A 144,179-nucleotide genomic window follows, 5' to 3' on the forward strand; every position below is an offset into this window, starting at 1 on the left:
CCTCTCAATGAAATCGAGCTGATGAAGATGATGATTCAACTCGAGTCCGCTGGGGCCATCGGAGGAAATTACCAAACTGATAATGAGCCGCGCTGCTGATGAACCTGCTGCTGGCCATTCAGCCGGACCACGGCCAGGGAATGTCCAACTGGCAGGGGCGCCACCACACCACAAACCAGCCAGCCAGCAGGTACCATTCATCTGCATAATTCCAAAAACCCGACCAAGCTCAACCGAGAGTGAAAAAGACAGAGCGACTCTTACCTAATTAAACTTATCACGTTTGAGCAAAACATAACACCTAAATGATTTTCAATTTCCGGTCAATTTGTTGGCCACGGCGGCGGCGGCCACGATCAATGTTTCTCGCTTTTTATTGCCTGCCTGGCTGAGATGGCATGGCACATCTTTTGTAAATGGCCACAAAATTCGACATGTAATTGGGCAGCGGAGCTGGTGGTGGTCAGCGAATGAATGAATGAATGAAGCTTATTAAAGCTTTTTCGGCGTGGTATATGGGAAACGGGAAATGATATCGTCACGGGAATTTGTGGTTTCACTAGGAATTTGTCAATAATGTTTTATGGAAGATTCCCCCGCGACAGACAAAGGACCGGATATTGCAAAGATAGTGTAATAAAGTTATGTATTGTTGGGCGGCTTTCATCATCATAATTTGTTTATGAATAAACGACTTAATTGAGATAAGCAATCAAACGTAGGAAATCACAGCCTACGGAAGTCATTCTACATATAAGTTTAATCATAGACAAGCAGGCGTAAATATGTTTTTTATTCAGCCAATCAACAATCTAACGGTAAATTACACTAAGAAGCTCATCGTGGCTATTTAAAATTAATCACCACTCATTTTCTCCAATTTCAAAATTATTGATGTTGTGAACAGCAGAAAATTTCACTACATTTATTTTTTTTCAACATTGTCAATCGGACCATTAGTTCCCAAGATCAAGGGTCCTGATTTTCAGTTCAAAGATCAGAAATCACTCACTCATCACCGAACCAATCTTTGCCGACCGGAGTGCGCAACCATTCGCGAGCGAACACAACAGGCTGGTGGCCAGCGGCTTGCTCAATCGCTTCACTCAGCGAAACAAATACCTACTTTGTGAATTTCTTTTCCTACTCCGTCCGTCAACTTGAGTCACAAACGAATATGCTCAGAGACGAGAGAGCCAAAAAAAAAAAAACACCAGCGCTGTGATCATTTGGCCTGCACTGCCACATGTTGCCGGTCCAGGTTAGACCGGGCCAACATTTACTTCCCTGTCCGACGGAAGGCGTGGTCAGACAGATCTCGTCTCAAAATTTGCCACCAGGACCTTCTGGGATCAAAGCCAGGTCGACTGGGTGAGAGGCAACCACGCTTACCCCTACACCACGGTCCCGGTAATATAATTTCTCATTAATCATAATTTGTTTTGCTTTACAACTTTTTCCAATATTTTATGACAATTCTCTTTTTAAATCTAAAATTTTAATACGTCACATGACTAGTTTACGTTGTTTTCGTAATGCGGTTCCGGATGTGGCCATCGGTGATCGGTGGAACCGGTTCCAATGGATCCTATGGTATTTAATATGATTCTTTGATTGTTTTGCATGACTATTCATGGTAGTAAAATGCAAATCTGTTCACAATTTGGTAAATCCAATACAAATTCAAAAAGTCCGGATCTTCCGGTGCCCTGTGTGTGTGCTGTGCGAGTTTTTATCGGAATTGGTATCTTATGCAAAAGCGAAGCTTTTGATGTATATCAATCGATCCAAAAAAATGTTTACGTGGTTTATGAATGATCCCTTATCCATTATTATTATTTAATGAAATTCAAATGATTTTTTCAGAGCAAATGTTAACCCTCTTTAACCCAACCCCGCCTCTAGACGGGCTTCGATCTAAAATTCGCCTAAAATCAATTTTACAACCAATTTTTGATCTTTAAAAACAATTGGAAAGTAGAATTCTTAAAATTTAAGAAAGTTTTAGTTTGGGTAACTTTGGCTGTGTTTTTCACTAATATTTCCAGTGTCTAGTTTTTGACTTTTTTTTTTAATGGAAAATGGTCGCGTTTCGACCGGTTAGAAGAGATTTTTCTTTTGAACGGGTGACAAAGAACTGTGGCGAGAGTGTCATTCTGCGATGTCGCAGATAAATTCCATGGCTGATTTTTTTCCTGCAGCTCTTCCTAGTAATTCTAGCGAAGCTGATCCAACAAACAGAGAAGATTTTCACTGAACCAGCTTTTCAAACGGAATCAAACAATAAAGACAATAAATTAAGAGCTTCTGGATGGATATAACCGCATCGACTCCATAAACAACTTCCAATCATAATTATAAAAAGTGACGATCTCGCCTTCAACTTTCTTAAGGTTTCTTGACTTCAACTCCAGGTCCTCAAAGTCACACATTTTTCATTCTTGCAAAAAATAAAAATAAAAATAATGATCGATAACAATACTCTCTACTTTTGGCGAACAGTAAATTGGTTCCACTTTGACAGTTCAAAATTGAGGCCGTTTTGCGAACCACTATTCAGCACCCAGATTTAAATGATAAGGGCTTCATTCTAGAGTAAAAAATGTGAAAAAATCAGGCAAAAAAATGAAAAAGTGGCTGTAAAAACATGAAAAAACTAGATAGGCAAAAGATAATAATAGGAGGTGATAGAATAAGCCTAATACTATCAAAAACAAATACAAACTAAACAAGATAACTGCAAATATAAGTACAAAAATGAAACAAATAAAAAACATAAAACAAGAGTAGTAAAGTTTTTCGTAGAACAAAAGTTGCTTAAAATGACCTCCTGAACAAGGCAAAAATAAATATTTTCGAAAAAAAAAATTGGGCAGTAGAGTGTTAAATGCATATAATTTATTTATTTTTTTTTCAAAAATTACAAAAAAGACTAATGACACAATTTTAAAATCTAAAAATTATATTAAAATTATGCTAATTTAAACACACCGTTCCACACCTCAGAATTCCACTTCGACCTGTGAAAAAACCTTGCCCGTGCGTTCAAGTAGCCGCGATGAACCTGATAGATCTCCGAGGCCTAACTCAAGTGCCCCATCCTCGTACCCTATTCTACCTAGTCTCACAGGATTATTTTTCGCTCTAAATTCGGTAGCTTCAAAGAGTCGTGTCGGACTTCGCGAGCCAGGCCAGGCGTTTGTTGTTGTTGGCGGTACTCAACAAACAGAAAGGCCCCGAAAGTGCCCAAATGTGCCGGGCCGCCGGCGGATTATCCTCCCGTTCCGGTGTGCGAACGAACTTCGTGATCCCAGTCCGTCGAATTTGTCGGGTTATTGTGAGTGAGAGATTCGGCACCGGTTCGCATCGGTGCACGTCCGGAGGGAGGAGCAAGAAATCATCACGGTTGACCGGAACTGGAAGGATCGAGATGGGCAGATAGATGGGATCTCAAGTACCTGAGTTGGCGGGCGATGATACCTTTTTGAACTGACAACTGTGCGGGTATTCATGGCGTATTTTCAAATTATTACTTAATCAAATGAGGAAAACATCTATAAGACACACCGTTCCTTGTACAGAACGTCATTCAGTACCACGCGTTGACAAGGTCCAGGACAGAACCGGACAAATTTTGCTCTGTACTCTGAACCGGTGAGGTCGGTATCTTCAAAGAACGAATCCCACCGGGGGAAGCCGCTTATCCACGCATCAATAATTCACTTTATTAGCTCAACGCGTCGCATCTTCCGACCGACAGAGAGGAGATTGGCACAACATTTCCGCGCGCCGCCGAGGGGCCTCCCGATGGTGCGGGGGGGAGATAAGAGAACGTCGGAGAAAGCCGATCGGTGTACCAAATCGATTATAGATACATTTTCATTTGTCGCCGACGACGAGTTTCGTTGCGCGTGAGAGAAGTGGGAAGCGTTTTTGGACGGATCAGCTTAAGTCACCAGGGTAGGGTGTCAAATAGTGGAAACTGGAGAAATTCAAATCGAAAGAACAACAGAACAACAGAACAATAGAACATCTGAACAGCAGATCAATAAAACAACAGACCTGTTCTGTTGTTCTGTTGTTCTGTTGTTCTGTTGTTCTGTTGTTCTGTTGTTCTGTTGTTCTGTTGTTCTGTTATTCTGTTGTTCTGTTGTTCTGTTGTTCTGTTGTTCTGTTATTCTGTTGTTCTGTTGTTCTGTTGTTCTGTTGTTCTGTTGTTCTGTTGTTCTGTTGTTCTGTTGTTCTGTTGTTCTGTTGTTCTGTTGTTCTGTTGTTCTGTTGTTCTGTTGTTCTGTTGTTCTGTTGTTCTGTTGTTCTGTTGTTCTGTTGTTCTGTTGTTCTGTTGTTCTGTTGTTCTGTTGTTCTGTTGTTCTGTTGTTCTGTTGTTCTGTTGTTCTGTTGTTCTGTTGTTCTGTTGTTCTGTTGTTCTGTTGTTCTGTTGTTCTGTTGTTCTGTTGTTCTGTTGTTCTGTTGTTCTGTTGTTCTGTTATTCTGTATTTCAGTTAAAAAATGTTCAAAAATATGCTTCGACTCAGTTTCATTACTGACAATTCTACCCTAACACAAAATCCCACGATGTTAAAAAACCGATTCCCTCCTCGCTAAAGTGTGATACTGGAAAAGGCCGGCATGAAACATCAGCAAAGAAAAAAAATCCGCGGCAAAAAACAATAAAAACAATGACACGGGGGTGAAGAAATAAAAAGGTGATTGAATAATTTAACACGCGGCGTTTTCGCCTTTGATCTGCGCTCCTCCTGGTTCACGCGCGCGCGCGCTCTTCTACTCCACGATCTCCGGGGTCTTGTTAAGGTTTGCCGGGCCCGCCAAAGACGACGACGATTAATGCCACGCCGATGAGCGCACGCACGCACGGTGGGCCTACCCGGTGGCAATTAGTTATCGATAGTTAATGGGCCCAGATAGTGGAATGGTAGTGGAAGCTTAATCAAATAATTTGTTCGGTTTATCTGTAATTGAATTAAGGTGAATTGGCTCTTGAATGTAATGCATCGTTGGAATGAATAAAGATAGAGTACAAAAATATCGCAAGTTGATCAAAACGGACAAAGCTAGAAACCAAATAAAATGTTGTTAAGCTCTTGTTTGACATTATGATTTAAAAAATTTCAGAGCTCAAAAAATACAAGCTGTTTTTGACAATTTGAAACGATGCAAATAGTGTTCGTTGTATTTTAAAACTTGCCATAACTTGAGACTTCGTCTGCTGTGCACAGTAAAAAAATCATGGTAAAATTACATCTAAAAAGGGGTACATCTTTTATGTCAGAAAAAAGCTTTAATTTTACCTCTAATAATGTGTAAATTTACATCTGGCAGACGCTAGGAAAAAATATCTGTAATCCTAAAAAAAATATCAAGCCGGCGATAGTTATATCTAGCATACTAAATCCGCGCCCCAACCCGCACGGCCAACTCGCCGCTGTGAAAACTGGACGATCAAAGCCAATGTACCTCTATGTACCGTATATGCAGTAAATACGGAGCACACACACTTGTGACATAGACCATTTTATCAAAATGATCGTGCAAACTTGAGACACGTCATACATGTTGTTGGAAAATGTGGATTTTTTTTTATTTTTTCACAAATTTGCGTTGATACTTATTTTTTAAGCAATTCCATATTTTGTTATTAAAAATATACTGATTAAGTCGATCAAACCATTGATTTGAGCTTATTTTAGTTTGTATGGGAATTCTGTGCACACTTGTGACACGTAGTACAATTTTACTTTCAAAACACACTTGTGACATGTGCTTTTCAGATTTTTGTTTACATAATTTACTGTATCTTTTAACTGGTGTTACCAAATTAGTTGAAACTTGGAGCGTTTGTTTAGCGATAGTATACGAACCGATTGCTTAAAACATTTTGACTCCATCATTCATAGTTTTGAAATTATTTACCATCAAACATTAAAATCGATTTTCTCGAAAAGAACTTAATGGTCGTTGTCACAAGATGGCACACAACATACGACTTGAAACCAAAAGATAATTCATGCCGTGGCTGGAGCAAATGATTATAAACCGAGATACCTCATCGCAGATTTATACGTAAACAGTTTTGTTTTACCGGCCTTAGTTAGAATCCATCGGGAAAAATTGCGTTTTTCAAAAAAAATAAGGTAAAAGATTTTTAGTCGGTTTTTTTCAGGCCTGCCCCTATAAGTGGATCGATGTTTAATACATATGTATTATAACAGATTTGTAGCGAAAGTTCTAACCTTCAAATCCCCTTTTAAAGTATTTAAATCCTTTTTGATTGTCACTTAAGTGTACACACTTAAGGGTACACAGCAACCAAGAAAGTTGTTTTTTTCTTATTCCAAAATTGATGCACCTTTGGAACCTATCCTGAAATAATATGATTATTGAAATTGACCTTTTTTGTTGTAAATCTTTTTGAAAATAGTAGCTAACGGAATGAATAAAAAATAAATCGATAGTTCCCGTAATTTTGAAAATACTAAAATGTCTGTAACAATAATTTGGGTGTAAAAGCTTTGTTTGATGTGCACCGTTACAAGAAATTATTTTTAAGCGAGCTTCGGGTGACTTTGACGTTCTGAGACCATGTACGTAACTCAAAAATAGGCCTAAATACACGGATAGAAATGCTGTAGGTGAATCCGGAAACTCAGAATTTAACAACTGATTTTAACCCTCTACTGCCCAAATTTTTTTCGAAAAAAAATATTTTTCCCTTGTTCAGAAGGTAATTTTGAGCATCTTTTGTTCCACGAAAAACTTTATTTCTCTTTTTTTATGTTTTTCTTGTTTTATATTTAGTACAAGCAACCCCCGACAAACTTCGTCTTGTAATTTTTTCACTTCTTGACGTTTTTAGCCTCCTGTGATCAAAATTTGATTTTACGTAACTTTTCCCATACAATCTGTAAATTTTCCGGAATCGGTTCCAGAGTGGCCAAAGTTGTAACTTTTTGGCGTAAGAACCTTCTTTGGACTTATACGAACCCAACGCAACAAAGAGCACCTCGATCCGACGTTCCGTGTTGAATTGATTCGCGTTCGAACAAAATCGTCGAAATTTTATATATATATAAGATTTTAATTTGCATTTATCTTGTTTAGTTTATGTTTGTTTTTGGTAGTATTTGGCCTATTCTACCACCTTCTATCATTAAATTTTGCCTATCTAATTTTTTCATGTTTTACAGTCACTTTTTTATTTTTTTGCTTGTATAAAATAGTACCATTATCATTTAAATTGTAAAAAATGCGTAGAGGCATAGTCTGAGACACTACAAAAATTACTGCATACATCTTTTTACTTAAAATATTGGAAATGTTAGTAAAAAACACATCCAAAGTTGTACCCTAAAACATGACATTTTTAGAAACATTGACAAAGTCGCATAAACCAAGTTAAACTTCCAACCTTTAAATTGTCTCAAATTTTAAGAGTTCTTCTTTTCAATGCTTTTTGAAGATCAAAAAATTGTTGAAAAATGGATATGTTAATGTTTCCAAAAACTCGATTTGGACGATTTTGGGAACATTTGAATGTTTAACATTTTTTTCCTCATTGTACTGCCCATGTTCGCATAAATGTCCCATATGCAAAAACAGCAAGCTGAGAAAAACGCAAAACAAGTTTGTCCCACACATAAGGCTACGTGTTAAGTTTTCGTGAAAATACTGGATTTCCTCTTGATTTCTAGAACAAATTACTGGATGTTATATGCTTTTCTGAAAGAGTTCGCGATTTTGAACCAAACTGCATCAATAACTCAAAATCGATGAAAATGCATATGGGACATTTATGCGATCAGGGGCAGTGTATCTCGTGTTTCAAAAATGTAAAATCATAAACTTTTTGGGAGCGTTCTTTCATTACGCAACGCAGTTGGGGGCCGATTGGTTACTGGTTACGCTCCACATAAAATTTTTAAAATTTGTATGGAAATTTTGTTACGGGGGGGAGGGGGTCAAAAATCCATTTTTTACGTTACGTTATAAAAGAACGGTCAGCGAACGACTGGACAACGCGTACCATAGGTACTTCGAGTACCGTAGGTATAAAATAGACCCACCAAGTGGTCCTTTAGCCTCTTGTTCAGTAACTCCGATAACCTGACCTCCCCGCGGCGCTGGCCGGGATACTAGTAACCATTGGAGAGATCGGGTAACCAACCCCGGTGGGAACTATGGTAGTATGCTGACAGGGTAAGGGGGGCTCCACCCTCTTCGGAGGGTGTAGCTGTACCGTTAAGCTTCGAGACAAAAGCCCCCGTTACGGTGTCGAGAGAAAACCGCAGCTGGGTCCCGGAAGCTGCAAGGTGGCAGCCCCACCCCGAGACTAGGTATTCGCAGCCCTGGTTAGGCGGCATACCGAAGCGAAACACCAACTCAGAAAAACGAAAGAAGAAATTCAGGACGGATTAATCGGCATCAGACCAGGCGATGTAAAAAGGACAACGATTGGAAACTCGGTACTTGGAACGTTCGAACTCTCCAAGATCCTGCACGTGCTGGCCTTCTTGCCCGGGAGCTGCACAAGCTGAACGTGCATGTGGCCGCCATCCAGGAAGTTCGATGGCCCGGTCATGGAGAGCGAGAATTCACGGCGGTGGACCCCATCGCCAACACCTCTTTCAAGTACCACATCTACTACAGTGGCGGCGAAAAGGCGATGCACGGAGTCGGTTTCGTAGTGATTGGGGATCAGAAGAACCGAGTCATCAAGTGGAAGGTGGTGAATGACCGGATCTGCGTGTTGAGAATAAAGGGCAAATTCTTCAACTACAGCCTGATCAACATCTACGCGCCGACGAACGACAAGCCCGATGACGATAAAGACGCTTTCTACGAGCGTCTCGACAAGACCTATGGAGAGTGCCCAAGACACGACGTGAAGATAGTCATCGGAGACGCAAACGCGCAGGTCGGAAGGGAAGCCTTCTTCCATCCTGTCATCGGCAAGGAGAGCCTTCATCCTCGCACGAATGACAACGGCCTCCGTTTGGTCAATTTCGCCGCAGCCAGAGGAATGGCTATCTGTAGCACCTTCTTTGCGCGCATGAACATTCGGAAGCACACCTGGCGCCACCCGAATGGCGAATCGTGCACACAAATCGATCACGTTTTGGTGGATGGTCGACACTTCTCGGACGTGATGGACGTCCGATCGTACAGAGGACCGAACATCGACTCTGATCACTTCCTGGTAGCGTGCAAGATCCGAGCTAGGCTGTCGAATGTGCTGACCCCGCGGACTGCGAGGATAGCGCGGTTGAACGTCCAACGCCTCGCGAGCAGCGACGTTGCTGCAGAGTACAGTCGGAAGCTCGACGAGCGGATCAACGAGGACGCGCCTACGGGTAACCTGGACGAGCAATGGGGAGCCCTCCAGAGCATCGTCAACACAACGGCTACCGAAGTGATCGGCACGACCAGAGGACGCAAACCCAAAGGGTGGTTCGATGCGGAGTGCCAGCGAGTGACGGACGAGAAGAACGAGGCCAGGAAACGTATGCTGGTTAAGGGTACGCGCCGAAACTGTGAGCGATACAGTGAGCTGCGACGTGCTGAGAAACGAACCCACCGTCGAAAAGAACGGGAGTACGACGAGAAAGTACTTGCCGAAGCTCAAGCACAGTACAACGCGAACGATAAGCGGAGGTTTTATGCAACTGTCAACGGTGTAAGAAAGAAAGCGACGCCTTCCCCTGTTATGTGCAACGACAGGGAAGGTAACCTGTTGACAGATAAGACAGCGGTAGCGGCCAGGTGGAAGGAGCACTTTCAACAGCTGTTGAACGGTGAGATGCGAGAGGAGTCGTCGAGGACAGGATGAACGTTGAGGATGATGGAATAGCTGTGGACCCGCCTACGTTGGAGGACGTGGAAAAAGCCGTAAAGGAGCTCAAGAACGCGAAATCCGCGGGAAAGGACGGACTTCCGGCCGAACTTTTCAAGCACGGGAGCGCGCGGATGATCGAGATTCTGCACCAAATCGTCCAGCGAATTTGGTGCGAAGAACAGCTTCCGACCGACTGGTTAGACGGGCTCATCACCCCAATCTACAAGAAAGGGCAAAGACTCGATTGTGCCAACTATCGAGGCATCACAATCCTCAACTCAGCGTACAAAGTACTATCCCGAATCCTGTGGAGCAAGCTGAGACCGTTGACCGAGACCTTTGTCGGCGAATACCAGTGCGGTTTTCGAGCGGGTCGGTCAACGACGGACCAGATGTTCACTCTGCGACAAATCCTCGACAAGTTCCGGGAGTACAACCTGCAAACACACCATTTGTTCATCGACTTCAAGGCGGCGTACGATTCAGTCAAAAGAAACGAACTTTGGAAAATTATGCTAGAACACGGCTTTCCGGCGAAGCTAATTAGACTGATTCGTGCAACGCTCGACGGAGCAAAATCAAGCGTGCGAATAGCTAACGAGACATCTGAAGCTTTCGTTACGTTGGATGGATTGAAGCAGGGCGATGCTCTCTCGAACTTACTGTTCATCATAGCGTTGGAGGGTGCTGCTCGAAGGGCAGGCGTGCAAAGAAACGGAACACTCATCACTAAATCGCACATGCTGCTTGGATACGCTGACGACATCGACATCATTGGTATCGACCGTCGTTCAGTGGAGGAGGCGTTCGTCCCTTTCAAGCGGGAAGCTGCGAAGATCGGACTGACCATCAATACTGCCAAGACCAAGTATCTGGTTGCTGGCAGAGCGCGTGGCAGTGCAGCTGATGGTGTTTCGGAGGTGGAAATAGATGGAGAAAGATATGAGGTGGTGGATGAGTTTGTATATCTTGGTACACTTGTGACGTGCGACAACGATGTGAGCTGCGAAGTGAAACGGCGGATTAGTGCTGCAAACAGGGCCTTCTACGGTCTTCGTAGCCAGCTAAGGTCCCGCAGCCTAAGGACGCCTACGAAAATCACGCTGTACAGGACCTTGATACTCCCTGTAGCTCTTTACGGTCACGAGTCGTGGACGCTAAAGGAGGCTGACCAGAGAGCACTTGGGGTCTTTGAGCGGAGAATCCTGCGTTCTATCTTCGGCGGCAAGCAAGTAGGAGACCGGTGGCGCAGGCGCATGAATTTCGAGTTGTACCAAGACTACAAACATGCTGATATCGTAAAAGTCATCAAGCACGACAGGCTGAAGTGGGCTGGACATGTAGCCAGAATGTCGGACGAGCGGGCGGCTAAAACGATATTCAGCAGCGAACCTGGACGCGGTCGTCGGCTTCGTGGAAGGCCTCGTACGCGTTGGCTGTGTGCAGTCGACGAAGATGCAAGAGCGGCCAACATTGTAGGCGACTGGAGACGAGCGGCCCAAGATCGAGCATCCTGGAAATCTTCGATTAGTTCAGCGTTGGGTCGATAGACCTGTTGCTGATAAAGTAAAGTAAAGTAAGTATAAAAGAACGCCCCTTTTAAAGTAATTTAAATTAACAGTGTTTAAATCACGAAAAGCAAACTAGAGCAACACCTGACCACTTATTATGTAAATCAAATGTAATTATTATTAGCAAGATTGAATAAAGTATATTTAATTACAAAAAAAATCTATGTTGTCAAATTTAACAACACAAAACAACCGGATTTGCTTACAAGATTTCTAATCGTGTTTTGCCTTCCTCACTGAGGTAAGGCTATAATCCTGCTCTAAAAATGAACTTTGTAAAAAAACGTCGTTGACCCACCTTCATGTATACATATCGACTCAGAATCAAAAACTGAACAAATGTCTGTGTGTATGTGTGTGTGTATGTGTGTGTGTGTATGTGTGTGTGTATGTGTGTGTGTATGTATGTATGTGACCAACAAACTAGCTCATGTTTCTCGGCACTGGCTGAACCGATTTGACCCGAACCTGTTGCATTCGACTTGGTTTAGGGTCCCATAGATCGAGTTTTATACAGATTGAAGTTTCGATAAGTAGTTCAAAAGTTATGTATAAAAATGTGTTTTCACATATATCCGGATCTCACTTAAATGTATGTAAACTATGTCCGGATCCACCATCCGACCCATCGTTGGTTAGGTTATCGCAAGACCTTTCCAACGATTCCAAAACAATGAAGATCTGGCAACCCTGTCTCGAGATATGGCCCCTTAAGTGATATTGGTGTACTTTTTGGAAGCCGGATCTCACTTAAATGTATGTAAACTATGTCCGGATCCACCATCCGACCCATCGTTGGTTAGGTTATTGAAAGACCTTTCCAACGAGTCCAAAACAATGAAAATCTGGCAACCCTGTCTCGAGATATGGCCCCTTAAGTGATATTGATGCACTTTTTGGAAGCCGGATCTCACTTAAATGTGTGTAAACTATGTCCGGATCCACCATCCGACCCATCGTTGGTTAGGTTATCGCAAGACCTTTCCAACGATTCCAAAACAATGAAGATCTGGCAACCCTGTCTCGAGATATGGCCCCTTAAGTGATATTGGTGTACTTTTTGGAAGCCGGATCTCACTTAAATGTATGTAAACTATTTCCGGATCCACCATCCGACCCATCGTTGGTTAGGTTATTGAAAGACCTTTCCAACGAGTCCAAAACATTGAAGATCTGGCAACCCTGTCTCGAGATATGGCCTCTTAAGTGATATTGGTGTACTTTTTGGAAGCCGGATCTCACTTAAATGTATGTAAACTATGTCCGGATCCACCATCCGGCCCATCGTTGGTTAGGTTATCGAAAGACCTTTCCAACGAGTCCAAAACAATGAAGATCTGGCAACCCTGTCTCGGATATTGGTGTACTTTTTGGAAGCCGGATCTCACTTAAATGTGAGTAAACTATGTCCGGATCCACCATCCGACCCATCGTTGGTTAGGTTATCGAAAGACCTTTCCAACGAGTCCAAAACATTGAAGATCTGGCAACCCTGTCTCGAGATATGGCCTCTTAAGTGATATTGGTGTACTTTTTGGAAGCCGGATCTCACTTAAATGTATGTAAACTATGTCCGGATCCACCATCCGGCCCATCGTTGGTTAGGTTATCGAAAGACCTTTCCAACGAGTCCAAAACAATGAAGATCTGGCAACCCTGTCTCGGATATTGGTGTACTTTTTGGAAGCCGGATCTCACTTAAATGTGAGTAAACTATGTCCGGATCCACCATCCGACCCATCGTTGGTTAGGTTATCGAAAGACCTTTCCAACGAGTCCAAAACAATGAAGATCTGGCAACCCTGTCTCGGATATTGGTGTACTTTTTGGAAGCCGGATCTCACTTAAATGTGAGTAAACTATGTCCGGATCCACCATCCGACCCATCGTTGGTTAGGTTATCGAAAGACCTTTCCAACGAGTCCAAAACAATGAAGATCTGGCAACCCTGTCTCGGATATTGGTGTACTTTTTGGAAGCCGGATCTCACTTAAATGTATGTAAACTATGTCCGGATCCACCATCCGACCCATCGTTGGTTAGGTTATCGAAAGACCTTTCCAACGAGTCCAAAACAATGACGATCTGGCAACCCTGTCTTGAGATATGGTGTACTTTTTATTCCGGATCTATAAAATAGATGAAATTTGTGTACAGCTATTGTTGGTAAAGAGTGAGGAAGGCTCCAACCACATAGGTGGATTAAGTTAGTTTTTTGTGTTGAAATTGGAATATCTTTTGATAAATTTAACGAATGTATGACTATCCTCTTTTAGGTATTGATGAGGACTATTCAGAAAAAAGGACAAAATATGCCTTATTCCCCTGTGGCAGTGCGTGGCCGAATGGTTACGCTGTCCGCTTTGTAAGCGGATGATTCTGGGTTCGATTCCCATCTGCTCCAACCTTCCATCGGATGAGGAAGTAAAATGTCGGTCCCGGCCTTGGTTGTTAGGCCGTTAAGTCATTCCAGGTGTAGGAGTCGTCTCCATGCCATAAGTACAAACAACACACCAAACCAAGCCTACTCCGGTGGAATCGCTGGCGGCGGTTGGACTCGCAATCTAAAGGTCGTCAGTTCAAACACTGGGGTGGAAGGTTCCTTGGAGTAAAAAGAGGTTTTGGGTGCCCTCCCCATTCAAGCCTTCGGACTCCTAGGTTCGAGCAGAAACTTGCAATAGAGACCACAAAAGACCCGGGGGTCGTTAATGTGGATGGTTTGGTTTTGATGCCTTTTTCCCAAAATAAAAATTTCAAAAATTATTATAAAAACCGCCATGGAAAAGTATGAAAAAACATTTTTTTAATAGAAATTTCACTCGAATTTTTTTTTGACTTCCGTTTTTAATGTCAGTTTTTGATTGGCAATCGAAAAGTGCTTTCGATTTTTTTAATAGTGTCCATCATTGTCCACTCCTGAAAATATTTAAAGAAAAATTGAGAAAATTTCCAATAAAATTGCCTTGGAGGCATTGATGATTGGACTTCTGGTTGCTGTAAAACAGCGGATAAAAGAAAAATAATCTAGAATATTGATGTTTTTTAGTCATCAATTTGCATTTTTTTTTTTGCTCCGTATTTCACATTAGATTATATATTGAGGTCTCACCAATTTTTAATGTTTTATAATGATCCATTAAGTCGTCATTTGCCATTGCCAACAGTTTGTTCGAAAAATGAAATAATCTACTAATTTTTTTATACGAAGTTCACTCTAAAGATCGCTGGAGCGGCCGTGGCTGACTGATTACGGTGTTCGCTTTGTAAGCAAATGGTTCTGGGTTCGATTCCCATCTGCTCCCAACGAGAAAGTTAAGAACACATAAATTTGAAATGTTGAATATGAACGAAAAATCAAAGTCGCTCGAGGCGGGGTTCGATCCTCCGTCATTTGGATTGGTAAGCAAAAATGCTAACCACTAGGCCATGACGACTTGGTGAGTGTGGACTGGAATTAGGAATACTGTTACAGAGAGCGAGTTGTGGCGCTATAACCACGGCAAATAGTGTCCAGGGCATTCGTGGAAATACAATGTCCCATCCCAGAGGGTCCCGAAGTACCAAACCTTCTTAGCATGGTGCTCCCAACGAATACAACCAAAATCTCGGAGCGTATGGTGGTGTGTCCCCACGCTTCTTCCTCCCCTGTCGATTCAGAATTGTGTTGTTGTTCGAACACTCAGTGCTCAAACTCAACCCAATTACGAGTCATCTCTGCGATACGGCTTTACGCAGTAGGCCTGGCCGGTTTAACGCTTGTGATGTTTCAATCCATTCTAATGCAATGGCGCACTGCAAATGTTAATAAATGACAAGAAGAGTGCTAGGCGTCATCTAACCTAAGGCACTCTCCAGGATCCCATCGAAAGATTGGCTGCGCTAGGGTCTGATTAGATTAGATTAGATTAGACGAAGTTCACTCTAAAGATCGGCTTAGAGAATTTATCCACAAAATAATGCTATCATCATCTAGGAAATTACTTGCCGAACAATTTTGCATTTTTAATAATTAACTGCTGTCATCTCAGTGTCAAGATAGAGCCATTTAAGTAGAATAAAAAGGCGAATGTTCAAAATTCCTTATGAAAACTCAATTTAATTTTTACATAAATTATTCAGCTTCTGTTATCTTGTTTGCGTTTATAAACCTTTTGCCTTGTTTTGATCACAGCAATTGACATGCAAAATTAAGGATAAACGCATATATGAGCTTGATATTTCGGTCAAGTAGGTTCCCATACTGACGGGCTACATATTTCAGGGCGTAAAATCACATAAAATTGCATAAAATAATGCAATATTTATTTTACACCCAGGCCTTTTACACGCAGCTGGATTACTACTTTTGTAGCTGTGTACTGTCTACGATTAATCTGTTATTTTTAAGTTAATTCAGTGAATATTGTATTAAACCTCGAGAAACACAAAGCATTACAAATTTCAAGTTGTCAGAATTTAGTATATGTACAAAGAAAAAAATACAACTAAATTTTTCCTGCTTGTTTAAAAAAATAGTCAAAATTCACCAACTTCAATTCCCATAACGTGACCCTATATCTACGTTCCAGTCAATTCGCTGAAGCGTGAGAGACATCAATGAATCGCTTTTGCCCGAAAGAAGCAGCGCCGTTCCCAAATTTGGTTGACAATCTGGAAAGATAAAAAGATATCACAACTTTTGCCGAACGCGGGCTGATCAACGCTTTCCATTGAAAAGCTGCCGCCGCCACCATCAAAGCTCGCTTTTTGTCGATTATGAAAGGTGATACCATCGGTGGTTCGAGTCCCGATCTGGGTGAGGGTGAGGGTGCCCAAAGTGGGCAGGATTCACGAAACGGGTTTTATGCTGCGCCGATTCAAGAGACGTTGCATTGCGTGGGAAAATGCAACGTTTTCCGCGAACCGAAGAAGCATATTTGAAGAAGTGACCAGACTCCATCAGGACAAATTTGGTCCCACTGGTTGGCCAGAAATGGTCAGGCGAGATCGAAACTGGCAGCAACATGGGAGCGATTCTCATAAGACAAATAGATTTTTTGACTTTCATACTTTTTTATCTTTTTCTAAAAATAATAAAAATAAAATTGGAATCTAAACAAGTATATTACAAAAAAAAAAACACTTATATTAATTGACATAAAATCTCCTGGGTTTCAATTTCCAACAATCTATACTGATTTCCCAGAGAACTGCTCCGACTTTAGTACTTCTCCAACCAGCTATACTGCCCATGTTCGCATAAATGTCCCATATGCAAAAACAGCAAGCTGAGAAAAATGCTAAACAAGTTTGTCCCACACATAAGGCTACGTGTTAAGTTTTCACGAAAAAAACTGGATTTCCTCCTGATTTCTAGAACAAAGTACTGGATGTTATAGGCTCTTTTGAAAGAGCACACGATTTTGAACCAAACTGCATCAAAAACTCAAAAGTGACGAAAATGCATATGGGACATTTATGCGATCATGGGCAGTATAGTGTGACACGTACAAGTAATAAATTTACTGTCGACTAATTTTCGCATCCCGCCAGTGTCAGCGTACTGCACTACGGTGTGTGTGTGATAATTGATTTTTCACTTTGACATTCCGAGAAGCCGACGACATCCGTCAAGTGTCCGAAGTCCGGTTGATTGTTTGACACCTCGGGACTCCAGGAGCACGTGAGGGCCTGTCGTGACGTGGTGATCGGGGACACCTACATTTTTTTATGACGCTTTCGGTGAAGTCGAGATTGAATTGATGCATGTTCTCAAGATCGAACTGCGTGCGATGCACGGTGGGTTGAAAGTTAGAAAAATGTCGATACAAGTAACACGTTTAATCGATGAGATATCTAGGAAAAAGTGGAGAGGCTTTATCACTAGTCAAAAATTAATAAAATCAAATTCAAACCAAACAAGAACCAAATTTCATAAGTTAAGTGATGTTGAATCTTTTCAAGATAACGGTTGATTTGGAATCTTAGATAGTATTTTTGTCCGATGAAAATACTTTTTAAAGTTTAATCTCTTACCTCTAGCCAAAGTCTAGGGGAGTAGGATAATAAAAAATTTGAAATTACAAGCTGTTAACATTTTTTATGTGGAATGCATTTTACACCAGTACAGCAGCTTTACAATCATAAGTAAGATTATTTTTGGGAAATAAATAAAGTCCAGACTCAATTTTTCGAAGCCTCGATTTTCAAAAGTTTCGCATATCCGAAGTTCGATCATCCGAAGGTTTGTATTGGACTTCGGATAATCGAATCACGAATATTTTGTTTTCTTTCTTTTTTCCATCTAATTCGTTTTCTGAGACCTCATTTTAGTTAAATTTGAGTGGTTGATTGCCTATTAAATCTCAAAAAGCATTTTTTCAATATTTCTCTCCCGTAATTTTGGCCGCCATCTTGGGTTTCAAAATTCTAATTCACTTTAGAGCAGTTTAAGGGTCATACTCTTGCGCCGCATTAAAAGACAAGAAATTTTTTTTCTTGATCCGATTACCAGAAGTGATTTTTTTTTTCAAGGCCTTCGTATTATCGAGTCTGGACTGTATTTCTAACTGGTTTATTTATGCTAAATCAGCAATTCCCCACGAAAACAGCATGGAAAAAAACAAAAGTGCTCGGATCGGGCTCAAAATTTTTCTGGGGGTTCCCTGGCCGAAATAATTAGACCCGTATTTTTTTGTTTGGCCATTAGGGTGACCTACGCCGTGTTAGGGTGGTCTGAAAAATGGCCATTTTCGTCGATTTTCGCAAAACCACTTTTTTCGAAAAATCATAACTCCTCGCCATTTCAACCGATTTCAATTGTCTTATACGCAAATGAAAGGTGATAAGTTGGCCTTTCAAAGAAAAATAGTAAGAAGTTTCAAAAATCTAGCCTAACATATGAAAAGCGCGTATGAAACTTTAAAATGTCGTTTTGACAGTGTCTGGACCAAAGAGCCTATGTCTGAAAATATTTTTATCGGATTCTCCGGACATTTTTACATAACATACTAAAAAATGGGAGGAGTTCATTAACAGGATTCCGAGATATGATTTTTTGAAAATAAAATCCGTGTTTTTTGACGCGCCACGCGCAAAAACCGGAGAATGACGAAATTGGCAAAAAATCTACTTTTTTCACTAAAACTGCGATAACTTTAAAATTTCAGCGATGACCTATAGATGTCTGGGTACCAAAATTTTCGTAATTAAAAGACGCAACTTTTGGTACCGTAAACCGGGGTGACTTTGATAGGATTTCAATTTGTTTTTAGAATATTTTCCAACAGGTAAGGTTTTTCTCAAGATTATTATTTTTAAAACATGTACTGGGGTAGACCACACAAAGTCCATGCACTTTTTCGGAAAAAAAGTTTTTTCAATAATGTTTAGAAAAATAGTTACGTTAAAAATTATTAGTTTTAATTCCGGGGTGACTTTGATAGTCATAGTTTTTCTTGTTAAAATCATATTTAAGATGTTCAAACTTTATTTGTACGCTAAATGTACCATCACTAAGGTAGCTGATATAGTTTTTAAGAAAAAAAATCAATGTTTATATTTAGTTTACTAAGTGTATAAGCTTTTAGCAAAATACATATAAACTTTAGGTAAAATATTTAAATAGTTGGAATTTTGCCTAAAATTTGTTAAAACTAGTTTTGTTTATAAAATTATCGATTTATATTGCATTTTATAATGAATTCGAAGCACGAATCACAAGTTTTCACATTTTACATGAAATTTGTTCAACTGAAATTGCCTATAAATTTGGAGATTTTTTTCAATTGTGTTTCAAAAACACATATTATTTATTATTTACAAACTTTTTTAACCTTCTCCTAGTGGAAAATTGTCCAAAGAATCCGAAAATGCATTCCGTTTTCCGATTAAAAATCATGTGCATTGAGAAAATCATGACACTTTGAGAAGTTTAAAATAATGAGTTTTATCAACATTTTCTTAACTATAGTTAACTAACTTTTTAAACTTGTCAAAATTTTATGAAAAGTTCTTCTTGAGGTACTTTGAACACTTCTCTACCATGGTCAGTATGTTTCTAAGCCATTCCTTGCGTATTTTAATTGTACTCTTCATTTTGCGGAAAAATCGCAAACCTATCACAGTCACCCCGGCTATCAAAGTCACCCCGTTTTACGGTACCCAGACATGTATAGGTCATCGCTGAAATTTTTAAGTTATCGCAGTTTTTGTGAAAAAAGTTGATTTTTTGCCAATTTCGGCATTCTCCGGTTTTTGCGCGCGGCGCGTCAGAAAACACGGATTTTATTTTCGAAAAATCATATCTCGGAATCCTGTTAATGAACTCTTCCCATTTTTTAGTATGTTATGTAAAAATGTCCGGGGAATCCGATAAAATTATTTCCAGACATAGGCTCTTTGGTCCAGACATCGTCAAAACGGCATTTTAAAGTTGCATACGCCCTTTTATATGTTAGGCTAGATTTTTGAAACTTCTTACTATTTTTCTTTGAAAGGCCAACTTATCACCTTTCATTTGCGTATAAGACAATTGAAATCGGTTGAAATGGCGAGGAGTTATGATTTTTCGAAAAAAGTGGTTTTTGCGAAAATCGACGAAAATGGCCATTTTTCAGACCACCCTAACACGGTGTAGGTTACCCTAATGGCCAAACAAAAAAATACGGGTCTAATTATTTCGGCCAGGGAACTCCCACAAAAATTTTGAGCCCGATCCGAGCACTTTTGTTTTTTTCCATGCTGTTTTCGTGGGGAATTGCTGAAATATGATTATCAACAGGAAAATTGCAATGTGAATTGTATTCAGATGATTTCAGTCTGATTTAATAGAAATTGTGGAGTTTTTTTTAAATATTTTATTGCCCCCTGATTTTTTTAGCCAATGTTGAAAAGGGAGAATTTGGAACGCTATTTTGTTGTATATATTCTGGAAAATGCCTTAGCACAAGTCCAATCTTCAACTTTAATGTTTTTTATCGAACTATTTCAAAAACATTTTTTTTGTCAAGTTTAAGCTTGGCGATAACTTCACCAGGTTACTTTTTATTCAAAAAAATCGTCGCACTATTTAGAAAAAAAAATATAACCACCTTTTTGATTTCTCGTAATTTGGCCAGTTTTTTGTAATTTCATTCAAATTTTTACGTAAAAAGTGAATTTGATAGAATGGGTTTTTTTTTGTAACTTTATTCTACAGCTTTGCTGAAGATATCAAATCGATCCGAAGATACATAATGCGAGTTGCATACAACACTTTTTGCAATTCAAATTTTTTTGAACATGCTTTAGTGAAACTTTTGTTTTCCTTCTTTAGTTTTGCATCTTTAAAAAAAAATGCATCTTTGATCAACTGAAAATGCAAGAAGGCCACAATAAAATGACAGAAAAAATAAGTATTTTCAGAACTAAAGCAAACATCGATTAATTTGTTAAATCAGTACAATCATTTTTTTGAAAATAGTCGCAGTTATTAATTTTTTTAAATAAGTGCACATATTTGCCCACCTTTGAACTAAATATTTTTGAAAAGCTGAGAAAATTCTCTATATTTTTCTTTTATGAACTTTGTTGATACGATCCTTAGTTGCTGAGATATTGCCATGCAAAATTTAAAAACAGGAAAATTGATGTTTTCTAAGTCTCACCCAAACAACCCACAATTTTCTAATGTCGATATCTCAGCAACTAATGGTCCGATTTTCAATATTAAAATATGAAACATTCGTGAAATTTTCCGATCTTTTCTAAAAACATATTTTCAAAATTTTTATATCAAGACAAAGATTTTAAACGGGCGTAATATTGAATGTTTGGCCCTTTTGAAATGTTAGTCTTGGTTTAAACATTTTGATAATATGGTTTTCGAAAAGATCGGAAAATTTCACGAATGTTTCATATTTTAGCATTGTAAATCGGACCATTAGTTGCTGAGATATCGACGTTAGAAAAAAGTGGGTTTTTTTGGGTTAGACTTAGAAAACATGAATTTTCAAGTTTTCAAACCTTTGCATGGCAATATCTCAGCAACTAAGGGTCGTATCAACAAAGTTCAAAAAAGCAAAATGTAGTTAATTTTCTCAGCTCTTCAAAAATATTTTTTTCTAAAGTGGGCAAACATGTGCACTAATTTAAAAAAATTAAAAACTGCGACTGTTTTCAAAAAAGTCACCTAAAAATGGCTATAACTTAAAAACGGTGCATTTTATCAAAATTTCACCAAAGTACTTTTTGATTGCAAATTTGATTTTACATCGAAAAATGAAGTTGAAAATTTTTGGCGACCAATTTTCGATTTTTTGATAAAATCAGTGATCAAAAAATTCATAACTCGGTCAAAGATTTTTTGTACAACATGGAAATTTCTGAAAGTTGGCATTTAATGTCCTTTAAAACATATCAAAAAATAAAAAAATAAAAAATAGTGTTTTTTTGCAAATCAAGTTTTAGTGACAAAAAGTTAAATGAAAAAATCACCTACATTTTTTTTACCGTGTATCATTTTTTTTCCAGTGTAGTCCGTATCCATACCTACAACTTTGCCGAAGACACCAAATCGATGAAAATATTCCTTCAAAAGATACAGATTTTTGAATTTTCATACATTCTTTTTTGTATGGACAGCTGCCAAATTTGTATGGAAAATTATATGGACAAACTAATGATGCAAAATGATTTCTTCGGGCATACCGAAGGCACCAAAAAAGTTTCAGTCGGAATACAAAAAAAATGAATGACCGAAATCTCATAGAATTGCTCTTATTTCATACATGCATTTCAAATTTACTGTAATAATTTCTACATTTATTGATACTAGATGGTATTTGTTCCACGACAAAACGTGAATTTTACGGATTTTGCGGCTTCTAAAATTTCCGATATCGAGATATAAAACGTCTTGAAGCTCTCCCTTCTCCCTTCTTATTGATATTTTCTTTCAACAAGCTCCCTCCCTCAACATCATCATTACGCTTAATGAATTGTCGTCAAACGCCTGCACCGGCGTACGGCCACGTGAGCCTTAGCCAAGCACTGGTCCACATTGTGCGTCCCTTTCTTCTGCTCAAGAGCTAAACCTCTCATCTGTACAAAAGGGCCCACTCGACTGACCGGCGCACGCTCCACTGCCCTTAAGCTGTCCGTCCCTCTCCTCCGACTGCCTGGGACCAAAGTGCATATTACTGCTCACAGGAGCTTAGGAAAATTTTGAAAATAGGTATCATCGGTAAATCCCTTAAGGTCCGACCCGCGCTGTCCTCTTTGGCGGTGGCGGCGGCCTCTTTCAAGGGACTCTCTGTGCCTCTGTGTCTTTGTTGATCAGCTTTGGCCGGGGGTTCTAATCTGCATTAAAATGGATTAAATTCTCGAATTAACATAATAATGAAATCTGGCTCAGTTTTCGAGTGGATTTCATTATTTCGAGAACAAGACGCACTCGAGAGGCTTGAGGTTGTCTCTCTTTTGTCTTGGCACCCCGATCGGTAATCGATCGGAATCGTCTTCCACAAAAACCAAAGATCGGTTACTCTTAAGTAGAGCCAGGCTAAGAAAGCAGCTCAACGGGATGACAATTATGGACCAATTTTAAGACTTATTATTTGAGTGGCTCTTGGGAGCGGGGCCAGTCCCGGGGACCACAACCACTCCAGGTCCTCTTTGTCCACGGGGACAAATATTTGGTTGAGCCGGCTCTCGGATCGGCTTCTGTACTGCTGCTGCTACTTCTACTGAGAATGGTGGATAATTTAATTTTCCTTCCTGAATGGGTGCACACAATGAGGCCCGTACTTGAGGAGAAGAATCCGAACTATGGAGAGGGTTGATCTGGGATCTGAGACCAGGGACAATCCGGTTTGTCCGGTGGAACAATCGGGCCAATGGGTAAGACCACTCGAATGATTGTGCGCTGGAGAGCTGCTGGAAAATGGAGTTATTGTTCGTACGAGTATAATGTGAACACTGGGTGGCTTACTGACCAGTTTGAGAAAAATTACTATGTTCAAAGTTCTTAAAATAAGAAGGTTTACAGAATTTGAATGGTACAAATGGACAAAGTATGAATTGTTTGAAGAAAGCCTATCATTTTGGATTGAAATGAGAATGGATTCATTGTAGTTTGACTACATGTTACAAAAATACGAAAAGATTTTTTATTAAAGCATGTGCATGTTTGCGACTGTTCGAAGCATTTAACCGTGAAAGATGATAATTTTGATAGCGTATTCAAAATTTCAAAAAAAAATATTAAAATTGCTTTAAAACAGTTATAGCTTTGCTATTACTGGATGCCAATTTTAATTTTTCCATCGGAAAGACTAACTTTGATTTGAAAATCGAAAAAAAGATGCTTGCTCTCAAAAAGTGGTCAATGACAAACTCACAAGAAGTCTGACAAAAGCTATGAAAAACACATTGAATAAAAATTTTCGAGTTATTAAATAATCAATTTCGAAGTTTAAAAATATGTTCGAAGCTGAAATTCAAGTCCATCGGCAAATCACATTTATTGTTTAACAATATGAAAACAATTTTGACGTTTTGAGCATTTTTTAAAACGATGGTTCTGGGAAAGTTATTTTTTATTTTTTCAATCATTTAACTGAATATATCATAAAAGATTCAAACGAAGCGCACAATAATTGAATTTTAAGAATAAAATATTTAGTTTTGCGCAAAATAATTTTCCTTGAAGGGTGGAGTCAGATGACACAGCAAGGGCAAAAAAATTGTAGCGGTGTTGTACTCTTTTTTAATAGTCAATATTCAAAAATACGGCTGAAAGAAAATTTTAATTTAATGTTATGATTTAAAATTGAACTTGAAATCACAGACAAAATATTTATTGAAAAAACAGCAAATTTTCAAAAAACATTGTCAAAAAACATTGAAGATTGGACCTCTGGTCGCTAAGACGTATGTTCGTAATTTACGAAAAAAAATTTTTCAGGGGACAAAAAAATCATTTGCACTAAAGTTTAGGTTGGTACAAAATCTAGGATCGGACAAAATAATTTGAAAAACAAGTTGATTTTTAGAAACTATCTAAAAATATTGCCATTAAAAATTTAGAAAAACCATTTTACAGGTACTTTTTGATAAAGTTTACAGTTAAGTTATGTCATTTTAGGGTGTAATTTTTTTTGAAAACTTTCAGATTTATGCAATTTACAGCCTTTTGAAGCTTAAATTTTTCGAAAATTGAGGTTTTCTCGGTGTCATCTAGTTAGCCATAAATTTTCAACTCGTGACATCTCGGACACTATCTTTTTGATTTTCAATGTAAATATTGCGCCTTGCAGCAATTTCTAGAGTTTTGTGTCAATCGTGCATGGCCTGGATTTTTTCATCACACTGATTAGCAGGCCTGAGAACTGTCAACTTTGCGCACTTTGCACCTTGCTAGAGTGCTGCGGAGAAATTTTGATCACAGTGACTTTTGTTCGCACTCACGGTGGAGAACTTTTTAACTTTTAGGTAAACAGCGGATTTCGTTTGGCTCTGGTTGATGCACCAGGAACCTGCTACAAAAAAAGACATCCATGTCAAATTGGCATTGGAGCTTTTAATCGAATTTTGAGTGTTTTAACCGGCAAATCTTGTTGATGTTAGTTTTGTTTTCCCAGATATGAATTGAAAGTTCATCAAAATGTTAAAGCATTATGTTTCCAGGTGCCAATTGGGAAATGGCAAAACCATGGCATCTGGACATGGCTTGGTCCTTTTTATAACGACTACGAACGTGATGGTTCCCGACAATAGTTTGCAAAAGGCAGCTCCATATGATTTTGTCCACTTTTTTACGAATGTCAAACCTTCAGGACCTCAATTTCACGATATTCTCTAAGAGTTTCAAATACTAAAAAGAAAATTATGATTGAATTATGGAAACAATTATAGATTGCGGCCAAACTACCTTAACAGATTCCATCAGGGCCAGAATCCATCAGCCGTAAACACTCACAGTCGGATTTGAAAAATAAAACTGATGTCAACATAAACAACTTCCTATGGCAACCAAGATGGCAACGCCACGAGTGTGAGGAAAAACCACTGTGATAAAAAGATACTGTGATGAAAATAATTGCGCAAGACTCTAGAGAAGTGCAAAATGCGCAATATTAATGAAACTTTTGTGAATCTAGTTTTGAAGTTTTGAGTTTTTTTTTGAAAAGGTCAAATAAACCAAAGTTCCAGTTTTTGCTTTTTGGGTGTTTTTTAATACCCCGGACTCAAGGCGGTTTCAAAAACACCCAAAAAGCAAAAACTAGAAATTTGGTGTATTGGACCTTTTAAAAAAAAAACTTCAGATTTGTTATGTACAAAACTTCATTTTTGCAATTTCGTCGTGAAATTCCGTACTTTTTCTGTCTTTCTCCAACGACAAAACAGCCTATTTTTCTCTACCGAATATAACAGAATCGAATAGTAACCCTTTTCAAAATAAATGCTGAAAAGTTCAACTTTTCAGCACTGAAATGTGTGCTGAAAAGTTGAACTCTTCAGCACTTGTTTGGAAAAGTAATACTTTTCAACATTTTTTTGATTTAAATGATTTATTGACTAAATGCATGGACATTAGGGTGCCCGACCCTAAAGTTGGTGAAAAAAATGTTTTTCATACAAAAATGACTTTTTTAAATCGCTAATAACTTTTCAGGATCAAGTTTTACAGCTTTGGTATATTCTACGAAATTTTAAAGTTGTAGAGCATTACATTTTCAATAAGAATCTCACTTTTGGGAATATTTGGATGGAAGTAGCGCACCGTGCAGACCAAACCGTAAGAAACTTGGGTTTTCCATACATTTTTTGGATTTTTCCCATACAAACTTCACCTTCGAGTATCAATGGGTTAATGATGACCGATTTAGCTCATATTTGGCCCAGAGTCCTAAAATTGGTCAAGGTACAATATTCAGCTTGTGGAGCGAGGTTTTAAAAAAAAGTCCCATTTTCTGGGCACCCTAATGGACATTTGACCTAAAATTTTATTCAAAGGGTGTTTTTCGGAATTGCAAAAAATGTTGTATGGAACTCGTTGCAAAACAAAAGATTTTTTCATCACTCACCGTATTTATCCAACTTGGTGAACCTCGTTGGATAAATGTACGACTCGTGCTTAAAAAATCTTTTTTTTTTGCAACTTATTGCATAAAGCACTATTTTGACATTTTCTAATGTTGAGCAAGATATTTATTTTAGTTTCGAAATTAATTTTATTGTAAAGAACAGACAATTCCACAAGAGTTTATTCATCAAAAATAGTACCAATTGAAACCGAGTTGAAAAATTTCGGCTAGTTAGATGAGAAAACATTTTAGCTCCCAGATTATGCTTTAAAATTGATTTTATTCTTCCCAAAAATATAAATTATAAATTTAAATACAGTACTTGTTCAGTAACTTGGCGTTGTTTAACTGGGTTGCTTTTAACTAGGCGCTCGTTTAATGGGTCGTAGCCCAGTTAAAAAGCAGAAAAACGTTAAAAAAACAAAACAAAACGAAATGACCGTTGGGTTAATGTCACAATTTACAAGTCGAAACATCCAATCTGATGATGCTCAAGATCTTTAACAGCTTTTTTTTGCATTTGTATTGATAAAATTTGAAAATATGTTGAAGAAACTATTTTCGATATATTTTTTAAATTTTATCAAGTAGCTGAAAATAAAATGAAATCAATAATAACCAAAACTCAATGCTTACCTGTTTGTGGTCAGTCTTTTGAGAAGAATTTTCAATAATTTCATTCTGATTTTCTTTCATGAAACATAACAAGGTAAATGTTTTAAAAAGAATCTAATACCATTTATTTACACACCTAAAATATCTGTACAAAATCTCAATAGTTTCGACAAATAAGAGAACAAAACAGTAAAAAAACAGAAAATGCTTCGAGGCACTATTCGGTCATGAGGTTACATTGGAAGAAAACGTGGGTTTTTCATAAATACACACACACTTGTTCTAAACTCACTACTAAAGCAACAAAATCGAGGCAATACTAAAGTTCACTTTTTTGTTATCTTCCCCTGCGGCTGCGCCACCGGCGCCTCCCTCCCGCGGAGACTCACTGACCGGCTCGGGTGTGGCCACTTCTTCCACCGGCGGCGTTGACTCCCTCGGAACTTGCTGCAGCTGCGTCACGCTGAACGCCGACGACCGGTCCGACTCGGGCAGGGATTCCGTCGGGGAGATTTGGGGCGCCAGCAGGCCTCCAAGTGGTGATCCCGTCGGTTGAGGTTGAGGCTGGTGGCCCATCGGAAGTAGGCCCGGCGGAACGGGATGGTTCATCAACGGCAGGAAGCCGGGATGACCTTGGTGGTGTTGGTGCGGGTTAGGTCCCGGAGGAAACTGATGCGGAGGCGGCGGCTGCTGCTGGTACGGATTCCGGGCAAAGTACGGCATCATCAGGTCCATCCAGCTGGGGTTAAACATTTGATTGTACTGGCGCATTAGCAGCTCGTTGGCCATGGCCGCGGACGAGCCGGGCGGGAAGCACCGCTGCATTTGCGCCATCTGGAGCCGCAGTGCCGCGTCGGAACCGTCCTCCACCAAGCCGACGCCGCCGTCCGGACCGGCTTCGTTTGATCTTGACCGCTTGGCGAGCAGCAGGTCGTGTAGCTGATCGTTGCGATCCTCGTCATCTGTCATCTGGCCACATGTCCCCGACGACGAGGAAGACGACGATGACGTTGATGTATTGCCGCCGCCGCCGTGGCCAGTGCTGCCAAGTTTCCTCTTGCACCGGGACTGGCCCGTCTCGCGGAATCCTTTGGCGAACGGGTTGTGATCGATCTTGAGCTTGGTTATTCGATCGTTCTGCGAAAACAACAAGCGGCAGGGAGAGAATGGAGGGAAAGAATATCATGAATAAAAGAGTGAAACGGAAGAGATTTGGGATGATAAGATCAATGTGAGTCAGAGAGTGTGCGGGGGATTGATATTAGACTGGTGGACATTGTTGCCAATCGTTATTACTGATTGTAATTAGTTTATATATCACTTCTATGACTATTTTTGCGCATCTTGAAATAAATTTAAAAAAATCAACGATTAGCTAAGCTGAACGAAAACTTTTTGATATTTTTGTTACTCTGAAGTCACGTTTTCAAACCATCAAATTGGAACTTCAATAGTTTTATTTTTAAGGCAAAATTCTTGCTTATTTATGTTATCATACTTAAATTTATGTCGAAAAGTAAATTTATTCTTAAATGTTGGAAATTTACTAATTATATTGTGTATCGATTCACCCACATTTTTAGATGAATTAGTTACAGTATACAGAGCGGATTCGTTGATTCGAATTGAACTGCATTCGAACGGAACGGCTGACAGAATTTCAAAAGCACGAAACCACGTGCTCAACGAACAAGGGGGTCAAAATGTAACCATTAGTTTGACAACGCAATTTTGACGTTTAGTTCTTTTTAATTCGAATACGTTCGAATCAGTGGAGATTAGAAGAAGAAAAATTCAAATTAACGAATCCACTCTGCTACGGAACATACAAGCAAATTTTTTGTATTGTTTCAAATGGTACCAAATTGATTCAAATAGTAATTGCTTCAATTTTTATTTTTTTTTTCAAATTATTTCAAATTGTTTAAAACTTTTTTCAATTTTTTCAAATTGTTTCAAACCATTAAAATTGCTTAAAATTGAATGATTTTTTAATTGTTTGAAATTGATTAAAATAACTTCAAATAGTTTAAAATTGTTTAACATTGTTATTAGTTGCTTCAAAATGTTTCAATTTGATTTAAATCGTTTATTTTGTTTTCTTAATTGTTGACAAACAACTTTTTTTTAATCGTGTTTTGCCTTCCTCACTGAGGTAAGGCTATAATCCTGCTCTAAAAATAACTTTGTAAAAAAACGTCGTAGACCCACCTTCATGTATACATATCGACTCAGAATCGAAAACTGAACAAATGTCTGTGTGTATGTGTGTGTGTATGTATGTATGTGACCAACAAACTAGCTCATGTTTCTCGGCACTGGCTGAACCGATTTGACCCGAACCTGTTGCATTCGACTTGGTTTAGGGTCCCATAGATCGAGTTTTATACAGATTGAAGTTTCGATAAGTAGTTCAAAAGTTATGTATAAAAATGTGTTTTCACATATATCCGGATCTCACTAAAATGTATGTAAACTATGTCTGGGTCCATCATTCGACCCATCGTTGGTTAGATTATCGAAAGACCTTTCCAACGAGTCCAACACATAGAATCTGGCAACCCTGTCTCGAGATATGGCCCCTTAAGTAATATTGGTGTACTTTTTTATTCCGGATCTAAAAAATAGATGAAATTTGTGTACAGCCATTGTTGGTAATGAGTGAGGAAGGCTCCAACCACATAGGTGGATTTAGTTAGTTTTTTATTTTAAATTATTTAGGATTGCTACAAATTATTTTAAATTGCTTCTAATTAATATTTAACAAGTGGAAAATTAAATACTTTTTACCCATTCTAATCATTTTACAGCACAGGGACTTTCAACAACTGATTCACCCGAGTACCTTGAAGTACCGCGAGCTGTTTAAAAGAATTCCAATTTAATTTGATTTTAAAAAATCGACAGTATAAATCTGGCGATATATAAATAAGAACTCAAAGATTGAAACAATTAAAAAAACTGGAGGATTTTTTTTTATTACTCTTTTCTACTATTGCTTATTTTGAAAGAATGTGAAAGCTCACATAAACTTTCTTCTTTAAAATAAAGTACAGCTCATATTCGAAAACAAAATATCATAAACATATATTTAAAAAAAACTAACTTAATCCACCTATGTGGTTGGAGCCTTCCTCACTCATTGCCAACAATGGCTGTACACAAATTTCAACTGATTTTTAGATCCGGTATAAAAAAGTACATAAATATCACTTAAGTGGCCATATCTCGAGACAGGGTTGCCAGATCTTCAATGTTTTGGACTCGTTGGAAAGGTCTTTTGATAACCTAACTAACGATGGGTCGGATGGTGGATCTGGACATAGTTTACATACATTTAAGTGAGATCCGGCTTGCAAAAAGTACATAAATATCACTTAAGTGGCAATTTCTCGAGACAGGGTGGCCAGATCTTCAATGTTTTGGACTCGTTGGAAAGGTCTTTTGATAACCTAACCAACGATGGGTCGGATGGTGGATCCGGACATAGTTTACATACATTTAAGTGAGATCCGGCTTGCAAAAAGTACATAAATATCACTTAAGTGACCATATCTCGAGACAGGGTTGCCAGATCTTCAATGTTTTGGACTCGTTGGAAAGGTCTTTTGATAACCTAACCAACGATGGGTCGGATGGTGGATCCGGACATAGTTTACATACATTTAAGTGAGATCCGGCTTGCAAAAGTACATAATTATCACTTAATTGGCCATATCTCGAGACAGGGTTGCCAGATCTTCAATGTTGTAGACTCGTTGGAAAGGTCTTTTGATAACCTAACCAACGATGGGTCGGATGGTGGATCCGGACATAGTTTACATACATTTAAGTGAGATCCGGCTAGCAAAAAGTACATAAATATCACTTAAGTGGCCATTTCTCGAGACAGGGTTGCCAGATCTTCAATGTTGTAGACTCGTTGGAAAGGTCTTTTGATAACCTAACCAACGATGGGTCGGATGGTGGATCCGGACATAGTTTACATACATTTAAGTGAGATCCGGCTTGCAAAAAGTACATAATTATCACTTAATTGGCCATATCTCGAGACAGGGTTGCCAGATCTTCAATGTTGTAGACTCGTTGGAAAGGTCTTTTGATAACCTAACCAACGATGGGTCGGATGGTGGATCCGGACATAGTTTACATACATTTAAGTGAGATCCGGCTTGCAAAAGTACATAATTATCACTTAATTGGCCATATCTCGAGACAGGGTTGCCAGATCTTCAATGTTGTAGACTCGTTGGAAAGGTCTTTTGATAACCTAACCAACGATGGGTCGGATGGTGGATCCGGACATAGTTTACATACATTTAAGTGAGATCCGGCTTGCAAAAAGTACATAATTATCACTTAATTGGCCATATCTCGAGACAGGGTTGCCAGATCTTCAATGTTGTAGACTCGTTGGAAAGGTCTTTTGATAACCTAACCAACGATGGGTCGGATGGTGGATCCGGACATAGTTTACATACATTTAAGTGAGATCCGGCTTGCAAAAGTACATAATTATCACTTAATTGGCCATATCTCGAGACAGGGTTGCCAGATCTTCAATGTTGTAGACTCGTTGGAAAGGTCTTTTGATAACCTAACCAACGATGGGTCGGATGGTGGATCCGGACATAGTTTACATACATTTAAGTGAGATCCGGCTAGCAAAAAGTACATAAATATCACTTAAGTGGCCATTTCTCGAGACAGGGTTGCCAGATCTTCAATGTTTTGGACTCGTTGGAAAGGTCTTTTGATAACCTAACCAACGATGGGTCGGATGGTGGATCCGGACATAGTTTACATACATTTAAGTGAGATCCGGCTTGCAAAAAGTACATAAATATCACTTAAGTGACCATATCTCGAGACAGGGTTGCCAGATCTTCAATGTTTTGGACTCGTTGAAAAGGTCTTTTGATAACCTAACCAACGATGGGTCGGATGGTGGATCCGGACATAGTTTACATACATTTAAGTGAGATCCGGCTTGCAAAAAGTACATAAATATCACTTAAGTGACCATATCTCGAGACAGGGTTGCCAGATCTTCAATGTTTTGGACTCGTTGAAAAGGTCTTTTGATAACCTAACCAACGATGGGTTGGATGGTGGATCCGGACATAGTTTACATACATTTAAGTGAGATCCGGCTTGCAAAAAGTACATAATTATCACTTAATTGGCCATATCTCGAGACAGGGTTGCCAGATCTTCAATGTTGTAGACTCGTTGGAAAGGTCTTTTGATAACCTAACCAACGATGGGTCGGATGGTGGATCCGGACATAGTTTACATACATTTAAGTGAGATCCGGCTTGCAAAAAGTACATAATTATCACTTAATTGGCCATATCTCGAGACAGGGTTGCCAGATCTTCAATGTTGTAGACTCGTTGGAAAGGTCTTTTGATAACCTAACCAACGATGGGTCGGATGGTGGATCCGGACATAGTTTACATACATTTAAGTGAGATCCGGCTTGCAAAAAGTACATAATTATCACTTAATTGGCCATATCTCGAGACAGGGTTGCCAGATCTTCAATGTTGTAGACTCGTTGGAAAGGTCTTTTGATAACCTAACCAACGATGGGTCGGATGGTGGATCCGGACATAGTTTACATACATTTAAGTGAGATCCGGCTAGCAAAAGTACATAAATATCACTTAAGTGGCCATTTCTCGAGACAGGGTTGCCAGATCTTCAATGTTTTGGACTCGTTGGAAAGGTCTTTTGATAACCTAACCAACGATGGGTCGGATGGTGGATCCGGACATAGTTTACATACATTTAAGTGAGATCCGGCTTGCAAAAAGTACATAAATATCACTTAAGTGACCATATCTCGAGACAGGGTTGCCAGATCTTCAATGTTTTGGACTCGTTGAAAAGGTCTTTTGATAACCTAACCAACGATGGGTTGGATGGTGGATCCGGACATAGTTTACATACATTTAAGTGAGATCCGGCTTGCAAAAAGTACATAATTATCACTTAATTGGCCATATCTCGAGACAGGGTTGCCAGATCTTCAATGTTGTAGACTCGTTGGAAAGGTCTTTTGATAACCTAACCAACGATGGGTCGGATGGTGGATCCGGACATAGTTTACATACATTTAAGTGAGATCCGGCTAGCAAAAAGTACATAAATATCACTTAAGTGGCCATTTCTCGAGACAGGGTTGCCAGATCTTCAATGTTTTGGACTCGTTGGAAAGGTCTTTTGATAAACTAACCAACGATGGGTCGGATGATAGACCCGGACATAGTTTACATATATTTAAATTAGATCCGGATATTTGTGAAAACACATTTTTATACATAACTTTTGAACTACTTATCGAAACTTCAATCTGTATAAAACTCGATCAATGGGACCCTAAACCAAGTCGAATGCAACAGGTTCGGTTCAAATCGGTTCAGCCAGTGCCGAGAAACATGAGCTAGTTTGTTGGTCACATACATACATACACACACACATACACACACACATACACACACACATACACACAGACATTTGTTCAGTTTTCGATTCTGAGTCGATATGTATACATGAAGGTGGGTCTACGATGTTTTTATACAAAGTTCATTTTTAGAGCAGGATTATAGCCTTACCTCAGTGAGGAAGGCAAAATCCAAATCAAAAATCATAAGTTCATCCCGAGAAAAAAAAACCCCGGAGTTAAGAGCGCCAAACATACGAGAATTTCCTTTATGATACTTTAAATATTTTTTCATGACATGGAATGAGTAAATATAAAATTTTTTGAGGTTATTAATCTTTTTTACACAAAATTAGTCAACAATTTGCGATGTAATATTACAGTTTAGACTCGGTTAATCAAAGGCCTCGGAAAAATTTCACTTCGGATAATCGAATCTTCGAATAATCGAGTCACGATTTTTTTCCGGTTACTTATATTTAATTTTCGAGCTAATTTTTTTTACTCTAAAGTGATTTAGAATTTAAAAATTCAAGATGGCAGTGATGAAATATTAAAAAAAACATTTTGTTTTTTAATAGGCAATCAACCATTCCAAGTTAATTAAAATGGGGTCACAGAACTCTTGTTTGATGCTTAAACAAAACAAATAATGAGAGCAAAATATATATTTTTTGTTTGTGATTCGATTATCCGATTATGACCTTCGGATAATCGAACTTAGGATAATCGAAACTTCGGGATTGCCTCAAAAGGCCGAAACTCAAACGGCAAAATCTCGGAAGGCCGAAATTCAAAAGGCCGAATTTTGTCTTTTGCTCAAAAGGCAAAACGTCTCAAAAGGCCGAATGTCTCGAAAGGCAGAATGATTATGGAATTCAGAATTTTATTCATATTATCACGATTTTCATTGATTATGATGTTCAAAGATACAGTAAACTAACAAACTATGATTTTTTTTTGTAATTTTAAGCGAAATAAGTACATATTGAGTAAAATTCTGTTTATTTTTACCGATCATTTTGTTACCATGCATACAAGTGAGTAGAATAGAATGAATTAATGCATTTCAAAAGTGTTTCAATCTTGTTGTCTATTGAATTATAATGACGGTACTCGAAATTTGATCATCCGTCACCAAGTACTTAAATGAATTCAAATAATTTTTTGCGGCAAATAAACTAAAACTTTAAAAATTTAGTTAGCAGCAATGCTAGAAAGTTATGCCTTCTTTATTTCGAAAGCAATTTTTGTTATATAACTATGGTTTATGAAAATAATAATAGCAAACCGCGCCAAAAAGGCGGAAACGCATTCCAAACTTCGTTTGGAATGCGTTTCCGCCTTTTTGGGCGCGGTTTGCCTTTTGGGATTCGGCCTTTTGAGCATTCGGCCTTATGAGAACTCTGCCTTTCGATTAATTCGGCCTTTTGAATTTCGGCCTTTCGGAATTCGGCCTTTTGAGATTCGGCCTTTCGTAGGAGACCCGAAACTTCAGCTAATCGAGGATTCGGATAAACGAGGATTCAGGTAATCGAGCCTGGACTGTACCGAGTTTTTTTTTAAATAATTTCAATACTTCTGGAATTGCGAAACATATATTGTTATACAAATATTGTTTTTTGAAAGTTGATGATTTTGGCCAATTATAAACAGTTTGCATTTGAAACTATTTTTTATCGAAAAATTCTACAAATGTTACATATAAGAATGGTATTATATTCTATTGTTAGCAAACTTAGTTAATAATTCTGAACTTCATTATTCAAACAGTAACAAATCATGGTAATATAACAAGAAAAAGTTGTTTGTGTGGAATTTTATGGGTTTTTTATTGTGTAATTTCACATACTCCACAAATTGGGGAAAAATTACATAAAAGGAGATGATATTCAACCAGTTAATAATAACAAAAAAACGTTTTAAAGTCAGGATTGCTTCTCAACAATTTGCCGAGAATTTGCCAAAAACCGGGAAGAGAAATTTGTAATTTATTGTAAAAAAGTTGGGTAAAATCGGGAATCGCGAGCAAATTTGTATGACAAATGTTTTCTTTATCTTAAATAGGTTGTAATATTTGATTCCAGTATGGATTGGTTTGGAAAAAGACTTAAACAACGAGCATACACTTTTTAACATTATTTATGAGCCACATTGCTTTTTTTATTTTCATTTTTATCAAAATTTCGGTCTTTTAAAAACTAATTAAACAATTTTTTTTAAACATGACAAATATTCTAAACATCAAACCAAACCGTTTCATCAGATAAAATTAAACCAAACTCCATTTCTCCTGCCCTTTTGACAACCAGTTTCAGGATGATTCCAAAAAAAAAGCGCCAGAAATGCGTCGCTGCCCATCAAAAGTTCACTCTCCATCATAATTAAGAGCCTAAAAGAGTTATTTACCAACAAACATTGACCAGCCGTCAACCGGCGAACCGGAATCACCCCTTCTCAAAATGAAAAGGCTGCCAGAAGGAGATCGCAAGCACAAGCACAACTCGGTGCAAGTGAGACGGAGAACCGATAAAAATTTGAGCCGAAAAAAATGTCGTCATGTATCATGTTCTTTTATCACCTTTCAGCCTCTTTGATATGATCGTACATCAAAAATGATTTTCTTTCCCTCATCGGCGTCTCTGTCACGCCAAAAGTAAATCCGATCAAACACGGTGAGTGAGCATTAGTGGCGGCGGCTGGTCCTTAAAAGATGCCGCCGCCGCCGACGTCCATCTTTGGAACGATCATTTTGGTTAGGGTGATGTGACACCGCCTGGTCAGTAGAACTTGGGGTCTTGAAAAATCGTGGACCAATTCAGGCGCGATCATCATTCACATTGGCTAAAGACCCTGGAAGACACTTTTGAGACGTTGGAGTAGTGATGGCTTGGCGCAAGAAACTTTTTCTATTGAAAAAAATTGAAGATCTGGCAACTCTGTCTTCAATTACGAACACTTTAATGACATTTATATACCTTTAATTTCGAAGAATATGACTTCGAAGTCACCATTAAAGTCTCATTAGGTAAATAAATAATCCATTTACACCCGCTACAAATTTCCGGCGCTTGGGGAGGGAAGAGGGAACCCATTTTGATCTATGCGCCGGTATTTGTAGCACTAAAATTCGTGCAAAAAAACTTATGCACGTGGGTGTACAGATTACAGAGTAAAAGATGATCGAATTGTTCACCTAGCGCTCACATGTGTTCCAGGACCAAGTTGCCTGCGGGTATGGGGATCATACATACATACATACATACATTAGGTAAATAAATAATCCATTTTGATAAGCTGGCAACCCTGTCTTCCATTATGAACACTTAAGAAATGGATGAATGAAAGTCCATGTAACCTTTTGAAGCAGGATATCTTTAATTTTGGAAACTTTCCTTAAACTATGTTATGGGACATTGATTTGGGTTTTGAAATTACTCTGCCATGCTCAAAGATTTTGCAACCCTGTCAGAAAACTGACAACATAACTTTGCGTAATCCCGCAATGATGCAAACTGCACTTGTACCAAGATAGTACAACGGCGTCAAAAATCCCAATGGAAGAAATGCCGCCAGGAGGAACCTCTTTGATCGTTGATCTGATGACCACTTTGGAGATTATGTAACGGAGACATAGAACATGGCAGCAGGCAGGCAGTCAAGTCAGCCAGAACAGGCACAGGACGTCGTCGTCGTCGGCACTTTTGCGTTTGAGGCAAGATTATCGCATTGATCCAGAGGAATTGTCGGCAAAGTTCAGCCACCGCCGAGGCTCAGCTCAGCTCGGTATTATCGATCAAACTGAGTTTGCGGTGCGGGGTTTTGAAGAGTTCTTGCTTAACTGACGATCTAGAGCGACTTCGTACTGAAGGCGGTATTTGGGATTCTTAGTGGCGTTTGCGTTTAAGAAAAATCACATTTTTTACAAATAATACACTTCAATTGAATAACTTTTAATTCCAATTTTAAAAAAGCCGAAAATATAATTAATTATCGACCAATCACTCACCTGATAAGCGGTCACGGCCACAAACTCCGTTTCCGGGAAGACAAAGGCCTGCTGGGCCGCCCACGGGATCTGCGACGGGTCCGCCGTCCGGATGATGTGTATCCGGGGCTGGTACTTGTGCATGCTGGTTAGCACCACCTGCAAAAGAAAATCAGATACACAAGGGTTAAATAAACTTTTATCTAATTAGTGCTTTGAGTTGAGTGTGCGTGCGTGTTTTCTACTGGTGAGTGTGGGGCCTTTGTGATTGAAGCTTGCTTGCAGAAGATTAACAACAATGTTGTAACATGCTAATCAAAGCTTTTCCGTAATTCTATCCCCATTTACAGGAGTAAGCTCATATAAAAACACAAATTCCACGATGTGGGGAATCCAATTACTAATTGGAACATACCAATCTTTTTCATTCGTGGGAAGTTGTTTAAAAATGTTATAAAAATTTATTGTTATTTTTTTATTATTATCATTTTGGAAAACAAACAGATATCACGTTTTACTGTGCAATGCATGTGAAAATGACCCCCTGCTTCACAAGCGGAAAACGGGTTTTTGGGTTATTTTAAGCATCAGTGTAAATTTTGCGTGAAATTGGTTCAGATTAACCCATTGATACTCGAGCCTAAAGTTGGTTAAAAAAATGCTTTTCATACAAAAATGACTTTTTTAAATCGCTAATAACGTTTCAGGATCAGATTTTACAGCTTGGGTATGTTCTACAAAGTTGTAGAGCATTGAATTTGCAATAAGAATCTCACTTTTGGGAATATTTGGATGGAAGTAGCGTACCGTGCAGACCAAACCGTAAGAAAATGGGATTTTTCATAATTTATTTCGATTTTTCCCATACAAACTTAACCTTTGAGTATCAATGGGTAGATGTTGACCGATTTTGCTCATACTTGGCCTAGAGTCCTGAAATAGCTCAAGGAACAATATTCAGCTTGTGGAGCAAGGTTTTGAAAAAAAAGTCCCATATTCTGGGTACCCTAGTGGACACTTGTAGGAGAGGCCAAAACACGCAATTTTTTGGCAGGTACTATTTGAAAAAAAACTAACTTAATCCAACTATGTCGTTTGTCCTTTTTCACTATTTACCAACAATAAGATATATAATGGGTTTGGCCACAAACTTTGTCTAATATTGTTATGGTCCGGAATAAAAAAAAGTACCAGATATCATTTAAGTGATTATTACATGAGACAGGGCTGCCAGATCTGTTTAAACTCGTTCGATTACCCGATTGGGTTATATAACTCATCAGGACATACTTTTCATACACATAAGTGAGATCCGTCTTCAAAAAAGGACTTTAATATCACTTAAGTGATCATAACGCATGACAGGGTTGCCAGATCTTCAATATTTTGGACTCATTGGAAGGGTCTTTCAAAAACCTAATTAACGATGTATAACATTTTGGGATTTAAGTTGTTATATGGCCACTTCTCTGACATCCAGTATTTGTGAAAACACATTTTTATACATAAATTTTGAACTATTTATTGAAATTTCAAAAAAAAATCAAGAGCACTACACCAAGTCGCATAAGACAGGTTTGGTTAAAATCGGTTCAGCCAGTGCTGAATATAGACGTTTGTTCAGTTTGCAATATTTTAAAAATAATTTTGGTTGCAGAAAAATTATATCAAATGTTAAGAAAAATCATAATTTATGCAAACCAGAAATATTCAACACACTTGTCATGCACAAATCTTGACTTTTTTTTGATAAGGTCCTATAAACAAATGTAAACATTGAGTGTATCCCTTTCACACCTTATGTCAAAGTCAATCGGAGTAGGCGGGATACACTCAATGTTTACATTTGTTTATAGGACCTTATCAAAAAAAAGTCAAGAAATGACCTTAAGTTTACACATTTATGAATAGTTTATATAAATTTATAAAAATGAAGATTTTGTTGTGGCAAAAGAACTAAAAATGTAGTTTTGATAAAAGAAATGGTTGGAAAATATGTAATTGGGTTGTTGCGACGGAGCACGTCCCAAATACGGCCGAAGCAGTCCCCTCGTTCTACGTCAGTGTTAGTGTTTGTTTTGTTTGACTGGTGCCCGTGATGTCGCTTGGCAAACGATTAGAAGAATCAAAACAATCTGAGCAAGCGGGAGCACGGGCGCAGTTGGACAGGTCAGCTGCGAAAAGACACCATAATTGTAAGTTTATTGTTAAATTGTGAACGTTCTGATTGTATTGCGCAATTCTCGCTAACTTGGACTTCGCACTAAATTATTGCTATCGATCGCACTATTGCGACTTGTCAAACTGGCTTGGGTAATTTTAATTTTCTCGAAAAATGATCAAAGCGAGCCGATGTTGCTCACCTGTCAATCGCAATTTTAAAGTGCGAATGTCCAGTTTGGTGGAAACTGCGACTGGAAATGTAAATAAACAACTGCTGGTTGCCTAGTTTTAGGAAATTTTGTTGTCAAAAGTGCGGGCCAAATCCGAGTTACAGTGCAAGGATCAATAATTCATTTATTTAATAAATTACAGTTTTGTAGCATGTGGGAAATAAAAGAATTTTATTTCGCCCTGCTCATGAAAACGGTGCCCGGAGTAGCACCTTCCCGCCTGTCTCAACAGGGTAGTTATTAAAAAAAATGATATTTTATCAAAATCTAAAAAAAAATTGGGCATATTTTCCGCCAACTCACTCAGAGCATTTGCTCCGAAACCTCTTCGATTTGCGTGAAACTTTGTCCTAAGGAGTGATTTTTGTCCCTGATCCATTTTTCGATATCTCGTAAAAAAATGAAAAAATGTTTATTTCACTAACATTTTTGTTTTCCTCAAATCTTACATTTTTGGAAAACTAATGATTACAAAACAACTAAACTAGTGAAAAATGCATTTTAAAACACTTTTTGCATTGAAATGTTGAAGTATGGCTTGTTATTTCGATTTTTATATTTTGCCCCCGTCCTTGAACCCAGCCCGAGCCGAGGGACAAAACTTTGAAAAAAATGGTATTGGCCTTATTATTTTACGTGAAATTGAATGTGACACATTCTCCAGTGACAAAAATGACACATTTTGGCTGATAGGTTGAACATTTTAAATATTTATTCATTTTTTTATTGGTCCAGTCATCAATCGCTGCTGGATAAACAATGATAAATGTTTATCTTAACTAAAACATGACTTATGGTTTGTATGAAACCAAAAAGGGTCGAAATTTCGCTATTTTTCACTCCGTTGAAACGTCACGGAGAAATCGATATAGCAAATTAAAAGTTCGACCTAAAATGTGTTTTCCACAGTCATAATTGTAGAAAATTTAATTTCCAATCCGAATCTGTAATAGCACTTGAGTTTTCGAATGGTTTTGACATCATACGAGACATATTACGAAAAAAATGAAAAATTTCGTGACGTTGCAACGCCGGAATGTGTCATGTACATTTTGAATCTGCAATAATCCAGAAGATTATTTTTTCATTTAAAACTGTTTTATTCATATTACTTCATAATGTTTCTTACATTGCGAGGTTATTTTTTAGAGTGTACCAATGTTCTGCAATGTTGTAGAGCGGACAATGACAAAAAATGATGACCCAACAAGGTTACAAAATTACGGAATTTTAAAATGAGAAATTATGTTCTAAATGAAAAAAATACCCTTCTACATTATTGCAGATTTGAAAAGCAGGTACTATAAATTTTCCATCAAATGTACCAACATTATTTACAGTTAAGTAACGGAAAATGGCAGAATTTTTAAACATTTTTGTATTTTTTTCCGATTAAAAATACATTTTTTCGGAATTCTGAGTACGGAGTTCAAATAAAAAGCTGCACAAATTTTGTTTTAAGAGTTTAACCTGGAACATCTCTCCTAATGATCCCTACCTTCCCCTTCGTACAAAAAGCTACTCACGTGTCCGTTGTTGTCCAGCGTGTTGTTGGTCAGCTTGACCTTGTTGAACACGATCGGCTGCGAGGCCCAGTGCGTCCCGAGGGCCGGACTGTCCGGGTGCAGACAAAAGCGCTGCGGACTCTGGGGTTCGGCGCCACCCGCCGGAACCCACTGCGAGCCGCTAAACTTGAACCGGCAGTCGCTGATGGGCATCATCTCGAGCAGCACGCAGTAATTGGTGTCCGCGTCCAGGCCGTCCACGGTGAGCCTCATCGAGGGGAACATTCGTCTGGATCGGGGAAGAAGAAAGGAAGGAAAGAAAGAAAACACAAATTCATGAATGAAAATGAATGATGAGGCGGAAGTAGAGTGACCGGGCAGATCGGTCAATAATAATCATCTCTTTCACCAACCCCGCCCCCTCGAAAGACCCCCTGCCGTAAGACATCGGGGTCTTGTCTCCAAAAACCACTGGAAAGAAAGAGGAAATGGGGGGAGCCCTTGAGGGCGATCGGGAGGACAGTCGTCCATCAAACAAGCAAATAAACCATCCACAAACGGAGGACGGAGACGTCTCATCATGCTGAAAGACCTTTCAGCGTTTTTTCGTGCTGATGGTACTAATTATCAGGTCAGTTATCGTCAAATTTATGGTCTCCAGGAATGTGAGGAGAAAGAGAGTGAAACTGCTAGCAGGGTCGACTGATTTGCAAAGGCACACAGTAAAATAAAATGTTTTGTTTTGGAAAAATTGAAAATTGTATGATTGAATATTACCTCTTTTAGTATCAGGAATTGGTGAAATTATCATCAGTTTCTGTTGAATTTCACTCTTTTACACATTATCTTAGAGTAGTTTCCCACGATTTCGCAAATCAATTTTTCTTTGTGTTTTCTGATTTGCATGAAACTTTGTTCATTGGTTTTTCCATACAAGTCTCTAAACAATTTTGGGGGCTGGTCATTCAAAAACGGTAGGATTTTTAGAGGTGGGCAAAAAAGAGCGAGCCGCTCAAATAAAAGAACCGTTTCAAGATAGCATGATTTTTGTTATAAATTTTATTAATTAAATTTCAAAAAAAAAATGTAGTATTAAATTTGTACTTGAGAATTGAAAATGCAATTTCAAATAATTCAATGTTTATAATAGTTAATCCTAAAATTAAATGATTTTATGAACAAAATGAAAAAAAATCATTGAACAACTAATTGTAGATTAAAATTATTACCGGAAAAAAAATCCTTTTGTCCAATTTACCTTGAGCGTTTATAGACTTTATTGATTAAATCAGAATGTAGAAAAGAGTTCACAGAATTTTTTCTCCAAATAAAATATCAGCATTACTTCAATTCTTGCAGAAATAATCGCAATTTAAAAATTAATGGCAATTTTTCCAACATCTTAGATATTATTTTGAATACCATTCAATCAAATAATTTATAATAGACCTATGTGAAATAAGTTATAAAATTTCACGATTCTTAAAAATAACCTTTTCATTAAAATTTTGAAATTAGCGAAAGAGCCGTTCAAAAGAGCGGCTCTTTTTAATGTGTGAACGAAAATGAGCGGCTCCTAAAAAAGAGCGGTTTTGCCCACCTCTAGATTTTAGTAACACAAAGTTGAATTCCCAAAAAATACGTAATTTTCAAACAATTTTAAAATGTTTTCAGGGAATCTTTTGAGCGTCTTTATCAATGAGATGGTGCAAAATATGGTTAAGGAGATAAGGATTTTTTAAAAATTTCTTTAAAATCCGGACAAAAACATTTTTTTAAATATTTTTTTAAAGCAAAATCAAATTTGCAATCGAAAAGTACAGTACAATCTCGATTATCCAAAGTCTCTACTATCCGAAGGCTTGTACTTATGCAATCATTAACATGAAAATTGTTTTGCCGTATTTTTTATTTTCTTACTTTTAACGTGAAACTCGAGTTCTGCGACCCCATTTTAGTCAAATTTGAATAGTTTACAAAATGCATTTTTTCAATATTTTATCACGGCCATTTTGGCCGCCATCTTGGATTCTGAAATTCTTAATCACTTTAGCGTAGTTCAGGGGTCATACTTAAACTCTGCTCTCAAAAATAAAACAACGAAAAAAATGTTTTGTTTTTGATTTGATTATCCGCGATTCTGAAATCTGAAGTGTAATTTTTCCAAGGCCTTCGGATAATCGAGTCTGGATTGTACGTTGAATTTTTTTTTGATAAAATGTTCCGTATCCAAGTTATAGCTACTTTTAGGTATAAATTATCTGTTTTTTTAGGTTTTTTAAAGAAAGAAAACCTCCTCTAAAAAAATATGTTTGGAAGGCTGAGAAATACAGGGTTACAAAGAATTCGAATTGTTGAAAATGAATTTCTTTAAGAAGTAACATACATGTAAATCGGCAAAAATGTTAGAGGTTTGTTTGAGCACTCACTTAATTTTTTTTCAAAATCTGTTTTCAGGGCATTAAAATGTACATTTTCATCTTTTAGCAAAACAAATTTGAAGCCATTTGGTTTGTATCATTGCCGAGATACAGCTATTTGAAGTAAGCAGTTTCAAAAAACGGGTGCCACGATATCTCAAGACTGCTTCGACCAAATCGGCTCAACATTTTGGTAAAAACTCGTTAAACCAGTCCCATGTGCGTGACGAAGGCCGATTTTCAAAAAGTTTATTTTAAAAAAAAGATAAAAATATTTTTCTGTTTTTCATATAAAAAATCGCCATTTTTTGATTTTTGTATTTTTTTTTTCGGGCTTCGTCATGCACACGTGATATGTCTTGGGAGCCTTCACCCAAAATTTTAGCCAATTTGGTCCGTCCCATCTTGAGATATCATGGCACCCGTAAATCAACTTGGTGTTCAGAGAAAAATGCTTAGAAAGTTAGACAGTTCGCTTTGCTCATGGCAAAATTCTGAGCTTAAATCGTTTCTAACTCAGTTAAATCATGAAATATCTTCAAAAAACTTTCAGGAGTGATTGAAAATCATCTTTTAATTGGATTTAATAAATTTTCTGCAATATGAAATCATGTGATTTTCTACATGTATGTAACCCCTAAACCCTCTACAACCTAACCCCGCCTTTAGACGGGCTTCGATCTAAAAAATCGCCAAAAATCAATTTTCCAACCGATTTTTGATCTTTAAAAAGCATTGGAAAGAAGAACTCTTAAAATTTTAGAAAATTTCAGGGTTGGAAGTTAAACTTGTTTTATGTGACTTTGCTAATGTTTTTAAAAATGTCATTTTTTTTAGGGGTCAACTTTGGCTGTGTTTTTTACTAACATTTCCTATATTTTCAGTAAAAAGAAGTATGCAGTAATTTTTGTAGTGTCCCAGACTATGCCTCTACGCATTTTTTTGCAATTTAAATGATGATGGTGCGATTCTATAGCAGAAAATGTGAAAAACATGCAAAAAATTGAAAAAGTGACTGTAAAAACATGAAAAAATTAGATAGGCGAAATGTAATTATATTAGATGGTAAAGTAGGCCAAATACAACCAAAAACAAACATAAACTTAACAAGACAAATGCAAATTAAAATACCAAAAATGAAACAAGAAAAACATAAAACAAGAAAAGTAAAGATTTTCGTAGAACAAAAGTTGCTCAAAATGACCTCCTGAACACGGGAAAAATAAATATTTTCTAAAAAAAAAATTGGGCAGTAGAGGGTTAAGTGTCATCTAATAAGCCTCTAATTTTCAACTGACGATACCTCGGAAACTATTGATACGATTTTCAATGAAAAAAATTGAAACTTTAGTGAAATTTTCAGATCTTTTCAATAAAAATAACAATAAAAACAAGAGAAGTTATGTTTTTGTAAACAAAAGCATTTCAAAATGATTTATTGAAATCAAGAATGATAAAAAAATCGTGAAAAAGTGATATAAGAGGGTTCTGAACTTAAAATTATCGATATCGCTGCTTTGATAAAAGATTTCTAGAGTTGTTTTTGAAAAGGATATGAGAGCTTTGAGATTCTTTTTGTTTAAAGTACCTTTTCAAATAAAACTCTAGCATAGTTATGCTCAACATGATATTTTTATTGAAAATCAGACATTTTTAATTTTTTCTACTTATTTAACTTTTAAAGACACAATTTTTAAACTTTCAGTACCTTTCCAAACCCCATTACTCAAACCGTTCCCCAAACATATCACGAGAAATTAGCGCTGTAAACGAGATATTGGGAGAGACAATTCCGTTGCCAGAAACAACATCACCAAAAACCCGCCAACCCGAGCTGCCATCAGGGCCCGCGACGTGACGTGTGGCCCGGAACGCCAATAAAACGACGCAGCATAATTTGTGAAAGCGCCTTCAACCAGACTGGCCCCGTGGCTCCCCAGCTGATGTGTGTGTGTCCAAAATCGGACGAAAAACCAACAAAACCAACCACTGGCGGGCGGGCCGGGGCACGAATTGGCCATGGTTCTTGCGAGGACGTGGCCAAATAACTTCTTCAGAGTACTTGGTGTTAACCCTTGGTGAATCAAAAAAGTTAATTTTTTTATATTTAATCGATTATTAAGTGAATTTAAAATAAACTGAAAAATTATAAACAAAAAAAATAAACTTAAAAAAAAACAGAGTTGAGGGTTAAGAAAGCACCACCCTTAAAGAGAGTTGAGCCAAAAAGACTCAAGAAGAGTCCAACGAGGTTGGGTATAATTTCTGACGAAGAGGGGATGGTGGGGGGCCTTTCCTAAATTATTATTTCATCGCTACAAATCAATTTTAATGATACGTTTTCACAAATTTTCAGTGATGTAGTACATTGCTGTTTTCTCGCTCGGCTATCCAGTCAGACCTCGTTTAAGTGGAGGAGACTTTGGTTTTGGTTTTGTTGGTTTTTCGTTTCTTTCGCTGGGCAATTTTCCTCAGGTCGTTTTCAGACAAAAAGGCCAACCGGCAAGCAGTGTTTTTGGCGTGTTTGTGGGCTTGAATTGAGGGGAAGAGCTATTATGTGGTTGGTGCAGCATAAATTTGCATCACATTCGAACCAGTTAGGTGGCAACGGACACATGTGGTAGTTGTTGATAATGGAATAATTAAATTTGAAGTACGAAGATATTGGGTAGGTAAGTAGTAAAACGAAATGCCAGAGAAAATTCAGGAAAGGTAAAGGGTTTAATTTAATAAATAAAGATAGGCTTAGCTTATTTTATATAATTAAGAAAAAAATTATTTTGATAAAATGGTTTGCGTAACAAAAATAACATTGGTGAAATTTAAATTTTTACAACAATCATTTTGCGAAACTGTACAACATGTTTTAAAAGCAATAAGGCCGTTGCAAATATTTTTTTCAAAGTTAATTCCCCCGCTTCAAAATTTGTCCGAAAAATCAGAGGGCAAAAAAAATATTTTTTTTCAAAAAAATATCAAAATTTCAATGGAAATAGAAGTCTAATCAACTGAGAACAATTAGAAATGCATTTTCCTGCATTTTAAATCATATATTATGTTTGGACTCGTTTAAAAATATTTTGAACTTTTATGAAATTACAATGTACAGCACCGCAAAAACTTTTTTTCCTCGCAAAAATAAAATTTTCGTCAGTACTTAGAAATTTTGGAAATCAATGATTGCAAAACAACTGGACAGGTGTATGATGCATTTCAAAACGCTTTTTTTATTCAAATGTTGACACCGTGGCCTATAATTTCAATTTGTTACTTTTTTTATTTTTTTCGTTTTTAATCAGAGTAGAGGGACATAAACTTCAAAAAATATTTGCAACGGCCTAATATACATTAAAAAATGTATTAAAAATCAACAGGTTGAAGATTTTGCCGCCAAATAAAAAAAAAAAGAAAAAGGGAGAAGAAACAAAAGTTTACAAGGTTATTTAACTTTATTAAGTAATGATTAATTTTTGTTAATAACACTTTTACCTTAAAAACAAATAAATGTTACATAAAAGTAAACATTCAAAAAATGAGCTATTATCCACAAAAACGGATGATTTCAAGAAATTTGCTTTTTTTTATTTGGCTTTTCAGAAAAAAATAATTATGGCCCAAACAAATCTTTAAAACTATCTTTTTTTTCTTATCGTTAAAATCCCAAAATTCGTATTTTTAGATTTTGAAACATTTTTTACATCTTTTGGGGCACCAAAAAGGCATCTTTTGGGCAATTCCATGAAAACATACCTTTTTTATGTAAAAAAATAAAATCTAATTTGCGATCGAAAAGCACCCAATTTTTTGAAAATAAAGTGCAATTATAGTAACGTAAAGGCTAATTTTGCGAAAAAAAAATTCGTCAAATTTTCGGATTAGAAAAATGTGCCCATGATTGGTGATTTCAGAAATTTTGTAATGTAAAAAATCTGAGAAAAACTCCTCAAAAATTACCCCAATAAAATTAAAAAAAATGATCAATTCGTTTCTGCGATACAGCCCCTAAAAAATAAAGAAACAATCGAATTAAAGTTTATTAAGTTCTACGCAGACAGCAATTGTTTTTGAAATGCCGATATCTTAGAAACTCATAGTCCAATTTTTAATGTTAAAAAGAATGAAAACATATTTTTAAATTTTTTAAATCAAGCCACTTCAAAAGGCCAACATTTCTGTACACTTTTTCCATGTCAGAAATATCCTACCAAATTTCGTTTAATCTTTTCACTGGATTAGAATACGAAGTAAAAAGAAATAGATTTAAATCAATGCTAAAAAGCTGCAGGGATGAACATAGATTTGAGATCAAAATAGCAATATTTTCTCTGTGTAAAAAAAGAGTTGTATATAAGCAAGATATCCCATCTAATAATATCCAACTTTCAAGGTATACGTTAAACAAAGAAAATATGAAGCAATCACACCAGGCGACGCATCGTTCCCTGGCGTCAGCCGAAGAGATTTGACTACAAGTGACGAACCCGCCTTCCGTCTTCCCAGGCTCCCAGCCAGAGATTTCGTCTGGATCAGAAACATTCCAAATTAATATTTTATACACGTTTGATTTATTTCAATCCTCATTTGTACCCTTCATCATTTGAAATCTTATTCTTTCTTTCCTTATTTCTCCCTTGTTTTGTTGGATATTGATGACCCAGGTATTAAAACAAAAGCCAGCCCAAACTGTGAAACGATAAATATCAATGAAAACGTACAACCCCCTTTCGAGCCGTCGCCGTCCAAAAACGTCCGTCGACGTGAAACATAAAACGTTATTACCGAGCTGGCGCCTAACTCTTCGCCACGAGAACCCACGGGGCAGTTACGGCCGAAGCTACCTTTTTCGGACGACTGGTCCACGATCGCTGGTTCCCCGGAATCGCGCTCACGGGGCCAATTGTGGAATTTATTTTTAATTTTTCAATTTTCGGAAATTACTGCCCGCGGAGTTCTGTGTGCGGTGCGCGCTAGGATTTTGTGTGGTGGTGCTCAGCACCAAACACCTTCGTACTCGATAATTATCCTGTAAAATAATAGATGATTGTCAAAAAAAAAGTGCTCGAAATCACAAACAACGCACAAAGGGGAAAAACAAATCCCAAATCTGAGCTTGTTAACCAGCCCGGATTAATGCCCCACGTCGTACGTAAGAAACAAACAAACCAACTACCAAAAAAAGTGAGAATAAAACAAAATATCCAATAATTTCGACTGATTTCTACGCCTTTTTGTAGCCGTAGCAGCAGCAGTCCCAAAACCAGCCAGTCTCATCTTTGAGGCGCGTAATAGACATACCACAAATCAGTTAAGTTAATACCAGATCTCTGATTGAGTTGATTGTTTTACCCCCAAGTATTAGCTCACATCATTGTTTGTGGATTTGTGTTTTGGTGGATTGTGGACTGTGGCTGTGGCTCGCTCTTCGGAGCTGATCATCGACGCCACCACATCGAAGTATAAGCAACGTCAGCCGGGGGATCCTTCCCAGCATGGTCAGGGGTGAAGCTGGAGATTCAGTTGGAAGTTTTTAACATCTAAAAATTTGAAAAGTTCTTTCGTGGTATGACGAACAAAATGATATGATATGGTATTTACATGATCTAAAGTTTATGTAATGAAGAAAAATACTAAATAATTAAAAAATAAATTAGAACAGTTCTAAAACCAAAAATGATTTCTTAAATTTCATTATTTTTTAAAAAATATGGTTACGAAAATTTGTTAGAATTTGGTAATATTAAAAAAATAACAATAAGGAATGATCGAAGCAAACTGTGCGCGGGTTCGGACGTTCAAAATTTTTCTCGCTGTCATTTCGTGAAAAAAAAAATCTAGAACTTGAAAAAAAGTGTGGTGTAGTGGAATTTGAAGGCAAATTACGGGATGGTGCCATTGAAAATACGGTTTCCGCGATTCGTCGGGGCGATACCCAGAAGGTGCCGGGAACTGCGAGCTTCCATCAATACCAGCAAGCTGAACGCCAGAAGGTGCCGGGAACTGCGAGCTCTCATCAATACCAGCGAGCTGTTGGATTTGGACCAAGGGATGATTTCTAAAGAAATTCATCAAGGCTTGCAGCAGCACATCAACACCCCAGCAGTATCCGTTCAGGCGACATCTGTTTCTATGCTGGAAGCTGGAAGACTCGTGGCGAATCGGTCGGGATGGGCCAACCCATGAAGTTTTTCTTATTTGGTGAGATCTTTCCTATATAAATATCAAAATACTCTTTCACTTATACTAACATTCATTCAGATCAATAAAGACAAACCACGCCAATTTAACTATATACGCGGTAGGGTGTTCCCTTGGTCGTTCGCTGTGAGTTGTGGATTGCCTGCTTCTCTAATGAAGGTTCGACTAGGGGGGCATGCTTATTAATTTCTCGTCGCTCCATACCCTCAGTGACGTGATGGGAGCAAGGGCGTCTATGCGAAGTGTCCCTACACCCGCTACAAATTTCCGGCGCTTGGGGAGGGAAGCGGGAAATTATTTTGATCCATGCGCCGGTATTTGAAGCATTAAAATTCGTGCAAAAAAACTTATGCACGTGGGTGTACAGATTATGGAGTAAAAGATGATCGAATTGTTCACCTAGCGCTCACATGTGTTTCGGAACCAAGTTGCCTGCGGGTATGGGGATCATACATACATACATACATTAAAAAAATAACAATAAGGAAGAAAAATATTTCATTCAACACATTTTTTCCTGATTTAAATTTTCAGTGTGATTTTCCAAATGAAGGATTTATTTTTATTAAGAATAAAAAGAGCCGTTGCAAATATTTTTCGAAGTTTATGTTGCCCATTTTTTGTTTGAGCTTCAAAATTTCAATGAAAATAGTCGGATAATCAGTTGAAATCATGAAAATGCATTTTCCGGCGTTGATAATAATTTTTAGCATAATTGAATCAGTAAAAAATATTTCAATTAAATTTTTTTGACTTGAAAGTTGGTTTTGCGACAAAAAAATGTTAACCTAAATTTCTGAGAGAAATGAAATATTGTTCAAGGACACAAGGTAATTAAATTTGTCTTAACAAAAAAATCTGCATTTTAGCTCGATCAAGATAATTGATCCATCACCGTTTTGAATGTTTATTTTGCATTAAAACGATAAAACTGTAATAAAAAATATTTTCTTTTGTATGCATTAATCAACTTGAGTCGTACAAGTTTTAAAAATATTTCCGCTAATTAAGAATCAACAAGATACTAAAATTATGAAAATTCTTGATTTTTCATTCATTGCGTTAAGATGGTAGATGGTGTCCTTTACTTTTGGGGCAATGGCTGTCAATGATGGTTCTAAATTCAGGGTCCAGAAATAGTAAATTGAAATGAAAAATTAATCACTATATGTAAAATGCTTCTACAAACAACACAAAGAAAACCTTTTTTGACTAAAACATTCTGAATCAAGATTTGAATGTTTTTCTAAAACAAACATGGCCGCCAAATGACCGATTGGGGATGATGCCTTCCAGAGCCTTAAAGGTATTAAACGAAGATTAAAGAGACAAAAGAATTTACACAACATAAACATAAACATAAATCACAAAATTGGTCATTTTAATTTCAAAACAATTGTTGTCAAATATAAGCATTTTATTTAATTATCTGATGATTGTGTTTATCAAAATCGATCTATTCGATATTTTTAAATATCTCTTATATTAATCTTGCTGGATTTCATATCTTGCAAGTAAAAAAATGCACAGATGCATCAGATGGTTTAAATAACTAATTTTAAAGTAGAACTTAAAAATACATCCAAATTTCCAATTGAATTTGTACAAGAATTGATAATTTAGCCATTAGAATAAATTTTGCTTGCAAATTTTGCTGCCGAATATATTTTTCATTTTTTTTTCAAAATTAAAAACGTTACTTAATCCACCTTTAGGTGGTTGGTGCCTTCCTCTCATTTAAAGGTTAATGCTATCCAAAATAGACACGCTCGTGGGAAGGTCATTTAATTACCTATCAAAAGATAGGTCGCATGATATATTTGGACAACGTTTTCATCAAATTATCTGAGATCTGGCATCCAAAAAGTGTATAAAAAACACTTAAGTGCTTATAACTTTTGATAGGGTTGTCACATCTTCAATCTTTTGGGTTCGTTGGAAAGGTCTTTTGATTACCTATCAAACGACAGGTCGCCTGATAGATCCGGACAACGTTTTCATCGTGATATCTAAGATCCGGCTTCCAAAAAGTGCATAAATAACACTTAAGTGCTTATAACTTTTGATAGGGTTCTTACAAAAACCACCCTTTTTACAATCTTCCAGACTTTTGTTAAAATCGTTTTTTTAGCATAACTTTTGAAGTACTTAACTAAACTGCATAATTTTTAATAGCGACTTATGGGACCCCAAGACGGATCGAATGACGTCAAAACGGACAAAATCGGTTCACCCAATGTTGAGATAATCGAGTGACAATTTTTTGATCAACATCCCACCACACACACAGACATTTGCTCAGAATTCGATTCTGAGTCGATAGGTATACATGAAGGTGGGTCTAGGAGGTCTAATTGAGAAGTGCTTCCTCTCGAGTTGTAATTTTTGTCATTTTTTGTAGGTCAATGTTATCCTAATAGGCCTTCGGATATTCGAGTCTGGACTGTTTTAATGCAATATAATAAAAAATCAATTTTGAAAAAAAAACCATCAGAAATTTAAAAATTTACTTAAAACATAGCAAGCAAACAATCTAAGAAAAGGCCTAAATCAGGCCTGCCCAACATCCGGCCCGCGGGCCGGATCCGGCCCGTGAAGCCATTTCATCCGGCCCGCGACGGCTTTTCAAAAATGTTCTATGACCGGCCCTGTTCATGGACTGTTCATGAAATATTCAATAAATAAACCGAGTGTTTAAATTAAAAAATAAGCATGAGATTAAATATTCACGCAAGCAAAAATTTTACGAGAAACATTTTGGTTTTTTATTTGTTTTTTTTTTTTTGCTATAAAATGTTACTAATTTAACGTATTATTTGGATTTTGCCTTTGTATTTTCAAAGATTTTTGTTTCAAAATCTAACATTCTTCATGTTTGAATTTAATTCTTATCATTTCTATATTGATGACTTCAGAATTAATCAATTAACTGAAAAATGGCTTAAAAAAATAAAATTATCCATTTCGTGAGAATGTGAAATAAAACTGAAGTTTTTCTTTTTTTAGGAACTTGATTAAAATTGATTTTAAAATTCAAATATCGTTTTTTTCAGAACATCTTTTCAGTGATAAACTCGTGTTTGAAAAAAAAAAACTTTTTAAAAGCAAATTATTAAGACCGAAGAAAAAATAGCTGCAAATATTTTTAAAATATTGAAATGTTAAAATGAGTCAATAAATCTGGGAGCATTAAATATATGACACGTTCTTCAGTATATTTTTCATAAACTTCGATAGTTTAAAGAAGTTCAATGAACTAAACATGAAAGCAACTCAATATATATTTTTCTACACGTTTTAAAATTTGTTTGTTTAAAATCTTTAAAAATGTTTTATAAAATATATTTCAATAAAGGTGAACAACAACGCAAAAACTTTTTTTTGTTTCATTACGCTTGGATCCAAATTATTTGGATCCAAATTTCGTTTAGATAGTTTTTGTCAAGCCTCATTGATTTCTTTTATACATGGTTGTGTTGGCAATCAAGCTTTCAAAAAAAAACTTGCAACGACCAGTTAAATTTGAATGTTTTTGCCTTTTTTTTTACTAATTTTTAAATTAATTATATCAAGGTATTGAATAGCAATCTACAAAACCAATAACAATAAATGAAAAAAAAAACTAAATGAAAATAAAAGAAATAAACACATTTTTCAATGTTTTGATTCTTATTTTCAACACTAGTTTATTCATGCGATTACATGAAAAGAACCTATAAGAATAATTTTATGAAAAAAATGTTTACTTTTTCAATTTTTTATCAAACATTGGTTCCGGCCCGTCACTGCTTCAGAAAAATCAGATCTGGCCCGCAGGGCCAAAAGGTTGGGCACCCCTGGCCTAAATTATCTGGAAAAAAAATAGTAGAGCATATAAAAAATAAAAAAATAATTTCTAGATAAATTAGAACAGAAATGGATATAGCAACTTATTCCATTTCCATAGTATAAAAACAATACAATGAGAACATTTTTTTTTTCAATTTCAGTGTAACACGGTGATTTCAACCAGGACTACACCCCTGCCCAAGACAGCACCTTTTCCTCCCCAAAGGCCATTCCTCGAACCACCCCCACGAAAGAGGCCAGACCCCTGCTACCAACAGCAACAATAACAACACCACACCAACTTGGAAGGAAAATTGTTTTACTTCTAATCAAATCATCACCGGTAATTGTAATTCGAATGTGTTGATTGTATGTAATTTTCAACACTTTTTAATGAGCAAATATACACAGCTTCGAAATAATGTGGATAATACGTTCGGTTTTGCTGTTTTCGTGGAGTTGGACTTGAGCCCAAATTATAGCCTCGTGAATCTATCACACTGCTGCTGGGGGATTACGAGCTGCTGGTGAGGCCCAATTTGATCGATCCACACACTATCAGGCGAGAGAGTTGGTTGCAACAGCTCCGTCTCAACAAGCAGCAATGACCAAATCAGGCCCCAATTTGGACAGTGGCCAGGCCTATTATTCGCCAATAATCAAATCCAAAACAAAAGGAAAATTAAAAAATAAGCTTCAATATTACCTCGTCTGAATCGAGACGCTGCTCACCAAAAAGTGAGGGAGAAACTTCCCAGTGAGGCTCGCCAGAAATTGGTTGGAAAACGGAACCAAGTCCAAACGAAGTGAACGACTCTATTTTCTGGAAAAGTTCTCAGAAAAAAAAAGTGTGTGGGAGCCAGCTGATTGATTCTATTTAGCGTTTCATTTATTTCTGTTATTTTCCAATTTGGCCCCCTTTATCGACCAATCAACTACTGTTCTAGGAACTTCCCTTTCTCTCTGACTGGCTAATTGGGACGTGTTACATCCGAACGAGCAACATTCTTGTGGGAAATTCTGATTCACACACCGGGACTTTGCAGTTAAAATCAGCCACTAAGAATGCTAAACTGTTGCTTGTTGTGCAGTGATTATCCAACATTTAAGGAGAAGCGATTATTGGGCCGTTCCGTTTTGCGAGGGAGTTGTGGGAAATTCTGCTGAAAATGTTTGATTAAGCTCGGGTTTAGGGTAATCAAAAGAATTTTTGCTCGTTTTCGGCAGTTTAAAGAAGCGTGAGAATAGAATTTAGCGGAACGAAATGGGTTTAATTTGAGATAAATTCAAACTGTGAGAATTAAGCTCAGTCTTGTGCTGCAAAAAAATGCATAATTTCCTTCCAGTCCTGCAAGGGCTCAATATTCTTTCAAACCTTTCGCAAATGCAAATGGAAACCACCAAAGAACATTGTCGTCAATGTCGGCTCTTCAGAACTAGTTTCAAATTACACCAGAGGATTTCTTCCTTGACAGGATGGTCAAGTTGACAACATGAAGGCTATTAAATATAATGAAAAACGTGAAAACTTCCGGTAAAAAACGAATTTCCATTAAGAGCGAGTTTTTCACCAATGTGTAACAGGTTGTATCGAGGTGCTCCGATTTGGATGAAACTTTCAGCGTATGTTTGTCTATACATGAGATGAACTCATGCCAAATATGAGCCCTCTACGACAAAGGGAAGTGGGGTAAAACGGGCTTCGAAGTTTGAGGTCGAAAAAACACAAAAAATCTTAAAATTGCTCGCATTTCCGTAAAACTTCATCAATTCCAACTCACTTAGACGCATTCGAAAGGTCTTTTGAAGCACTACAAAATGTTCCATAGACATCCAGGATTGGTTCGACATTTTCTCTTAGCTTTTGCAAATTACTGTCAAAAATGGATTTTTTTAAAACCCTAATATCTTTTTGCAACATCCTCCAACACCCATACTCCCATAGGTCAAAAGATAGGTAATTACATGGACTATAAGCCTACGGTGTTAACTTTTTGGCCAATCGCAGTTTTTCTCATAGTTTTTCGATTTTTCTAGAACAAACATTTTACAACGTTAGTTTTTGCCCTGTAGGCCGCCATAGCAGCACTTTTTGGTCTCAATTATTTCATATTCGGAATCCTCGGACAATTTCACGTAAGTTAGAAGTATTGGAGTTTTAAATTTGATTGGAAAAATTGCCATTTAGAATTACTTAAAATATTTTTTAACAATTTGTTTAATTAGGGGTAAAACAGGTTTTCGCCTACTTGATACAGCATTTGACGTATTGATCACAGGGTAAATAAGATCTATTTCTTTTTTCAAAAATGTTTTATTTAATTATTTTTTAAATCTAAATTACAACTCCAATACATCTAACTTACGTGAAATTGTCCGAGTATTCCAAATATGACAAAATTGAGACCAAAAAGTGCCGTCTTCTTGGCCTGCAGGGCAAACACTAACGTTGTAAAATGTTTGTTCTAGAAAAATCGAAAAACAATGAGAAAAACTGCGATTGTCCAAAAAGTTAACACCGTATGCTTATAGTCCATGTAATTACATATCTTTTGATCTATGGGAGTATGGGTGTTGGAGGCTGTTGCAAAAAGATATTAAGGTTTTAAAAAAATCAATTTTTAACAGTAATTCGCAAAAGCTATGAGAAAAAGTCAAACCAATCCAGGATGTCTATAGCTCATTTTGAAGTGCTTCAAAAGACCTTTTGAATGCAACTAAGAGAGTTGGAATTGATGAAGTTTTACGGAAATGCGAGCAATTAAAAGATTTTTTAGGTTTTTTCGACCTCAAGTTTCAAAACCCGTTTTACCCCACTTCCCTTTGTCGTAGAGGGCTCATATTTGGCATGAGTTCATCTCATGTATAGACAAACATACGCTGAAAGTTTCATCCAAATCGGAGCACCTCGATACGACCTCTAGAACAAACCGAGCAATATTTACAAATACTGCCTCTTAAAAAACTGAACTGTCTTTTTCATGAATGAACATATTTTGTTAAATAATAACTTCAATGCTTACACTCGTATGAATCTAACTGTTTTGATGTTAAGTTCGGTAATTGAATTCATTTCAATTTGAATTAAAATGACAAAATCAAGTTATCTAAGAATTTATAAAAAAAACATGTTTCTCAAAAGCTAAAAAAATACCAAATTGAAAAATAACCCGAGTAACATTTTTTCCAGGAGTTCTACAAGAGCTCTTCAAGATAGCTACAGCATAGCAATTTGGACCGCGGTAGGATAAAATTCTCTTCAAAACTTCTTCAGGAGTTTGGAAGAGTACTTGAAGAGAGTTTTATCCTACCGCGGTCCAAACTGCTATGCTGTAGCTATCTTGAAGAGCTCTTGTAGAACTCCTGGGAAAAAATGTTACTTGGGAAACGTTATTTAAAAAAATCGAAATAATAAATTGTTGTTCAATAAAAATGTCACGCCTCTAGATTTTTTTGCGAAAATAACTAGAATTACTCAAAAGTGATCCTAAATTTACAACATTCAACATCAAAAATGCATAAATATAACTGAAACAGCTATATCTCAAGAAAGTGTTGCCAGATAATCAGATTTCACAATTATTCTTAGATGTTTTTAAATATTATCTAGCGATGAACAAAAACACAGTTCCAAAAGACAATTTCAAAAAGTTAACAGAGTACAACATTTAAAAAAAAGTTCTGTGATGGTGATTTTTCGTTCCAGGGTTTCCAGATATTTAAATAAAATTACTTTTCAAACCCCCACAATCTAGGCACAGTAAGGGTTCGAAAAGTAATATTCATCAAAATTTACGAAATTTGACTACAGAGAGCAATAAAATGTTACCTAAATACTACTATCTTTAGACAGGGTTGCCAGATCATCGCTATCGATCGATCAATATTTTCTTCTTTTTTTGAATTATAGAGTTTCAACCAAGCAAAAACAGTGAAAGTGAACTTGATGGTTTAGGTTAAAAAGCTGCACGTTATGGCATATCTTATATATTTTATTCATCTTTTTACTTAAGTTCAAAAATATAGTTTACATATTCCTGAAAATCCACATATCCATCACTGCAGCTCCCTCCTACCGTACGAAAAAAAAATCCGTTCCCAACGTTCCCAGCATCGCCTGATTCCTCCGCGAGCCAGCGCGCAACAGCCACACTGGTGGCGCCAACCGTCCCTAACCGCATAAATCAACAACCCAACAAGGCCCAAACGCCCTGGCCTTGCCACGGATTTAACGAGACACGATACGCGGGAATCAAATAATATAATTTGAGAAGAGATGGGTTCCTCGCTTCCCGTCCGCGAGCCGTTGAAGTCTTTGCCTTTTTTGGAGTAGTTCTCTGGAAGTTTTGTGATTTGTAAGTTTGAAAAATTATGAAGATTTTCCATATAAATTTAATCAACGTTATTTGTTATACTATTAACAATTCGTACAAGACTACAAGGCAATGAAAATCTTCTATCATTTTGATTTTGATATGATTTTTTTTATAATTTTGATTTTTTTAAATAAAAAAAAAGAAAGATCTATTTCCAATTTCACTTAGAACTTATCCTCTGCAGGTTAGGTTAGGGGTTAGGGAATCTGAGCCAAATCTTGGCCCGACAACCGCAACGGCAGAAGCTGCCGAGAGCGCTCCAGTTGAAGTCCATCCAGCAGACCAGAGCAGATAGTGATAGCATCTCGTTTGGCGCGCGCGCGCGCGTACGCGTTAAGTTTCTCCAATTTCTCCACCAAACTAGGGAAGGGAGGGGGGAGAAAACACGTGTTTTTTTCATGGTGTGACAACCATGAAATTGATAATTTTTTCGTGGGCTCCGAAATCTAATGCCCAGTGGGCCATCTCAGATTAGGCACGGTTTGGTTTCGTATTTTTTTCTGTAATTGAGAGCATGCGTGAGTGATTTGGAGAAGTTTTTTTTTTTTTTGGGATCCAAAGCCTAATATCATGCCCCCTTAAACGTGTTTAGCGAGCTTTTCAAGGGGGTGTGAAGTGTGCGAATGATGACGGTCTTTCGATATGAGGTGCTAATGAATCAGTCGACGGCTTTTGAGTTATGGCAGGCTGATCAAGCTGAGTCAATTGGAATCCTGTCCACCGTCAACTGGGGTGAATCGGGACTACAACCTCAAGAGGGACGGCAGTTTCCAGACCACTCAAAAGCTTGTAGTTTGGAAATCGATGCACTAAATTTGTTATTCTGTGTCTGTTCTAACCAAAACCGATCAAAATAGCGTGCAAAAATGGCATATACAGCTGCCCTTATTCGCTCCATGTGTCCCGATTGACCCCAGGTCACGGAACTGTCCAATTAAGGAAATTTGATTCTGAAAATTGTACATGTAGTAAATCACAAAATTTCATATTACAGAAAATTTATTAAATCAATTTAAAAGATGATCTTCAATCACTTCTGCAAGTTTTATGAAGATATTTTATGATTAAAGTAAAGAAACAGGCAATTTAAGCTGAAAATTTTGCCATGCGCAGAGCAAACTGTCAAACTTTGCGAGCGTTTTTGCCTGAGCACCGCACAGTGGGAAAAAAGGGCCCAAAAATTATCGCAACATGATTTCGCGCAAACCATCGATTGCTATACACCAAAAGCTTCGTTTTTGCTCCAGGAATAATAATCTGATGAAATATCGGACCGGTGGCCGGAGTACAAGCCACCGGAAGATCCGGATTTTTGGAAAAAGTATCAGATTTATCCAATTGTGAACTGATACGCTTTCTTCTACCATCGATAGTCATGCAAAACAACTTATTTGGACTGTTCTGCTCACATTCGATCCATCGTGGGGTCCCACAATACCCTAATTAATATTATGAAGTTTTGTAAAGTACTTCAAAAGTTAAAAAATGTAAAAAAAACGATTTTGACTAAAGTCCGGAAGATTATAAAAAGGGTGGTTTTTGTGGAAAAAAAACGCCATGCCATACATTTTCAGAAAGTTATTTAAAAGACCTTTCTAACGAGTCCAAACTGACAAGCCTATCAAAAGTTATAAGCACTAAAGTGCTATTTATAAACTTTTTAGAGGCCGGATCTCAGATATTTTGATAAAAACGTTGTCCGGATCTAACAAGCGACCCACCGTTGGAGGGGTAATCAAAAGACCTTTCCAAAGAGCCCAAAATATTGTAAATCTGGTAACCCTATCAACATTTATAAGCACTTACGTGTTATTTATACTTTTTTTTGAAAACGGGTCTCAGATATTTTGATAAAATTGTTGTCTGGATGTATCATGCGAATTATCGTTGGATAGGTTATCAAAAGACCTTACCGATGAGCCAGAAAAATTGAAGATCTGAAACCCCTATTGAAAAAAATGAGTAATTAAGCTTAAATCGTTAATCCTGTTAAGGGGAAATGATGCAAGATTCAATATACGAATGTGAGGAAGGCACCAAGGATTAAGTAACGTTTTTAAATATACAATTATTTCTTTCGTTTACAGAAATAAGTTAATTGAGTTCTTCGGACATCGTTTGGATGAACTTTGTGTGTACATTTTCTTTGACCAAATAAGACATTTTGCATCATTAGTCCGTCTATACAAGTCTACAAACAATTTTGACAACTGTCCATACAAAAAGCCTATCAAAACATTCAAAAATCTGTAACTTGAAAACGGATTTGCTGATCCATTTAGCGTTTTCGACCAATTTGTAGATATTGATAATTACTCTGAATGAAAAGTCACACTCTGAAATAAAATGTATACTTTTTTTTCAATTCGACTTTTCACTTAAAATACTGAATTGCGTAAAATAACCATTTTTGAAAAAAAAAATCATTATAAATATGTTTTAGATGACAAAAAAATGCGTCTTTTCAGCTATAGCACAATTTTGACAAAATTAACTTGGCAGTGATGCCAATTTAAAAAAAAATCATAATATTTGAAAATCGTGGAAAAAAAACAAACTTTTTTGACATCATTATCATTACTATCTTGTAAGAATTGCTCAATTTTATCATCTTTATCATTAAACCTAAAAAAATCAACTACATGAAAAAATGGAAATTTTGGATATGTTGAAGAACTTCAATTCAAAATTTGGCTCCATAGATTTACCCAAATTACCCAAGGAACATACAAATTAAGCGTTGAGCATAACTATTGAATGTTGAATTTAGTGAAGTAAAAATAGAAAAGGTATTGCACAAATCAAAAACAAAAATACAGTTTGGGGAGCAAAAATCATTGGTTTAGGTTAAAATGAGGGAGCTAAATATTGAATGATCTACACAGAAAAAAAATTCATGGTAATATTACATCTGGGAAGGGGTACATCTTTTATGTCAGAAAAAAGGTGTAATTTTACCTCTGAAAATGTGTAATTTTACCATTTTCTGGTGTAATGTCACTTTTTCAGTCTAAATCGAGGTAAAATTACATCATAAAAGAGGTAATATTCAACCTTCAAAAATTACAGCTTCCAAATTTACATTATTTTTTTCTGTGTATAATTGAAAGTAAAAATAAAATTCATATTTGTCAGACAACGCATTGCGTTTTCTATCAAAACTGTTTATAGGAAAACAAGTACCTTGGAAACTGAAAAAATAGTAGGAATTTGTTAACTGTAACTTTTTATTCAATCTTTTTTCAGGCTCAATTTTTGTTATATGTGGCTTCAAGAAATTTTGTAAATTGCATGAAAAATGCATACTTAAGTTATGTTTTATTGTAACAATATTTATTTTGAACACAAGAGAGCATCAAGAAATATTTGATTTTTCTTTCGCTGTAAAAAAATCCTTTTAGTCGTCTCCAATCTAAAGGTAAGAAATTGAGAGAAGGCTTCTGCGTTATTTGCGACATTTGGTCCACTGGCAGTACCAGGGGGGCCTGGGGGCCGTGCCCACCCCCCCCCCTCCCCTTCTACTGAAATTTGTTCTAGATTTGTCCGAGGGTCCGAAGGTTGATTTTTTCTGTGAAATTTTTGTTTTTTTTTGTTTTCCCTAGGAATAACTACAAACCTTGGTATCTTGGAAACAAACTAATTTTAGGATATTGTTTATCATCTGACCATACAGTTTATCAAGATTGGACCAAACAATTAGTTTTTGTGAAAGAACAGTTAGTGCAAATTTATTCAAATTGTTGTCAAAAGTTGGCATGATATCACCCCCCATTACGGTCACCATTTTTTTCACACAAAAAATCTCAGTTTTCAAAGCCAATAATCAGTTTCAAATCGATGATTCAGAATTCAAACTTTTTTTTTTCCTCCGCTTGCCTAATTTTATTGCCAACCGGGTGATTTCTGGGCGCCAAATTGTTGCGTATCATTCTGGCCGTTCCCTGATTGTGTGGCGTGGGCCGTAGTGGGAAGGAAGGAAGAGACCCCGGGGGTGTTTGATCCAACAAAGAGCCAAATCATCATAATCACCATCATCACCTCTTTTTTTTTTAAGGCGAGTGAGAAAAAAAATACTGCTCCGCGAGCGCGACGACGACGTCGTGAATGAGAAAATGTGATTTTAACACCTCGTGGGTAATTAAATTTTTTGATATATGAAGGCTCGCCGGAGCTGCTCCTTTTTTATGGGATGTCGACGAAACGGTTGGCGCGAAAGCGAAGAAGGTGATTTAGCTTTGACTGCGCGCCTTTATTCGACGAAATTTATGAATATGACCCATGCTGACAGCCACGGGGAGAGGAACAGGAAGAGTCTTTGGAGGGACCATCAAATCCGTGCAGCCCGGAGTGAAAAAAGAGGGCGCCCATTATCGTCATTGTGCAAGTGGGTGCTAATTATGGGATGAAATATTGATGCTCGAAATGTCGACGGCGATTGAGAGGTGTGATTATAAGATTATTAAGGGGCCTTTGTCTGAGTGACTGAATGGTTTGATTGGATTTGATGGTTTTAGCAGCGTAAATAAAATTTTATGGAAAATTTGAAATCCATTAAATGAATGGTTGCAATAATATAATATTGAAAACACATAAAGAATTTTCAAAGCATTCGATACCACATTAAATCTCAAATTCCAGAATACATTACCTCTTTGTCCCTCCCAGAAAACTCAACCTGTAACTGTCGTCTGCCTGCCTCCCGAAGAGAATCAAGCAATCAAAACAACAAACCGTGTCACATTACGAGCAACTTGTCACATTGCTACAATTTCACTTGGACCAAACCCATCCATCTTTCCGAACATGGTTTTTACCGGGCACCCTTGTCACCCAAAAAAATAAACGAACCAAGCCTCCGTCGTCAGCATCTAATCTGGACCACTTGAAATCGAAGAACGACAAGAAAAACACATGTCCAGTGGCGCCAGCAGCCGTCACCAGAAGCAAACCAGTCAGTTGTCAATTTTCCTCGCCGGGGCGTCCAGAAAATCGGGAACACCAAAATCAGAAAGGGCCTGATGGGAAAGTGGCTTTCTGAAAAATTCAAATGAAGCTACCTTCTCGAGAGATTGAAAAACGACAACGAAATTGATACCTTCAATTTGGAACCGCGACCGTGGTGGTGGTTCCCAGCTGCTGCTCAACGGGGCCAAGAACGTGACTGACAGATTGTAAGTCTTGTGGCCGGCAGCAGCAGCAGCGGTCTGCAGATCGGTTACATCGGATTGATTTGGACGACGACGACGGTCAAGACAGGGTGCTGTAATCTTGATTTGCTGGCCTTCTTTTTTTTTTTTCTCGCGGGTACTGAATTAATTGTTTTTTTTTTGTTGTTGGCTCAAGAAGGGGTTGAGAGGTACCTCAAGACTTGTGGCACTAGTCGGAGATCAGACTCGAGAGACACTCGTTAAGTCAGGAGTGTGAGAAATTAAAAGTAAATTTGTCATGGAATTACGCAGTCGGTTGTGCTGCTACTGCAGTTGCAACTAGTTGACGACGTTGACAGTGCAGACTGAGAGTCTTGGCTAGGACAAGTAGCAGAAAAACTTGAGAAAAACATCAGACTGGGTCCCGCTGCTTGGCTTTCCTGTGTCACACTGATGGTGTGATGATTTGCAGTTGTTTTTTTTGATTGCTGAAGAAGTGCAAAGTCAGTTTAAAAAAACTTTGACAACTTTCATGAACACAACTTCGGAGAAATACACAGTAATAAAAATCATGGTAATATTACATCTGGGAAGGGGTATATATTTTATGCCAGAAAAAATGTGTAATTTTAAACACCTCTGAAAATATGTTATTTCACCACTTTTCTGGTGTAACGCCACTTTTTCAGTCTAAATTGAGGTAAATTTACAACAAGGTAATATTCAACCCTCCAAATTTACATTATTTTTTACTGTGTATGCTGAATTTCAAAGGACAGTTGTTCAAACGACAGGTTGATTTCTGATTTTTTTTAATAGCCTTCCTATAGTTCGGCATTTCTGAAAATTAAAATCGCTATAACTTTTGTTAATAGAAAGTAGAGTCTTGAATTATCTGATATTAATTTCTTAACATGAATAAAGGTTTTAAACAACAAACGAAGTCTTGGCAACCCGTAGGATCATTTTTGACATTAAATTGATTTTTTTTTCCAAAAATCCAGTTATTGACCAAATCGCGTTCTACAGCAATTCCCCATGAAAACAGCATGATTCGAAAAAAAAAGTTCTCCGATCGGGCTCAATTTTTTTCTGGGGGATCCTTGGCAGAAATAATTAGACCCGTTTTGTTTGGGCATTAGGGTTACCTACACCGTGTTAGAGTGGTCCGAAAAATGGCAATTTTCGTGGATTTTTTCAAAAAATCATGTCTCCGCACCATTTTATCCGATTTTAGCTGTCTTAGACGCAAAAGAAAGGGTATTAGTTTGGCTGTTTGGGAAAAATAGTAATAGAAGCTTAACATTTGAAAAGGTCGTATGAAAACTAAAAATGCTATTTTGAAGGTCTCGGCACCAAAGAGCCTATGTCTGAAAATATTTTTATCGGATTCCTCGGAAAATTTCACATAACATATCAAAAAATGGTGAAGTTATGTTTTCGATACTCTGAGATACGATTTTTTGAAAATAAAAACTGGATTTTTCGACGCGCCACGCGCAAAAATGGGAAAATAACGAAAACGGTAAAAAATCGACTAAAACTGCGATAACTTGAAAATTTCAGCGATGACCTAGACATGTTAGGGTACCAAAATTATCGTAATTGAAATACGCGGAGATATGATTTTTTGAAAAAAGTGTTTTTTTGCGAAAATCGACGAAAATTGCCATTTTTCGGACCACCCTAACACGGCGTAGGTCACCCTAATGGCCAAACAAAAACATACGGGTCTAATTATTTCAGCTAAGGAACCCCTAAGGAAATTTTGAGCCCGATTATGCGAATGGCAGTTTATGTTTTCCTCTTTCCAAAACCGACTTAGGCATTCAGATGTAACCACTGCACAGTAGGCAGATTGCAAAATTAAGTGGAAATTTGACTTTCCTTGGTGTCTTCGCAAGAGTTGTTGCAAATGGTAAGTAATATTCTTTGGCTCGGTAAAAACTTAGGGTGATTGGGGCGTTTCATAAAATCTTACGTTTAAGATTATTTTTGGGATTTTTTTTATCTCCTAAAAAGTTGTTTAACATCCCAATACAAGCAACTTGGTCGAAGAAACCAAAATTTTATCTAGCAATCTTTCCCATGTAGGGGAAATATACACAATTTAATCACTCTAAGCCATTCGACCGATTCTCATCACTTTTGCCGTTTTTCGCTATTTAATCAAAATTTTCAGATTTATTAACAATGGAGAGTTGCTTGCTCACTTTTATTTGAGCTTAGAACAGTCAAAAACACTTTATGGAAGCTGTAATTCATGATCAAAGTGCTGATAGGCCGATAATAGAAATAGGTTGAGAAAGGGTATAGTTCCCCTACGACTAATTTTAACAAAGGAATCAAAGGTAACCCTCAACAATCTGTTTCTAAACGTAGCAATTCATGTTTAATTTTAAAAGATATTCAAAGCTCTTGTAGAGCTCTGAAAAACAATCTTATTTGTTTTCGGTGAATTGTTTTGAAATTATTTGTAAACATTGAGATGTTTCCAAAATCGTCCATATTTTTTTCGATTTCCCTGCAAATGTTCACATAATCGACAACATTGTTTTTCGAAATTGGATGAAATAATGATGATTTTGCCCTATAAAAAAAAATGTCCTATAAACATATGAAACACAAGTTTAAAGGACCTTTAAAACTCTAGATTTCAATGAGGATTCAAAGGAAATTCAATGTTTTTTTACATTTTTTGCCAAAATCCCCATTATTTATCTGGCTTTTCTTTGACATTTTAATACTAACAATTATTTTTTAATTTCTTGAGAAATTTTTTGAATTTGTTTGATAACTTTATTGCTTGAAACATGACCTGTACTTCTTTTTTTCAAAAATGAGCTAAACAATTTTATTTTTAAAGAGAATTCATTTGAGTTTACAGGTTATTTCAATAATGAACATTTGAAAATATACTAAGATTTTTGAAGAATTTCTTTGAGTTTCCTTAGGCCCCTCGAATCCGACCAATGAAGAGAGAGGAGGCAAACAAATAAAAAAAAGTAAAAATAAATAAATAACAAGTCATTGTTTTAAAATTTAAACGAAAAAAAAAATGCATATAAAAATAGTCCAGTTGATTTGCAATGATTAGTTTCCAAAATATCTAAGTTTTGCCGAAATTTTTTTTTGCAAAAAAATAGTTTTTGCGATACTGCTCATCGGAATTTCATTAAAAATCAAATTATTTCTGAGCGAGCCCAAACATGTTGAAAAAATATTCTAAATCAACACAGCAAATATATTCCAAATCATTTGCAGTGTATAGCACGTCCGGTTTATTATAATTTTGAAGTTTTTTGAAAAAAAAAAATCTCCCTTATATTTGTGAAAAATCTAAAAGATTCACAATCCTTTCGATTGATTGAGAACATTATTACATTTTTTTGATTTTTTAATTTTTTCAAGCAATAATAACACGTTGAAAAAAAATTGTTTTCAAACTACACCCAAAGTTAAAGAACGAGGGGATAGTCCTCAAGAAAAGAAACGTGAGGAAAGTGCTATTTTGCGAGAGTATAGTCCTCTCGCGTGTTCATTCGTTCATTGGAACAGTTCATCCTATTGAGTGGCTTATATGGACAAATGACCGCCAGTTAGTCACCGAACCATGGTGGCCCATACGGCAAAGGCACGGTTCAATATGCCGAAGGTCTTGGGTTCGAGTCTCGGTACCGGTACTTTTTTTTTTATAGATGAACTTTTTTAGAAGATGAACCCATGAGTAAAGTACTCTCGGTAATTTCGGGATTTATCCTCTCCGTCCGCACACAGTACCATTTTACTATCGAACCGTGCTCTTTATCCTCTCGTATGGCGATGCCCAGTTCTGGGTGTAATTTTTGGGGAGTTTTGTTTTCTTTTAACTGTCTGGACCCGGTGCCTGCAGTTCCCGTTACAGTTTATATGGAATTCCAATAAGAATGTAACAGAAAAATCATGCTTCTGGTCCAGACTGTTAAACAACAAAAAGTTAATTTTTTTTTGTCTTTGTTTATTGATAAAAAAAATATTAACATTAATTTCTACGACGTTTTACTGGATTCCGAATTGAATATTAAACAATTTAAATTTCAAAGGTTTGCATGAAAGTAATGAAAACTTGATGAAAAAATCTTGAAATATTTTAGTTTGTTCAGGTAAAAAATATGTTGTGTAAATGTTTTCAAGATTGGTGAGATTCAACCTTAAATAAAAAAAATCATGATTTGAAAGATAGTCAAAATTCAAAAGAATATTCAGATTAAATTATAAAATTTGACATTTGCAAGTCTGTTCAAATACGCCAAGCTGCATCGAAATTTAGTTCCCAACCAACTGCCCTGGGGAAGCCACACAAACCCGCCACAGTTCTCTTCCCTAAACAAAAACAATAACACAAAAAAAAATGTGCGCCATACGGCGCCAACTGTGTTTACTTTTGGTCACGCCAGCCGCCACCACCAGGCTCGCCGGATTTGGCAAACCAACCAAAACCAAAGCCCCGGCCGGCGGCGGTGGTTTATTTATTTGCTGGTTTTTGGTTTATTTACCATCCTTGTTTTTCACGGATCCTTGAACGTCGCATGGGCTTGTCAACAGCTTGTTTCATTTAGTTTGGAATTTTTGCTGCTGGGGTTACTGTGAGAAATTCAGTGACAGATTACATTTTGAAATTTTAAAGGATTTTTTTTGCCAAGAAATTACTTTGAAAGTTGAACTCGAAATAAATTTGCAAATCAAATTCAAACTAAGATATAAGACTTAATTTAAATTTAGTTTCATCTGGTATTATTCTTCCTCATCTGGACCTAATATCAACCCTCGACATTATCCTCCAGGAAACTGTTTATTTGCAAATGGATTCTCTCACAATTCCTTAAGCTGAATGATACTTTTTGTTGTTCTGATGTTTATTTGTAGACTCAAGCTTGGATTCCCATCGCTTCAGAGTTTTTTTTTTGGTGGCTAAATGCTAAGGTCGTCTCGCAAAGGACCCTAAACGGTTAGGCCTAGACCCAGAAAATCGAGATCGAATCGCGAAGACAAAGAAGACGTCACTTTCGCCTTCGGCGATCGAGTAAAGGTCTTTCGGAGGGGTCGTCCAGATGAACTGTACTGAGAGCTCGATTCACTGCATGCAAGTCATTGAACGCACTTACCAGTGAGACTGTGCTGTGCTGTTTTCGGTGCGCCGAAAAGGGGTATTAATTTGTAATTGATCAATTATGAGAGTACCTTCGGCTCGCGAAGTGTTGCCTCCTGTAATTACTTCATTTGCAGTGCCGGCTGGAGGAGTTTGTAATACTGGTTGAAGTCTCAATTTTTTGAGTATCATCCGAGCTGTTTCAATCTATACGTTACATTGAAATGAAGATCTGGAAACACTGCCTGAAATCGTAGCCCATCATAGTTGTCATGAACAAATGTTTGTCACTACAGTCTCACTATGCAAAATTGTGTACTGTGGGACACTTTTGTGGTTATTTTATTTATGATGTTTTGTATTTTGACAGATTAAATTAATTCATTCAAATTTAAATTTTCGGATTCTTCTTAACAATTTGAATTTTTTGATAAAAAATAACATTAAAGTTCCTAACCAACTTTTGGTAACGTTTCAACAAATTTCATTGCAATCGCTGTCCGTTCCGCACTTAAATAAAGCAATCCAGCACCATCAAAACGTCCAAATTAAACGCATTGATCCCCCTTCCCTCCCGTCTATATTCATTCACCCCAATAAAAGCCCACAAAACGACACCCGAAATGGCCGGCCAAACACAGAGGGGTTGAAACAAGATCCCTCCCGCGTGATAGCAGCAGCTCGCTAAACAGGCTATAAATTTTACACTTTCGGAGAGGGAAGCTACCTGCCTGCCTCTGATTGACTTCCTGGCCAACTCCACACACTCTGGCTAGGGTCCATCCACTTAACGAGAGCTCGGCTATCAAAATATTTAAAATCTGGTTGCGTTGCACCGTATAGATGGAAATATTTCTTTCGATAATTACGGGTTTTCAGGTTATAAATCATCACACTCATCATCTAGTTTTTGGTGCGGTTGTTTTACGGAACGGCAACATTAACAACAACAAAAAACGACGTAATTCAGGGGTATTTTCCACTTCGACCGTTGTTTGGTGAGGAGTTCAAGTAATGGATCTTTAACTGCACTCTGAACGTTTTTAGTGGGATCAATACATGGTCACGGAGTTTCAAGATAGGGTTGCTTTAAAAAAAATCTCTAAAATCATCTCTAAATAAAAGTTTAGAGTTCAATACATGGATTGCTTTACAATTTAACAAGTCTTGCAAAGTTTAACATCTATTGAAAAATGAAAGTTGATTTTATATTTGAAAATTTTTATTTAGAAACACCGTACTGACCAGTCAACTGATCACGCGTTTCCCAACTTTTGGTAATTAATACCTTTGTACATCTCAAATGGGGCTCATTATGTTGAGATTGCTTTCTGCTCGTTTAGCATATTGGTAGCAACAGCATAAGTTTTCAGCAGTTTTCAAACAATTGATCCAATTTTCAGTTGAGAGTTCAGTATCAATAAGCATTGCAACAGTACTGGTTGAAATTATTTGGATGAGCAAAACAATTGATAATGTTTTTAAAAAATATTATTTATGGTTGAAACCATTTCTCAAACTTTCACAAACAGATTTTTTTTTGCAAAAAATTAAATGCATTTTGCAAAACATCAATATTTAAAAATATATTAAAAAACTTAAATCACCATAACAAAAAAGAACCCCCGAAAACCACTTGACTTCGTCGGGACAACCTGACTAACACCGGCGTTGATAAGATCTGGGGTTGACTCGGAATAATCATAAACGAACTGATGGATTTGATGCCCGGATCATTCTGACTTTTCGGGTCCCTAAGCAAGCAAAAAATAATAATAATAACAAAATAAAAACATAAGATCCAAGAAAAAAGTCATCGACAGTGGGAAAAAAAGACACTCAGTCCAACAAGAACAAGGTATGAAATAAACATCCCGAAATCGTTTGAAAGACAGAGAAAGAGCAACCTAGACTTAGGACGGCACGGCGGCGGCGAAAAGCCAGCATGAGGTCCGTGGCGCCCGAATATTTCACAAGTCAACCCGCGCACCACCCGTTTAGGGACGACGAATCCAAGCCACATCGGATCGGCGGGTTCACCGGCTTGGACACGGGCTCATAAACATTCATGTTTTCTGCTGTCCTCTGCGGGATGAGAGGGTTTCACTTGTTCGATTGGGAGAGGGTTTTAGGGTGGTCTTGTTTGTTGGAAATGATTTTTTTAATAATTCAAATGATTAAAAAGATTAAAAAGAATCAAATGATTCAAATAATTTAAATGATTCTAATGATTCAAATGATTCAAATTATTCAAATGATTCAAATTACTCAAATGATACAAATGGTTTAAATGATGACGTTGAAGATATTATAATCATTAAAAAGATTTAAAAGATTTATGTTATTCAAGAGATTCAAAAGATTCCTTATTTATTAAATTAATGAGATAGTGATAAAAATGTTTAAATGGTTAAATGAGTATTATATATCCTTGAATTGTGAAATTGATTTCGGTTATAAAATTTCAAAAAAAAATTTAATTCATATGATTCTAAAGATACAAAAGATTCCTTATTTGTTAAATTAATTATAGTAATAAAAATGTTTAAGGTGTTCAGACAACAATATCATATCCTTTGCATTTATTTGAATAACAAAATTCGAAAAAAATATTCCGGACGCAAAATTTTACAAAAAATCATTAAATTTCATTAAGAGTCGTTAGGGTTCGTTCAGAAATTACGTCCAAAAATAGGGGGAGGGAAGGGGTTTGAGGTTTGTGACAGTCCATGTTAAAGGTATAGCAAATATGCGTGACAGGGGGGAGGGGGATAATCTCTGGACGTAATATTTGAACAAACCCTTAAGATTTTTAAAGATTGATTATGATGCGATACAATGAGATTATTTAAGATTCATTAAGATTTTTGAAGGCTATTAAGTTTATTAAAAATTTATTTTATTTATTAGGGTTTTTAAAATTAGTTTGATAAATCAAAATTAGATAAAATTTTAAGAGTTTTACTATTTTTTTAAGTTTCCGTGAGATTTGTTAAGATTCGATAAATTCTTTAATATTTGTTAAGATATTTTATGATTCGTTAAGCTTCATTGAGATGATTTACTAACCGTTAATATTGGTTAAGATTTGTTAAGACTCTTCAAGTAATTTCAAGATTACGTAAGGTTATTTACGATGTATCAAGATTTTTAAAAATTTATCAAGATGTGATAAAATTAGATTCTTCAAGATTCCGTAAGATTTTTAAAATTACAAAGACTTTAAAATTTATTTCTTAAGGAAAGATTCGTTAAAAAATAAGACTCATTAAAATTCGATTTTTTTTTTAGATTATTTAAGTTTCGTTAAGATTTGTTAAGATTCGATAAATTCTTTAATATTTGTTAAGATATTTTATGATTCGTTAAGCTTCATTGAGATGATTTACTAACCGTTAATATTGGTTAAGATTTGTTAAGACTCTTCAAGTAATTTCAAGATTACGTAAGGTTATTTACGATGTATCAAGATTTTTAAAAATTTATCAAGATGTGATAAAATTAGATTCTTCAAGATTCCGTAAGATTTTTAAAATTACAAAGACTTTAAAATTTATTTCTTAAGGAAAGATTCGTTAAAAAATAAGACTCATTAAAATTCGATTTTTTTTTTAGATTATTTAAGTTTCGTTAAGATTTGTTAAGATTCGTTTAAATTGTTGGAGATTATTATTTTTTTTAAATTTGATAAGATAGTTTAAGCTTCGATAAGATTATTTAAGATTCGATCAGATTCTTTGAGATACTTTACGTATAGTTAGGTTTCGTTAAGATTCTTTAAGATTCGTTAAGATTCATAATAACTTTTTAAGTCATTTCAAGAAAACTTATTTTTTTTATGATTCGTTTGGATTCGATTGGATTAAAAGTGCTACGATGCAATTTTAAGATTTTTTGAGATTCGTTAAGATTCTTTAAGATTATCAATTTATCAATATATATTAAAGATTCGTTAACATTTTTTAAGATTCCTTAAGATTCTTTAGAACTCTGTAAGTCATTTCCAGATGATTTAAAATTCGTTAAGTTCTGTCAAGGTTCATTAAAATTTAAGATTTTTTGAGATTCGTTAAGATTCTTTAAGATTATCAATTTATCAATATATATTAAAGATTCGTTAACATTTTTTAAGATTCCTTAAGATTCTTTAGAACTCTGTAAGTCATTTCCAGATGATTTAAAATTCGTTAAGTTCTGTCAAGGTTCATTTTAACATTCGTTAAGATTTAAAAATATTCGAAAAGATTCTTTCGGATTCTCTGCAACTATTAAGGACTCTTTAGATCATTTCAAGATTATTCAAAGTTCTTCAAGATTCGTTAATAAAATTTAAGATTCTCTAAGATTCTTTAAAATACTTTAAGATTCGTTAAGTTTCGTTTATATTGTTCTAAATTCTTTAAGATTCTTCATTAGATTATTTAAGACTATTTGAGTTATTGCAAGATAACTAAAGGTTCTTCAAGAGTCTTTGATATTTTTGAAGATTTTGTACTCTTTTTTATTCTCAAACACTTTTTTAAAGTTCCAGAAGCTTTCAAATTCATAAAGAACTTTTTTCATCACTTTAAAAAAAATGCCAAAGAATTTTCTTGAATAACGTTCAATTATTTTCGAGATTATGTTTTTATGATAATCATTCTCTTAAATTTTCGATGTTTTTTATTTCATTGTTTACGATTTTTTAAATATTTCTTCTAAATAATGTTGAAGTTTCTGGCACATCCTTCATCATACTTTGTCAAAAATGCCATTTTAAGCATTTTTGAAAACTTATTTCCTATTATGTAATTTTATTCTTTACCTTTGAAAATTAAAAAAATACTCTTTTTTAACGTGTTTCAAACATTTTCAAAAGTGCTTGAGTCTTCTTGTAAAAAAATGGATTATAATTCATATACTTAATCAGGATCAACAATCAAAAAGGGCGCACAAACATTTTATAGCTATACAGCAATTCCCCACGGAAACAGTATGATTCGAAAAAAAGTTCTCCGATCGGGCTCAAAATTTTTCTGGGGAATCCTTGGCCGAAATAATTAGACCCGTATTTTTTTGTTTGGCCATTAGGGTGACCTACGCCGTGTTAGGGTGGTTCGAAAAATGGCAATTTTCGTCGATTTTCGCAAAAATCACTTTTTTCAAAAAATCATATCTCCGCGTCATTTCATCCGATTTTAGCTGTCCTAGACGCAAAAGAAAGGTGATTAGTTTGGCTATTTGGGAAAAATAGTAAGAAGTTTCAAAAATCTAGCATAACATTTGAAAAGGTTGAATGAAAACATAAAATGCTGTTTTGAAGGTCTCCGGACCAAGGAGCCTATGTCTGAAAATATTTTTATCGGATTCCTCGGAAAATTTCACATAACATATCAAAAAATGGTGAAGTTATGTTTTCAATATTCTGAGATACGATTTTTGGGAAATTGACGAAAACGGAAAAAATCGACTTTTTTCACTAAAACTGTGATAACTTTAAAATTTCAGCGATGACCTATACATGCTAGGGTACCAAATTTTTTGTAATTAAAACGCAACTTTTGGTACCATAACATCTATAGGTCATCGCTGAAATTTTAAAGTTATCGCAGTTTTAGTGAAAAAAGTCGATTTTTTCCCGTTGCCCCAGAAAAAAATTTGAGCTCGATCGGAGAACTTTTTTTCGAATCATGCTGTTTTCGTGGGGATTTGCTGAATAACTTTTTTGCAAAATTCTAAATCATTTTTATTTTCAAAGTGTAAAGAATATCATTTAGAGTGATTTTGATTTTCTGTTATTTTTATGGCCATGCACCACCCTATTGAATCGAGGGACGCATCAAAGCCGGTGCTTTCTTGACCAGAGTCCTTCCTAAATAATGGCTCTTATCAGGCGACAAAGCAATAATGTGACGAACATGACCTTTTTCGGTGATATTCACTTGCTTTTGAAGACTAGGAAGCTGCCGTTCAAGGTTTGAAAATGTCTGTTTTTGAGGAACTTTGTGGTTATATTATGATCTAGGTAAAAACGTACCATTGGCAGTAACATTATTCAGTTTGTCGATTCTTTGCTTTTAAAAGAGTTTCATATGACTTACCGCCCACACTTGGTGATGATCATCTCGGTGCCGATCTTGTGAAAGTCCCGCCACAGCTCCTTGTTCTGGAGCTTCATCTCGACACCCGGAAGCTGCTGGTAGCGCGGTGGCAGGGCCATCGCGTGCATCTGCGGAATCGGCACTGGCAGCATCGACGGGAAAGGATCTGGTCGTAATAATCCGCGGCCGCGGTAATTATTTGGCATGGTTTGAAGAATTCAGCGAGCAGCGAGCAGCAATTTCGGCCAATAATCGCGCAGACGAAACAGGTAGCAGCAACCGCGGGCCAGGTAATCATGGAAAATAGTCGAGATGATAGAAAAATTGGGTAAGTGAGTAAGCGCAAGGGAATTATATGATTAGAAAATTAAATAAACATAATTAGCTCAATTTGATTAACTTTCCTCTCCTCACGGGCGGCGCGTGAAGCTTCTATTCAGCTGGTGGAGGCATTCCAGGGTAAATTTTTAGACAAGATTTTTGTTTTACTTTTTTTTCGACAGATCATCAATCGAGTTCAGCGAGTGAGAGTGAAAAAGAAGAAGAAAAAGACCCCAGTCTCGTCAACCAGAAGAAAAAAACACAAGAAAGAAAGAGATTATGAGCCGTGAAAATGAAAATTTCACAGTCATTTATTTCCAGGTTTTCAGTCGCCAACCAGGTCCAAAATCAACAACACAGAGTAGCAGAGCAGCGGCAGAAGAAGAACCTCGCGGGGATGACCGACGACGGTGAAAATGGAGGGAGTGAAAACAATCATATTCATTCCCGGGTAGAGAAGCGCTGGTCGTAAGACAAAAACAGTTTCGGACAGACCCCGGAGACGGGAAGAAAACGGTTGGGTCTCACGGATTCTGGAGGGGCAGTGATGCCAGAATAGCTTGCTTGGTTACATTTTAAAACTAAAAGCATTTTTATACAAAATAATTATATATGCTTTTTTTCCACATTTGAAAAAGGCTTAAATTTTTTATAAAAAAGTCAACTGCAAAATCATATATCAATTATTTAAGAGAGGAAACAGATTTGTGATTTCCATCTTTTGTGTTTTTGATCAAAAGCACATAACTAGCACAACATTCATGATGACAAAACTTTTTGAACTTTGAGGAACGTATTATCAGGATCAAAAAGAGCATCATTTTGTGATTGAAATAAAGGCTATTTCCAAGAAATAAGTTTTTAGTGTTAACAATTCGTCTTTCGTCGGAATGGTATCTTCTAGTCATTTGTGGAGCTCGACAGAATGAAAGAACAATTTTATTCCAAAAATAATATTTTGATCTGGAGTAAAAACCAGCCAATGTAGATGAAAAAAGTGACATTTTGAAAATGTAGGAAATTGTCTATGAAAAGCGAAAATGAAATTCAATTTGATTTGACTAAAACATTGCTTGATCGTTCCCTATGATAAAAATAAATAAATCTTTGGATCTTCCATACAAGTCTCCATACAATTTTGGCACTATTTAATACAGAAATACAACAAAATGTCGATATTTGAAATATTTCCAAAATACGTAATATTAGATTAAAGATGTTCTATATTTTCAGAGATCTTGTTATCTCGTGTTATCTATTGAGCTGTACATAAATATAGGCAAATATTTGGCCACAAGGACATGATGGATTTCCTCTAGATTTAAAAATAAAAGTTAAAGTTTTTTAAGTGACACTAAAACAGTATTTAAAAAAAATGAATTACTGAAAAACATTTTGAAAGGCGCTTATGTTCAATTTTTGGCCCTTTTCAAATGTTAGTCAAGAATATAACATTTAAAAATATTTTTCGAAGGATCGTATAATTTTACAATTAATTTTATGTTTTATGTTTTCAAATGAAGAAGAATTGAAAAAAAAAATGAAGAAAAAAAAAATATGACAATGGACTTCAATGTCATATTTTTTTTTATCAATCACTTTTTATATTTTATCAAAACATGATTTTCAAACATCAAATAAATCATTAAAAATAAATCTTTAGATCTTCCATACAAGTCTTCACACAATTTTGGCAGCTGTTCAATACAGGAATAAAACAAAATGTCAATATTTGAAATATTTCCAAAATACGTAATATTACATGGAAGACGTTCTATATTTTCAAAGATCTTGTTATCTCGTGTTATTAATTGAGCAGTACCGTAATCTGGGGTGAATCGGGACTACAGTCTGAATAGGGACAGCAGTTTCTAGAGCACTTAAAGCTTTTAAATTTGGAAATGGATGTACACATTTTGTTGGCCTGAGTCTGTTCTAACCGAAACCAACCAAAAAATCAAAATGTTGTGCTCCAACATGGTTAAAACCGCTGTCCCAATTCGCCACATGTGTCCCGATTGACCCCAGTTTACGGTACATAAATATAGGTAAAAAGTTTAAATTAAGATTTGAAACTAAAAAACATTTGAACAAAATTAGAGATTTTGGTTTTTACATTTGCAAACAAAAATCAAATTGAAATTAAAAGAAAGTTTTGAATTACTGCTGATTTCCAAACATTCCAGTGATGATTTCTTTTTGTTTTAGAAATAAAAAAAATGATCTGCCTTTTAAAATTGCACAGATGCAAAGTAATTCATTGATTTCAAAAATACTTTAGGGAACGATGTGCGAAAAAAATGTTTTATACATTTTCTTGAGTATTAATATTTCTGTAAAATGTTCACAATTTGATAAATGAATTTACTTTTTTTAAAAGATGAAAATAAACGAAATAATTCAATAATTTATCATCAATTATTTTAAGAGAAAATGGCAGTTTTTTGTACTGAAATCAATCAAAATATGGACTTAAATCATGAGAATTATCAAACCGCTAAATGATTGAAAATTACTTCGGAAATCATTCAAAGATCTTTGAAAATCAGTTCAGCATTGAATAAATTAACAATTATGATCGCTTTCTAGTAATATATTTTGTTACTCAATGAAAATCCAAAATTACAAAAATAGTAGTTTATGCAACAAGTTGCAAAAAGAGGGTTTTTTCAGCACGAGTCGTACATTTATCCAACGAGGTTTCACCGAGTTGGATAAATACGAAGAGTGCTGAAAAATCAAGTTTTGCAACGAGTTCCATACAACATTTTTTGCAATTCCGAAAAACACCCATTGAGTGAAATTTTAAGTCAAATTTTCATGTATTTTGTCAATAAATCGTTTAAATAAAAAAAATGTTGTTGTTGTTGTTGTACACCTGTGAACTGGACCAAGCCGCCGGCGGGTATGAGAATTATTCATTCATTCATTCATTCAAATCGTTTAAATCAGCGATTCTCAACGGGGGTACCGGGCCTACTTGATTTACATGGCAGGGGGTACCAGCCTAGAAGAAGGTTGAGAATCGCTGGTTTAAATAAAAAAAATGTTGAAAAGTGTTACTTTTCGAAACAAGTGCTGAAAAGTAGAACTTTTCAGCATTTATTTTGAAAAGTGTTGTTATTCGATTCTGTTATTTTTGGTACAGAAAAGTAGGCTATTTCGTCGTTCAAGAATGACAGGAAAAGTAAGTAGTTTCACGACGGAATTGCAAAAAAAAAACATTTACAAAAAGTTACGCTAATTTTGACATTAAATGTTCATAGTTCAATAAAATTTTAAAACTTATATGTTTTCTGAAGAAAAATATTTTTTTAAGTTCATGTTTCTTGACTAAAATAAATTGACTTTTTAAGTCATGGCTCGATGAAAAAAGTTTGAAAATGCTTTATACATACGGAATTTGATTGACATCCATTAGATTTGAAAGAGTCCAAGTTGTAACGAAAATGATGAAAAGATTTTTGCGGTACATTTTAGAAAAATTCAAATTATTTTAAACAAGCTGAATCATACATAAAATGATTTTCATTACAGGAAAATATTAAAATTAATTGTATTCAATTATTTGTACTTCTATTTCTATTGAAATCTGAAGATTTTCAAAAAAATAAATTTGTGTTTGGGCAAATGTTGAAAATACGAAATTTAATAAACGAGTACGAGTTTTACGAGTACGAATTTCCCGACTTCTGGCAACCCTGCCCAGTTCTCTTGTTCCGTGGATCCCATGGAAGCGCGCGCACGCGGATAAATGGAAGAACAAAACGAAAATTATATCATTAATTCGTTCTCGTTATAGGGTCGCACGGCGGCGCAAAGCGCGATGAAACCTGGCGCCTCCTGGCCCAGGTCCAGGGCCATATTCATATTCACAATTCCCCCCCTCAGTGTGATGGTGAGACAGCTTTCCGTTTTTTTGCTGGACAGTGAAGTATTAGACTGGCCCAGAAACGAAAGTATTTTTGGTATGACTTTTGTTCATTTGTGTTCAAAAACTTATTTATTTTTATGTATTTTTTATGTCAAAATTTTGATTTTTTTATTAACTTTTGAACTTGCCTATTCCATGATAAATCAAATTTTGACTAGTTTTGGCAAGTGTAGTTCAGTCCGAAATTGGCTCACCCTGAGGCTCATTAATCATAATCCAGCGGGATCTAGACAACGAAATACTGTTTCGCGGAACCTGGCGAAAAGGTTAAATATCACAGGCCAGAACGGCTCCGGAACGTGGCGTCACGTTGACGTCGGCATTTATTGGTTTCAGAGTTTAGTTGTGGATTCGGGGGAAGGGAAAATCAGTTCAGCAAAGTATGAATGAACTGCTGAGTGAAGAATATATTATGTTTTAAACTAGAAAAGTGCCAGCTTAATTGCATTTTTTATTTAAAATATATAGAAGATTTCAAGACCCTGAAAAAAATCTTTTCGATACAAAACATGCTTTCTTTGTCAAAAAAAAATCCCTCCCAAAAAAACCCACACAAGACGAAACCCGACCAAAAAACCGCAGAGACCTAACATAATTTGTTTTAATTTAAAAAGTAAACATAATTGAAAATACAAAATCATCATCCTCATCACTGATCGTGCGGCCACGATACCACGGGCTTGGGACAGGGGACCAGGTCAGACCACGCGATGGCAGCTGCCACACACACACAGTACCGGTGTCCTCTCCTCTCGTGGTCCTCTTGATGATCTCCGCGGACGTCGTCGTCGTTGAACATGTCAGTCAAGTAAAAGTACGTGCGCGCACGTTTGAAACAAAAGAGGCTTGAGTTACATAGTATGTTGTGTTGTGTGTATGTAAAACAGTGCGACTATCATCACATTTGCACCTTGGTGGTCTCCGGACTCCAGCTCTGATGGATGAACCCCCTCGGGGGGGGCACCGACTTGGACGGAACAGATTTTGATGGAAATGGAACCGCTCGGTAAATGGAGATCAGATTAAGTACGGCTCGTTTGGGGTAATGTTACTTGATAACTGTAGTTAGGTGATGAAATATTAATTTTAAATAGCATACATTATTCGTTTTTCCTATATATTTTTTTTTTCTTAATTGATTTTAAAAATGGAGATAAACATATTTCGATATTTCAACACATTATATTTCAACTTCGTAACTGTCCGCTTTGTAAGCGGATGATTCTGGGTTCGATTCCCATCTGATCCAACCTTCCATCGGATGAGGAAGTAAAATGTCGGTCCCGGCCTTGGTTGTTAGGCCGTTAAGCCGTTCCAGGTGTAGGAGTTGTCTCCATGCCATAAGTACAAACAACACACCAAACCAAGCCTACTCCGGTGGAATCACTGGCGGCGGTTGGACTCGCAATCCAAAGGTCGTCAGTTCAAACACTGGGGTGGAAGGTTCCTTGGAGTAGAAAGAGGTTTTGGTGCCCTCCCCATTCAAGCCTTCGGAATCCTAGGTTCGAGCAGAAACTTGCAATAGAGACCACAAAAGACCCGGGGGTTGTTAATGTGGATGGTTTGACTTTGATTTATCGGATGATTGAGATTTTGTTTTAACAAATTGTTTTTTTGAACAAATATGAGAGAGTATCATTCCCATTCGGCCATGTTTGTTTTAGACAAACATTGAAATATTGATTAAGAATGTATCAATCGAAAACTGGGTTTTCTACATGTTATTTGTACATGTTGTTTGTAGAACTATTTTCATATTGGTATTCATTTTTAATTTCAATTTATTATTTATGAGCTATACATCCAGAACCATCATTGAAAATTATTGCTATTCGACACAATAAGAAAAGCAAAAAAATAAGTTTTAATCATTTTAATTTCATAAAATGTTGATGTTTATCAGCCTAGAAAAGGAAAATAAATTCTCCAATTGTGATTTTCAAGCACACAAACATACACACACAAATAAATTTCAAACTCGCAATTTCATCGTTGCTGTCTGAATTGAAAAAAATCCTTTCATTAAGTTCTGAATTATCAAAATCACAATTTTCTCTACAAAATCATTAAATTTACAATGTTGAGTTATCTTACAGGCATTTTTACAAATAAATCATGCAATCTTTCAATCACAAAAACTCGCGTTTTTAAAAAAAATTATAAAAAAATGGGAGGTAAAACAATTTAATGCCACACTAGAAAACAAATGATTTTTACTAAGGTATAATGATTTTTTATTTGATTCTGAAGAAACAAATATTAATCATTTTTTGCCATTTTTGAGTTGTAAAATTTTGTGATTCTTGCTCAAGAAGAACAAGAATACATATAAATTTAAATTTTCGAGCTTTATTTTCAAAATTTAGGAGCAAAAAGTATCCCTAAATTCTTAATATATGATTAAAGTTAGTCCGTCCCTTAAAAATCGACCCGACAAATCATGAAGCAAAACACAGTTTTGTGAAAAAACAAACTACAAAACTTTAATGGAAATAGAAGTCTATAGAACTGAAAACAATTTGAAATGCATTTCCTGCGAAGAAAATCATATTTAAAATGTTTGGACTCGTTTGTTTGTTTTTTTATTTAATGTACAGTAAAACGATTTTTTTTTTTGCGAAGACAAAATTTTTCGTCAATGCTAAAGCTGGTTCAAAATGTTATTTAAAGTTTTTTTCCCTCGGCTCTGATCGAGGTCAACGGGGAGATGGCAAAAAATACTAAAAAATTCAAGCCAAACTTTCAACAACAAAAATTTGGCGGAAAGTATCACAATATGCAATATCATTACAGTTATGCTTCTATAAAAAAAAATGCAAAATATCAATGAATTTATGATAATATTGTTTTTTAAGACCTTCATCTGCGGTCCCGAAATTCAAAATTTGATAAAAGATTAAAAAGTATTTGTTCGAATTAAAACACGTAAATAACCTTTTGGCAATGTATTCTGAATAGTTTACAATCGATTTAATAAGTTAAGTTGAAATTGTCGAAAAAACGAAACAATTGGCACTACGCCCCCCGGGGCATGGCCTTCCTCTAACGTGGGATTTCTGCTCCAGCGCCTCTGACGAGACAGGAGAAACCGGGACCGACGTTTTACTTCACCATCCGATAGAAGCTCAGTGGATAAGGCGGGAAATTGAAATTGTCAAATTAGGTAAATATTTTTTTTGTCGATATTTTTTTTTGATCGATTTTTCAGGCAAATTTTGAAGGAGGGACAAAAAATTGTAGTGGCCTAACACTTAGATTTTATTGATTGTTGTTGTGATTGCAAAACAGCTGGGCTTGTGTTTAATGCATTTTAAAACACTTTTATCAAAAAAAATTATATAAATATGAGGTCAATTAAATAAAAGTTCTACAAAATTATAAGAAATTGATAAATCCAAAAATTAACTTTCTTCAGCATGATTCGTTTAAGTTTAGTTCGTTTTTCGTTTATATTCGTTGATCGTAATAGTTTATCCCAGCTGACAGTTTTAGTATTAACTCATCAAACTGTCGATTTTATTAAGAGTAAAGCGTCTTTTATTTACTATTTTTGAAATTTGCTCGCGTTATCTAAATTGTACAAACAGTAAAATATACTGACAAGTCCAGCCCATAGCACTACTGCTCGGTTGGCACGCGTTCGATTAAAACACTTTTAAATAATCAATTATTTATCTTTCCGCAGTCGGTTGCCTAAGATTTAAAATTTTCAACCGATAAACAAAATGCTCATGGTCACATCACTGCCACTCGTGAATCCTGACCTCATACCCATCTACTAACCCCCTCAAATCTCATGTGATACTTTGTCGGAGAAGCAGTCGATTGGGCGGTCTCTATCACTCAAGTATCGGACTAACATTCCCATCCACTTCCCCGTGACTCTACCACTGGTCGTGGCCGGCGCCGGTATTGATCAGCATGATAGGGGCCTTTGAGAAGTTGCGAAGCGAGGAAAGATAGCACCCACTTATCTTCCACGGCTCGTGGATGTAACTTCTGGAGGTCCTGGTCAATAACGGAGTAGCAACTGCGGGTGGGCACCTATGCTTATGCTTATGCTTATGCTTATGCTAAATTAACTTTCTTCAGCATGATTCTTTATTCTAGTAAACTTAAAACTTGTAATTTAAAAATTAACTTCCGCTGTTCTAATTATAAAATTTTCAAAAAAAATCCGATAACGCAGTCCAATTCGAGCTCATTTTCATTGAGAAAATCATGACACTTTGAAAGTATTTAAATAATATAGCTAACTCAGTTTTAAAACATTTCAAAGTTTGTTAGAAACTACTTCTTGAGATACTGAGAAAACTTCAGAACCATTTCGTTTATATTTTTTCATTTTCCCTAAAAAAATCTTCGACCTTTCACTGTTATCCTGTTTCACGGTACCGTCATCAGGGGTGACATTGGGTCTGGGGGGTGAAATTGGGTCATACAAAAATGCTGAAATTTGTATGACCCAATCTCACCCCCCCCCAGACCCAATGTCACCCCTGATGACGGTATCTAAAATAGTTTGTAATCATTAATAAAAGTTTTTTAAATAACATTTTTCTGTTTTTGGTGAATAAAAAATTATTTTGGCCTCAGTTTCAATTATAATGGAATTTAATTTAAAAAATTTCATGATGTAATTTAAAAATGAATTCACAAGAATATCCATGAAACGTTTTTTTAACATTTATGTTTTATTTTGTTTGAATATTTTTGTTTGTTCGATTTTCCAGAACAAACCTATTTTTTAACATTCTAACTTTAGGACGAAAGCATACAACATTTTCCTAGTGACTTGAAAGACGCATTTCCAGCGATTCAAGGGAATACAAACCGAATTTGGGAATGACAGTTCGTTAAAAGCTCCTCATTATTTCAATTTCTGAACTTGAAGGTTTGTTGCTACACAGCAAAAAATCCGATGGTAAAATCGCATGCAAAAGCATGCACATCACCTTCGTCAAAATAAACACTTTATATTACCCACTGCGTGTACAATTTTTGCAAAAACAAAAAAAAGTTGCAACCCACGGGATTCAAACCCAGCACCAACAGTAAGGACTGGCGCCTTAGCCCACTCGGCCATCAGACCGATGAAAAGCTGTAAGGATAAACGCATATATGAGCTTGACATTTTGATCAAGTAGGTTTCCCATACTAACGGGCTACATATTTCAGGGTGTAAAATTACATAAAATTGCATATTTAAAAAAATGCAATATTTATTTTACACCCAGGCCTTTTACACGTAGCTGGATTACTACTTTTTTAGCTGTGTATCGTTGTATTCCTCGTCTGCAACACACATAACTTTTTACATTTACGGTTTTTCCCCTAAATCTGTTTTAAAACCTCAAGTCGTGCTATGTCTACCCGTTTCACCTCAAACAAAGAACTTTATTACGTTATGGCGTTCAAAATTCTTCACATTATCAATCATTTTCCAGTACAAAAATGCACCATATCATACCCGCACATTTCTCCCAAACATCGTCCTCGTCATTGTTTTATCAAGATCCTTCACGCGCCGGGGAAAATTTGTTCGACGCCTGTATCAAGATTGACATTTCAACCTGTTAAATTTCTCCCCGGATAATCATCACTCACCTTGTGTCTTTTTTAAAAACAGTGTTTCTTTTCTCGTGGGTGAGAAATTAATTATTCCACTAACAAATAGTCTAGAAATGTGGTTCGCTTCGTCTTCTTCGTTTGATCCTACCCTGATCAGTTCAGATCATCACGATCGACCAGGACACCCTTCCTGCAGGAATCCCCGTATGGTCCTTCTCCCCCGTGGAAACATATGTCGACGTGGTTATGTTCTGCGCATAAAATGTAGCAAACGCACACGAACATGCTCCCTCTCGAAACAAAAACCAATACCCATTAATCATCCCCTGCGGTGAGGATCATCACTGGCCTCACTGGTCCGTCCCAGGTCCGGCCGAAAAACCAACAGATGAAAGATTGAGATGGGACTAATTTTCTAAAACAAACAGGACTTGGGCTCTATGCGTGCCCTTAAAATCCGTCAATTGCAACGTGGTCTTCTGCTTCGACCTTTTTTTCCCCTCAGAGTGGCGCTGATCATCTGTCGTTCGTCAATTCCCTGCGATATACCTCACAGGGAGATCGAGAAAAAAGGATCGTTCGTTCAGAGGGGATGATGGTTTGATCATTAATTTAATTGAAGGATGGCAAACATGGTTGATCAGCGGCGTCGTCGTCGCCGGTCGGCATTGGAATCGCCCGGATGGTTAAAACAAATATGAATTAAACTTTATTACCGTTGAGTTCTGTACGGTATTATTACAAGCAAGGGGGGAAATAAATGGTTTACGAGCGATAAGTTGTTGGTGTTTATACCGTGAATGGTGATGTTGGCAAACGTGTGATCATCAGTTTAAAAATATGCATAAATGACAGAATGAGTTGAATAATGACTCGTACTGTTAAACTTATTGAGTTTATAACATAATATTTGGGGAAAACACTCAATATTTCAATTTTAGTTTATAATACAGTGGACTCTCTCGTTGTAGATAAAGAAGGGAACATCGAGAGCGGGAAGTATTAAATTATTTAACGAAAAATCAACGCATGCTATTTTAAGGGACTAAACAATTTATTGATAGCCAGAACAATATTGATATCGAGAAGATCGACAATCAGAGAGTCGACTGTATGGTTTTTAAGATTCTCTAGCCTATGCCTGCAGCATAAACTTCCCACTCCCATCACCTCTCGTCACCGTTCGATGCTCATCATTACCATCCACCTCCAAACCCCTCCCCACCCTACTAATTAGCGATCGATTACACTCTAATGGAAAACGCATTATGCAACCGCTAATTGCGCGCCAATCGCGCCCAATCAACCTGTCACATTATCGTCAGCTCGTCAAATTTCCTCTCCGAAACCTTTCAGCGGCAGAAGCTAATGCGCTGCTCATCGTCTTCAGATCCAAGTCGCCGTTGAAAACAACACCCAAGTGCCAAAAACCAACAACCCGTTCGAGGGAAGAAGAGTCCCATAGACATGGAGGGGGGAGTTTTGAACAACATCCCGGCGAGAATGTCATGTGCGTGGCGTTCAATTTCCCGTAGATAATTAAAAGAAACATCTCATTTCCTCTTGTCACTCTCATTACGCGACAAAAACTGCGCGCGCAGACTTGACGAAATGTGTTGTCGTCACTAATCCATCCCCATTCTAGGCCGCCGTGACAAGGTGGCCAACCGATCTTTGCCACCTGTCTTTGAACTTTGAAAAGTGATACTTTTCGATACTGTTTACGAGATTGACACTTATCTTGCAACTTAGAGCAATTCTGTAGTATTATATTCAGCAGAAATTACGCCATTTGTGCTAAGCTAACACAAAGTACATTTTGGGAAAGATTAAAAGTGAAGACACAGTGTTCACGCAGATTGCGACAACTCCGAAAATAAGTGTTCCTCGGGGGAAGAGTGGCTTGCTCAACAACGTTGCAAACCCGGGTAATTACAACCCATGTGAGTGAAGGAACAAAACACGAAGTAAAAAACGTAAACGGCTTTTTTTCTTTCTTTCTTTCAAAATTATGGTCTCATAAATTAACAGCTTTCGGTTACAACTGACTTGACTGACTGAAGTAACGAGAGGGGGCGGAAGAAAGAGTTATGCGCACTTCCTCACTTGGGAAGAAAGCTCTCAGCAGGGCTGGAAATATGTCGAAAACAACGACATTGTGTGGGATGGCAGTACCCAAGATTGACGTACGGAGAAGATTTGGCTGATAGCGGAACCCCACTGCCATCAATGGGAAGATGAAAAATGGCGAAAATTGGCCATTACGCGACTTTGGCAAGGGAACGAACGTGCTGGAAAGGTTTTCCCGGTTTGAGCTTCCGTTGTGAGACTGGAAATGCTGACGAGTACTCAGCATCCTGTGCGGGATTGGAAGCAAGCTGATTCTGAAGTAACTGGAGTCGGTTTGAATTTAGTTAAAATGTGAACAATTTGAATCTAAGAGAAGTTGCACAATTCAGCATTCATTAATCCTAGATTGCAACTCTCGTAACACTCACGTGCCCATTTGAGAGGAAAAAGTACACTAACTTGGAGCAAAAAGAAGCAGTAAAAGTACTGCAAGAACTCAGCAGGAGACAGCCGAGAGCATAATTTTCAAAGGTTCATTCGCAAAAGTTCACACATCGAAAAAAAAGTGTCGATAACGCGAATCGATCCCAAGATCATTAGCAAATCGACTCAGTTGCTTTCCTCACCCACAATTCAGAGTCGAGAGAATCGTCCCCTCTAAATTTATTGAGGGCGCAGTGCCAATATCAAAAGAGTAGGGGAGAGTGGGGAGACTTGATCCCCGGGGACACTTGATCCCAAGCCTGTATCTCGTCAGCATGTGGGTAAAACAATTAGCTTTGTTCTAGAAAGTTGTGCGAAATTGACTAAAACTCATTGTAGAAAACAAAGAAAAAAAATGAAAAATGTTTAGATTGAGTTACATACATTTTTATAAAAAGTGCTGCAAAAAACATCCAAGAGATCTTTTTTCTTTGTTTTGATAAGTATAGAAAACACTCAAAAATTATTCAAAAAAATATGTATAATACATGAATTGTTTGATAAACATATCAACTCCAAAACCCTTACGCATTTGACGTTAAATTTATCGTCATACTATTATTACAATCAATTGTTTAAAAAAGTGCGTTTAGGGAGACTTGATCCCTGCATTTTTACAGTCACTGGAATCAGCCTCAAGATTAAATAATTGGGCTGGGTTTTCGTACATAGTTTCCTTTAGTATAGTTGTACATAACTTACTGCAGTTTGAACCATTTTTTAAAAGTTTTGTAAACAAAAATTACCAGCGTTTGTAAACATGCTCAATTTTGGTTTAAAATATAATATTTTAAGTTTTTAAATATTTTGCATGCTAAACATGTTATATTTTGAACACAAACGTACAGGTTTAATGTAAAATTGCTGTAACTTATAGAAAATTAAAAGTTTGGATGAATAAGAAACATTTTGCTTAAGATTTCTTCAAAATGTTGAAAGGGGGATCAAATTACCCCCAACATTTTGAAAATGCCGGTTTAAAATATTTTTTCAAAACGCTTGGCATGATTCGAAGAGTTTATCTGATGAAATACCCTTATCAGCCAAACATAGTTGAATGTTTAAGCTTTCAATTCAAGCAAAAAGTTCATAGTTTTGTGAGAAATTGGCAGAGTTATGTGCGATACAAAAAAATGGGATCAAGTCTCCCCACTCTCCCCTAATGCTACCAACTCTCACAATCAAAACAAATGTATTCATTTGATAATTGCAACAATAAATCTCCAACAAGTGTCATACATCGACTTCTGACCACTCCTTGGTCACCAAGCTGTGGTGGCCGAGGCAGTTAAGTCATTGAGTTAGTCTATCAACGGTTTCTGGTTCGATTTCCGTGGTCGAAACTTTTTGTTTTTTGTTTGACGGAGGAACTTTTCCCGGGAGGGAATAATTCTCTCGCCCATCTCGAGCTGTGTTCTTTGTGTCCGTAAATGGTACCACTTTTCTCTCAGCTCAAGGCACTCATTCTCTCGGACGAGCGCTGCCCAATTTCGGATGCAGTATGATTCGATGAGTACGAAAAATTCTCTGAGACTTCGGACTAAGATTATGTTTTGAAGAACTTGAGATTTGGCTGAAACTTTTCAAGTATTTTCTCAATGACCAACGAAAACATTTTGTATAATAAGTTCGTCATTAAAAAAAAAGTCCCCAAAAATACAAAAGTTTAAAAAAATCAAATATTTGTACCTAGAGAACAAATTTTTAAAGCGATTTGCCGGTATTTCTAATCTTTCCGATCAACATATTGTTGTGAGATTTTGGCCTTTTTTACAAAAGATGATTAAGGTTTACTTATCGAAAAAACGCATTACTTAGAAATCTTTGGAAATTTGCGAAAAAACATTTTTTTGTAGGTTTTGGTACGTTCTTTTTATTTAACTTTGAACCAAAAACCAGAACGAAATGAATGATTTTTGAGAGCTATTTTTTTAAATACTTGAACGTCTGCACTGAAAAAAAGTTTAGTTTTGGAAGGTTGAAAATTTAATTGTAAAAATGTAAACATGGTGAAAATTCACCAGTTTTTGATGTGATATTACACTTTTTTGACACAAAATCTGTCACCATTTCGTGATGAATAATATCATATTTTTTCTGTGTGTATTCGCTTTAGAAAAAAATGTGCCCTTCATCAGGCACCTCGTCAGACCCACATTTTTTTTTTGTGTGACCGTGGGGTCGGAGATCATTTTATCATGAATCATGAATCATGAAAATTTTAGACTTGTCAAAGCAAGACTGTTTTACAGAAAACACCTTCACATTCAAAAAGACAATTTTCAAAAAAAAATTGGGGGCTTGCGCCATGAACTCAACATTTCAAGCTTTTTTGAAATGTATTTCCAGAGAAGTCATTTTAGTGTTTTACGTCTTATTTTCACTCTGTTTTTCTCTTTAAATTATTGGTTATATACAAAGTTATATACTTAACATCAGATTCGAAGATTCCAAAAATAAAAAAGAACGGGAAACTCATTTTTTGATGATTTAACAACAAAAACTTTATTTTCGTCAATTATATAAAAGGCTTTTTCCAAGATTAAATTATTTTTTATTTGTTTTTTTTTTTTGCTCAACGCAGCTTGTTTAACATAGATAGGGGTACATATTTCTCTCTTCAGCTAAAGTTTTGTTTTTCCGTACTTGTCGTATACAGTTAATGTCTCCTACATTTTACATTTTGCATTTGAGTTTGCTTATATTTAGTTTCAATTGTTAATTATATTAAAAGTTTACCAACTGTTTTGATACCTTTTCAAATTTTAAGAAACATTTTAGTAAATGTATTTGCATATTAAAATATTTCTGTACTTGTTACTAGTAACTTCATTTTGATGAAATTTCAAAACAAATATTTTTTAAGCAGTTATTAGTTGAAGTTTAAAGTATTTTTGTAATTAGTAGGCTTCAAAAACATTTTTATCAAAAATTTAATGGGTATGTACTGAATTTATTTGATTTTTTAAGCAGTTATTAGTTGAAGTTTAAAGTATTTTTGTAATTAGTAGGCTTCAAAATCATTTTTATCAAAAATTTAATGGGTATGTACTGAATTTATTTGATTTACATTGATTTGTCCTAAGCAACATCTTTATAAATCTGTGAAAAAGTGTTAGAACAAGTTGACCTAAAGTTCTCGGTTATGAATCGCTCTGCAATTTTTTCATGAAAGAGATCGATTTTTTTTTCTTCAACATCAACGAAAGGGTCATAAAATGTTTTTTACGTTATTGCTGCAGCAGTCATACTACTATCAAATATTTGCAAAATATCAATGAATTCATGAAAGTTATGAAGATTTACCTGTTGTCCCAAAATTAAGCATTTGTAAATAGTTTAAAATGCCTTTATATGTTTCAAAATGCATAAATAAAAGTTATAATATGTATTCTAAATGGCGTACAATAGATTAAACTTTACATAAAATTTGCATTGGCCTATCGAATCACAAAAAAATTGTTGCCATGTCTGATGTTAGAAAATTCAGATTTTTTGCCGAACTTTGGCAGAATTCTGCCGTAAAGGGAACAACTTAAACTTATCGTTAGGCAGAAAAATATGACGAATTTCGGAAAGTTATTAATCATTTTGTTGAAATTTCGGGGAAAAATAACATACAATTTGCCGAAATTTGTCCAACTAATAAGTTGTCCTGTTTTCAACAGAATTTTGCCAAATTCGAAAATTGAACTGAGTTTGTGTAATCCAAGATGGCAGCCAATATGGCGGTGGTGGAAAATTGAAAATATGGGTCATTTCACCTCAAGCGTATAAGTTTTGTGGTTCTCGAGATATCGCAGTAATAAATTGAGGTTTTTTAAAATTCCCATGGAAAATGCAAAACTTTAGAGTGGTGCCAAAAAGAATGGAATGGTTCAATTTGAGTGAAAATCAAGATTCTTGCTTGTTTTCATGGTAACAACAACCCCACCAAATTTGAACTTGATCAAAAGATGTTGATTTAATTCTGCATTTTTTTTTGTGTACGATTGACGTGGAATGACTCATATTCATATGCTATTTTCTCGAAATTGACTAATTTGGAGGCGCTAAACTCGAATTAAATCAAAAAATAAAAAAAAAATACGATGAAATGTTTTTTTTTATGATTCGATTATTCAAAGTTCAAATTCGACTAAAGTTGGGTCGCTGAATAATAATTTAATGATTAAAGTCTAGAGCGTCCAATTTCCCGTCCCGGGAAAAAATTTCCCGGGAATTCCCGGGATTTCCCGAAAATAAATAATTCCCGTTTCCCGGGAAATTTCTAAATTTCCCGGGAATTCCCGAAATTTAAGGGGAAGTATACATTTTCTTAATTTTTTGGTACATTTGTTTAAACTTACAACAAAATAATGAAAGAACTATGAAAGAACTCAATTTTTTTTCATTAAATTCAATTTACTGCTATTATTGAACTTATCAGTTCGTCTGAAAATTCCATGTCAAGATTTATTTCAAATGGTATTAATTTCTGAAGCATTCACAACTGGGAATAGACCTTGTTTATTTGTTGGAAAACGAAAATTACGATATTATGGAATGAAAATAAACTATTATAATTTGGTATGCTTTTTAAACAAAAATTGTTGTTATATTATTTGAAAATGAGGTACTTCTTCCTGCAAAGATCAAAATTGAGTTGTTTTTACGTTATGTTTACCACGACCAAATTGATAGAAAATTGAATGGGTATCATTAAATGTTAATTTTCTTAAAAGTGTTCGAGAAATTACAGTTAAAAGTTGAAAATTTATAGAGCACTAAAGCTACCAAGGACGTAAGAGGTTTAAATATGAAACTACTAAACTACTTTTTTGATATGAAAATTCTTAAAACCTAGGTCATTTATTAGGCCGAATCATTAAACAATCATTAAAAAAAACTACATCGTAATACATAAAAGTGCCCATAAAATGCAAATGTATATCGAATACTCGCTCCAAACATTTGAAAACTTTGAGTTGTGATTACATAAAAATGGTATTTCAAGTGAATAGCACATTTTTTAGGTGGGTTTATGCTTATCTATTTATTCATGAGCTCAAACCAGTAAGATTTGTTCTGGATAAAATATTTGTCATGAAAAACATATTTTCTATTTTTTTTCCATTTCAATGATTTGCCATGAAAAACACATTTGCTGCATGATTTTTTTTTCATTTCAACTAAATTATCAATATTATTCTTTATCATATTCTCTCAAACTGGTCACAGAGACGTATTCAAAAGCAATTTTATCGTTTTAAAGCATGGATTCATTTTACTCACTTTCCAAACACTGTGATTAAAAAAATAATACCTAGCTAATACTTATCAAAACAAAATAGTAATAATTATTTTTTGATATTTTGAACGAATTGAAAGACAGCTTAAAGAAATTTTTTCATATTTTCTTGAAGTTATATGTTTTTTTACAAGCAGCCAAGGCATTAATTGAACCTAACACTTATTTTGAACATTATAGTTGCTTTTCTAAACAATTTTGTTGCAAAATATTAATCAAAACCAGGATCAGAACAATTTTCGGTAAATTTAAAATTTCCCGGGAATTCCCGGGATTTTTGTAACCCCGGGAAATTGGACGCTCTATTAAAGTCCCATACAAACCTTCGGATAATCGAAACTTCGTACATATAACCAAGGCTTCGGATAATCGAGTCTGGACTGTAGTGTTATAAAATCGCCTAAAAAAATAAATTCTCACCTGGAATCCTTTGCAGCATCTGCTGCCGGTAGATCTCGTGCGCAATATGCTGATGCATCCTCAGATCAATCATGTCCGTCATTGTTGATTTGATATCCTTCTCAAACAAATCCTTTTCAGCACACCAAATTGGCACGATTCACAACCAATTCTCACAATCCTTTTTTCAATCCAAAGGACACTTATCTTGCAATTTATTCCTCACAATAACTTGATTAGCAGCCGAAGCTTCGGCATCAAATTAATTCACAAAACTGCCAAAAATTATCATCTGTCATGCTGACATTTCACGATGACAATTACTTTTCCTTCACACAATCCTGCTGCAAGCAATCATTTGGTTCCTGTTGCACAAACCCCTCTTCAAAAGCACGCGGCAATTTGCCGTCGCAACTCAGATCACCGTCGCCACGTGCCCGCGCAAAACCACGCCGTCGCCGTCGATATTGTTGTTTTTGTTATTATTTGCAAATTCGCGCGCGGCTCGCCGACGAATCCCCCGAAAACAAGCGTGCGCGCGCGTCCAGCCAGTGAAAAAATCGCCTCACAACTGCTGTGCGCCAATAAAACGGCCTTTACTGCTGCTGCTGCGGCTGTAAACACAAAAGCGCTTCGTGTATTGGAGCACAGCGGCAAAAAAAGGCACACCACACAACCAACCACGATGACACGACCACGAGACGAGGAAGAACAAACTTGAAGAAAGAAACAAGAAGAAACAACAACCTGGTCAGCGGCTGCCGTCGCCGCCGCCGCCACCGCCACCAGGTCCGTACAGGTTTAAGCAGGCCCTGCACGAAAAAATCAAAACGAAACGTGCAATAAAGCGTGTGCGATGGACGAAGAAATGCACAATATCCCCGGCGCGACCGCACTCACACAAACGCGTCGACGCCAATCACCCGATTCCCTCTTCCCACCACGTTCGCCGTTCTTTACACACGCTTCGCGTTGATTCGCCCTCGGCTCGGCTGGAGCGCCGCCTACTTTTCTTCAGCCTGTCCGCTTCACACTGCGTTCACAGTGTAGCGACGCAACTTCGACTGGTCCACGCACACTTGGATGGCTTCTTCATCGGACGATTCGGCCCTTGCGGGCGCTCGCGTGTGGTTCGGCCCTTTTGTGCAAGACAGGTTCTTTGTCCGGCTTCGTCGTTCGAGGGGGAACGAGTATCGAAATGGCGTGAAATTTGAAATGATGCGCTAGGTTGGATGCGCGTGGTTCGTCACCTCTGGACGGTCCACCACCGCGTCGTGTAGTAGAGCAATATGGCGCACGGGATTTGGGATCCGGAGCGTCGTAAATCGGATCTCGATAAATTGGATTTTGATTAGTCGGGTTAAGGGTATTAAAATGTTATGCGGCCACGGTGGGGCCACGTGAGGTGATCCGGCTTTGGACCTGTCTGGACATTGAGGGATTAGAGTGCTCGGTGTTCTGGGATTTACTGCGTTTTCCGGGTTGATTTATGGTCACGTCGGAACAAAGAATCGGTTGGTGATAATTGGTTTTAGAGCGGCGATGGATTCGCTGATGGCGAAGCAAATAAACTTAACAATCAAATCAGGTACTTTGGAATCCGCAGGAGGCTAATTTTTTAAATAAGAAGGTCGTAAAGTTTAGCCAAATCTGTAATGTGTTGAACTGATACCGTTCTGTAAGGCAGCATCGATAAATGACGTACCATTTTTGGGAGAGAGGATAGGAGTCTGACGTTGTGCGATGATCCATGTAAAATGATTGGATTCCAGCAAATTTTCGTAAATTTTGGTAAATAGTGCATGTGGTTGACTTCGTACGTTCGCATGAATGTCTCATATGAACAATTTGTACTTTTTCTTCCATCAATTCCAAATGTCCAAGCAAGCAAAAAGATACAAAAATACAATCAACTAAATAGCAAGCCATTATCTCAAAATTTGGATGAAAAAATGTGTTTAGCGAAAAAAAACTTTTTGTGGTACTGTACATCGAAAATTTTCAAAAATTCTTATGATTTTTTAATAAACCCAAACATGATGAAAATAATTCTCAACGCAGGGTAATGCTCTTTAAATTGATTTCAGCTGATTGAACAAGAATTTCCATTGAAATTTCGATGTTTCTTGAAGAAAAAAAAAAAGATTTTTGCCCACTGATTTATCATGCAGATTTTGAGAGGGGGGGGAGACAAAAAAAAATATTTGTACCAGCCTTATTTTCTCATCATTCCTAAAATATTTATTCGAACGCTGAAATCTACAAATATGTTTTCAAAGATTTTTGCCTTCGATTTTTTGAAAACTAATGATTGCAAACCGACTCTTCTACACAGAAAAAAAAATCATGGTAATATTACATCTGGGAAGGGGTACATCTTTTATATCAGGAAAAATGTGTAATTTTACCTCTGAAAATGTGTAATTTTATCACTATTCTAGTGTAATGGTACTTTTTCAGTCTAAATTGTGGTAAATTTACATAATAAAAGAGGTAATATTCAACCTTCTAAAACATGGTTGCTCAAAGTTTTTGGATGCCGGGCTAAATTTGAAGCTGAAATGAGCTTGCGGGTCAAATGTACAAAATTGGTTGTTTAAAAAAAATAAATCACGTTATTTTAATTTCACAGACTAAACAATACACCAAGCAGCTGAAGTTTTTTTTTTTTAAATTTATGTATTTTTTTAACATTTTCGTCATTTAAAAATAAAAGAAAACAGAAAAGGACAATTTTTAAAATTTCTGTTGATGCTGGTATCTACTTGAAAAAAAAAGTATTTAGTTGAATGTACTTGTTTATTCATTCGATTTTTTAAATAATTTTAAAAAGGGCCGTTGAAAATGTTTGAAAAAGTGTTCGTCGCTCGACTCTAGGCATGGTCGAAGGATGGCAAAATAATTCTAAAAAAAAATGAAAATTATAATAACAAGCTAGAATTTCAACATTTCAATGAAAAAAAGTTGGAAAATGTATTTTACACCCGTATAGATTTGCAATCCTTCCAGTTTAAAAAATGTAAAATATGACCAAAAAAACATTTCAGCGAAAAAAAAACTTGTTGGTAGGGTACATCGAAAATTCACTAAAGTTCAAACTATTTTTGAATAAACCAGAATATGCTCAACATGATTCTAATCGTACAGGAATGCCTTTTTAGTTGGTTTCAGTTAATTGCACTCAAATTTCAGAAGAACTTTTGAAAAAAATATATAGTCCCTAATTTTTCAAGCCGATTTTGAAATTTAAAAAAATATAAAATCCGATTTCAACCAATTTTTGACAGCCTGAATCAGATCATAATCAATAAGATTCGTTATCCAACTGTCATGAGTTTGAATCTCGAGGTGGAAGGTTTCTTACTATAAATTAAATTTGAGGCTCTGTTCATAAAAAGGGTCATTATGACTGTTAAATTAATATGGAATTTGTCCATATTTTTTGAGTTTGAATTTTACATTCAATATTTTTGAAAATGTTTGAAGAAAATTGTATCGAAATTTACTATTTTCATTGACTATTTTCCAATTGAAACGTGTGATACTGTTTCAATTAGAAAAATTTTTGAACAAAATATTTGTGTTAGTATAAAAAAGTTCAAAATCCCTTTTTTTAAACAACAATATAATATCACTTTACAAACGGTCGAAGGGCCATTTTGTATGATCATTCAAAAAGGATTCGCGGGCCATAAAAAAATCACCTCGCGGGCCATCCTTTGTTCACCCCTGTTCTAAAATTACATCTTCCAAATTTACACATTTTTTTTGCTGTGTACTGTATAATGCATTTTCCATTGAAATGTTGAAATCCCGGCTTGGTATTTATTTTTTTCATATTTCACATAAGGCAATTTATATAAATATAGAATTGAAAAAGTTATCAAGTCTTTAACTAATAATACACAGCAGAAAATCCGATGGTAAGATCGCATGCAAGCACATCACCTTCGTCAAAATAAACACTTAATATTACACACATTGTACATTTTTTGCAAACACAAAAAAAAGTTGCAACCGACGGGATTCAAACCCAGCACCAACAGTCAGGACTGACGCCTTAGCCCGCTCGGCCATCAGACCGATGAAAAATGAAATGGATAAATACATATATGAGCTTGACATTTCGGTCAAGTAGGTTTCCCATACTGATGGACTACATATTTCAGGAAGTAAAATCACATAAAATTGCATAAAATAATGCAATATTTATTTTCACGCAGCTGGATTACTACTTTTTTAGCCGAATACAGCAATTCCATTTTAAAATGGCAGAAACCAAAAAAAAGTTCTACGATCGGGCTCAAAATTTTTCTGGGGGTTCCAAAAATAATAAGACCGTATTTTAATGTTTGGCCATTAGGGTGACCTACAAATATTACCAATTTCGTCATTTTTAGCAAAAACCTCATTTTTCAAAAAATCATAACTTCACGCCATTTCAACCTAACATTTGAAAAGGTCAAATGAAACTTTGAAATGCCGTTTTGACGGTGTCTGGACCAAAGAGCCTATGTCTGAAAATATTTTTATCGGACTCCTCGGACATTTTTACGTAACATACTAAAAAATGGGAGGTGTTCATTAACAGGATTCTTAGATATGATTTTTTTTTTAATAAATGCTAGGATTTTCGATGCCCGCGCGCAAAATCGAGAAATTTACGAAATCAGTGAAACATCAACATTTTTCACTAAAAATGCGATAAATTAAAAATTTCAGCGATGACCTATGCATGTTTGGGTACTACAATTTTTGTAATTGAAAGACGCAACATTTTTGAAAAATGTGGTTTTTGCTGAAAATGACAAAAATGGTAATTTTTGGGACCACCCTAGCACGGCGTAGGTCACCCTGATGGCCAAACATATAAATACGGGTCTAATTATTTTGGCCAAGGAACCCCCAGAAAAAAATTTGAGAACTTTTTTTCGGTTTCTGCCCTTTAAAATGGAATAGCTTAATAATTTCAATTCATTTTTATAAAGTTATACAGACCAGAATCGATTATCATGAAGATGTATAGTGAACTTCAAATAATTAAATCATTATCAAAAAAATCGTATTTTTTTCATTTACTAACTTTTAACAACCAATTCGAATTCTGTGACCCCATTTGAATGTTTCTTAAAAATTACCAAATGTATTATTTCAATATTTCATCACTGCCATTTTTGCCGCCATCTTGGATTCAATTTAGAGTATTTTTTTTATCGTGGCCTTCGGATAATTGAGAATTTATCATTTTTATATGAGTTAAAAAGGAAAGCTTAGTATCTTTGAGGTGAAAAACTTTTGTAGGTACCAACTGAACAAAAAAAACGCTTTAAAGCATCATAAACTAAAAACTTCTCCAGCTGGACTCACATTTACTACCCTTCTCAACCCACCCAAAGCACCACCTGCCAATCGGCTCTCTCCATTCTATGCCATCCAAAAGGTAGCAAACCGTCTAAATATGTTTGTTTTTTTAATCTAGATTGCTGTAAACTGTCCCCGAAGCGCCTCTTTTCACGACGAAGCCTGTCGAAATTGTCTCAGCTGTGTCGTTGTCTCCTCGAAGATGGTGTCTCCGACTGAGCACCAACAACACCCTATCCGACGGGTAATTGATTAAAATTTTGAGTTTACCTAAGAACACAGTTTTCCCCCTCCTCCTGAAAATTTTGTTCGACTCCGTTCAAAGCGCGGGTGCTCGTAAAATCAAACGACCAGATAATAGAAATTAGCTAATAAATTTTCTTTCTTTTCCGACCTCTTGAGAAGGTCTCGTATCTGTTGGCGGTTGGTTGTGGTGGCAGCGGTTAATGAAGCCACCGAAAACTGCTCCTCATTGAGTGGGTTGTTGAGGCCACTAATGGGCCGCCGGGAGCATCTGCCTTAACCTTCGACGTCCTAATCACTTTTTCAAGAAGGGTCTATGTTTTCAAAATCTGCACTAAAATTAATTTGAATTTCGTTTAGAACTTAAAAATTTAAACTCAAAATATTTAAAATAAATTTATTGAACGTTTATTCATTCTAAAATTGTCAGTTGAGGGTTATCCCAATTCGCTCTAGTCGGGACACCCACCCGAGACCACCTGCAAACCCCGTGGACTGGTTATCTGCCGCTAAAGTACTCAACGGTGGCGGCGGTTGCCGGCGGCGATTCACCTCCTCCTCAAGTGGCCACTAATCTCCAGAACAAATCGTTCTCAAGTAGCGCGGGTTTTTAGATCATTTTTGGCCGAGAACGTTTACATGTGTAATGATTACCGGGACGGCAGCAGCAGGATATTGAGGGCAGGTTGGGTTGCGTTGAAGAAAGCGGTGATCATGTGCCGGCAAAGGCAGCACCTTTCACCGATAAGTACTTGATGTGCAAAGAGTGAGAGGCGGTACTTTTTATCGAATTTTGAGAGGGTTAGGGAAAGCTGAAATTATGGACAAGGTTCTAAGCCGCTAGCAAACACTTGATTTTTGGTCAGCTGCAATTAGTTGAGTAAGTTTTGGAGTGGATTATGCAACTCTTAATGTTTATGGCAGATGTCGCCCGAAACCCACTTTTGGACTTGCTTTCAGCTAATTGTTCTGAACCAGTTGAGTAGAACATAATTGATGTAATAAGTGGTTTAACAAGCAAAACTCTCGTATAAAAATCCTATTAACTTTTAGATAAACGAGAACTTTGATGTTGTCGTGCTATCTTGTCGCACGTAGCTTTTTGACGTTCCGAGAAAAACGCCTTTTGAATGATTGGCTCTGAATAAACAAAAAATAGAGCACGCAATGTAAACAATAACAAACAGTTTGGATAAATTTGTTTGCCGGTGCCCTGAGTTATAATTACAAATGTTAGCAGGTAGTCGGGCATGTACGCGTGTCAAACGCGTTCTGACTAAAATCCCTTTGGTCAGTTGCGGCACTTACAGCAATTTTCGGAGTGTTTCAAGAAATTTTTTTGAAATTAAATATGTCTTTATTGAACATTCTTATAATAATTACATTTCTTTTACATGCTAAGTGGTATGGCCTAATGCTCTTCATCTTTGTTGTATTTTTCGTTTTATTATTAACTGATCACATTTATTTATTTGCTTCAAATAGTTTTACATTATTGCATTGAATTGAATACATTTGGGTAAAAAAGAAAAAAAAATCACTTTAACAACTAATCCTAACTTAAAACTAAAACATGTAAATTCATTGAAATATTCAAAATCATTAGAACGAGTAAATTACGAACTGTATTTTAAGATGAATGCTCCAAGAGTTCTTACTTGTTCCTGGCGAGTTTTGCACCCACGCAGAGTTGTTGTCATCTCGATGAAAATGTTCAGAAGTTCTTGTGGTGAAAACAGGTCACTACTGCCTTCACCCGTTGATGCTGGTTGGTTTTCCCTCGGTTGCTGACTGAAGCCTGGAGGTGTTGTATTCTCTGCAACTTTTTGCCGCTGATTCAACGGCAATGGCTGCAGATTTGGAACCACTCGAACAGATCCCGCTCCAGGTGACGCCAAAGCAGGAAAATCCACGTCCGTGTATGCTGGTGGTGTTTTGCGACGATTTGGTTGGTGCCTCGTCGTCGCTTGCTGCCGAATTTTTACAAACTCAGCCCGTTTTGGGCAGCTTCGATTCTTGGTAGAATGGTCGCCGCCGCAATTGAAGCATTTGGCTTCGATGTTCTCGTTGATTGTTTCGCAAGCTTGTGTTTTGTGCTCACCTCCGCAGGTTGCACAACGACTCTTGATGAAACAGTTCCTTCCACCATGCCCAAACTGCAAACAGTTCGAACATTGTGTCACGTCACGGTGCACTGGACGATAACGTTCCCAAGTCACGATGATGTTGAAAATTGCCCGAACTGCTTTCAGCTCAGACGGCGTTGTCGATCCTTTCTCGAGATGAACCAGGTACAGTTGATCACGATACTTGATGTCCTTGTTGTGTCTCGTCATCTTGAAGACTTCGATCACGTTCAACTTAAGAGTTTTGAGCTCTTCTTTCAGCACACTCACATCCATGTCGTACAGGCCTCGGAGGACCTGTTTCATGGGGCGTTTACCTGGATCGTCATGGCTGTAGTATTCAATCTTTGTGTTGTTCAGGAAATCCCGAACGTAGTTGTAATCCTTTCTGGTAGGTAGCAGAATTTTGAGTCCATCAGCACACAACCGAATGGAAGCTCGTAAAGCACCAGATTTGATAAACCCGGTCAGCCACTTTCGCACCGAATCCGATGACGATGTTTTCACAAAAATGGGTGGCAACTTTTCCCGTCGTTCAAATTCTTCCTTCTCGCTCACGTCCACAGGGAGGGTAGCGAACTGGTTTCCAGACGAATTTTGAGCGTCCTTGCTCAAACTGCCTGGCTTTGCAGGTAGCGCTTCGGCATTCTTTAGCTTCTTCAAATCTGCCGATCCTGCTGGTGAGGACCGCCTCTTTTTCTTGCCGTGAGGCATTTTTGCACTTTTTAAGCACTTTTCAGGAGCTAAAATCCAGGAGTACCTCACTGATTGGTGGTCCACAAATGAATGTCCGGAGTGTTTCAAGATAGTACAACAAGATTGAAACTTTTTCCATAGAGCAGTTCTCTCAGATTTCGGTCATTCGATTTTTTTGTATTTTTTAATCCGACTGAAACTGTTTTGGTGCTTTGGAATGCCCAAAGAAGCCATTTTGCATCACTAGTTTGTCCATATAATTTTCCATACAAATTTGGCAGCTGTCCATACAAAAATGATGTATGAAAATTCAAAATCTGTATCTTTTGAAGGTGAAGGTGTGTGGGTCTCGTGGCGCAGGGGTAGCGGCTTCGGCTGCCGATCCCGATGATGCTATGAGACGCGGGTTCGATTCCCGCCTTATCCACTGAGCTTCTATCGGATGGTGAAGTAAAACGTCGGTCCCGGTTTCTTCTGTCTCGTCAGAGGCGCTGGAGCAGAAATCCCACGTTAGAGGAAGGCCATGCCCCGGGGGGCGTAGTGCCAATAGTTTCGTTTCGTTTCGTTATCTTTTGAAGGAATTTTTTGATCGATTTGGTGTCTTCGGAAAAGTTGTAGGTATGAATATGGACTACACTGAAAAAAAAATGATACACGGTAAAATTTTTTTGGTGATTTTTGATTTAACTTTTTGTCACTAAAACTTGATTTGCAAAAAAACACTATTTTTATTTTATTTTTTCATTTTTTGATATGTTCAAGAGGACATTAAATGCCAACTTTTAAAAATGTCGACGTTAGAAAATGGTGGGTTGTTTGGGTGAGACTTGAAAAACATCAATTTTCATGTTTTTAAACACTTGCATGGCAATATCTCAGCAACTAAGGGTCGTATCAACGAAGTTCAAAAAAGCAAAATGTAGAAAATTTTCTCAACTTTTCAAAACAATTTTTTTCAAAAGTAGGCAAACATGTGCACTAATTTAAAAAAAATGAAAGACTGCGACTTTTTTCAAAAAAATACCTAAAAATTGCCTTAACGGTGGACTTAATCAAAATTTCACTGAAGTACTTTTTGATTGCAAATTTGATTTTACATCGAAAAATGAAGTTTTGCGACCAATATTTCCATTTTTTTTAAATCAGTATTGATGAAAAAATTCATAATTCGGTCAAAGATTTTTTGCACAACCTCTAAAACATACCAAAAAATAAAAATAATCTTTTTTTGCAAATCAAGTTTTAGTGACAAAAACTTAAATAAAAAATCACCATAATTTTTTTTACCGCTTATCATTTTTTTTTTTCAAAATAGTCTATATCGATACCTACAACTTTGCTGAAGACACTAAATCGATCAAAAAATTCCTTCAAAAGATTCAGATTTTTGAATTTTCATACATCGTTTTTGTATGGACAGCTGCTAAATTTGTATGGAAAATTATATGGACAAACTAATGATGCAAAATGGCTTCTTTGGACATACCGAAGGCACCAAAAAAGTTTCAGTCGGATTAAAAAATACAAAAATTAAAATGTTAAAAAAGACCAATTTCGTAGAGAATTGTTCCATATGAATAGTGACAACAATGCACGGCCTTTTTTTTGGTTTTTATAGATTATTTCAGGATTAAAATCGAATTGTGATGATCTGTGAAGGTCAAAATGTGAGGCATCGAGATCTGCACAAAATGGCATTCTTAATTTAATTTGCCCCAAAATGCACGTGTGACAATACAGCACGGCATCGACGACTTATTAAACATTAAAATGCGTTTGTAGTACAAAAAAAATATTCGTAGAATATCATGACTTTAACAGGTTTTTGTACAAATATGGCTTCCTCTGTAACGCAACATTTTGGCACAACTTTTAAAAGCTAAATATTTTCTTAAAATCATGAAAATCACTGAAGATGATTTAATAAAAATCGAAACGTTTGTGTTTGAGCTGCTTTCAACGACTGCAAGCCGAAAATCCATCTGAAATTTATCGACACAGTCGAAAAAGCCACATTTACATAAAAATATATTTCTGATGAATCTGAAGTATCAAACTTTCAAAAATATTTTCAACGGCCTGACAATTTATTTAAAAAAATTCCAATCAGTTTTAATATTGAACAGACCAAAACGACACAATTTGTGCCAATTAAGAAGAAGTCAAACCAACATGGGATTTGCGTATTTGAGGTTACCGGGTTCTATTGATTCTGTGTTCTAACACACCCCTTCAAATTGCTCCTCCAAGAATCAATCAACCAAGTGAGAATCAATTTACACTGCATCAATCTAGCGAGACACGGTTTCACACACAATTCACAGGGGTGGCAGGATGCATGGACATACCGTACCAAACGCTTCGAGTTATTTTTATATTTAACTTTGTTTGCTTCGTAGGGGGGTCTTTAGGAAACGGATAGTTGTTTTATATAGTTTGCATTCGAGAGTCTAAATGGAAAGGTGAAATGTTACTCTCGGGGTTCCAATAAAGCTGCCAAATCAGAGCGGCAAGACCTTGCAAGAAAATGGTTGGCATTACAAATTTTTAAAACAAAAAATATTTTTATAACCAACAGTTTCACAAAACTCTGTTCAAAACTATGTTTACTGATTAAAAATAATTTAAAGTGATTCCAACCATATTCTTGCAAGGTCTTGTCGCTCTGTTGGAACCCTGTTTAGACAGCTCGATTGAAACCCCGATAATAACATTTCGCCTTTCCATATAGGCTCTCTAGTTTTCATAACAACGAATTGATTCCATCTGTGAGTATTCAGAATTGAGAATTAACAAAGTTTTCCGCACGCTATCCCCCCTACTCCCACATATTGCATGCAATTTTTGCTTGTATGCAACAGCGCCGAACCGCCCTAATTCCTTGTCTAAATATTTTTGAAAAATTCAAAGTGCACGTGTTTCTGGGGACCCAAATCTTCATGCTTCCCCTCGAGTTGAGCCTGCGCAGTCATTTTTGTCATTTTGTGTAGGTCAGTGTAATAAGTGGTTTGAGTTTACCGTCACTTTTGACCAAAACGACGCAGTTTGTGCCAAATTGGAACAAGCCAAATCAACAAGAGATTAGCATTTTGAGGTTACCGGGTTCTATTTATTCTGTGTTCCAACACACCACATCAAATTGCTCCTCCCAGAATCGCTCAACCAAGTGAGAATCAATTTACACTACATCACTCCAGCGGGACACGAAGCCATAAATTTGCAGTAAAATTTCCTAGCCAGGTGTGAAAACTTTCTAACTCTACGTGCGCGTCGCCGTCGAGCTCATCTAGGTCTTGATGATGTGCACTGACGTTCGCGTTATAGCTCAACGAAAGGGGGTAATTCAACTGCGTGAAGAAGCCCGACACATTGCAAGTCTTGGCGCGTCATCCCAGGACGGGTTCGACCTCCCGACGGCCATCGAGCCGTCACTAATGAAAACCAACCCGCACTCGTAGCGTGGTGGTGCATTAAACTTTCAACTTTTATAACGTTCTACTTGTTGTTGTTGGATTGGAAATGAGTGGCGCACGGCCAAATCACGCCCTTTTCAACAAGCGGCGCGCTTCAGCTTAGACATCGCTGATGGCACATGGTTGCGCTTTAACATAGAGAAGCCGACGTCGATCGCGCCACGACGTGGCGACTTGATGAAGGAAGAAGGGCGAGGGGTTCGACGAATTAAAATGTATCTAATGGATCTAATTTTACACTTGAGAGCGGTTAGCGTTGAGGATTGCGACCAATAATAATACATTTTAGAAGTCGAGGGGTAAAGTAGGGTGGTGCCAGGCACGTGCTTGAACTCTACACGGTGGGACGGGGAGAGTGGTTACGGGGGAAATCTGAGCATGTTTTTACACTTGGGATGGCGGGTGGAATGTTAAACGAAACCACTCGTGTGTGGCACATTAAAAATGGCTGAATGTGGGCCACGCAAGCCAAGCATTCATCTTCATGGTGCGGTAAATTGCACAGATAAAAGGCGTAAATCAATTAACTTCACAGCGTAATTTATGCCAACTTTTTCCTGAGCTGTAAATTTGCGTGATAAGAAAAACTGTTTACAACAATTGTAATTAAAACAAAAATTGTTCACGAAGCTTGAGAGCCCACCGAAGCAAATTAATTTAATTCCACGTGATGATGCGCATTCAAATAAAAACCCCGTTAAGGTTGGTGGCGTCTTCGTGCGATCGTTTCGAGTCTCCGTGACATTATAGCTACTTAATCATAGTTTATGCGTGCACTTTCGCCTCCGGCAGGTCATTAAAGGGTCCACCGTCGTAATTTGGGGGAGAACGGTTACAAAATGTGATGATTTTTTGTAGAAAAAAAAAAGAAAAGTTGATTATAAATCTATCGTCTTCAGGGGTGATATTGGGTCTGAGGGGTGAGATTGAGTCATACAATAGTGCAGAAATTGGGGTTTTTGAAACGATAACTTTTTCGAGTCTAATAATATCAATGTTAAATCATAAATAGGCAAATAGAGGGATGCAATAAGAAGATTTTGAAAATTATAAAGTGGTATATACATTAACCCTCATCGGTTTTTTTAAATTTCTCTCATATTTTTTTTTCTTGTTTGATAACTATTATCATTTTCATATTTTTGTTAGATCTTAAAAACTCAATCGACTTTTAATAAAATTGGCAAATATTTTCTGATTAACCCTCTAATGGCCGATTTTTTCGATTTTTATTTATTTATTTTTATTTTTGTATTACAAATAACTTTACTTTTCGTGTTTTATAATTTCTTGTTCCATTAAAAAAAAACATTGCCAAAATTATATAAAACAAGTCTAGATCGAATCCTGCCGAGAAGCGAAGTTGATTTGTAGAGGGAAAAATAAAAAAAAATGAACCCTTTGGTATAAAAGAAAGAAGTAACGATAACAATGTTCCAATATGCCAGAGCATTACCATAGATTTTTACATAGCATTTTTTGTTTAAGAGCAACTCTCTACGAAATCGGCCGATTTCAACCATTTTTATTTTTTGTATTTTTTTATTTGACTCAAACTTTGTGGGGGCCTTCCCTATGACCAAATATGCTATTTTGCGTCATTGGTTCACCCATACAAGTCTCCATACAATTTTGGCTGCTTTGGCTGCGAAATATTTGCAGTTTTTCAATTTTTAAAAATAGTAACCATGAGTGACCATTTCTACAAATATTTTTTTTGAAAGGTTCAGAAAATTTGCTATAAAATTGTCTAAGAGACATTGAAGATTGGACCTCGGGTTGCTGAGATAGAGCCGCTTTAAGAAAAAGAAACACGAAAATTGGAGTTTTCTTAATATCACCAAAAAAACACACCATTTTCTAATGACGATATCTCAGCAACTAATGGTCCGTTTTTCAATGTTAATACATGAAACATTCGTAAAATTTTCCGATCTTTTCGAAACAAATATTTTGAAATTTTTTAAATCGAGACTAGCATTTTAAATGGGCGTAATATTCAATATTTGGCCCTTTTTTTGGTCATAGGGAAGGCCCCCACAAAGTTTGAGCCAAATCAAAAAATACAAATAAAATCCATTTCCGGTTTTGGTAGAGAATTGCTCTTAAGTAGAAATAAAATGCTCTACTTTCAAAACTAAAACATCTTCAAAAAGTCACATACAAACAGAAAATAACAAGTCTATTCAAATTTTGCAGCTCTTTTTTCAAAAATGTTATGTAAATATTCAAAAAATGTTATGTAAATATTCATAATTGGATATCTTGAAAAGGATTGCTGACTCAAAAACTTTGGTTTTAGTGCACAATTAGATTTTTTATATTTTTCAAAATTAGAACCTGTGGCTTGCAATTAACCATTCTGGAAACATTTTTTTTAAAAAGGTCGGAATTTTAACTTTTTCGGTCTATAAATACAGCCACTGAAAGACAAAAAAAAAACAAAAACAAATTAAGTTTTAAGGGGTTGTAGAAAATTTCCAAATTTCATATTAAACCAAAATTGTTAATTGCACTAAAAAGATGATTTCCAATCACTCCTGAAAGTTTCATGAAGATATTTCATGGTTCAAGTGAGTAACAGACGATTTAAGTATGAAATTTTGCCATGCGCAAAGCGAACTGTCAAACTTTGTGAGCGTTTTTCTCTAAACACAGAGTTGATTTACGGGTGCCACGATATCTCGAGATGGGATGGACCGAAATAGCTGAAATTTGGGATGAAGACTCTCAGGACATATCCCGTGTGCATGACGAAGCCCGATTTTTAAATTTTGGTTTTTAAAAAAAATAGAAAAATCAAATCTGACAACTAATATGAAAAACTTAAAAATATTTATAAATTTTTATTAAATAAACTTTTAGAAAATCGGCCTTCGTCATGCACACGGAACCGTTTTAGCGAGTCTTCACCAAAATTTTGAGCCGATTTGGTTAAAGCTGTGTAGAGATATCGTGGCACCCGTTTTTTGAAACTGCTTACTTTAAATAGCTATATCTCGGCAAAGGTACAACTAAATGTCTTCAAATTTGTTTTGTTAAAAGTTGAAAATGTAGATTTTAATGCCCTGAAAACAGATTTACAAAAAATGTAAGTGTGTGCTCATACCAACCTCTGACATTTTTGCCGATTTACATGTATGTAACCCCTTAATTGAGTCACCCTAACAAAACTTTATTTTCCAACACCGTAACTTACCGCCGATACTCAATGTTTAAATAATATTCCTTTTTTTCAAGATTTTTCATAAATTTTGAATTCAAAGCTTTTTAGGCTTGATTTTTGAAGGCTGCATATCTATATACCGTAAACTGGGGTCAATCGGGACACATGGGGCGAATTGGGACAGCAGTTTTAACCATGTTGGAGCACAATATTTTGATTTTTCTGGTTGGTTTCGGATAGAACAGACTCAGACCAACAAAATGTGTACATCCATTTCCAAATTTAAAAGCTTTAAGTGGTCTAAAAACTGCTGTCCCTATTCAGACTGTAGTCCCGATTCACCCCAGATTACGGTATATAAAAAAATTCTACGGTTTTGTTCGAACGCGAATCAGTTCAATACGGAGCATCGGATCGAGGTACTCTTTGTTGCGTTGGGTTCGTATAAGCCCAAGGAAGGTTTATACGCTAACTAATTGACACTTTGGCCACTCTGTAATCGATTCCGGAGCATCGGCAAATTTTAAGGAGAAAGTTACGTAAAATCAGATTTTGATCACAGGAGGCTGAATAAGCAAAAAAGCAAAAAAACGTCAACAAACGAAAAAAAGGCAGAACGAAGTTTGTTGGGTAAGGCTTGTATCATATAAAATCTTTACAAACAAATCATAAATTGTCTGCATCTGTTATTTTGACTTATAAAAATGGCTTGGTTTCAAAATTTTGATACAATTTTTACAAAAAAGGCAGACAATTTCATAAAATAATTATTTTTCCCATTGAAAAGCGAACTAATATTTTCCGAAGTGTAACGAGTTGACGGCTGATTAGGTAGGTACCACAAAAAAAGCTATTATTTCACAATATTTTAAATACGAGAGGCTGTGCCACAGCAACAAGCAGTACAATCAACTAAGTCTAAAAAAGAAAACGGTGAAGCTTTTTGAAACACTATTTGCGGGGGTATTTTTCCATCTTAAATTTAGTTTAAAACAACAAAAAAATTAAAATATTCCGAAAATGTTAACCTTAGAACTTGGAAACGGTGAACCGTATCAACAAAAAAATGATTTTTGATTGCAAATTTGATTCTGCATCTTAAATTTTAGTTCATGTAACAAGTTGCATAAAGAAGATTTTTTCAGCACGAGTTGAACATATCCAACGAGGTTTACCGAATTTAATGAGCTCAGCGTTCCAAAATTCGTGAACAAAAAACGTACCATGAAATTTGAGCACATAATTTTTCTCATTTTTCTTTCCGTGCATAATCTACAACTTCTTCAAAGGATGCAAATTTTCAGTCTAGTTTAAATCAAAAAACAAAATTTGAAATCTCGGGAAAAAATGGCATGATCCTGGTGAATTTTAGTTAGTTGGTTTGCTTTATTTATTGAATTTTTCAGATCATTGAATTTGTCAATATCAAGTATTTCTTTCGAAGCAATTTTTGTTGATAGCAAGGTTGATAATAAAATTGAAAACATTGATTTTCTCAAACGATTGTCATTTCAGGTGATTTTTTAAAACATTATTTGACATCTTTGTTTATTGATTAAAATGTATTATTTTAAACAATTTTTACCTAATTTATTGTCAAGTGTCCACACCGTTCATCACCGAATCCCCAAAGTAATAAATTTTCCCGCAGACCTTCACAATCATCATCGTCGTCACCACACGTCTGACATTTCTGGTGATGAGCTCCACCGTCTCGGTGGTGAGGAGCGAGAGAGATAAAATGTACCTCCAACCACGAATAAAACCATTACTGGGGTGACGAGGGACGCCGGGCTGGCTGAAAAACGAACCGTAACTAACGACTCGAATGTGTTGATAAGTAAAATTAGCTTTTAAATCAATCGAAACGTGGTGAATTTGTGCAGGCAAAACGGTTTCAACTCCCCTGCCTTCTTTTATGTGTTTTGTTTAACGTCTTTTTCGAAAACGAGGGGGGGCTGCGATTTGGCATTTGAGATCCCTCCTCCTGCTCGCTGGGGGAGAGCAACCGAGTGAGGACGAAAGTAATTGATTTGTAGATCTTTGTTGCGATGGCGGGAAAATGGTGTTTGAAGAGATCGCACCCTCGGCAGAAGCTTCAACGAGGAAAAATCCAACCGAAAATAAAACGATTTTAATGGCGGCTTTTTTGGGTGGAGATTATCGCAGCAGATGTTTTCTTGATTGGAAATTAGCCTTTGGCATCGGGCCCCGGCCTTGGGGATGTTTGTTTAGAGACTTCAGCACAAAATTCGTTTCTGGGAGATTTTGGACGCATATTTTTTTTTCCGAAAAATAACGTTTCGTGAGGTTAAACGGCTGATCGTTTTGGGGGCTAATGAAGATTACATGGTGCCATGTGTTTTCGGGCTAGCTTTAATCATTGATCGAAAAGGTTTGAAAATTCGAGATGCCAAAAGCGTGAATTCAAACGGCTCTGGTGTGTAAAATTGACTCTTAATTGTCACTTTAGGACATTCACATTTCAGAAATTAAAAATAAAAGCTCAAATGAAAAAAACCAGAATAATCTAAGAACATTTTCACAAAACAAGTTCATTGATGCAATAGAATTGATAGTGTTATACAAACAAACTAGAAGTCGATTATTATTTGGCTCAACGAAACCCCTGTTCAACTCCTGAAGACCTTCAAAGAGCGGCGGGGGGGGGGGGGGCAGCCTATCTCGCAAAGGGAAAAAGTCATAATTTGGAAATTCGGCGCCCCTGCCTACGAATGATCAAAACATCACACAATCAAGACTACGAATAATTGATTCAGAGCTGTATCATGATTAGATTATCCTAAAACACTTTAAAGATTTTTTGGTAAATCAGTCTTCGGATAATCAAAATTAAAAATCATCGTATCTGGACTGTAGATTTCACCAAGAAAAATCAAATTCATTTTTAAAAATCGTTGGTTATATTTAGTGCTATTTTTCATTCTAGAGAAGTTTCATAGATCCAATTCTTGATTCAATTCTATGTATGATACCTTCAAAAAAAAACAGCTTCCCCGGAAGGACAACCTGCACCACAATAAAGCGATAAATTTTATTCTGCAACCTGCTCCTGGAAAGGACACTTTCCAGCTGACCCAATCCAGGTTGATCCCCCGTTGACACACGACCTGTTGTTCCTTTCTTCCAATTAGTTGACATTCGCTGGAACTCTAGCGCACCACGTGATGATGCCCACTCGTGGTGTAACCTTTTACAACATATTTCTCGGATGTAACTTTTAATTAAGACGCATGCGCCAATGGCAACAAACCAGCGGCAGCTGATCGAAATCGAAATCCAACCCGAAAAAAGCCATGCGTGTGCCATAAACATAAAACAAACCCCTCAGGGAGCAACTTGGGCTATTGAGATAGGCATAGCAGGCCATGGCGGACGGCGGCGGTGCGGCCAACCATTACAAACTAGGGGAATGAAAAATAAATTGCTGTCAACGCGCACGGAGGCGCCTACCATCATATCACATAGTAGGCACTGCTCCTCCATAGCCGAACATAATACCAATTTAGCCACTTGACTTAGGGTTTTATCTGTTTTACGCATCTGGTTAAACCCTCGTCAGTGATGGGCAATAAATCGTTATATTGCACCATTTTATGTAGATGTGCCCTTTTGTTGGTTTTATATGCTAAGTTGTGTTGAAAAAGGCAGATGAGACCTCATGTTGATCATTTTTGTATTTGTAAAAAACTGTTTATGAGATTAAAGCAGCAAAAATCAAAATAAAATCAACTGTGAAACTCTAAAACATATAAATGAAACGTATTTGTTTAACATATCAATTTGAAATGAAAAAATTGTGTTATCGATTGTGAAATGTTCAGAACACACAATTGTTATTGACTTGATTTTTCAATTTCAATTGTGCTTCTAGTGTACCACAGACAAACATACGTAAATGATTGAACATTTCTATCAAAAACCCACCGATCACTTCTCACTAGACACGGCGTGTTTTCTGGGCAACCTTAACGAGAAAAAATAGTCATCGCTACTTTCAGATGTGTCTTATAGGAAATTTTCTCAGCTTTCCAATGCTTCTAAGAGTGAAATGTTTCATCGAGAAATTTCTGAGATATCTATATTTTAAGTTTTTTGTTTTAAAATCCTTCATCATTTATTGGAAACTTTTGAATAACAGTCCAGGAAACTTGTCAAAAGATGTGTTTTATGTGCCATTTACTCATCAAAATGTGCAAAATAAGACAAGAAACAACTTTGTAGAAGGTTGCAATCCGCTTAACATTTAAAAAATGAAGTTTTATCTGATTTTTTTCAAGATATGGGATGTATTCTGAAATTAAAATCATAAAATCGTATTAAAATATGATTATTACAAGAACAAATAGATTATAACATTATTTTTGTGTACAAATTACACCTGTTTGCTCTGATTTAGCTTGGAATTAGCTGATACAACCGAAATTTTTGCAGGTTTGAGATTGATAGAGTATTACTAGATTTTTATGAATAAATATCATATTTCCTTAACCAAACATTTACCAGTTGCATTGATATAAAACAAGTTTAATACACGAAATTTAACTGCAAACTACTGTTGCAAGCTTTAAGAGAAATACTTTTCATGAGTATGAATTGATTGTTTTAGTTTTTTGTATGAAATGATCAAGGAATTTCCAATATTATAGAAGTCTTATAAATCTCATCTTTTTTAAAAATGTTCTACACATACCTTGATTTTTGTTGAACCAGTTTGGAATAGAAGTTTCTATTTGATTTTTTTGTTAAAATAATATTTAATTTTTGTCTAAACAAAAAAAGTTTGTAACGCTGTTTTCAGCATTCTGAGTTGAAACACTCAAGTTTTCTTACTTTTCTCGATTTTAAATCATGTTTGTATTTATATTCCTGGTTAATATTTGCTTAAAAAATACAAGATTTACTCATTAAAATCCAATAATTCCATTAACAATATCAAAACTCTCAAAATTTCGGTTGTACAAGCTAATTCAGAGCAGACGCGTGATATTTGTACACAAAAAAAATAATCTAATAATTCTTGTAAAAATATGTTTAAACACGGTTTTATGATTTTAATTTATGAATTAATCCCATATATTCAAAAACTAAAAAAATTTCAAAATGTTTAGCGGTTTGCAATCTTCTACAAAGTTGTTTGCTGTCTTATTTTGCACATTTTAATGAGTAAATGACACATGAAACACATAATTTGATAAGTTTTCTGAACTGTTAGTATAAAGTTTCCAATAAATGATAAGGGAATTTAAAACAAAAAACTTAAAATATAGATATCTCAGAAATTTTCCGATGAAACATTTCGCTCTTAGAAGCATTGGAAAGCTGAGAAAATTTCCTATAAGACGTATTTAAAAGTAGCGATGACTATTTTTTCCTGAAAAGTTTGTTCTAGAAAACACACCGTGCCATAATTGCAAACCATCTCCCAACCCGGATCAACCCATTGCACAGTGGGAAAAAAGGACCCAAAAAATTACCGCAACATGATTTCGCGCAAACCATCGAATGCTATACATCAAAAGCTTCGTTTTTGCACCAGGAACAATAATCCGATGAAAAATCGCACTGCACGGACCGGTGGCCGGAGTACAGGCCACCGGAAGATCCGGATTTTTGGAAAAAGTGTCAGATTTATCCAATTGTGAACTGATAAGCTTTCTTCTACCATGAATAGTCATGCAAAACAATCCTAGAATAATATTAAATACCATAGGACACATCGGAACCGGTTCCACCGATCTCCGGTGGCCACATCCTGAACCGCATTAGGAAACAGTGTTAACCAGTTATGCGACGTATCAAACTTCTTGATTTTGGATGGGGACATGAGTTATACACTCCTCTTTTAAAAACATGAAGTTTGATATGTCGCAAGAGTGGTTTCAGGAATTTACCAAATATGATCTTCAGATGTGGCCACGGGAGAACCTGGGAACCGGTCACCGGAGACAAAAATACATTTTAAGGATACTCTCCATCCAAAATCAAGAAATTTGATACGTCGCATGACTAGTTAACGCTGTTTCCTAATGCGGTTCCGGATGTGGCCACCGGAGATCGGTGGAACCGGTTCCGATGGGTCGTATGGTATTTAATATTATTCTAGGATTGTTTTGCATGACTATTCATGGTAGAAGAAAGCTCATCAGTTCACAATTGGATAAATCTGACACTTTTTCCAAAAATCCGGATCTTCCGGTGGCCTGTACTCCGACCACCGGTCCGTGCAGTGCGATTTTTCATCGGATTATTGTTCCTGGTGCAAAAACGAAGCTTTTGGTGTATAGCAATCGATGGTTTGCGCGAAATCATGTTGCGGTAATTTTTTGGGTCCTTTTTTCCCACTGTGCATTGTACTTAATACCTTTTCCAGGTCCAGGTCCTCATCTTGTCCCCCATGAACCAACCGTACCACCAGGAGGCGCCCTCGGGCGCTAGCTTTTCACAACTCGACCACCGAGATCATGCGGTCTCTCCGTCCCATTCTTTCGCCTCTTCCAACTCCTGCTCAGACTCCCGACAACCCGATAATAATATGCTTCATTATTGGGACCTCACGCATCATCATCGTTATTATCTTGTTGCCGCGGCCGCCGCCACCGTCGTCGCTGACTTCCAGAAGGCGAGCTGATAGCGGACCTCGAAGTTCCGTCCGTTTTTACTGAAGAGAACCCTTCTAGAAGGAGGAGACCCACTTGGGCTGCCGGTCTTTGGAGAGATTTGCTTCAATTTCCATTTATGCGCTGGAGGGGCTTGGCTTCTCGACGAAGTTTGGTCCGGTGACCACCCCGGGTTTGGTGTGTCACTTGAATTGGACCCAGCCATGAAGAGAGAGGCGACGAGGAGTGGTGACCCGACCTCACTTGAAGTGATGGGTGGTGGCGCGAGGGTACTTAAGCACTATCTCGGGCTCGGTCTTAAAGCGAGGAGCTGTTTTTTTTTTTTGCTTCTTGTTATTGTGTTTCGAAGGGGTCGTCCCGAAAACATGTAGTTTTGGTTGAATTTTTGTCATTTTTGTCATTTTTGTCATTTTTGTCATTTTTGTCATTTTTGTAATTTTTGTAATTTTTGTAATTTTTGTAATTTTTGTAATTTTTGTAATTTTTGTAATTTTTGTAATTTTTGTAATTTTTGTAATTTTTGTAATTTTTGTAATTTTTGTAATTTTTGTAATTTTTGTAATTTTTGTAATTTTTGTAATTTTTGTAATTTTTGTAATTTTTGTAATTTTGTAATTTTGTAATTTTGTAATTTTTGTAATTTTTGTAATTTTGTAATTTTGTAATTTTTGTAATTTTGTAATTTTGTAATTTTTGTAATTTTTGTAATTTTTGTAATTTTTGTAATTTTGTAATTTTGTAATTTTTGTAATTTTGTAATTTTGTAATTTTGTAATTTTTGTAATTTTGTAATTTTGTAATTTTGTAATTTTGTAATTTTGTAATTTTGTAATTTTTGTAATTTTGTAATTTTGTAATTTTGTAATTTTGTAATTTTGTAATTTTTGTAATTTTTGTAATTTTTGTAATTTTTGTAATTTTTGTAATTTTTGTAATTTTTGTAATTTTTGTAATTTTTGTAATTTTTGTAATTTTTGTAATTTTTGTAATTTTTGTAATTTTTGTAATTTTTGTATTTTTGTAATTTTTGTAATTTTGTAATTTTTGTAATTTTGTAATTTTGTAATTTCTGTAATTTCTGTAATTTTGTAATTTTGTAATTTTGTAATTTTTGTAATTTTTGTAATTTTTGTAATTTTTGTAATTTTGTAATTTTTGTAATTTTTGTAATTTTGTAATTTTGTAATTTTGTAATTTTGTAATTTTTGTAATTTTTGTAATTTTTGTAATTTTTGTAATTTTTGTAATTTTTGTAATTTTTGTAATTTTTGTAATTTTTGTAATTTTTGTAATTTTTGTCATTTTTGTCATTTTTGTCATTTTTGTCATTTTTGTCATTTTTGTCATTTTTGTCATTTTTGTAATTTTTGTCATTTTTGTCATTTTTGTCATTTTGTCATTTTGTCATTTTGTCATTTTGTCATTTTTGTCATTTTTGTCATTTTTGTCATTTTGTCATTTTGTCATTTTTGTCATTTTTGTCATATTTGTCATTTTGTCATTTTTGTAATTTTTGTCATTTTTGTCATTTTTGTCATTTTTGTCATTTTTGTCATTTTTGTCATTTTTGTAATTTTTGTCATTTTTGTCATCTTTGTCATTTTTGTCATTTTTGTCATTTTTGTCATTTTTGTCATTTTTGTCATTTTTGTCATTTTTGTCATTTTTGTCATTTTTGTAATTTTTGTAATTTTTGTTATTTTTGTCATTTTTGTCATTTTTGTCATTTTTTTCATTTTTGTCATTTTTGTCATTTTTGTCATTTTTGTCATTTTTGTCATTTTTGTCATTTTTGTCATTTTTGTCATTTTTGTCATTTTTGTCATTTTTGTCATTTTTGTCATTTTTGTCAACTATGTAGTTTATGTACACCCCACATCTTGTCGCCGGCTGGACCTCCGACACGGGGTCTTAACCGGGGTGTAGTACGTACGTACGGTAAGTAGTTAAACTTCGCCAACGATGACCATCGCGCGGTGATGACCAATGAGCTCAACCTCACCCGGGATTGTACACGGACGTGTTAACAGATGATTGTTATTTAATGAGCTTTTATTGATGTGTTCATGTGTGTGCGTTCTCAACTCTTCAAACGGATTTACCTGATGACAGAACGATGGTAAAGAGTACTGAAAAAAAGTAATTTCAACAAGGTTTAGGAAATAACGACTTTTGTGGCCCCTCGTCAAAAACGCAACCAGGGCACCGACGACGGTGGTGGTCGTAAAAGCCTTTCACGATTCGGACTTTATTTCCGGACATCTTCCTCCGCGTGGTGGCCCGCAGGTGATTGCTTCATCTTAAAGTCTGGAAAGCCATCCGGTGATCCGGAGATAATTGGGAAATGGGCCAGTCTGGTGGTCCCCCTCCCCGGGCAGGTCAACGTGTCGAAGAGTACATCTCAATTCTGGGTGGTTCCGGCGGGGCAGGTTGTTTTTAAGGTTTCGGGGATTGTTAAATGGGACATTAAATTCTGCGAAGGGTTTAGATGGGTTTGGACCTTGTTTTGAGTTGGGGTTTAATTTGTGAATGAATTTTAAGGTTTTTTTTTATGAATCGCTCTGTCCAATACGATTTTACGTCAAAGTGAGCGGGATTCTAATTTGTTTGATATTGCTGGTATAATCCGTGTAGACCCTGTAGATCTTAACTCCAAAGCGTTCTTGGATGACCCAGGCCCATTGACAAAGTAGTCTACCATACTCACTGAAGCCTTTCGGGTATGATTTGTGGTCAAGACCACCGATCTATTGCTTGTTACGGCGGTAGACGTATTGGTCTAGGGATATGGTATATCATATTTTATATTGTAAACATTGCGAATAACAAACGGAAATTCACAAATGAACGAGAGAATAACATAGTTTGAACCTAATGAATTGCAATAGTCTCACGAACGAGTTTTTACAATAGTGCTTCAACCCGTAAATTTCTGCACCATCACTCAAGTAGAAATTCCAGCAGCGAAAATAATCACTCCCCTTTCTTATTCTATCCCTCACTTCAGGGACCCCACTTGACTACCGAAACCTTCCAGTGTAGCTCGTAAAAAGGTTGAATGACTTGGCCACCTGAGCCCTCCTAATGGACGGGTCCCGCTCTCATTCATAGATTTTCGCTAGTCTCATTTCCTGTCCACGTTTGGCAAACACAATCAATCACTCTACACTGAGTTCGCTTCGCATTCAGAGAGGGGGCAATTATCGAGGCACCCTGCCGCGGTTGGTCGCCGATTCTTGACCCCGGAGGTTCTCGAATTTCCTTCTCCGCCCATCGAAGTCCACAAGTCAACAAGTCACGCTGGAGACTCTGGTCCTGGTGGGTTGCAAAAGGGATAAGGCGTTGGACTAGGGAGTTGGAAAGAAGGAAAAGAAAGTTTTGTTGATGACGATCTAATCAAAACAGAAGAACTGTCAAAAGTACCAAGGTAGTATAGAAGAGGTTGCAACAGTTTTGATTTTAGCTTCTTTTTTAATTCCAAAACAAATTTCTTCAAAACAAATTCTAGAAAACTATCATCGCTTTCTTAATTCAAGCAAAACAATGTAAATGGGCCAAAGCCGAAGTGTAAACAAAGAGTCTGTCTTGCTCGTTCTTAATGTAAACATCCAATGACGTAAGCAGGACAGACTGTTTGTTTACACTTCGGCTTCGGCCTATTTACATTGTTTTGCTTGAATTGGAGATTAAAGTGATTGTTTTGAATTACATATCTGCTTTTTTATTTGTTCCTATCTTTTTCAAATATCTTGGTCTTTGAATTCAACTCTCATCTCGACGTTGTCGTGCAAGGCTGTATATCATAGATACTCGCGATCTTGCTTTGCATTAGTGTGAGTGCATGGCTCCGTGCCACTAAAACCAAAACAATAACAAACGAACAATGGACCGTGCCAGGAAAACCAAAACATAAACAATGTCAGTGTCAGTGGAGTGAGAGAGTCAGAGATAACGATTTTGACAACCGCACTACTACACACTCAATCGCGAGTACCTTAGGTAGAAAGCCATGGTTGTCGTGCACGTCGCTTTTTGACGTCCCGAGAAAAACGCTTTTGAATGACCTTGAATAAACAAAAACGAGAGCACGCAATGTAAACAATAACAAACACGTTTTGTTTGGATGACCATTCTGTGTATTGTTCCGGAAGTTTGGTTGTATTTGGCTGCCGGAGTTATAACTAAAAATGTTTAGTCGGGCAATTGCGTGTGTCAAACGCGTTCTGATCTGAAATCCCTTTGGCCAGTTGTCGCACTTATATCAATTTGCACAAAATTGCGTTCTTAACTCAATTTGGCCCAAAATGCACGTACGACAATAAAGTAAGTCAACGATCATCTAACATTCCCCTAAAATGACCAATTTCTGCACCTCCTTGCCACAGACTCCTCCACCCGGACTCCCGGTGATGATTTAGCATAATTTTTCGGTAAACAAATGTGTGAGAAATGAGACCCAGCGGGACGAGTCCTTGGGCGTCGCCAGCCAGCCGTTTGTCAATGGGTCGTAGCAAATCCGAACAAGTGTGACCGGGTACTTCTCCTACCGGCTAGACACTTGACGCGATCCCTTCCGTACTACGGCTGGGCGAAGATCATCGTCGTCTTTGGTGGCGTCAACGGAACCGTAACTGGCGTCAACCTCGAGACAACCGAGCACGACGGGAGTCCCGCAGCACATGTGTGGGAATGGAATCCGAGAGGTTGTCACATTTGCATGACAACAACAACAACAACCACCGGCAGTCGGAGCTTCTTCGGAGAGAGGTTGACAGTAGCTGCAGATCAATTTCCCGCGGGATCAAACACTTGCTGCGTTGCAGTCGGGCGCAACGGCCGGAACCCAACATATTTCGGGTTATTGGCTTGTTCACGGTTGATTGTAACGGGTGGAACGCTGGTGCATTGATTAATTGGCCACGTGAGCTGGGTCTTTTGTGTAACCATGTTGTCACTGGAATGGTAATGAGTTGGGATTGCGGGGCTGAAGTTGAGCGTGAATGAGTTATTAGGGTTTCGATGATGAATTGGAATATTTAACGTTAAATTTAACGGGGTTTAATTATGCCAAACAGAATCGGGTTGGAATTGGTAAGTTAGTGGAAGATCATGTAAAGCTGGAATTTCATGCAGAACAGAAGAATTTTTTAAGAGTTTTTTTTTTAATTATGACTTTTTGTATAGTCTATTGCAAAACGGAAATGTATCACAATAAACAATCTTTTTCATAATTGCTTCAAACCTTTTTACATGTTTCGTGTAGATTTCCTGCCTATGTGATTTATGAGTTAAGTTTTGTACATTCTGCTCATCATTTTTTAGCTCTCTCAACTCTTTTTCTCAGTTTTGTTATCGGTTCATAAGGCATTTTTGCTGTATTATTTTTTAATTATATTCTATTTAAAATGCACTTTTTAATCATAATCTATCAAGAGAAATTATTTTTTTTAATACTGTTATTTTATCGATGTCCTAGAACAAGCTTGAAAGCTGCTTAAAGTAGAGGACTCAAAAATGATTGACAATGTTTACTCAATCATTGAGCAGTTCTCTAGGATTTCGGTCATTCGATTTTTTTTTGTATTTTTTAATCCGACTGAAACTTTTTTGGTGGCTTCGGTATGCCCAAAGAAGCCATTTTGCATCATTAGTTTGTCCATATAATTTTCCATACAAATTTGACAGCTATCCATACAAAAATGATGTTTGAAAATTCAAAAATCTGTATCTTTTGAAGGAATTTTTTGATCGATTTGGTGTCTTCGGCAAAGTTGTAGGTATGGATACGGACTACACTGGAAAAAAATGATACACGGTATAAAAAATTTGGTGATTTTTTATTTAACTTTTTATCACTAAAACTTGATTTGCAAAAAAACACTATTTTTAATTTTTTTTTATTTTTTGATATGTTTTAGAGGACATAAAATGCCAACTTTTCAATTTAAATCCATATTTAAGTGACTTTTTCGAAAATAGTCGCAGTTTTTCATTTTTTTAAATTAGTGCACATGTTTGCACACTTTTGGAAAAAATATTTTTGAAAAGCTGAGAAAATTCTCTATATTTTGCTTTTTCGGACTTTGTTGATACGATCTTTAGTTGCTGAGATATTGCAATGCAAAGGTTTAAAAACAGGAAAATTGATGTTTTCTAAGTCTCACCCAAACAGCCCACAATTTTTAAATGTCGATATTTCAGCAACTAATAGTCCGATTTTCAATGTTAATATATGAAACATTTGTGAAATTTTCCGATCTTTTCAAAAACAATATTTTCAAAAATTTTAAGCCAGGACTAACATTTTAAAAGGGCGTAATATTGAATGTTTGGCCCTTTTGAAATGTTAGTCTTGGTTTTTAATTTTTGAAAATATTGTTTTCGAAAATATCGGAAAATTTCACAAATGTTTCATATTTTAACATTGAAAATCGGACCATTAGTTGCTGAGATATCGACATTAGAAAATGGTGGGTTGTTTGGGTGAGACTTAGAAAACATCAATTTTCCTGTTTTTAAACCTTTGCATTGCAATATCTCAGCAACTAAAGATCGTATCAACAAAGTCCGAAAAAGCAAAATATAGAGAATTTTCTCAGCTTTTCAAAAATATTTTTTCCAAAAGTGTGCAAACATGTGCACTAATTAAAAAAAATGAAAAACTGCGACTATTTTCGAAAAAGTCACCTAAATATGGATTTAACTTGAAAACGGTGCAATTTATCAAAATTTTACTAAAGTACTTTTCGATTGAAAATTTGATTTTACATCGAAAAATGAAGTTGAAAAATTTTTGCGACCAATATTTCGATTTTTTGAAAAAATCAGTATTGATTAAAAAATTCATAACTCGCTCAAAGATTTTTTGCACAACCTGAAAATTTCTGAAAAGTTGGCATTTTATGTCCTCTAAAACATATCAAAAAATAAAAAAAATTAAAAATAGTGTTTTTTTGCAAATCAAGTTTTAGTGATAAAAAGTTAAATAAAAAAATCACCAAATTTTTTTTACCGTGTATCATTTTTTCCAGTGTAGTCCATATCCAGTTGTACTTTGCCGAAGACACCAAATCGATCAAAAAATTCCTTCAAAAGATACAGATTTTTGAATTTTCAAACATCATTTTTGTATGGATAGCTGCCAAATTTGTATGGAAAATTATATGGACAAACTAATGATGCAAAATGGCTTCTTTGGGCATACCGAAGCCACCAAAAAAGTTTCAGTCGGATTAAAAAATACAAAAATTAAAATTGAAGAAAAAAGACCGATTTCGTAGAGAATTGCTCCATTATATTTATGGTGTCCAAAGTTCAAGCTCGAAGAAGCGAATTTTGTACATGTTTTCATATAAATAGAAGATTGGTAAAAAATATTTTTACACATAAAAATTTACCACCTTTTTAAATTCGGCACAAAAATATTAAAGAGCAACTTTTGTTCTACGAAAAACTTTACTTCTCTTGTTTTATGTTTTGCTTGTTTCATTTTTAGTATTTTCATTTGCATTTATCTTGTTTAGTTTATGTTTGTTTTTGGTAGTATTTGGCCTACTCTACCATCTAATATAATTACATTTCGCCTATCTAATTTTTTCATGTTTTTACAGTCACTTTTTCAATTTTTTGCATGTTTTTCACATTTTCTGCCATAGAATCGCACCATCATCATTTAAATTGCAAAAAAATGCGTAGAGGCATAGTCTGGGACACTACAAAAATTACTGCATACTTATTTTTACTGAAAATATAGGAAATGTTAGTAAAAAACACAGCCAAAGTTGACCCCTAAAAAAATGACAATTTTAAAAACATTGGCAAAGTCACATAAAACAAGTTAAACTTCCAACCCTTAAATTTTCTAAAATTTTAAGAGTTCTTCTTTCCAATGCTTTTAAATATCAAAAATTGGTTGGAAAATTGATTTTTGGCGATTTTTTAGATCGAAGCCCGTCTAAAGGCGGGGTTAGGTTGTAGAGGGTTAAGGCGATCAAGCTTGGTCATGGCTTCTAAAAGTAACGTTTCAACAAAATATGAATTTTGAATTGTCAGGAAATTTTTGTTTCCAGGAAATTTTTGTTTCCTAATTAAATTTCTCATCTAAAAACAAAATTCACAAAGTTTTTCGACTTATTTTTCACGATTTTCGATTTTTTGTTATTTTTTTAGTTCGCAAAACTGCTAAATTAATTTGATCAACTTGTGCCATAGCTAAAAAAATGCCATATTTTGGCATCTACAACATATCAAAAAAATGATCAATTTGGGCAATTCATTGAATTTTTATGTAAAGTTTCACTATTTTTTCTTAGAATTCCTAAGCAATACACAGAAAAATGAAGATAATATTACAACTACACATCAGGAATAAGTGAAATATTCATCAGTTTCTTATGAATTACATATTTTTAAACATATTTTTAGGCAAAATTACAAAAAAGAGGTAATAATCAACCAACCAAACCATTTTGTATAAGGCCGTCAAAATTGTATGGAAATAATGATGCAACATGGTTTTTTTTGGTTATAGAACAGGTACATACAAAATTTCATCCAATTAAAACAAAATAAAACAAAGACGTTGTTTGAATTACCAGGCATTCACACACACACACACACACACACACACACACACACACACACACACACACACACACACACACGCACACACACACATCAGACATTCAGACACACATTAATTTTGAGTTCTTGATCCAGAAGGAGAATGTGTTTGCGTTCAAATCAATTCAACACCCATTGGCTGGCAGCGAAATTATAGAAAAGTATTTTTTTAAAACTAAGTTTCCTTTTTTAATACAACAAAGAAGTGTTGGCAAAAATCGCGGCGAATTTTGTCCAGACAACGTTATTTTTCCAAGTTCATATATCTTTGCAAGAACCGAACATGGATGTAAAAAGCATTTTTTTTTATTTTCACAGTAAAAAAAAACATGGTAAAATTACATCTGAAAAGGAGTACATCTTTTATGTCAGAAAAAAAGCTTTAATTTTACCTCTTATAATATGCCAATATAGCTCTATGTGCTCCGTACATTGTATACTGTATTTACTGCATATACGGTACATAGAGGTACATTGGCTTTGATCAACCAGTTTTCACAGCGGCGAGTTAGCCGTGCGGGTTGGGGCGCGGACTTAGTAAGCTAGATATAACTATCGCCGGTTTGATAGTTTTTTAAGATTACAGATATTTTTGCCTAGCGTCTGCCAGATGTAAATTTACACATTATAAGAGGTAAAATTAAAGCTTTTTTCTGACATAAAAGATGTACTCCTTTTTAGATGCAATTTTACCATGTTTTTTTTTACTGTGTTGAAATCGACTAAAAAGCAAGTTGAATTATCCAGGGACAAGTAAAAACTAAATCTTTCATAGTTATTGCACCTCTACCTCAACTCCTAATCTGAAATATGGTTCGACATCACATCCATCAATTTCCATTTGCACCTGATAAGCCGGAATCGTCTCTTCTTACCGCTCAATAAAACAATTGACACCATCAGTTGCGTACACACAGGCCGTCGATCCTCCGATTGTCCTGCTGCACTTCTGTCTGCGATTACGTCCATTCATAAACCTTTGAGAGCCGCTGCGCGAGAGATAAGACAACCAACCCATTCATGGAAAATCAAACAGGAGCGGCTCTCAAAAACAACGAAAAAGGGTCAAACTGCAAAATAAAAATAAAAACAACTCCTTCAATTAAGACAATAAATTTCGCCTCTAGGAGAGGCGACTCACTGAAAGAGCCAAATGCCGCCGCCGCCGCCGTAGATCGTAGATCTGCGCCGTGGCCAATTGGAACCAGGTCGAATCCGGTCCCCGCACACAAACACTTCAAACAGGATGCCGCCAGGTCGGTCAAACGGCAGCAGCTGCGACCTGCCGGGCTTTTTTCGCATACGGCCTCGGCTCATTTGGCTCCTTATCTGTGCAAACGAACGTGGAAGCTGAGAAAACTCTAAACAGTAGCCAAGAAGCTTTAGATAAGGATTCCATTATTGTCGTCGCGCCACAAATGCACACACACGCACACATTTTATAAGGAGGCATGGCGAAAAAAGGTACCGCCATCGTTGACCATGTCTCTGAGCGTTTGTTTGTGTCTGTGTGGGAAGATTGTGAGAGCCAAATCCGCGAACGACTTGCCGACGACGCCGCCGTCGATGATTGTCGAGAGCTTTCATGGTGCACTGTTAAAAATCCTTAAAAAAAATGAATCGAGAGAGTGAGTGAAGTAATGAGTAAGTTAGAGATTGAATGAGTGACTGAGCAAGTGAGTGGTCGCATTGCTTGCTTAGAGCGTATCCTATACCTTATACCTTTTCAAAAATCGTCAAACTCCAAGCGAAACCTGTTTGGGGATACCGTGGAGATTTTCCCTTGTCCTCTTAAAAAGATGGAGCATCTACACTTCCCGTCTTCTTAATTCTTCGGCCGGCAATATAACCAAGAATTGCTTTTTTCAACAGTGCCCTCAAGTTTGTCACAGGCAAGGACGATAAAAGGTGCCACCAAGTGAGGGAACAGAAAAAACAGGCCTTTACTTCACCGTGGTGGAGCCACCGTGGACCGACCGTTGGAGTAGGAGGGCGAGTCGCACATTTTACGGCCGCGGTCACAGGCTTAACCTCTTTATCAAAAGATTCTCAGGTTTTTGCTGCTGTCGCTTCTTCTGTCTCGACTTTTTTTATTGTCTTAAACGATTATCGTGAACGGGCCAAGGTTTCACTTCTGGGCGGTTCCACTAATCAAGGGGATTGGTGCGTGAAAATGCAAAATAAATCGAAATATTCTTCCATTTTCTTCCATAAACTTAGTCGTGTACGTGGAAAAGGTTTTTTCCGAATGTTTTCCATAAGAATGATCCTTTGGACGTTTGTTGTCAATCCTATAATACCTGTATTTTCAAAAATCCTCCAATTCAAGTATTGCATCAGTAACAGCAAACGTCCTAGAAATAATTTTTGAAGAAAAAAACTATCAAAAGCAAAAAAATTATTAAAGGCTAAAAACTTAAAAAAAACTGGTAAAAAATGGCAAAAATCCAAAACTATAAAATAATCCTAAAATTCTCGTGAAGAATGCAAGCAAACTCCTCGTTCAACTTTTTTTTTTGTTTTCTTACAACTTTGTTGAACATTGATTCACTCTGAAAGGTAACCCTACATAGTTACACAAATAAATTATTTTTAAATGAAAAGAAAAATGATCTGAGAGAAAAATTACCCTTTCAAGGTTATTTCAGATTCGAATAATCATAAAATTTCAAGTCAAGTCTCTCGATTTCTTTTTTGGAAATGCAAGAAGGTATTTTTTTAAATTTTTGATGAAAAATGCATTTTTGTAAATATTTTGGTTCGCCAATTTGTTATCCAATTTAACATAGAAGTCCAAATCTTGAGATTTTTCAGAGTTACACATGTAAAATGTAAATAAGAATTACAGACAACTGTAGAAATTTCATGTCATCAATTATAGTGAAAATAATAATGGTAATTTTAAATCTGGAAATGAGTACATCTTTTAGTCTGAAAAAAATGTGTAATTTTACCGCAAAAAATGTGTAAATTCACCACTATTCCAGTGCTTTGTCACTTTTTCATGCTTACTTGTGGTAATATTCATCACAAAAAAAAACAATTTTTCTCTTGTGGCGTTTAAATTTAACAAACAACTTTTTAACTTGACTTTTAAATGTCCTAGATAATTGTTTTCCAATTTGTCACTTCCACTCTGTGATTTTGTTTTCAATCAAGTCGACACTTTTACATTTAGTTTTCTTAAATGATTACTTTTAAATTTTTGTTGGCAAACGTCAATCATCTTTTTAGTTTTGCAAACATGCTTGTATTGTCCTTACTTTATAGCTTGAAACATGTTGCTGCTTTTGTAATTGTGTGTTATGGAATCTTCTTGGAATATTCATTTTTGCGTAAGGGTTTAATAACAGTTAATGTTATAATAACAAAATTTGTTTTGGTCTGATATTGGTTAAAAGTCAAAACAACTTTGGAATAACATTTTTTGTTAGGGATTGGGATGATCGGATTAGTTGTTAAAATAACAAAAAATGATAACAAAGATATTTTCAAAGAATAACTAAAAATGTTATTAGTCTGTTATTACAATAACAATCAAATAACAAAAAATTCATAACGACGAATATCAAATCTTGTTATAAATAACATAAAATAGTATTGGCCTAGTAATTTCTAATAACAAAAAATGTTATTCCCAAGTTATTTCCACCTGCTCGGGTTTTGTTAATTATTATTAAATTATTGAAGTTATTATTAAACAAGATCGACAGATTTTTGTTAATTATTACGACTGTGCTGAAAGAGAACAAGAAAAAAATCTATATTTGAATTTCAGTTTAAATTTTAATAGGCGACCCGGGCAGACGGTAATAACAATATTCATGCCATTTAAATAACAAATACTGTTAAAATACCAGAAACTGTTATGGAATCTTCCTGAAAAATCAATTTTTGTATAAGAGTTTTAAATAACAGCTCATGTTATCATAACAAAGCCAAAACAACTTTGGAATAACACTTTTTGTTATGGAAGAATAACCCCAATTGTTATTAGGATGATAGGATTAGTTGTTAAAATAACAATTAAAAAATAATAACAAAGATAACAATCCAATAACAAAAAATCACAACGACGAATAACAAATCTGGTTATCAATAACATAAAATGTTATTGGCCTAGTATTTTCAAATACCATCAAAAGTTATTTCCAATTTATTTCCGTCTGCTCAGGAAGCAGTGAATATATCCGTTCAACTCCTGGAAAAGTACAAAAATTTTCTAGAGAACTTGATTGTAAATTGGAAAATAAACTTTATTAAATGTATTCAGATTGAGAATAGTTTACATTTACATACAAATGTGAATGCAATATTAAATTTTTAGAAAAGATAACATTTTTTCAGTATAAAATATATAACTATTTTTAAATTTATGAAAAAAAAATAGGTGAAAACAAGCATAAAAGCATCATCATTTCAAGAACCCTCTCTCATAACTCCAATTTTATTCTTTTCACCTTTTACATGCATCGAATTCTGCGACAACTTGTGCCTGGATGCGCCACCGCGGCACAAGAAAAAAGAGCCAAAAGAGACCTCTTTACGGGTCATATCAGTCAGCCAGTGGCCACCACCAGCACCGCTTTTTTAATGGATTCAGCAGCAATGTCCAATAAAAAAAAATGAATGCACTCTTCCTATCACGGCTTCTCTCTTTCTCTCTAAAACGGGAGGACAAAAGTTGTTCCCTAAGAAAGGGGCAATAAAGAACCGATAAGAGCACGATTTGAAAAAAAAGGAGAAAAAAGAATCTAAGAAAAGAGAGAGAAAAAATCAGCAACTTAAGTGGGTGAGAGAAGAACAAGCAGCAGAAGTCCTGGCTGGCGGCAGAAGAAGAGAAGTGAAGAGAAGAGAAGAAAAAAAAATCATTGAGATTATTTTTTATATGTTTTAACGCGTCGCGACAATTCGGGCCCCGTTTTATGCATTGAGATCGAGCCGACGACGGCTCTTTGGTCGTGGCCGCCTGGTCCTCGTCGGGATCTCACGGCTGAGGCACCGGAGCGGAATAAATGCCGCCGCCGTCGCCGCGCGCGCTGGATAATATAACTTGCGTCTTATCTTAACTAGCCCGGCAAGGAGCGCAGCGGCCAGCCAGCCGGCGGTTAAATTTTGGCTTTAGAGCGTGACACGAAGTGACACGGTGGGAAATGATTAACTTGCTGATTTTTAAGATTAAACTTCATTTTTTTCTTGAATTATGCGTAAGGTGAGAATTTAAATATTTTTTTGATGTTTTAGAAGCTTAAAAAAGGCAACTTCAGAGCACTTTTGAACAAAAAGACTTTTACCTAATAAATATTGTTATGATGAGCGGCAGTATCTGGTTTGTATCTTTATTTTAGAAAACTCTCCACATTCAAGCTGTGCACGAGCCACAACATGCGACCAAATTATAATTCTTGTGAAAGATTTGCTGAACTTTCCGAAAAAATATATTTTCAAACGCTGTATGTATTAAGGTTTTAGGAGATTAAACTTAGAAAAACGAGTCAAAATCATAACTTTTTCAAACAAAAAAATTATTGAAAAATTATGATAACTCGTGAAGAATACAAACAAATCCCTAATGTTTATTGATCATTTTTTTTTTTTTTTGTTTTTGTCTGTTATAACTTTGGCCGGGTCCGGTGGGGCAGTGGTTAGCGTGGTAGCCTCTCACCCCAGTATGGCCTGGGCTTAAACTCAGACGGACCCGGTGGCATTTTTCGAGACGAGATTTGCCTGATCACGCCTTCTATCGGAAGGGGAAGTAAAACGTCGGTCCATTAGCGTAAAAGAGGTTTTGAGTGACTCACCACACATAACCTTCGGACGCCTAGAAATGAGCAGAAACTTGCAACAGAGACCACAAAAGACCCGGGGGTCGTTAAAGTGGATTGCTTTTGCTTTTTTTAACTTTGTAGAATATTAGCTTAGCTTGATTCTGAAAATACCTGTTTCGAAAAGTTCAGAAAATTTATCATATAATAATGTGTCCAAGAACTTTGAAAACTGGAAATCTAATTGCTGAGATGCAGTCACAAAAGAAAGAAAAAAACAGTAAAAATAAGGTTGAAATATGTTTTTGCTTTGCTGGATCATAGCTGAATAGTTCTCTTTTTTGAACCTCTAAACAATATTTAAAAATCAATTATAGTGTTTTTTGCGCAAATAGTTTATTGTGTATATAAGTGGATTAAAAAAATGTTAATGTTTTTTCTAAAGTCTACCTTTTAACGATTTTCCACACCAACAACTTTTCCGAAGACACCAAATCAACCGGAAACTCTTTCTCAAGATACTCGTTCTAGAATATTACACGGAGAAAAAAGAATTCAAAAATCGTGGAAAATTCATGGATTTGAGAACCACGAACAAAATGTTCAAATGTCATGCAAATGGAATTAGAACACTTTGTTCGTAGTTCCCAAATTCATGCACGCTTGTTCACGATTTTTTGAACCCTTTTTTCTACGTGTATGATATTATTTTTGTATGGACTTGAACGGACAAACCGATCATGCAAAATGGCTACTTAAGTCATAGAGAAGGTTGAGAGAAGGCTCCAAAAAAGTTTAAGACAAATAAAAAAAATAATGTGGTGAACTTGGTTTTTGGATTGGTTCAACATTAAGGCATTTTGGAGACTAATATTTATCAGGAATATTTTGAATTTATTCTGAAATATTATAATTTATTTTCAGATGATAGCTAGGAACAGTGATTTTTCGCGATTTCACGGAAGCCGCGTAATCCGTGAAATTTGCCCCTGGCCGTGAATTTTTGTAAGCACCGTGAAATGCCGCGATATTTCATTGATAAATCGCTTCTCAGTACATTTAAGCATTATTTATTTTATTTCAAATACTTTACAAGATTTTTAACAAGCATTTCGGATGTAGTCTCCAAACTAAACAAATATTGCTTTTCAGATTTAGAACTATTTTATAAAGATATTGTTCATTAAAATATTGTATGAAACGCAGAAATTGATTCTTCATTTCCAGCAAAATTTATTTATTTCCTAAAAAGATTGTGAAAGAACATTATTAAACACTACAATGAAAGAAAACACAAAAAAAGTTATTTGTTGAGCATTTGCAATGTATTATAATTTTCTGCAAATATCAACTGCTTTTATGAGTTTTGCCTTAAATTTATTCAAATACTCGAATTCCTCTATTGTTGAACCTAGGAAAACAAATAATGTTTTATATATTGTTAGTTTTATAACACTTGTTTTACTACTTCTTATCTCAATGAAATTAAATTAAATTTGCTGAATCATAAATTTAACTGACGGATATTCTCCAAAAAAATTCAAAATAAATCCAATACATTTTTTTTTCAAAATAATCATTTGTGTCAGGAGATTCTATCTGCTACTAACTTTTAAAACAATTTTCTGTTCATAATTATGCTAAAAGAGCTCATTTTTACATTTATTTTGAGCAGTTTTTAGAGTACCGTGAAATTGCCGAGAATGTCCTATGTTTTGTAATTGGCATGCCGCGAAATTTCGAACTTTTACCGTGAGAAATCACTAGCCCTAATGATAGCCTTTACGTAAAAAATATTCAAAATATTCATTTTCGGAAACTAATAACTTTTCAGCCAATAATCCTTAAAAATATGATGTCTTTGGGAAAGTTTATCTAAATTTAATTAAGGTTCTACATTCGAGAAATGATAAAAATTGGATAACTTTGGCGCCCTCTATAGGTGAAAAAGTTAAACAGTTGCATTTCTCCATATATTTTGACGGATTTTAGCCTAGTGATGGGGATCGGGTGAAGCTCCGAGGAAGCCCGGGTTTGGTCCACCTTAGTTAGTACACACATACAATTCAGCCCTGCATAGCTCAGCATAATGGTCAATTTGAACCAATGCCTATTGGAACTAATTTTATTGAAACATCTAGATTACATTACTACCATCAACAAACAACGTAATAAATGAAGTAACTCTTAGTTTATTAATATTCAGAGCATTTTTACAGCTCAAAAATCAGCTTTTGCAATTTTAATTGATTGTTTTAAGAAGATTTTTTCAAAAAGTTAATGAAACGATGACAATTGTATCATCGTTTTTTACAAACGTCTAAACTTTTTCTTTCAGTGTAAATTTTATATCCTTACTACAAGCCTCTGCAACAACTGCGAAAAACAAGAGCAACCGAGTTTGGCATTAATGTAGGTTGGTGCCTCCTTAAAAGAGAAAATAATTTAAATTAATGTTGCCATTAACGAGATCTGCATATTCACTCTTTCACACACACAGCCACACACTTACTTTGCATACTCTCTCGTGCATTTATTACACAAGAAGATTCGTGGCCTGTGGTCTTCACGGCGCGATCCCCCCTCCCTTTAAAAGATTCGACGACGGTCGTCAACATCATCAGCGAAATGTGTGATCCTCGTCGCGGATCTTGTCCGAGGGGCACTTTTATGGGCGAAATGGAGCCCAATACCTCCAAAGTAGTTGATAAGTATAATTAACTTGAGTGGTTGGTGGAGGGGCGAGGTTTGGCAAAGGAATAGGGTAATGACGGAGAGATGCTGAGGGCGCTGATTGTTTCGAAGTTGGACGGATAATGAGCAATTGTTTGAAACTATAATAATTTCGAAGCAAAAAACTGAGTTTAAAATTTATTTAAAATATATTTAAAAAAAATGAAGCACGGGTCGCCTATTTCCCATCCTTTATTTTTTCACAAACAAAATAATGCTTCTTCGCACAATCCTCAACATTCCATATCCAATCCCACTTCGAACTTGGCTTATAAACCAGTTCGGCACAATGTTTGGATACATCCTTGGGCTCCTTCCCGATCCATTTTTTGAAATTCAGCCGCTTTCCGGTACCATGCCAAAAATGTTCTCCACTTTTGCCTAAATCATTTGCCCCAATCCAGTATGCGCTATCGGTTTTGTTGAAGGCTTTTGAATTTGTTGCCACTTGAATCAGATGTTTGTGCTCTTCCTCACTGATAACAGATGATATTTTCATTCCACGATTGTTGCAATGTTCTACCGCACCGAACCAGTTGTCCTCCAAAAAAATAAACCTATATTTATGTTATTTAAAATTAAGATAATACTCACAGTTGAATTTGATACAACGTACTTATTCAGTGGTTTGATCTTCGGGGTAATCGGTGGCTTTGGAGCCATTGCAAAAATAATTATTGGAACAAGTACTTTTGTCATCTTTCTTCAGCGTTACTATAGCTCCGATAGTCGATTCAAACTAAAGTTGTGTTACAATTTGAGCAATTTGTTACCAGCTTAACCGATTGCTAACCCTTAAACAGCTGATTTTGCATGCAGTGTAGAGCTAATCAATGATTCGCTAATAAAATTAATATGCAACTCAAATACAAGTTGACCTGGCCATTTAGCAAAGTTACAATCATTTAAAAATGTCATAGCATTGCATAGCATAGCATGTTAAAGTCTGTGTGTATTTTTTTTTCTTTTAATATATTTGAGGATAATTGTACATTTTGTTTATTAAATTAAAATAATTTATTTTAAGATTTTAAAGATTGTCACTTGGTTTGAGAAAGTGACAAAATAAAACAAATCATTTTCTTAGCTAATCTGCAAACTACTTTCCTTTTTCAATAAACTTTAACCAAATCCGCCGTAAACATTTTGACAACCATTTCACAGGCAAAGTACAGCTTCCGCTCACAATCCTCCAGCTTCCAGTTCCAGTGCCAGGTCTCCGCGGCAGGATCGTAGTTCAACTCGACGCAATGTTTAGCCGCATCCTGGGACTTGTTTTCGAGCCACTTTGAGAAGTTCATGCTCTGGCCGGTGGCCTGCCAGACGTGAACGCCATTTCCGGCGGCCAGATCGCTTGCCCCAATCCAAAAATTGCTTCCTGTTGCGTTGAAAACGGCTGAAGATTCCGCAGCTTGGTTCAGACTGGCATGTTCCGTCTCGTCGTTGACCGTTGCCAGTCGCATCCCGTGGTGGTTGCAGCAATCGACCGCACCGAACCAGTTTTGCTTTTGGGATGATTGATTGTTACATTTTTTTAAAAATACATTTTTTCATTAACTTACAGTTGAATTCGATATTATGTACTTGTTGATCGAATCGTCACTAGAAATATTAAGAGGCTTTGAATCTAGACAATAATCCAACGGGCTATTTTTTGGTGAAATTTGTGGCTTTTGAGCCATAGACAAAAGAACTAAAATAACGTCTGTCATCTTGTGTTCACCAACTAGAAATAAACTAAGCCGATTGAATAATGTTCTGAGAATTTAGTTCTGCAAATTGATTGGTAAGAATTCGTCTTAGAACAAATTATATCAGCCACCTATGTACACTCAAAAATAAAACTTCACAAAAACTAATTAAATTTAAGTAACTTTACAAAAAATACATAAAAAAATATATCAAAAATCGCACCAAATGTTTAATAAACACATTTTCAACTTAACTCGCACTAATACAGCTAATAAACATATACATCAATTAGCAGCACATTCCCTTCTGTCACGAGATGCAAACGATTATACCAACCTGTGCTCTGTGTATGCATACTAATCACACTCATTAGAGCAGCCATCAATTGCCCTCTGTCAAATTTCGTCAATCACACACGCACATGCAATTGCAATTGACCATTCACCTCGCTTGCCAACTCCACCTTATTAAGTTTAATAAACCTGCACGCACACGCAAACCCGGCTTTTACAACTCCATCAATCATCGTTTCGTCGTGGTTGTGCCGTCTAGTCGCATGTGTGTTTTGGGATAAATTTAGGTTAAGGGCGCTATTTTGTGCACTTTTCATTATTTTATTCTTTGAGATCTCGAAAAATCTCTAATCTGTACTTAAAACTTTAGTTTTATAACTAAATCCATAAAAATTGCGGCTGACCGGCAACTGGAATTGAGCTAATACGTCAAAAACCAACGTGCAACAAGATACCACAAGACCACGACGATTTTGGCCTGCCTACTAAGAACCAACTCCCTTGCAGCAGCTGGCTGGGTTCGAGTCTGGGCTATACGCAAATCAGCACGCACGCACACGTTGGCAAGCAAATAACCACACGAGCCTAATTTGGCTAGCAGCGTGGACCTAATTACGGATCTTTCGTTGAAAAGTTTTTCTCGGTATGAGCACTCAAAATTGGAGCATCTCACAGTTCAATCCAATTCAGTTTTTTCTCGTAATTTCCGTAACTTTCGTAATTTTTATAATTTTCGTTATTTTTTCGTATTAATAGAAATTATCTAAATTTTCTTAAATTTTTCGTATTAATCGTAATTTTTGTAATTTTGCTTATTTTTTCGTATTGATAGAAATTTTCGTATTAATTGTAATTTTCGTAATTTTCGTAATTTTCGCAATTTTCGTAATTTTCGTAATTTGCATAATTTTTTTAATTTTCGTAATTTTCGTAATTTTCGTAATTTTCGCAATTTTAGTAATTTTCGTAATTTTCGTAATTTTCGTAATTTTCGTAATTTTCGTAATTTTCGTAATTTTCGTAACTTTCGTAATTTTCGTAATTTTCGTAATTTTCGTAATTTTCGTAATTTTCGTAATTTTCGTAATTTTTTTAATTTTTGTAATTTTTGTAATTTTTGTAATTTTTGTAATTTTTGTAATTTTTGTAATTTTTGTAATTTTTGTAATTTTTGTAATTTTGTAATTTTGTAATTTTGTAATTTTGTAATTTTGTAATTTTTTAATTTTTGTAATTTTTGTAATTTTTGTAATTTTTGTAATTTTTGTAATTTTTGTAATTTTTGTAATTTTTGTAATTTTTGTAATTTTTGTAATTTTTGTAATTTTTGTAATTTTTGTAATTTTTGTAATTTTTGTAATTTTTGTAATTTTTGTAATTTTTGTAATTTTTGTAATTTTTGTAATTTTGTAATTTTTGTAATTTTGTAATTTTGTAATTTTTGTTTTGTAATTTTGTAATTTTTGTAATTTTGTAATTTTGTAATTTTGTAATTTTTGTAATTTTTGTTTTTGTGTAATTTTGTAATTTTTGTAATTTTGTAATTTTTGTAATTTTGTAATTTTTGTAATTTTTGTAATTTTGTAATTTTTGTAATTTTGTAATTTTGTAATTTTGTAATTTTTGTAATTTTTGTAATTTTTGTAATTTTGTAATTTTGTAATTTTGTAATTTTGTAATTTTGTAATTTTGTAATTTTGTAATTTTGTAATTTTTGTAATTTTGTAATTTTGTAATTTTGTAATTTTTGTAATTTTGTAATTTTGTAATTTTGTAATTTTTGTAATTTTTGTAATTTTGTAATTTTTGTAATTTTTGTAATTTTGTAATTTTGTAATTTTGTAATTTTTGTAATTTTTGTAATTTTTGTAATTTTTGTAATTTTGTAATTTTGTAATTTTTGTAATTTTGTAATTTTTGTAATTTTGTAATTTTGTAATTTTTGTAATTTTTGTAATTTTTGTAATTTTGTAATTTTGTAATTTTTGTAATTTTGTAATTTTGTAATTTTGTAATTTTGTAATTTTGTAATTTTTGTAATTTTGTAATTTTGTATTTTTGTAATTTTTGTAATTTTTGTAATTTTTGTAATTTTTGTAATTTTTGTAATTTTTGTAATTTTTGTAATTTTTGTAATTTTTGTAATTTTTGTAATTTTTGTCATTTTTGTCATTTTTGTCATTTTTGTCATTTTTTTTCGAAAATCTGTAACTTTTGAAGGAATTTTCTGAACGATTTGGTGTCTTCGGCAAAGTTGTAGGTATTGATGAGGATTATTCACAAAGAAATGGTACACGGAAAAAATTAATAAAAAAAAAATTTTTTTCTCAAAACTATTTCTTTTACTTTTGAGTGCATCAAATTTATGCTTATGTAAATAACATTTACCGCGAAGATAAGGGCAAGCGAGCTCACCACATGGTGTGGCCTCGGCCCCCGGGGAGGTCCCCACCCGAGTGGCGGCACTCAATCTCCTTAAGGGAGTCGCGATAAAACTGTAAGTACTCACAGCTTTTCGCCATGTTTGTCAGCACCGCTGCCGCTGACACGGAGAAAAAAACCCGTTTCGGATCCTGCGTGACTGTGCCTTAAGGCGCACCAAAGTGTCGTGGTCCGAGAAGTCGACGACGACGACGACGCACCCCAGCGAGAGCCCATTTAAAACGAATTAATCATTTAATTAAAAATCAATAAATATACAAATTAATGCAATAAATTTAGCTCAGCGGCGGGCTGAATTGGCGAGAGCTTGGGGTTTGTGGGAAATTTATCGACGAGCCGCCGACGCCAGCAGTGGCGGTTTTCGAGTGAAGTGCTTTGCAAGTTTGTGGGAAACTTTAGGATGAAATGGCTTTCGATTCGAGGAAGGATCCACTAGATAAACTGATGAATCATATGAATTTTATCATCAGAGTTGCAAACTAGCAATTTTCAGTACTGCAGTACTCATTTTTTCTGCATTATTTTTACTTTTTTTTAACTCTGGTGTTGTTTGGCTGATAAGCGAAAAAAACTGTAATAACCAGATCGAACGTAACTCGTTTATACCGAATTTCAAAATAAACAAGCTTCCAGTTCTGTACTGAAGTAAATTAGTGAAATAATATCTCAGTAACGAATGAACAGTTTGAAGTTAAGTCATAATGTCGAAGGTAACTGTTTCAATTATTTTGTGTATTTTAACAAAAAATCTCCAACCTCCACCAAAACCAACACCTGCTCCAGTGAAATTGCCACAGAAGAGATACGTCATTACTAATTATTGGGTAAGAGTTCGTCAAACATTTTGATTTGGCACGATTTGAAATTGAAATCCATCATGACGTGGCAGGTAAACTGGTTCAAAGCTGGTGAATCCTGCAATAGCCAAGGACTTCGTCTGGCGGTTGTCGATAGCCAAGAGGATGAAAAAGAATTGCTGAAAGAGATTCAAGAAATGCGTTGGAACACATTTACCCTATGGATCGGAGCAAGTGACTTAAAACAGACCGGACGATTCACCTGGCAGGCCACCGGAAAGCAAATCAACTATTCAAAGTGGGGTGAGCAAAACCCGGACAACTACAAGGGGAACGAACATTGCGTGCAGTTGAGGGTTTCTGAAAAAGGAAAAACTGCAAAAATGTGGAACGATGGCAATTGTGAAACAAAGTTGCCATATGCTTGTGAAAATAAAAACTTTGCAAAATAAATTCGATTGGATGGAACAGATTTTTCGTTGGAATTTGGAACCAAACCGAAACTACGTCGTCGGAAAATCTACCGGCTGCGGGACCGATCCATTTCACACAAGTCTTCATACGTGCCTACAGAAAGGGCATACAATTTTCGATCTTTTGTTCAATTAACATCTAGGGTTTCTTCAAAAAGCGAGTTAGTAGAGTTATGATTTTATTTACACAGAAAAAAAAATCATGGTAATATTACATCTGGAAAGGGGTACATCTTTTATGTCAGAAAAAATGTGTAATTTTACCTCTGAAAATGTGTAATTTTACCACTATTCTGGTGTAATGTCACTTTTCAGTCTTAATTGAGGTAAAATTACATCATAAAAGAGGTAATATTCAACCTTCTAAAATTACACCTTCCAAAATTACACAATTTTTTGCTGTGTAATCATGGAAAAATTACATGTTAAAAGGGGTACATCCTTTATGTCAGAAAAAAGCTATAATTTTACCTCTAATAATGTGAAAATTTACATCTGACAGACGCAAGGAAAAAATATATGTAATCCCAAAAAAATATCAAACACGCGATAGTTATACCTAACTGACTAAGTCCGCGCCCCACCCCAACCCGCACGGCTAACTCGCCGCTGTGAAACCAGACGATAAACTTTTAAAGGAAAGCAAAATTTGTGGAAAAAAATGGTACAGGTAAAAAATCCCGAATTATTTATTTAAAACTTTTATCATTAAGAGTTGAACTTCCAAAATATATAAATTTTTTACTTCTGATTTTTTTTTATTTCTAAGTTGGACTTAAAAAGGCTTTGCGCTAAAACTAAAGATGGTTCAAAATCTGGTACCAAAATATTAAATTAAAGAAAAAAACATGCCATTGCCAAATGGGTAATTCTCCGCCAAATCACACAGCAGTTGCCCCGACCCCTCTTCGATTTGCGTGAAACTTTGTCCTAAGGGGTAACTTTTGTCCCTGATCACGAATCCGAGGTCCGTTTTTTATATCTCGTGACGGAGGGGCGGTACGACCCCTTCCATTTTTGAACATGCGAAAAAAGAGGTGTTTTTCAATAATTTGCAGCCTGAAACGGTGATGAGATAGAAATTTGGTGTCAAAGGGACTTTTATGTAAAACAAGGCTTACCCGGCAAACTTCGTCCTGCCCTTGTTTGGTTTCCTGACGTTTCTTGCCTGTTTGCTAATTCAGCCTCCTGTGATCTAAATTTGAGTTTACGTAACTTTTCCCATACAATACACAGATTTTCCGGAATCGGTTCCAGAGTGGCCAAATTTGTAACTTTTTGGCGTAAGAACCTTCCTTAGACTTATACAAACCCAACGCAACAAAGAGCTCCTCGATCCGACGTTCCGTGTTGAATTGATTCGCGGTCGAACAAAACCGTCGAAATTTTTTATATATATAGATTTAGACGCCCGATTTGATGGCGTACTCAGAATTCCGAAAAAACGTATTTTTCATCGAAAAAAACACTAAAAAAGTTTTAAAAATTCTCCCATTTTCCGTTACTCGACTGTAAAATTTTTTGGAACATGTCATTTTATGGGAAATTTAATGTTCTTTTCGAATCTACATTGGCCCAGAAGGGTCATTTTTTCATTTAGAACAAAATTTTTCATTTTAAAATTTCGTGTTTTTTCTAACTTTGCAGGGTTATTTTTTAGAGTGTAACAATATTCTACAAAGTAGAGCAGACAATTACAAAAATGTTGATATATAGACATAAGGGGTTTGCTTATAAACATCACGAGTTATCGCGATTTTACGAAAAAAAGTTTTGAAAAAGTTGGTCGTCATCGATCATGGCCGTTCATGGTCACCCGCGACAGACACGGACGACGAAACAAAGAGAAACGCAAACAAATACTTTTGCAAAACTTTTTTCCGTAAAATCGCGATAACTCGTGATGTTTATAAGCAAACCCCTTATGTCTATATATCAAAATTTTTGTAATTGTCTTCTCTACAACTTTGTAGAACATTGTTACACTCTAAAAAATAACCCTGCAAAGTTAGAAAAAACACGAAATTTTAAAATGAAAAACTTTGTTCTAAATGAAAAAATGACCCTTCTGGGTCAATGTAGATTCGAAAAGAACATTAAATTTCCCATAAAATGACATGTTCCAAAATTTTTTACAGTCGAGTAACGGAAAATGGGAGAATTTTTAAAACTTTTGAGTGTTTTTCGATGAAAAACACGTTTTTCGGAATTTGAGTACGCCATCAAATCGGGCGTCTAATTTTACATAAAAGTCCCTTTGACACTAAATTTCTATCTCATCACCGTTTCAGGCTGCAAATTATTGAAAAACACCTCTTTTTTCGCATGTTCAAAAATGGAAGGGGTCGTACCACCCCTCCGTCACGAGATATCAAAAAACGGACCTCGGATTCGTGATCAGGGACAAAAGTTACCCCTTAGGACAAAGTTTCACGCAAATCGAAGAGGGGTCGGGGCAACTTTTCCCGATTTCGTGTGAGTTGGTAGAGAATTACCCAAATAAAATTTCCAAAATTATAAAAAAAAATTGCAATTGAAAATAACTTTACGCATTTTTTGATAATGATCGCCATTTTCAAAATATAGGCATTTTAAGGTGAAAGTTTTCAAATAATGCACATTTTTTTACAATTTAATGTTTCATCATGAATAAGGCTACCAACTCATGCTGAGCAAAAATCTGTACACTTTGCCGATATGACACCATGGTATAACAAACACTGTCAATGAATTATTTAGATAAATTAAATTTAATAATTTTGAGAATTCCAAATTTATAAAACTGTGTCGTTTTTACAGCTAACAAATTTCACAAAATGCTATCATAGTGCTTATGACTTGCACGTTTAAAAGTATTCATAAAATAAACCGTGATTTGAATCAAATCATTATGTTCTTCAATTTTTTTTTTTTGTTAAACGTTTAAAAGTTTACGAAATGTCAAGTTTGCTTTTACGAATAATATCGTTCTTAGTGTTTTCACGAACACTTTTCCAGAGTTTTTTTTTTATTGAAAAGGTCCTATAACATGTGAAACACAACAGTTTACAGGACCTTTAAAAAAAATCTAGATTTGTTAATTCAAATGTTCAAATGTTTTCACAAGTTTTAGAAAGTCTTTGAAAATGGATAAATATATTTAGTTGGGAATTTCTAAAAGAACAATTCTAGAGTTGTTTTTAAAAGGTCCTATCAACATATGAAAGACAATAGTTCAAAAACTCTAGAATTATTGATAATCAAGTTTGAATTGAGGTAACCCCGGAAAACTCTCCATTTTTAAAATCAAACTCACAGAAAAATAAAAATTTCTAGTTAACAAGAGCTTCGACCAAATCAAAAAAGCAATTCAATGATTAAAAAGTTGTTAAAATTCCGTACAAATCCGTATTATGCGTAAAATTCCCTACAAAAATTCCGGCCTGTTAAAAATCCGCGAAGAGGTTCAAAAATCCGTATGGTAAGGAAAAAATCCGTACAGTTGGTAGCCTTAATCATGAATAAGGCTACCAACTCTTGCTGAGCAAAAATCCGTACAATATGCCGATATGACAGCATGGTATAACAAAATTGTCAAGGAATTATTTATATAAATTAAATTAAATTTGAGAATTAAAAATTTAAAACTGTGTCGTTTTTACAGCTAACAAATTTCACAAAATGCTATCAGAGTGCTTATGACTTGCACGTTTAAAAGTATTCATACAATAAACCGTGACTTGAATCAACACATTATGTTCTTTTTTTTTTGTTAAAAGTTTAAAAGTTTACGAAATGTAAAGTTTGCTTTAGCGGATAATATCGTTCTAAGTGTTTTCACGAACATATATTCAAAAATATTGAAAAGGTCCTATAACATGTTAAACACAAAAGTTTATAGGACTTTTAAAAAAACTCTAGATTTGTTAATTCAAATGTTCAAAGGTTTTCACAAGTTTTTGATGGCCTTTGGATCTTTTAATGGATAAATATATTTAGTAAGGAATTTCTAAAAGAACATTTCGAGATTTTTTTAAAAGGTTTAATCAGCATATGAAAGACAATAGTTTATAGGACCTTTAAAAAAAACTCTAGACTTATTGATAATCAAGTTTAAATTGAGGAAAACCCGGAAAACTCTCCCTTTTCAAATCAAACTCACAGTAAAATATAAATAAAAATGTCTAGTTAACAAAAGCTTTGACCAAATAAAAAAAAAGCAATTCAATGTTTAAAAAGTTGTTAAAATTCCGTAAAAATCCGTAGTATGCGAAAAATTCCCTACAAAAATTCCGGCCTGTTAAAAATCCGCGATAAGAGTCGAAAATCCGTATGGTAAGGAAAAAATCCGTACAGTTGGTAGCCTTAATCATGAAGAAAAAGCACCCCTGCCAAAAAATCCATATAGAAATTGCCAAAACCCTTTTTTTTCAACATTTATATTTTTAAAGCCGCTGTATCTTCACAAGGATTGGACATAGGACAATGGTCAATATGGAGACTTTTATGTAAAATTGTCTGGAGAATCGATTCCCACTACTGGTTTTTAAAAATTTTGACGTTTAGACCACTTTTCAAAAAACCAGTTTTAGTAAATTATTTTTGTATTTTTTTAGGAGAGACATACCATCCTGCATTTTTCGTGAGTCTTTTTGTCACATTTTAGGCTATTTTCACAAAAAAATTAAGCGAAAAAAATCGTGATCACCTTAAAATTTAACTTTTAAACTTAAAAATTGAAAAATCTCATGGAATTGGCGTGTATTTGTCTTTCAGTGTATTTTTTCTCAGAAAGCTCGTCTAATTTCCTACAAGTTTGTCTTTGACAACTTTTTGATACGATGTAACGGCTTAGAGATACAGCAATATTTAATTTACAAAATACAAAAATATTTAAAACCCTTACGCCCTTCTCAAATATCATTATCGAGTGCAACTGGCTCCATATACACAAAAATGGCTTATATAGGCCTAGGATACCTGTCCTTCAAAGTTTCATTGAAATCGGAGAGGGTCGGGTACAAAAGTTCCTGTAAAATTCCTGATTTGAGCTGGAATTGCTCTATAGCAAAAATTGTTGGTTCGATTTTCAATGTCGAAGAATAAAAAAAAATGTCCAATTCTCTGAACTTTTCAATAAAAGTAATTTCGAAAATTCAAAATCCAGCCCATCTTCTGAAAATGTCCAAAAGAATGGTTTATACATTTCAAAAGGTTGCTCTTTATTCTAAAATTATGAAATTATTTCTTTTGAAAAGAATAGAACATTTCACAAAAGTTTCATTTTTACATTGAAAATTGAACCAATATTTCCCGAGATATCGCGAAATGACAGTGAAAAACAAATTTTCCACAAAAACATTAAACTTTAAAAAGCTGTTTCATCGCAACCAGCACTCAGAAGTCCGATCATCAAAGTTGCAACAAAGTTTAAAAAATGTTTGTTGCAGGGATGTTTTTTCCTCCATGAAGTAATATTAAATTGAAAAAAAAACTGATTATTTTTGACGAATTTAATCTTAATTAGAACTTGATAACTTGAAAACAGTACACTTTATTATAAAAATGTTTTCGATTGCATCTAGAAAAAAAATAGAAAAAATGTTTGAAAACCTTTTAAAGAATTTTTCTAACACCCGATTTCATACCATTCTAAACTGAATGGCAATATTGTTTGCTGGGGTACTTATTTCCATGGAGTAATTTAGTAATAGGAAAAATGTCAAAATCAAAAATCTTGAAAAAATTGGCGAACTCTAGAGAATAGCTCAGTTCAAAATGAATTCATTGTTTCCAGTTCACTACTTTATTTCATGTTTCCCAACAAAATAATTTACAATCACTTAATTTTCCAGCATATTTTCAGCCCAGAAGGTCCCCCACTTCAAACCTGCCCTACATTACTGCATTGTACCATGTACCGCTGAAGTGTAATCCTTTTCTAATTCTGATTAAATCCCATAAGCTTCATTTTGTCATCACTGTTGTTAGCCGAGTGCACAACACGTGTGCAGCCTGATGGCTGAAAATCGAGTACCTTTGGCGTTCTTTTGCCAGCCATTTTCCGCACGCAACCCAATCCGAATTGTCCTCCGTGGAGAGAGGGCTTAAGTGATTAATAGTCTAAATTTCTCCCTTTCTCCTTTTTTCCTCTCGAAGGTGGAGTTTGAGGACATGTTTTCTTTCCTAATTACTAAATGCCATCGCTTCATTATCTGTGGGGGTTTTCGAAACCGATTATTACCAAATTTCATAAGCAAGAAAAACAAAGACCCTTTGCGTAGGACCTCTCTGCGATGGACAGTGTTGGATTTCACGATTAGCATTAAAATAGTAACGATAATCTTGTGTTTCCTTTCTCCGGGACGCCTTTTGTCGGCATTCTGGTGACACAAACAAGCCCGGTCAAAGCGCCCTTTTTTCGAAAAAACCAGTAGCAGCGCTGACCTTCCGATCGAAAGAAGATTCCCCCGCTCGGGGACCCTCTAAGGGTGATCCGGATTATCCGCTTGGGAAAAATGGGATGACAAATTTTGTGGCCGTCGTCCCGACAAGGTTGACAAAGGTTGCGGGAGATGGAGAAAAAATATGTTGCAAAACTAAGGCCCTCGAGGACAGCGAAACCTCAAAGGAGTCCCTAATTGAATTTACTCATTATCCGGTGCCCTTAGGGGTCTCTCTTTAGATGTTCTACCGATATGTCTCCGAGGGCGATGTCAACCGAGAAATTGATGTCTTGGTCTTGGCGAAGAATAGAGCTTCTCAAGGACCCTTGGAAAGTGCATAGATTAAGCATGCGTGAAAGTAGGTTCCAAATTTTGCACAATATTAGGCACAACACATATGGTCGATCTTGGGCTAGATCTTGGCAACACGCAGAACAAAGCTTTCAGGCCAGACACCCCTTAAGGGGTGTTGTTTGCTTGGGAATGTACCAGATGTGAGCACGCAGATATACCCACCACAATCAGGTGCAGATCTTAATTGAATGATTTAGAGAAAACGGAAAAAAATGTTG

The 144,179-nt window shown here is 35.9% G+C and overlaps 3 protein-coding genes across 3 annotated transcripts; 1 reads left to right on the forward strand and 2 right to left on the reverse strand.

Moving 5' to 3' along the window:
* The first annotated feature begins 9,840 nt into the window (after positions 1 to 9,840).
* LOC119769253 lies at positions 9,841 to 11,400 on the forward strand. The gene has a single exon (XM_038261189.1). It carries the CDS (start codon positions 9,841 to 9,843, stop codon positions 11,398 to 11,400), a length of 1,560 nt encoding a protein of 519 aa, XP_038117117.1.
* A 15,780-nt stretch (positions 11,401 to 27,180) lies between these two features.
* LOC6036561 (T-box transcription factor TBX6) lies at positions 27,181 to 93,236 on the reverse strand. Its single transcript, XM_038265966.1, has 5 exons — positions 92,681 to 93,236; positions 74,592 to 74,757; positions 41,439 to 41,706; positions 37,541 to 37,678; positions 27,181 to 28,220 (listed from the first exon to the last, which is right to left on the reverse strand). The coding sequence occupies exons 1-5, from the start codon at positions 92,760 to 92,762 to the stop codon at positions 27,378 to 27,380; spliced, it is 1,497 nt and encodes a 498-aa protein (XP_038121894.1). The 5' UTR covers positions 92,763 to 93,236; the 3' UTR covers positions 27,181 to 27,377.
* A 30,888-nt stretch (positions 93,237 to 124,124) lies between these two features.
* LOC6036554 lies at positions 124,125 to 133,076 on the reverse strand. The gene is made up of 3 exons (XM_038261190.1): positions 133,048 to 133,076; positions 132,640 to 132,990; positions 124,125 to 124,316 (listed from the first exon to the last, which is right to left on the reverse strand). The coding sequence occupies exons 2-3, from the start codon at positions 132,946 to 132,948 to the stop codon at positions 124,125 to 124,127; spliced, it is 501 nt and encodes a 166-aa protein (XP_038117118.1). The 5' UTR covers positions 132,949 to 132,990; positions 133,048 to 133,076.
* Between the last annotated feature and the right edge of the window lie 11,103 nt (positions 133,077 to 144,179).

The sequence above is a fragment of the Culex quinquefasciatus genome, chromosome 3 (genome assembly GCF_015732765.1).
Source record: "Culex quinquefasciatus strain JHB chromosome 3, VPISU_Cqui_1.0_pri_paternal, whole genome shotgun sequence".
Lineage (NCBI taxonomy): Eukaryota > Metazoa > Arthropoda > Insecta > Diptera > Culicidae > Culex > Culex quinquefasciatus.

Coding starts and splice junctions, on each gene's coding strand:
- LOC119769253 (XM_038261189.1), top strand. CDS start 9,841: ATGAACGTTGAGGATGATGGAATAGCTGTGGACCCGCCTACGTTGGAG.
- LOC6036561 (XM_038265966.1), bottom strand. CDS start 92,762: ATGACGGACATGATTGATCTGAGGATGCATCAGCATATTGCGCACGAG. Junction 74,758..92,680: donor GATGCTGCAAAGGATTCCAG/GTGAGAATTTAT, acceptor TATTACGACCAG/ATCCTTTCCCGTCGATGCTG. Junction 37,679..41,438: donor CGCTGGACAACAACGGACAC/GTGAGTAGCTTT, acceptor TTTCTTTTGCAG/GTGGTGCTAACCAGCATGCA.
- LOC6036554 (XM_038261190.1), bottom strand. CDS start 132,948: ATGCGACTGGCAACGGTCAACGACGAGACGGAACATGCCAGTCTGAAC. Junction 124,317..132,639: donor TGTACTTTGCCTGTGAAATG/GTTGTCAAAATG, acceptor TCGTTTGCACAG/ATAAGGAGCCAAATGAGCCG.